The sequence below is a fragment of the Andrographis paniculata genome, unplaced genomic scaffold (assembly GCF_009805555.1).
Source record: "Andrographis paniculata isolate CXL003 unplaced genomic scaffold, ASM980555v1 Contig65END, whole genome shotgun sequence".
Classification (NCBI taxonomy): Eukaryota; Viridiplantae; Streptophyta; class Magnoliopsida; order Lamiales; family Acanthaceae; genus Andrographis; species Andrographis paniculata.
This window is the reverse complement of record NW_026137601.1, coordinates 4,391,168-4,535,346: the sequence shown is the minus strand read 5'-3', so window position 1 is coordinate 4,535,346 and position 144,179 is coordinate 4,391,168. Positions and strand designations below refer to the sequence as shown.

Below are 144,179 nucleotides of genomic sequence, written 5' to 3'. Positions count from 1 at the left end.
CTCTTACTAGCCTTATCCCGTGTAATGTAGCAGAATCCGTGCAACCTGGAATCACCCAAGGGAAAACCCGGAAACTCTACTCCTCCTCGCGTGCCCTAACGGGATCACGTTTGGAGTTTGGCATATGATCCTAAACTACCAGTAGACCTCACCAGTGGCTAGTCCAATGAGTGGTAGAACACCGAACATGAATGATTAGACCAAATACATTTCAACTACAATGGGTCTAATCCCTGAATGACCGTGCGGCTAAGTCATCCAATTGTCCGACTACTATCGTCCACTATCGCCAAAGTATTACGGTACATCGGAGTCGAATATCCTAACCCCAGATTATGCCCTCGCCTAGCACTACAACACATGGCGATTAAACGATAGATCATTAAAACATAACCAATAAACCGTGCAATATGTGTACAACATGTCAAATAAGTGAATTTATCGAAAATGGTTGGTGAGACAACTCACCTATCCTCATTTTCATAAATTCACCAACGCGATCAAATACGTATATCAAATATCATAAATGAGAAGTCTCACACATGCATACGCATACATATATATAAATATATACATGCACTGGCAGAATGATCCACATAATATCACATTAACATATTAATCAAAATCGCATGCAACTTGCATACTTAATTTCTTAAAATTAGATTTAATTCCCTACCGATTACCTCTTATCGACACTCTATAGCTTTTGGAATCTCACCCAAATCTCCTCCAATATACACCTGCTCCATTATTTACTCAAATCAGATGAATTATATGCTTATTCATAGGAGCTACCTGCTTATTCAAAATCTAATTTCTATAATTAGCTCGTCAGACTTCAAACTTTTATATTCAGTAGAATACGATGTTATAGATATAAAACTCTTATACCTCATAATATTTATATCGCCCGATTATTAAATAAAAATACTTAAAGATATAAATAACAGGCATGTGCAGTATCCTGTCATTTTTAATTTGGCTCAGATCGAAACAAAATTCTCATAATATAACGCTAGGACTACGAATAGGCTATTAGCTAAAGAAATTAGTCGATTAAATAGCCAAATAGCCAGTGATGAACATTTGAAAAATTTTAATTTAATATCTTCAATATATTCATATTAAAATCTATAATTAAATTTTACGTATAATGAAGAATACAATACCCAAGTCAAAATCAAAATCGAACCACTAATTTTTTTTTTCCTTCTCCTTTATTCTTCTTTCCCGTGCGTTTCTTCTACTTCGGTTCGAAGTAGGGGTAGGTTTGTCTGTTTATTTATATATATTATATATTATTACTATTGTTATTATTATTATTATTATTATTATTATTATTATTATTATTATTATCATCATATTTATCCTTATTATTATATGTTTTTATTGTTATTATTATTATCAATTATCCTTTTACTATTTTATCATATATATATATATTATATTTTATATTTCTCGATATTTATTTTGAAATATTAATTTCATAATTTCAAAATATTATAAAAATATTTATTTTTTATTATAATATTATTTTATACGCTCCAAAATTGGGGCATTATATAAACAACTAATGTTAAACGGTTGTTTTACCTTTAATATAAACAATTAATTGAATCAGCTAGTTAATTCAGCTAATTGAATTAACTAACCGCTAAAAGTATCAGTTAATTGTCAAATATAATTTCCCCCAAAATAACCACTAAGATTGGATTTAGGGTTTGAAAAGATAGAATTGAATTTGGGTTAAAGGGATATAGCCCATCTCGTGAGCTGAACTAAAGAGGGAGCCATCTTATTTTATTTCCGAGAAAATTTATTTCCACATGAATGGACTTTATTCGACAATACCTAACTCGCCGCAAGATCTCTCGCATTTCGGCGCGAGAAGAAGAGAGAAGGGAATGTTTTAGGTGCCATTGCATAAAAAGTTATATAAAATATTATCGTAAATACAATTAAATGTAATAAATCCAAAGCCATATTAAACTGAAATCGAAATAGAAATTAAACTAATTAAACAAAGGCTAAAAAGTAATATTCTAGAAATGAAAATTGGGAATATTAAAACCCAATCAAACACTGCCTAAATTCAAATTAGGATTTGAAGCAATTGACATGAAAAACTTCCCTGCTCGTTCAGTTACAAATCAGATGAGGACGATCGACGACGGCTTTGGTTTCAATCGACGAGCAACGACAGCCCTTTCTTTTCCGGCGACGGTGCGACCCTTTTCGACTGAAAATCCGGTCAGCAGCTCCAACTTCTCCTCCAGATTGTTGGCAGCACAGCTACGAACCGGGAACAACCTCCAAGAACGCGGCTCTGATAATCTTCTTCGGGACTCCTTCCGATGACAGCGGCTCTGATAATCTTCTCCGCGACTCTTTCCGATAGCGACGAAAACCTCCGATCGAGTTCTTCCTTCCATCAATCTTTCACCGGAGGTTAAGAACATTGCTTTTCGGCTCAATCCATGGTGCGTGAATGGCCGGAGCGGCTCCACGCTCTAAACTTTGACACGCACCGGAATCGATACAAAAAAAAAAGGCTACAAATCTCTCGGACTCACCGGAATCTCTCACCAGCTATTTCCCCTCTTCCCTCTCGTTGTCTGTCGACGGTTTCTCCCTCAGGAAAAACTCGCACTCTCCGAAAAACCCTCTCAATCTCTCCATCGCACTCTCTCTCGGATTCTTTCTCAAATACACCTAACAAATTCATAACTAAATAACTAACAGTTAGTTTGTTAAAGAGTGTGTGGGTAAGTTTTTTAAAATAGGTGAGGCAGTAAGGGAGAGAAGCTGGCGAGTTTTCCTGATGAGTTTCCGGTGAGATTCGAGAGTTTTTTGGAGAGAATGGAAGCCCTTTTTTTTTTTTTTTTTTTTGTGCCGATTCCGGTGGATGTCGCGGTTTTAAGTGAGGAGCCGACCACCATTCTTGCTGCATGGTTACATGCCATTCGCACCATAGGACTGGACTGAGCCTTACTTTGAAGTCCTCTCGCTGGTTAAAGAAGACTCGACAAGATCGAAAAAGATCGGATAAAGAATTGGCAAGAAAGCTGTTCGTCTGAGGAGTTCTGTCTAGATTGATTCAAATCTGTGTCGATGCGGTTTGTCGGAGGAAGTCCGATGTAGTGCGCCGCTGTCCAGCCGCGCCGGAGCTGCCGCTGGTCGTTGCGTCACCGGTCGGGTGTGTATTGCTCGCTGCTCATTGTCGACGGAGTTTGAGTTCCAAATTTCAGAAGCTGTGCTAGCAGAAGCGAAACAGGAAGTGGTTTAATCCAATTTCAATTGAATTAATGTTTGTTTGTGTTTTCAATTCCTAAAAACCTAAGATGCCTTATTAATTAGTGTTTAATTTCATTTCGGTATTGGTTTTAATCGAATATTGCTACTACTATTAATTGATTTGTATTTCGTATAGGAGATATTATTCGAATAAAATCCAATTGATTCAGAAAAAAATTCTTAACAATGGTTTCGGAGCCCGACAACTGATTACGAAATTTAAAGAATCTTTTTGTTCGAGTTTGGTAGGACTCGATTTGTAGTAAAAGATTAAACCCTCGTCTCTTTATTTTTAGTATACTAATTTTCTCGGTAAATCTTAGTGAAATTGTGATTAAATAATATGCATTTCTTGGTGTTTGATTGACTATATATTTCTTGGTTGATTAGATTAAATAATATTGAAATATATTGGTCTTTCTTTGATATTCTTGAAAATTATCCTGAATATTATTTTTGGGTTACTTAATTATTGTTACTTGATGTATTCCCCTGAATTATTTTTTAATAGCTATAGTCAATTGTATTAAAATGTATGCTAAGTTTCTTTGTGAGAGTAGAAAATTGCATGTTAGGTATTAAGTAGATTATACCTATAAAAATTCTATAATTTGAGGATAATTAAAAATAAAATTGTTGTTCTTGCTTATGTGATTTTTTAATGAAAATTTATGATTCTTGTTGTGTGACAGTAATTGACATGAATCTTTGGTGATTATGTTTATTGTTTGGATTGCATGTTGATTTTTGGTGCTCTAATTGCTTTGTGATTGTGCTCTCGGGTATTTTTTTTGTAAGATTTGGCTAAACTAGGTGCTTACTATTTTGCTTTTTGTATAGTTGCTTAGTGTTCATTCAGGTGTAGCATTTTTTTTAGTTACTTAGTGTTCTTCTAAGTTTCCTCGTAGTTGCATAGAGTTTTTCTAGGTTTCCTCATAATTTCCTTAGTGTTCCTCTAAGTTAAGATGTCTGAGTGGTTGAGTCTCTGGAGATCTTAGTGATAGTGGTCGATCGATCTAGGTGCTTAGGTTGTAGGACTTTGTGTTTTAGAGCCGTAAAGTTTAGTGCCTAAAATATTCTGTCTAGTGTTGAGTGTTATTTAGTCGACGTCAAATAAGGTGGAACTCATGTTATGTGATTCTAAGTTTTGTATTTCAGCATGTGATTCCATTACTTTGTGTATATGCATGTATGTTGCTAGATTGAGTAGTAGATTATATGCTTGCTTAGAATTTATAAGTTCATTGTGTTGAATCGGTTTGAACTTGCTTTAGTGCTTGTTTTGTAGCTTTTTTGTGTGTGTACTGTGTGCTTGGTTGCTATGTGATAGATCTAGGTACATATTAGGACTATATGCGATATGTTTTGTATGCATAACATTTGTTCGTAGATGCAACGAGGGACAAAAGTCGATGATAAATCCATTTGTGCAAGGTAAGTCTATATCTAGTAAATATGTATTATGAGATTTGGTGAAATCACGGCCAAATAGGTGGACTGTGTTGGGAATTTTAACCGTTCGAAACTTATTCCAACGAGTCCCTCGATAAATAATTAGTTGGCACACTCCGTAGCCCAGTCCACCAAATCGGCCCATCCCTTCAACCCAAACTCAGCCTTAAACCGAAGCCCATTTTCCTACGCCCAATTTGTTAGGTTGTTAGATTAGTTTATTAGGGTAGTTATTAGACATAGATAGGGCGGGTTTGGGGGAATGTGAAAATACAACGAGAGCATCCGATAGAGAGGGAGAGGGAAAGGAGAAACCGCGAGTGACTCAGTGAGTTCTGATAGATTTTTCCATTTCTGGTTAACGAGAAGCCTTTTCGAGTGTCGATTCCGGTGGGTGTCAAGACTTGAAGTGGTGAGCCGACCTTTAACTTTGAGATGTGATTACCTTTGGCCATTCTCGCACCATAGACTGAGCTGAACATCATCCGTCTCTTCGCCGGTGAGATGATCGGAGAAAAGAACGTTGAAAGAATCGACAAGATCGGAGCTGGTTCACCAGAGAAATTGGAAGCCACCGCTGATGTTCTTCGGGCTTCCGAAAACACCCGCAAGACGCTGCCTGGCCGCCACCAGTGTCGGTCGCCTGGAATTTTCCAATATGAGTCGTCTTCGGCCATGGAGGATGAGGGCAGAGATGAATATAAGATTAATTTGAGAAAATTGACACAAATAGGGAAGTGCAATTCAAGTCTTCTATCTCAATTTCATTGCCTAATTTTTCGTAATTCCTAAAATTCTAATATGCCTTATTGATTTGTGTTTAATTTCATTTCGGTATTTGTTTATATTTGTTTTGGTTTTATGTGAATTTCGCTTTCATTATTAATTGATTTGTATTTTGTATAGGATGTACTGTCACTACAACAAAAAATCATTTTTGTAACAAAATATTTTTGTCTCTAAATCTATTTTTTCCGTTACTAATGACATTAGAGACATAATTAGGAATGAAATTACGTTAGCTATGTGAACTTTATGGACGAAATTCCGTTACAAATATATTATTTTTTTGTAGTGTGTTTGCGGTAATAGTTATAACCATGCACTTGAAAATTAGAGCTTGAACTTGACTTGATGAAATTAGAGTTTGTTTCATTTTTATGGTCGAAATAAAATCGTGATGAATTTAACTCAAGAAGAACATAAAAAAGAAATAGCCCACTTACCATACTGAGTCCAAGTCTACAAAGTTTGGGTGTGGATTCAATGATTTAGACATAGAAATAATCTTGAAATTAAAAACATGACATTGTTAGATATAAAGAAAATGTTACAATATGGCCATAATATTGCATATAATGGTCACAATATTATAGGCTATATCTTGATCATAATAATCATAAATTGATGATTTCAATATGACATTTAGATATTTTAACTTCATTTATAAATGGTAGAACTCATTTATAAATATTAGTGTCATGTTCTTATTTCAACACACCAAAAACAAAAAGCTCTCTATTTTCCTTCAAAGTGTTTCACATGTCTTACTACAACATTTGTATAACATTTCAATTGTCTTTCTGAAGCATTTCTACTTCTTTTCCATATCATCCCGATCCGCGGACAACTTATTTTCTAGCTTTAGTTTGTTTGTCAAAATTCCGATTTATTAGAATGCTGTTTAAGTTGAAGACGAGAGCAAAATGTAGAACTGTTAAAATGGGTTGAACCGTTAAATTGTTCAACTTTATTTTTAAAGAGAATTGAATTTTAATTTTTTAGGCCTATTAAAATGCGGGTCCAAATGAGTCAATTCACACGCACCGCATGATAGGAGTGGGTTATCCCACGGACGGCCACGGTAATATGGGTTAGCCAGTTGGTCAGATAAATATAAATGATATATATATATATATATAATTATAGTATATTTTTAATAATTCATCCATCTGAAATTAATCTATCTATTTTTTCATTTAGCTATGTCCGTAATCAATTTATTTCTTTCATTTTTAGTAATTATGTTTACTACATAATAAAACAATTCTTACAACTTGTATATCATTAAAAAATATCATCGTTATTGCTTAACTAATTTTTTCTTTTATGGGTAAATTTGATCATTTATACATCTTTATACATATAAAATACTAATATTAAAAATTAACATGAAAAAGTGAAACAAATAATATATAAATATCAGATTGAAAGAGTATTATATTTTATAGTAGTTTTTTTTTTTTTAAATACTTTAGATTAAGTTAAATTAAATCATTAATTTATTAAGAAGATTAAATTATGTTAAATCAATTAACCAATATTGTCTGATGTTGTTGTTACTCTTCCTTTCGATTGTCTTTTTTTTTTTTTTTTTTTTTTTTTTTTTTTTTTAATTCACTTTTTTATCTTTTATTTTCTATTAGTTTTCTTCTTTTATAATTTTTTCGAAAATCTATTAGAATAATTTTTATATATTGTTTAAATATTTTTTATTAGCAATTTTTATTTTATTTTTAAAATATCGATAAATGATATTTAATACTTTATTTTGAAATATTTATATGAGCTCTATAATATAATTATTTTTTATATTAATTATAAAATAATATATTTCTAATATTGTTTATTTACGGATTATGGTGGAATATGGTGGATTGTTGGTTAATCGGTCCCACAAACCCATTTTGACAAGTATAGAAAAATGTAACTACCAAAATCACTACCAAATTAATTTATCTTGTTGGTATATATATGTTAGGATTAAAAATCCACTTGTGGGTTAAATGTAACTATTTGGACTATAAGTCAGATTAGCCTATATTATATTAAGTGATTTATTAATTTATTGGGCTTAAATGTATTTAGTAAATGCGGACCTCCAGTATACAGAGCCCGGTTCGATGGTGAAATGGACTGAGTGGCATTGGGCATTGGTTATGGTGGTGGGCTTGCTCTCGTGACCTGCCGAGGTGCCTTGTGTCAAAAGTCTCCTGGCGGCGTTGGGTCGGTCCTGACAGTTGGGTCAGACAACGGGTCCCTTTGTAATAGGCAGTACAAGGTGAGCAGGGAAGACCCATTGGTTGGTGCTTGGTTTGAGGGGAGGATTGTTGGGATGCAAACCCAAGTCCCCCATTGGAAGTTGTCGTTTGAGGGGAGGATTGTTGGGATGCAAACCCAAGTCCCACATTGGAAGTTATCAAGAAAATTCCACACGTCCCAAGTGAACTCCACTAGTATGAGGCCTTTTGGAGGATATCCAAAACAAATCTGTGCGGGCTCAGCCCAAAGCGGATAATATCATACTAGTGTTGAGTTGGCCAGTCCCAACAATTGGTATCAGAGCGATTACGTGTTGAATTATTGAGATATTGTATTAGATAAATTATTCGGAATCGGATCTATCTCTGTGCGAATTTAATCCTCCATATTGTTATGTCTGATTAATTTCAATATGTTTGCAAGAAATGACTAGTCAAATAGACGGTGCGTATAAAGTTTACATTGTTTAATGTTTAAAATCTTGATTAGATCATTTGATTATTTAATTGTAGAATAAGTTAGCATACATGAATTGGCATATATATATATATATGCATTAACGTATCTACAATTAAATTCAATACCTTCAGGAGTGTATATTTATCTATTGTATTGTTAATTTTGTGAATGAAAAGAATGTCAAATGTCATTCTTATCCGTATATGAGTGCTTGTCCGTGTTTAATCATATTGTGTTGTAGAAATCGAGAGGACATGTTTGATTATGCCTGTGCATATTTGTTATTTTATTGATTAGATTTGTAATAATGTATAAATGTGTGTAATTTTATTTAATTGGAATCAGTATGTAACCATATATTATTTTTGCATATGTCGGAAATTATTTGCACTCATGTACAATTATGATTATACATCCCCAATATTTGGAATCAAAATGGGTTTGATTATTTCATCGGAACACTTAATTGTCAAGTATAACTGTAAGCATGTCATATATGTGCAATTGGAATCTATATGTATCCATGAAGACATGTTTATTTATTCATTCATGGTTGCTGATTTTATTAAAATCAGATTCATTATATTCGTTTTATGATCAATATAAATTTGAGATAAAATAGTATGTGTTCTCTTAAGTATGCATTTATTCAAATTCAACTATAATTATTTGGTGTATTAAATTATAATATCTTCGGGTGGCATATTTTGTAGATAATTCCACTGCATTTGGTACTTTTTGGACTACTTGATTATTTTAATGAGTCCATAAATTAATTGCTACTGTTAAAGTTTTCATTTGTATCTGATATAGATATCAGTTTCTTTAATTTGAATTTAATTAGCAACAAATAATATAATATATTTTATGAATTCGTTGAAACAGTTATGTTGCCAAAGCAGCCTCTACTGTGTAGATCAGTTTATTTTATATATTAGAAAGTTGTGTGTGACTGATAAAGCTGTTGATTGACTCAAGGACAACTAAGTCATTAAGTAGTTACATGCATATTTAGTGACATTGAATGCGGTGATGATAATTTGGTTATTTGTGTGTGAATAATAGATCTTTCCAACATTCGATTGTCAAAACAAGTTTATCACTAGTGAGTTAGTAATTTGATCAACGACATTTGTTGATGTTGCTCGATAACTTGTTATAAGATTGCTAATTTATTTTATAAATTCACATACAGAGCATTCAGTAGCTAATAAGCATTGTTTATTTTTTGTATGGAATCAGACTCGTATACATTGAACGTGATTTTGATTATAATTTAGTTTACGAAAAATATAAATTTATTAATAATGCATGCTGCGTTTTGACAGTGAAAATGAAGTATTTGACGTTGTCAAAGTAATCTCTCTTATATGAGAGTTTTCACCTAATAACATAAGTGTTTATATGTGTATTTTAATTCATGTGATTATTCTTCGGCTCAAAGGAAGTTGGTAATCGACATATTGAAATATACATCTGCGATAATATGTATGGGATAATTATATTGATTTAACTTATGTGAATATTAAATCAGTCCAAAATTTGGTTGCTGTTTGACATTACTTATTGTTCGTATATGATTATTGCAACAAGATGACTGCTAGCAATCAATGTTATTGATCCAAAGATTGATCATTGATGTTGCACTTAGTGTCTTGGGATGATAATGCATTATTATTGAGCTTCATTATGATTCATTTGGTTGCATGAATCTTGACTTGGCATTAAGAATAGACCAATCCACTCATACGGAAAACAGCACTGCAGATAAAAAACACTTATTCGAGAAGTGGGATAGGTCCAATGCCTAAGTCTGATGATCATTAAGAAAAGCACTCCATAAATTTTTTAGGAGTACGATATATGATGATATGGATTCTTTTTCGAAATTAAGAAACGTTTTAAGAAACGCGATAAAGTGGAAAATGAGTATTCTTCTTAAGAGTCTCATTACCCTGAAGTACAACGACAAAGGAAACATAAGGGAGTACATCCTGAACATGTATAATATTGCTACTAAATTGAGGGCACTTAAGTTAGACTTTTCGGAGGACATGTTTGTCCTATTAGTCTTGCTTTTGAAATTAATTTAATTTTAGTTCATAAACACATCCGGGGGTGGATTTTGGTGTAACAAGACACATCAGTGTGTCTATGCAAGATTATTTTATTGTCGAAATCAATTGATGTTGAAAGATACATCTATAAGGGTGACAACAAGAAAATTCAAGTTGAAGTCATTGACAATTTTAGATTATTATTGAGTGCTGGTTACTAATTGAATTTGGATGAGACATTTTTTTATGGTACCATATTTAGTCGAAATTTAATTTTGATCTCTATTTTGAACAAATTTGGTTATTATTGTTCATTCGGATATAGAGTTTTGTCTCTTCCAGAATTCAAAATTGGTTGGAACTAGTATATCATTTGATAATAATAATAATCATTATTTACTTAATAGTCTGACTTTATATCATGAATTAGTTATTGAACATATTCATATAGCTTCCATGATTGCGGATCCGCTTAGTTACTAAAGGGTTTCCACTTAAATTCTATAGTGAGCATGTTGCTCGTTTGAGAGTGGAACCATATTTTCATACCTCAGTTTAGTGGGAGCTGGTTAGTAATGTTCAAATACAGTTAAAGTTACTTTATTTTATATTCAGTATTCAGTATTCATTTTTTAATTCAGTATTCAGTTGTTCTGAATTAAAGTTAAGGTGGATCAGTTGGAAATAGGCATGTTAAGATCACATAACATGAAATTTTCATGCATAATCTGCACTTGATCGAATCTTAGGTTATATTAATGTTGTGCTGATTGGTCTCATTGCGATAAATGCAGTGACGGCCGCTTTGATCTGCACTAATGTGACTTATCGATAAGATTGGTGATATACATTAAAGAATCTGATAGCAAAATTTCATGAGCTCATAAGGTTATTCAGTGTACATTTATCCAAGTGGGAGATTTTTCGATTAAAAATCCAATTGTGGGTTAAATATAACTATTTGGGCTATCAATCATATTAAGCCTATATTAAGTGATTTATTAATTTATTAGGCTTAAATGTATTTAGTAAGTGTGGGCCTCCAATGTACAGAAATTCATTAACTTATTAATTGGGTAATGAGGCCAATTAATAATAAAGGATATATATAGGTTGTGATCCCAGGTCTAGATGCAACAACCATTACTTTTCATATCTCATCGTAAGAGTAGCGGCAGAAACCCTAGTGGTTTTCTCAAAAGAGGTTGCGTCATAGGCTTGAAGAACACAAAACCCTCCCTCGATTTGTAGATCTATATCCGACTATGCTAAGGAATAATGTTAGATCTAATTTGCTTTATTTCTATCTCAATTATTTCAACACGACAGATCATGAGCTTAGGGTTAAATAAGTTCCAACAATATAATTTTATCGATTGGACTTATTTATCATTATTTCAACACGACAGATCATGAGCTTAGGGTTAAATAACCCTCCCTCATTTTTCTTATTTCTCAATGGCACATATTCTTCATTTCAGAATAAAAAATATCTCTGCACAATTATTGTTTATTTTAATAGAATATTTCTTGTTATTTAATTTTTTTCTTTCATTACATTATTATCTTTATTTTGAAACACGATAATAATATCCATGCTTATCCGTTTCTCTTGTCCAATCAATTATTTCTTACTCGATAATCTTAGCTTCTTGTTCGATTGCATAATTCTATTGAAATGACATCGTATTATTTTGTTAAAATAATAATTATTTTATTATAAGCACATATTAAGAAAATGGAAATTGAAAAATTGTCTATTATTTGTGTCAAATTATCATTTTTAGATATATTTTTTCAGTTTCGAAAAATAGGACAACATTTCTTTTGTCGGTTTATTTTTGTCCTCCAACGTCGGAAAATGTCACGTGTCAATCACGTGCGTATACATGCGTAGACCGTCACGGACGTGTATCCCGCCGGTGCTGACATGTAACATGAAGTGACTTGTGACTTGGATATTCTTATTTTAAAAAAAATAACTTCTTTTTTTTTAATTTTTAATTTGGCCTGCTTGGACCAAATTGAAATAAACAAGGAAGTTATCACCACACTTCACTCAATCGATCTATACATCCATCCAAATCGGTCTTTAAGAACCCTAAATTCTCCAATCGATCTGTAAATCTCTAATTCCGTCCTTCGCCGCCACCCTCACCGACGGACCTCTAAACGGTTGTGACCCAACATGATTTTTTTCGTCGACACTATCCGAGTAGAGAATGGAGAAACATCATAATAGTTCTAGTGATCTTTTCTTTTACTAAAATCTTTTATTTTGTAGATTGATTAGTCTACCGATCTTGTGTTAGATAGGTTTAATTGAAGTTATATATTACTGAGCGTTTGTTTCATGTGAATTTATTTTGAAACATGTTGATGTTCGAAGGTGGAGCATCATTTTCTGCACTTGGAAAAGTGGAATGCTACTGTGGAATGAAGTCTATAACGCACACTTCATGGATGGTCTACAATCCTGGAAGGAGATTCAATTTTTGTATCAAATCCAAGGTAAGGATTTTTGCGATAAATTAGTGCAGACAATATTGCATTATTCTTGTTATCCTATGTGTATGTATGACATAGAAAATTTGGGCCATGAATGCTTTGAAGGTAGATGTTTATTTTTTAGGTTTAGTCGCTTGCATTATTCTTGTTATCCTATGTGTATGTATGACATAGAAAATTTGGGCCATGAATGCTTTGAAGGTAGATGTTTATTTTTTAGGTTTAGTCGCTTGAATTGGTACTACCGCTTAAGTATAACATTTTATATTTCAAATTAGTAATGTCGGTAGTGATGAATATTTTGGAATTGGCATTAGTTGTATAATATTTTGTATTTCCAATTAGTAACATTATCAATGATGAATGTTTTGGAATTGGCATTAGTATATATTACATTTTGTATTTCCGATTAGTAATGTCGGTAATGATGAATGTTTTGACATTAGGATTTCCCTTTTAACATAGTAATATGAATGCATTAGTGTGAACAAAATGTTACAAAATATGACACCGAGTACGAAACATATTCAAATAGTTACGGGACCCGAACACCTGGACTAACCTATTTTAGTGAAACAATATCCGATTAGAGAACATGAGGACCACACAATCCGAAGGTAAACTGGTTTTTTAGTCTCGTAATTGGGCGTCCCTACCATTTTAGTCATGTAAGTGAAGTATGTCGCAAACTAGTCTCATAAGTGAAAAATTTTCGTTGTTTTAGTCCTCTGGCGCCGGAGACGCCCGCGTGGCTCGCCGGAAGCCACATGTCCCGCCAGGTCAGCGACCCTTGGCGGACACGTGGATTTTTTTTTAATTTTTTAATTTTTATAATTGGACCAAATAAAAAAAATTAAAAACGGAAAATAAAATTAAAATTCAATTTGAAAATTTAAAAAATAAAAAATAGTAAAATCCACGTGTCCGCCATGTGTCACCGACTTGGTGGACACGTGGCCTCCGGCGAGCCACACGGGCGTCTCCGGCGCTGGAGGACTAAAATAGCGAAAATCTTTCACTTATGGAATTAGTTTGCGACAGGGTCCACTTACGAGACTAAAATGATAAGAGGGTCCAGTTACGGGACTAAAAAAACAGTTTATCCCACAATTCAACAACATCTAGTGCTGTTCGTTTCAATCCACAATTGCGTACCCACCCCTCATTATATACAAATTGAAACACACACCACTTGTTTTGTTTGGTTGTTCGAGTTGTTGTTGCCCCCATCCATATTTCATGTCGTTTGTTGTATATCCTATTCTCTTCAACGAGCTGTGTCAATTTTTGTTGACGGACATAAATTGAAAGCTCAAAGAAAGAAACACAATGTAATTGAGAGCATCCGAAACCCATTGAGGTCGGAATATTTCAACATGCTCAAACATTGTTGGTGGTTTCGGCTCGGTGATATCAATATTTCCGGAGAAGTTTGTGCCCTGCATTCATAAGAGATTTCACCAACTTTAGTAAATATAAGATAATTACCCCTAACACAAATAATTTCTCACCTTTATCATGACTGCCTGAGTGCTGGCATCAAGGAGTGATTCGATGACTTCTCTACCATGTCATGTCTGTAAAGCAAATCAAAATTCATGTTGTTTACATCATAATAAATGGAAATTGTACATATGAGAATGGTGTTCAAGAGCTGTAAATATCAAAAAAGCACTCAAGCTTTATCTTGTTTGTATTTATTGGAGCTGCTCGTCGTGACTTTTTGCATTGCCTTTCAGAGATTACTGCAAGAGAGGAACAAAACATTCCTCTTTATTACTTGGTTCATTGTATATAAAATAGAATACTTGGGTAGACAATTATACCACAACTATTGTTGGGTTTGGAGCACTTTCAAGAGATTGTTGTTGTCCTCCGAGCGATGCATCATGTGTCTTGACATTTCTCACATAAATATTAACATTTAGTACTTGCAAAAAAAATGGATATTCGGTACAAAGAAAATTTATTTCAACAAAATTTGTTAGGATAATTACGCTTAAACTTCACCTTGTGGGTAACATCGAAAGCCCTTTCTCTTTTCATGGTGCAGGTTTGTCAACCTTTTCCTCATCTACATTGGTAGCAAACTCTTACTTTTCCAATTCAATTTATCCCTCAGTAAGTTTGATAACAGTTTGCGATGTCTATGTGAAAGTGTATAAAAATAAAATCAAATATGTGACCTCCAATCAGAAAACTTTAAACCTTTCTTGCCGGTGTACTTTTATGTATTTAAGTCATTTCACACGGATCCTTGTAAGTGGGTTCTTGTCCAATATTGCACTCCTCAGCAGTTTGCAAGGTGAAGTTTTCCCTACTATGGACACGGCCTGCTTGAAGAAGTATAAAAAAAAAAATAATCATGATAAAGAAATTTTCATCATAATGGTATGCGATAAGAACACTTACACTCGATCTTGATGGTCTATCCATGTTTGTATACGCATTCTTTGTGGATAGTCTCTTCTTTGTTACAATCTTCAAAGTAAAGTTACATGGAAATTATTAATTGTATCACTATAGCATTTGTTCTAAAATAAATCAATATATGAACCTCATTTTGTCGATGATCTGAGCAGTGGGCGGCGTTGTGGCCCTAACACCAAAGTTTCTGCATTTAATACTATTATGTCTCATTTTCAACTTGGAAGTTCCATATTTTGTTGTTGTGGAATTTCGAGGCTTCCTGGGTTCATATTATTTTTTCGGCCTCTCAAGGTGGCTTTGATTGTGGAACATTTGTGGGCTCTCAAAACACATTGCTACTTACAGCTTTGATGGAATTTGGATACACACGATTATAGGCCTATGTAGTGTGATACATAAAATTCCATTAAACTGCAACCCTGACACGGATAAGTCCTCTCTGCCAAGATCACACTGTGTTGCCTCCCATCTGCACACGGTATCTGATAGTGTGTGTCATCTGATTTGATAGGAATGCAATCCGACACTTTTTCTCTATTCCTTCTCAGTACCTTTATTATTTTCGGACAAATCAACATATCACCTTACCTTATTCTTGCATGGTTTATATTTTCTTGCAACTATTTCATCAAATAAACTATAATTTTCTCATACATAGATAATATACATTTGTCCTGGGCGTTTGATATTGCACTGTTAAAATTCTCGTATAAATTATTTACAAGCACATAAACTTTGAAAATAACTGGAAGTGCGACCTGCTTCGCTCATTTTCCGGCTTTCCATCAAGCCACCCATATGTCACGGGCTTACATTCCTCCCCCTGGTTCTCGGCCATAGTCCGTTCCATGTGTGTGAGCCTCTGTCCTGTACGGCCGACTAATGACCCATATCTTGGTGCAGGTACGTGTTCCGCATGATTCTCCCATACTGTATGGTATATCCCGGGTCTGTTGCTCACGGGGGACGACTGGTCTGGGCCTCAGCGCGGGCGTGGCCTAGGCGCCTGGCGTGTCAGCTTCTGGACATATTACATATGGTATCAAAGCGGACCTTAACGCTGGTGGTGAACGAAGCGACAAAGTGGACATGTCTCGAGAGAAGGATCCAACTAACGAAGAGGCCCCATTATCAAAGTCTATCCCCAGACTACGCTGTAACTGATCATCCGCTTCTTCGAAATACCTGGATACCTGAGTTCGCGCTTTTATCGAGAGAAGATTCTTATTCCACCAAACTAGCCGATTAAGGGCACAATCAGGCGGAAAATTCGAAAATGATGATTGGTATAAGCTACAATAATTCTTATTGTCATTGACTAGTTGCATTCACAAAATATGAATCATTTTCGCCAAATTATTTTCAAACTTAGGCGGAGTTGAAAAGGTCTTCTCATGAGTGCTTCTACATCCCCTTACAGGAGGTAACGGTATCGGATCTCATGAATCTTTTAAAAAAAAAATGAATAATCCATGGAAAATTCTAGCATATCTTCCAAAGGATTAGAAGTCAATAAAAATTGCACATAAAAAATCAAGTCATGAATATGACCATAGATACTATGAGCCATAAACTTTGCAAAAAAAATGCACCTTCGGGTGTACCAAGACTTTCGATAGCAGACATCAAAGACTGTCAAGGTGAAGTAGCTCCTAAGGGATGCCCAAGTAGCTCATAAGTAAAACTATTAGGGTGGTTATATTTTTTACAAGTGTAAAAATAAAATCTTGATATTGGAAAAAAATCGAAGAGGACTTTCGTGGCCGAAAAACTAAATATGGTGATAAATACCGAGGCATTACCTGTGATGATTAATACCGATGGGGTTCATCTAGGGAGATCTCAACAATCATCCCCACTTCTGGCAGCAAATATAAAAAGTTTACCCCCAAAAAGATACCGTTTGAAAGGCTCGAAAGATCGATCAGCCCCTGAAAAGGATTTTGGTATGGGATAATGGGTTACCTAGCAATACAGTGGTAAACTTAAGGATGGTAAATTATGGCGCGTAAGCTCCATAGACCAAGTAGTTATTAGGCTACACCTTACACGCCATCCAGGGAAGGCCCCAAAAATAAGAGCTGAATCACAAATCAACGGTTGAAAGAGTCTAAAGCTCTTGTGATGTCACAAAAAGGAAAAAGACAGTGCTGGCTCTTAGCTACAAAGCTAAACTAAGAAGGACAAGATGAACACGATGCCTGGAAATAGACCTACCACGGCCACACATGCCACAAGAATGAATGATTAAATGCAGGAGATTTGCATCATCAACTTCAGACACACCAAGAGTTGAGACCAAAACACATATCCTCAAAAGGTGGTGATATTTTCAAATAGCAGTTGTTCTTGGAGGTCCATGCAGCTACAACTCTGGAGGACGAGTATGCAATGCCTGTTGCCAATGTGCTTGTAGATTCTACAACTGAGTATAAGATTCTTTTGTGTTTGGATGGATACTCAAGGCATAATCATATGCACCTTGCGAAGAATATGCTCATAAGATGGCATTTCGATATTCAGGAGCAATCAACATCTTCGAATGGATTATCATGCCATTTGAATTGAAAAATACAGGTGCGACATACCAAAGGTCGATGAATGCTTTATTTCACGAGTTGGTCGCATATGTAAGGAGCTATAGATTGATGATGTTGTGGTGAAATGTCGGGCCTTCAATAACCATATGGCCAATGTAACACCCCCAGTTGGCTCGTACTGGAAATGCTACTGCCACACTGCATCATGAGGTCATCACTTCCTACTTCGGGCCCCACAATACAGTGTTAAGGCTAAAATTAACCATAAAAGCACATTATTATATAACAAAATCTGATTTATGAATATTTACAAAATACACTCCTAAACAAGAGGTTTTTCCGGTTAAAAATTTACATATAATACGATAGATGTAAGTTCACTCACTCAGCTCGTCTTTCTATATCCCGAGACGTCCCCTGTTCTGGAGGTGCCATGCATATCTGAACCAAATATTTTTCTTAAAAGCAGTCTAGAATTAAATCTATTTTAAAAACTAACATGAAATATGTCATGTCATACCATTTAAAATAAAATCTGATCTCTGTCAATCATAAAATACGTGTCATGACATGCCAATAGTGAAATGATGCAACAAAGATATCAAACTCGAAAAAAATGCACATACATATATATATACATCCGTCGAAGTGAGCAGCCAGAATAACCTTGGGATAGGCTCACCGCATCTGTCTAAGTGAGATGCCGGAATAACCTCGGCCCCATAATAACAAGCTCACTAGACCATCATCAATAAATAGACGGAAAATCCTCGGCTCAAGAAAGGACCTGATAAATCCATAATAATATAACGGTCATCCAGTCACTCTCATATACCCACCATACGATTCACACAATCAATACATGGATAGCCGAATGTTGTCGCCATGAATCACAAGATGCCCCATAGTCTGTGATAGCGATAATAGGACCCCCACTGACCATTCCTATCCCGTGTAATGTAGTAGAATCCGTGCAACCTGGAATCACCCAAGGGAAACCCGGAAACTCTACACTTCCTCGCGCGCCCTAACGGGATCACGTTTGGAGTTTAACATATGATCCTAAACTACCGGTAGACCTCACTAGTAGCTACTCCAATGAGTGGAACAACATCGAATACGAATGATTAGACCAAATACGTCTAAACTACAATGGGTCTAATCCCTTAATGACCGTATGACTAAGTCACTCAGTTGTCCGACTACTATCGTCCACTATCGTCAAAGTATTACAGTACATCGGGGTCGAATATCCTAACCCCAGATTATGCACTCGCCTAGCACTACCGCATACGGCGACTAAACGATTGATCCATAAAACATAACCAACAAACCGTGCAATATGTGTACAACATGTCAAATAAGTGAATTTATCGAAAATGGTTGGTGAGACAACTCACCTATCCTCATTTTCATAAATTCACCAACGCAATCAAATACGTATATCAAATATCATAAAATGAGAAATCTCACACATGCATACGCATACATATATATATAAATATATACATGCACTGGCAGAATAATCCACATAGTATCAGATTAACATATTAATCAAATCGCATGTAACATACATACCCAATTTCTTAAAATTAGATTTAATTCCCTACTGATTACCTCTTATCGACACTCCATAGCTTTTGTAATCTCACCCAAATCTCCTCCAACGTACACCTACCTCATTTTTATAATTAGCTCGTTGGACTTAAAACTTTTATATTTAGTAGAATACGATATTCTAGCTATAAAACTCTTATACCTCATAATATGTATATCGCCCAATTATTAAATAAAAATATCTAAAGATATGAATAAACATGCAGGTACAATAGACTGCCATTTTCAATTCGAATTGGATCGATACAAAATTCTCATAATGTAACACTAGGACTACGAATAGACTATTAGCTAAAGAAATTAGTCGATTAAATAGCCAAATAGCTAATTATGAATTTTCGAAAAAATTTTAATTTTAAAATTTATAATTATACATTACATAATATAATACCAAACTCGGAATTGAAATCAAACGGGTAAATCTTTTTCTTTCTTTACTTCTTTCCTTTCCTTCTCCTCCTCGCATTCTTTCCTCTGGCCGAAGGAAAAAGGTAAGTTTGTTTCTTATTTCTTTTTAAATTATTTATATATATGTAGTATATTATATATTAATATTATTATTATTATTATTATTATTATTATTATTATTATTTCGTTATTATCATCATCTTTATTCTTATTATTATTATATTATTTTTATATATATATATTATATTTTATATTTATTTTTATCTTTATCAATATTTATTATTTTGATGGTCTCTTCAATCATAATCAATATATAAAATAGAAATAAAATTTATTTTGAAATATTAATTTCTTGATCCCAAAATATTATAAAAATATTTATTTACTATAATAATATTATTTTATATACTCCGAAATCGAAGCATTATAGCCAATCTCCAACACGCATTCATCCGGATGAGAACATGACCTAAAAATAAATACAAAAAAAATGTGCTTCCAGTGTTCAAGTAGAAAACAAAAGATGCCCTTACCTAGTGCCTCCAAAATCTCCCATCTCCTCAGGCTAGAACACATAATGATATCTCCCGGTAAGTAAAGAGTGGCCTTCCATAACGTTATACCTCCAATGGATTTCATATGGCCTAAGGAGTAGATACAACTTCTGGAGCAACAAGTCAGCTTTCTCAATGGTACCATAATTATGCATTAGTCCATTCTTTCCCTTAGATCTCCATGCCAAACTTGAACATACAAAGGAATGCGATGATGAGTCAACTACCTTCAAGATTGTCTGGAATATGGATGGAAGAACATCAAAACTTGTCATTCTCTCCAAAATGTCGTAAATTTTCTTGAATAGTAGGTAGATCAGTCTTTACCATGTTGTTCAAACAAAAAATTTGCCAAAATTGAAAATGAAGTTTCTATTGCTATAAGTAGCTCCTAATTTGGTTGGGGGAAGAAGCAAATGTTGACCATGTATGGTGCTTCCAAATTTCGACATCCTCTCAAGTTGGACTATGGAATTCGTCATTCTTATCATACATTTCCTTAGAAAAATTGGCCTTTCAGCTCCTATGGTGCCTCATTTTCCAACTAAGCGAGTTGACATTGCTAAAAGATATCTTCTCGCAGTTGCACACCGAATCCCATGGGGCATGTCATTTTCCACATGTCTTAGCCACCCAACCAAAGAATAAGAGATGATCATCCGTATGTCCAATGTTAGAAACTTCATAAGGTGCTAACCCATGCATTTCACAAAGGAGAATCTCATCCCAAACATCTTAGCTACTGTAATACCCCGGAGTTGGGCCGATGCTAGGCCAACTCCCGTGGTACAATCCCGACACGCCCGACTGGCCGGGGGTGTCAAAGTTGGTATCAGAGACGACCTGCAACATCATGCAGACTTAAGTGAGAGAGGATGTAATACTCTTGGAGTTGAGCCGGTGCTAAGCCAACTTCCGTGGATGAGCCGGTGCAAGGCCATCCAAGATTGAATAGTAATTAAATAGATTTAATAGACTACTTATGTCAACAATGTGGACATTCGCGCTTGAGTGAGGACATAAGCGCGCTGGAAGGACTCGAGTTGACCTGTGAGGCCAGTCTACGATTCCGACATGCTCGGCTTTGCGTGGCTTGTGGTGGCTTGTGGGCCGAGGTGTCACAGTTGGTATCAGAGCCGACCTGCGATCGCCCGCAGTCATTGACCGGACTGGTGATGGGCATAGCAGTTAACGATCATTGGGGTGCAACGTGGACGTTGCATTCTAAAGTAGGGGAGGATGTGATACCGCCCGGAGTCGAACCGGTGCTAGGCTAATTCCCATAGATGAGCCGGTGCCAGGCCATCTAATGTTGAATATAGGTTAATGGATAGAATAGACTACTCATGTCAACAATATGAGATCTCTACTGAAAGAACTCTAGAGTTAACCGTGCTTGCTCTAGAGTAATTTGAGGATGGGTAACCTCAAGGGAAGTCTCCCAAGTGTGCGTGAGTAAGGATAGAAGCGCACTGGAATGAGTCGTGACCTGTGGGACTAGTCTCTTAGCGTGGCTTGCAGGCCGGAGTGTCACAATTGATATAAAAGCCGACCTATGACAGCCCGTAGTCGTTGACCGAAATGGTGACGGGTCTAGTAGTTGGTGATCCTTGGGGTGCAACGGGGACGTTGTATTCTTAAGTTGGGGAGGATGTTCTACCCCGGAGTTGGGCCGGTACTAGGCCAACTCCCGTGGATGAGCCGGTGTCAGACCATCCGAGATTGTATAGTAATTAAAATGGATTGAATAGACTATTTTATGTCAACAATGTGCACATTCTTTTTCAAAAGCCCTATTGAAAAAACTCTAGAATTAAGCGTGTCTGCTCTAGAGTAAGTTGAGGATGAGTGGCCCCCTGAGAACTCAGGGTATGCGTGAGTGATGACAGAAGCACGCTGAAAAGACTTGTGTTGACGTATGGGGCCAGTCTACAATCTTGACACGCTCGGCTTTGTATGGCTTGCGAGCCGAGGTGTCACAACTACCAACAATCAACCTTCTACACTTTGTCGGCACAACATCGGATTAGCTGGAATGGCCACAAGAAGATCTGCTAATGCCACACCCTCAAATTGATCCGAACATCATGGTTGAGGAAATCCAACAGCTATTCAAAGATTTTTAAAAAAAGTTTGGAATGTCGTACTTTCGGAAAGCCAGGGGCAAGATTTCCAAAAAAGTCCCTAATTTTGTCCAAATTTGGGATGATGAATTGGAATTGGGTGATTAGCAAAACCACCTCTGACTGGCCAAGAAAGTCAATACTCAGAAGGTTGGTATCAATGTTTGGTAGTAGCCAAGTTGAGATAACATGAGTTTGAAGTTAAAAGAAATAATAATAAATAAATAAATAAATAAAAGAGATATAAAAGAAAGGGAGATAGAGGCAGCAAGAAACAGACGTCCAGGACCATCCAATTTCCGAATTTTTCTTTTTTTTTTTTTTTCTCTATTTTTCTTGTTGCCTTGTGCTTTTTTATTAGTATTTCAATTCAATCTGTGCACTTTTTCTCCTTTATGCGTGTGTTTTTTTTTTTTTTTTTTTTTTTTTTTTCCGGCATTTTTTTATTTTAATTTTCCATATTGTTCATTCACTTTCCATTCTATTTATTGGATTTTTTATTTCAGTTCATTACAATTATTTCAATTTTTAACTTCTCGATTTTTATATATTCAATCTCAGTTCTGACATTTTATTCGTTGTGTACTGGACAAAGACTGGACATTTTTATGAGTAGGTTGGAGAACCTATTTAGATCTCGATTTTTACACTCATTAGGGTAAGGCCGTCACATCAAATTTTTACGACAATAAATATTTTGGGAGAGAAAATAATATTTTTATTAGAAATTATACATACTAAAAAATATCGATTTGTATTTAAATACAAACCAAATACACCATTATATATTAAAATAATTTGCTGGTATTCGAATATCGAGGATTTCACCGTATTATTTTTATTATTCATTTAAAATACTTAGGTATTTTATTATATATTTATTTAATAATTAGTATATTATATTCAATTTTTTTTATTTATAATTTACAAAAAAGAAGAACGAAAATACAATAAAAACAAATTCTTAATCAATGAAGTTGATTTAAAATGCTCTTTTGTATGTGTGTAATAATGTAATTGATCTAAAGCCATTGTCTAAAATCGCTGTCAACATTTTCTTCGAATAATCATATTATAATTTTGAAGATTCCAACCTTAATGAAATCCCAAAGATTCTTTTTGTATCTTTGGAAGAGTGTTGATTCCATGTATACAGAAGGTTTAGTTCTTTCTTTTTTTTTTTTTTTTCAAATCATAAATATTATTTCATCGGTCTTATTGCAATGTATTCTTTTTAAGTTTTATAATATATTAAAAAATAATATTATTTTATTAATTAGTGAAATTGTATAAAAAGTTTTTGATATTTTTGTCATTTGACTTTACGTATAAATTAATTATATGTGTAATAATATATTTGTAATTTAATTAAAATTAAAGATATTTTATTAGTGTATATTTATTTTTATTGGAATAAAAAAAATCATACTTTTGAACAGGACAAACAAAAATGATAATAATAATACTTTGAATTGTGACGGAAGGAGTATTATAGCATGATTTTTAGTAAAAAATTTATTTGTTTAGTGTTTTAGTTTGAGATGCGTTTTTTGTACGATATAGAAAATTTTATCATTAATATAAAAGTAGTAGTATTTTGTGTTGAATTATTTATTTTTGTAAAAGAATAAAATATAATATTGAAAATAGTGTCAGGAAATTATTTTGATTGAGTGAATAAACTCCTATTTTTTAATATTAAATATTACTAACCTATAACCCGTGCTATGCACATGTTATATTTATATTAAATTATACTCCCTTCGTCCGCTTACAAAGTTTACATATCATTATATACCCTACTTTTTTCCACAAATACCCTTACTTTACATCACATCATTACTTTTACACAAAAAAGTAAGGGCAAAAATGTCATTACACTACTTTTAACTACTCACTATAATTAAAATACTATTATTTCTTAAACACCGCACTAAAAGTAAATGTAGCCCTTGTAAATTGACTGAGGGAGTATATTAATTAATATTTTTTTTTATATATAATACCAATAATTTTTTTGACACATATATAATATATTACTCAAATCAAATATTTAATACACTTTTGAAAAATATATACAATTGCATTAATAGTAATACAATTATCAAATCTAAAAATTAAATAACTCAAACATAATTAATTAAATTATTTATAAATTATAGATTAATCAACTATATATTTTTTTGAAAAAAAATTAATATTAAGATGAAATAATAAAAGATGAAAAATATATATATATATACATATGTTATACAAAATATATTACTCTATTTTTACAAAAAATTTAGTTTTTATATTAATTACATATTTTTCAATACCTAATATTATAGTCACATATTTTAAAATATAAACCAAACATAGTCTTAATATTTTTTTTTTCAGTAATTTTCTAAGATTTGGTTTTTTATCTTCTAAAATAATTTTCCTATTACAAGTAGAAATCATAGTTACATAATAAATAACTATAAAAAAAACAGAATTTAATTATAATATATCTATAGAATATAGTAAATATAAATTACAAATTAAAAATCTTATTATGGTAATAAAATTGTTTTTATTTATATTTTCATCAAAATTTCTTGTCCATCGTCTTTCTATCTTTAAATAACAAAATAAAAACCTAAAAAAAATCATATATATAATAATAAATACAACTAAGAATAATAAAACTAACATGTAATCAAATAAACTAATAAAAATATAAGTAATATAACTAAAAAATAAATTAACTGTAATTATTTTCTTATGCATTTGTTAATTTTTTTTTTTATTTATCACTTTGAAATGAAAAAAAATTATATAAAAAATAAGTTATATTCAAATAAATGCATAAATATTCAAATATAAATTTAAAATATTTTTATCATAATAGTATTGTTTTTCTTTTGTATTTTTTTATCTAAATATTTTGGTCAACATCTTTTTTATTTATTTAACTGAAAAAAAAGTACAAAAAACTAATATCTAAATAAAATAATAAATAATAAAAATAGTATTAATCATGTAATAAATTTATAAAATATAACAAATATAAATTAAAATACAAAAGTACTCTTATTCGTAATTATACAAATAATTAATAATGATAATATATTATCTCATAAATTTATTAAATTTAAAAAATTATAAATTATAAATATTCTTACCGTAATAAAATTGTATATTTTTTTTATCGTAATATTTATAGTGAGCAACGATCCGATGGCTCTCCGACAACACCTTTAAACAACGAATTAAAAAGTAAGATATATCGTACTGAAATTATAGACCTATATTATACCATAAATCAATATAATAATAATAATAATAATAATATATCTACGTAGTAACAATTTAAGAAAATCAAAATAATAATATTAAAATCAAATCGTTGATATAGATGCACACAAAATATTATTGATTTGGTATTCATTGTATTATTGTATTTTACCATTTTTTTCATCTTCGTTTTCTTCTCTACAAAAATATAAAACAGTCACTTATAAAAAAAATATAAATATTTAACAAATAATCAATGAATTGGTGTAACCGAGATCGTACAAAGGCCATAATCTTCTTGTATCATCACATCGATGAAACATTGAAAATTCAATATGTGACGCTGAAATCTCCACTCGAATTGTGTGAGAGATTGAAAGAACGATACGGTCACATGAAGTTGACTTTGTTTCCAAGGACAATAAGCGAATGACAAAGCCTTCGACTTCAAAACTTTAAAACAGCTCAAGAGTATAATTTTGCTATGTTTAAAATAACATCACAACCGCGCCACTATGGTGAAAATATATTTGAAACTAATATGATGGAAAAAAGCTTTCTCCACATTTTATGCCTCTAACATGCTTTTGTAGTAGTAAATTTGTGAAAAGAGTCTTTCAGAAATATTCTAAGTCAATCACATGTCTTTTGCAGACCGAACAAACAATGAATTGTTGTTGAAAAATCACGAATTTCGGTTGATAGGTGCAAAACATTTCCAGAGGCAAATGCAATACATTCGAAAAATCTGATGCGTGGTCGTGGACATTTCGGAAATCAAAGAATTGATCGTGATCAAAATCAGAATTACTGACGGGACTGGACTAACTTACAATCACAAAAATTATCTAAACATACTCCGATATGTGCCGAATCGGCATTACAATGATAGAAGGCCGTATAGACCTCAATAGAGGTTTAACACTAGGATAAACAAAGACAATGATGATGAATGCACCCGATGTAGAATCAAAGGTCATTGAGCCCATGTTTGTCGCACAACGAATTACTTTGTTGAACTGTATCGGGCCTCAAATGAAAGGTAAGAAAGAGTTGCCGCCGAAACAATAGGTATCACATTAAAACATTGAATGAGACAGAAAATGAGTATCTCTTGATAACAACTCAAACTGTAAATGACTAAAGAATTGTGAAAAAAAATTGTCATCATTTTATTCCGGCTTATATTATTCAAAAGTCAGTGTCATTGAAATATATCACCTAGTAGACCAAATAGCTACTAGCAAATTTATAACTTGGCATGATCAACTTTGGCATCCTGGCAATGTCACGCTGAGGTGAATTGTTGAAAATTCAAATTGCCACTCATTAGAAAAGAAAAATATTTTGAGCCCGAATGAATTTTCTTGTTCTTCCTGTTCCCAAGGGAAGTTAATAATGAGGTCATTTTCAACCAAAGGTTGGAATTGAATCCTCAGCTTTTTTGGAAAGAATTTAGGGTGATATTTGTGGACCTATAGATTTACCGTGTGGATCCTTCAAGTACTTTATGATATTAATTGACGCATTAACGCGATGGTCACACGTATACTTATTATCTACTCGCAACCTAGCTTTTGCTAGACTACTTGCCCAAATAATTAAATTGTGAGCATAGTTCCCAAATCATCCAATAAAAAAATATGTTTAGATCCTGCTTGAGAGTATTCATCACATAGATTTAATGATTACTGCATGTCAATTGAGATTGTTGTGGAATATCATGTTCCTCATGTACAAACGCAAAATGGCATGGCTGAGTCCCTTATCAAAATATTCCAATTAATTTCTAAACCATTGTTAATAAGGTCTAAATTTCCCGTATCATCTTGGGAACAAGTCATATTGCAGGCATCAACCCTCGTAAAAATAAAGACAACAAGTTATCACTATTATTCTCCTACACAATTGGTATTTGAAAAAGTACCAAATATATATCACTTGCGAATTTTTGGGTGTGTTGTTTATATTCCAATTGCGCTACCCCAACGCACGAAAATGGGACCTCAAAGAAGGTTGGGTATGTATGTCGGGTAAGAATCACCTTCGATTGTGAAATATCTTAAACTAACAATGGGTGACTTATTTATTACAAGATTTCCATACTGTCATTTTGATGAATATCATTTCCGGAACATTAGGGGAGACAATAATCAATTGAAAAAATAAATATCAGTACAGATGTTGATACTTAAAATTTTGATAAAAGTGAGGATGAAGTTATTGAAACTTCTATTAACTATACCACCAGTAGAAAAATATTGGAACCGAAAGAAAAACAAAAACATTGATAATGAATTTTTATATTCTGTAACACTTGATATAATGAAATATGTTGAGGATTATGAACCAAAATCAGTTGATGAATGTCGGAAAAGAGATGACTGACTAAAATGGAAAGACGCAATTCAATTTGAATTGGACTAACTGAATAAATGACAAATATTCGGCCCCATAGTCCAAACACCTGAAAATGTGAAACCTGTTGGCTACAGATGGATGTTTGTGAGAAAAAAAAAATGAAAATAATAATATCAAAAGATATAAAGCAAGGCACTGGGTATTGATTTTGAAGAAACATATTCACCGGTCATGAATGAAATAATATTCAAGTACTTGATGAGCTTGGAAGTACGCAAAAATCTTGATATGCGATTAATGGATGTGGTTACTACCTATCTTTACGGATCATTAGACAATGATGTTTACATGAAAATTCCATAAGGATTTAACATACTTGAATAATATGTTTCACCAGATTGCAAACTCTTTGTATGAGTTCAAGCAATCAGGCCAAATGTGGTACAATTGCCTCAGCGAAAGCCTAACAAAAGAGGTTGTATAAATGACCTTATATGTCCATATATTTTCATAAAGAAAAATGAGTCATAATTTGTAATCATCAATGTATATGTTGATAATTTCAATTTAATTGGAACTCCTATTAAATATCTGAAAAATGAGTTTGAGATTAAAGATTTTGGAAAAATCAAATTTTACCTTAGTCTGCAAATTGAGCATTTGGAAGACGAAATCTTTATCCACCAATCAAATTATATTATAAGGGTACTGAAACAATTTTTTATGGATAAATCACATCCGATAAGTACCTCAATAATCGTCAGAGCACTCGATCCAATAGAGGATCTATTTAAACCTAAAGATGAGAAAATGAAGAAACATTTGGCCCTAAAGTGCCATATTTGAGTGCTATAGGCACATTAACGTATCTTGCTAATAGCACCCAACCTGACATAACATTTGCTATAAATTTATTGGCAAGATTTAGCTCATCGCAGACTCGACGACATTGGAATGAGATTAAACATATTTTTGCTATGTCTAAGGGACAATTGACCTCGGCTTATTTTACTCAGAAGATTCTCGAAATGAATTGATTAGTTTTTCTGATGCAAGATATTTATCTAATCCTTATAAAGTCAAGTCACAAATTGAGCATTTGGAAGATGGAATATTTATCCACAAATTAAGTTGTATTGGAAGGGTACTGAAACAGTTTTTTATGGATAAATCACATCCGATAAGTACCCCAATGATGGTCAGAGCACTCGATCCAGTAGAGGATTTATTTAAAACTAAAGAGGAAATAAAGAAACATTTAGCTCTGAAGTGTCATATTTGAGTACTATAGGCGCATTAACGTATCTTGCTAACAACACCCGACCTGACATATCATTTGCTATGAATTTATTGGCAAGATTTAGCTCATTATCGAATCGACGATATTGGAATGAGATTAAGAATAAATTTGCTATGTCTAAGGGACAATTGACCTGGCTTATTTTACTTGGAGGATTCTCGAAATGAATTGATTAATTTTGCTGATGCAGGATATTTATGTAATCCTTATAAAGTCAAGTCACAAATTGACTATATATTTACTTGTGGTGAAACTGTGATCGCTTGGAGATCAATAAAACAAACTTTAATTGTCATTTCTTCAAATAATGCTGAAATATAGGCAATACATGAAGTTAGTCGAGAATGTGTTTTGTTGAGATCAATGATTTAACATATTCTGAAAAATTGCAAGTTAATACCTAACAATAAAATTCCCCCAATTATATTGTATGAAGATAGTACGACTTGTATAGCCCAATTGAAAAGACGTTACATTAAAGGAGATAAAATGAAACATATTTCACTAAAAAATGTTTTTACTCAAGATCTTCAACAGAATGGTGAAATCGATGTGCAAAAAATTCTTTCAGATAATAATTTGGCAAATATATTAACCAAGACATAACTTACTGCAACATTTGAAAAATTAGTAAAGAAAATTGGAATGCGTCAGTTACGAGATCTCAAATAATGCTCAAATTAGGGAGAATGAATTAATACAAGAATATTGTACTTTTTTCCTTCAATAAGATTTTAATGAGACACATTTTTTTGTATAATAATATCCAAGGAGGAGTATTATATAGCTATGTATTCAAAACGTAGCCAACATGTGGATGTTTTATTAATTAATATGTTTGTGTTGTGTCTATGCATTGATGGCTAATTACATGTCATATATTCAATCTTGTACTCTTATATATATACATAAATATATATATATATATGTATTGATAAGTTAAATGCAAGGGTGCAAAGAAATTACAATCACTTTCTCTCTCCCTCTCGGATTTCTTTTCTCTCTCTCTCATAATTAATTGCACTCACACATCTATAGTTGTATACATACATACATTGCATATCTATGGATACCTACATATATCATATATTATAGATATACAACCACAACAACAACCACAACACATACACAATCATATATATTATACACACCCAATATACTATATAGATTATACTATATTATATACAATATATAAAATAGTGGTTAGCGGTATAAATTAATTAATATTTCTATTACTAATCCTATAATATTATCACAACATTTAAAAATTAGTAAAAAGAATGTCTAAAATTAGTGTTATCATCTGCAAACCGTCGAAAAACTTCAAATAACTCTATTTTTCAAAATACTTTTTCCATACCTATCACTAACTCATCTATATCTGTAGTTGTTACTTCTCTTCCCCGTTTTACTCAAACATTTCTCCAGATTAGGAGCTCTCTCAACCAGACTTAAAGAATTTATTACTCCTCATTATATCAACTTTATTTTTCCTCTAGTTGACCGTTCTTTTCAACCAATTTCTACCTTTGACACTTCTTTCATAGCCAATATCTCATTACTTTAGGAACCTTCCTGCTATGATGTTGCTATTATATAGTGAATAATAAAGCAGGACCTTATATGAATTGAAGCCATGAATAAAAAGTTACAAGCTCTATAAGAAAATAGAACCTAGGAACTCACTACATTAGCTCCTGGTCACAAATTTCTTAATAGTAAATAAGTGTATAAATTGAAACATAAAATGGATGGCTCTATTGATAGGGCCAATGTACAAATAGTCACCAAGAGATTATTACGGAGCGAGAAGACTAATTACACATATGCTTTATCTCTTATAGCCAAGTTTGCGATTGTTTAAGTTGTTATAGCATTAGCCACTGCTTCTATAAGGATTTTTTTTCAAGTGGATGTCAACAAGACTTTTCTTCGTGGCTCTCTTAATGAAAAAAAATTTGGATTAATCATCCACTTGGCTATAATTTTGTTGCTCCCAAACAAGTTTAAAAATTAAAAAAAATCCATGCAAATAGTGGAATAAAGAATTATGTGATTTTATGCTTATTTTTGGGATATTTCTAATCTAAGCATTATTACTCCATCTTTATTAAACATTATGGAGATTCATTTACTATTCTCTTAATCTATGTAGATGTTATTCTCTTAATTGGAAATTTTCTTGATAAAATTTCTCTTGTCAGAGCTGCTCTGCATAAGTAATTTTCCATTAAAGATTTAAAAATTAGTCGTTATTTTCTTAGGATCAAATTATGTCCCACTTATCATGGCGTCATTCTCCTTCAAATGAAATATATCGGATATATTCTATCAAATTTCAATATGCAAAACATCACTCAAGCCAAGACATTATTGCCTCTTAGTCTAAAGCTACAATAGAATGTTAGTCTTCTTTTATCTCAGCCTCAAGTATATAGGAAACTTATTGGATGGCTTTGGATGGTTTCTTTATCTCTGCATGAAACAACCAGATATATATTACTTTGTACATTATCTAAGCCATTCTGTTGCTTCTCCAAGTCAGCTTCATCTTTAGGATGCTTATCATCTTAATTCGATATTTGAAGACGATATAAAATTTTGGCCTTTTTTTTTTTATCCTACACAACATTTTTCGCTCCTACAAGTTATAGTGATATTGATGGTGTTCTTGTCTGACCACTTGGAGATCACTCACAAACAATTGTATTTTTTTAGGATACTCTCTTATGTTTTGGAAAACAAAGAAACAATACACTTACTCACGTTCTTTCATAGAAGTTGAATATCAAAGTATGACAGCTACTTCTTATTAGTTATCTGGTTAATGTATTTGCTCAATGACCTACAAATACCTGTGTTTTATCCTATCAATCTATTTTGTGACAACAAAGCAACCTCAACAGATTACAGCAAATATATGCTTTCATGATCGTACTAAACATCTTAATTGGATTGTCACTTTACATGCAATAAAGTTTAGGAGCACATTCTTTGCACTGCCCATATCTCATTCGACCAAAAGCTTGTTGACCTGATGACTAAAGTTCTCTCTTGCCCCCAACATCTCCTTCTTTCTCGCAAGCTTGGCATGACCTCAATTCTAGGTTGAGGGAGTATATAGAACTATTAACACTTAGTCACCCATTCAACTTTATTTTTAAAATCCCATTTCTCATTTTATATATTGTATTTGTTAGTGAGTTAGATATACTGTTTGGTGGTTAATGGTTGTTGACCGCCTTTATATCCTTTTATTCTATCTCCTAATCAATAAGATAATGAAAGAATGGTTTTCTTTTATGTCGTTTTTCTCTTTTCTTCATAACTGTAAACCACAATAATCAATTTTGGTTATATTGAAAATTTTGGATCAATTTTGTTCTCATTCAAATTAAATTAATCAATCCTGATCTAATGGTAGCTGACACAAACTTGACACAATCGTGTTAGCTCGAATATGACCGTATTGGATGACTTGTAAACTTGATTAAGTTTTACAGACAATCAAAACGGTCGTATTGGATCCGACATGAAAGTTTGGAAAATGATCATATTTGAACACAACCGTGTTAAAAGGCTACGTTCATTGTCATGTTTCTAACATGGTCATGTTTACTATCATATTCACCATTCTGGTTCTAACGTGACTATGTTCACCCCCTATTCTAACATAATCATATTCACCACCACATTCTAACATAGTCATGTTCATCGCCTTGTTTATAATGTTTAAGATATATATATACTTATAATTATTTTGATATATTGTCATAAATACTTAATAATATATATAATAATTTTGATATTTTAAAATTTGGTTGCAAAATAATGATAGTAATAAATCAAAATATATTTTAATAAGCATAATTATATTTGTTTCTTTTTCAAGAATTCTTATAGTAAGAATTTTAATATAATTCTAATCCATATTTATAATTAAAATAATTTAAAAAAATATATATATAAATTATTAAAATATTATCCCCCGTCCCATGTAATATGAGCCTATTTCTCTAGATACGAGAATTTAAATAAAGTATAATTAGTAAGTAATTAAGAATGTATTAGTAAAAATAATTATTGTATAATACAAATAATTATAAATTAAAATTAAGATAGCTAAATAGTTTAATTAAGATTAAAAAAAAATTATAAAAATTTAAAATTTAAAATGTGTTTAAAGTGGATGATCATATTTCCTAAAAAAAATGAAAAATTATGCGGGACGGACGAAAATAGAAAATAGGGACAAATTATGTGAGACGGGTGGAGTATATAGTAAAACTATATCAATAATTTATATTTTTAATGAAAGATTAAAAGTTTTCTTAACGGTTGTATATTGTTGATATTATTTTACTATATATTTTTTTAAATAATATATGATTTTATTTTTAAAATTATATATTATGAATTAATCTTATTTAGAAAATTTATTGAAAATTTTGAAAAAAAAATATATACAATTACAATTATTAAAAATATAGTAATTTATAATTGTAAAAAATATGATGATCTTTTATATTTTAAAATAATTTTAAAAGATACTCTAGTTGAATTACAAATATATATTAAACAGTTTGAACACGACGATACAAGATAGTGAAATGACCATGTTAGAAACAGGGTAATAAACATGATAATATTATAAACAGGGTAATGAACTTAACCTTCAATACGATTGTGTTCAAACATGACCACGTTCAGATATGGTCGTGTTAACTGTCTATAAAGTTTAGTTAGCTTTTGTGTCATCCAATATGATTGTGTTTAAACTAATACAGTCGTGTTCAATTAGTGCCTACTACCATGGAATCAAACTTGATTAATTTTAGTTTGAATAAAACTAAAATTTGATCGAAGAATTTCAATGAGGCCAAACTTAATTGTTGTAATTTACGATGGGTCAATAAATAATTTCCAATAATTTTATATAAATGTCACAAACAATACGATTTTGATGTTTTGGCGAACAAATAAATAATATATATGATTATTATAATTTTTATTTATAAGTACAATTTTATTTAATTTCATATCTAGAAAAGAAATGCACGCCAGGATTCACACAGTAACTTACATGACTAATTTTAATAAATAATGTAACATTTTAATTAGACTTAGATCGAATTATTCATATAATTTCTTAAAATATGTTAAAGTTTTAAAAATTTCAAGAATAAGTTTATAGAGAGTGTAGTGGAAGTTGCCCTTGAAATGATATATTAAATGTTCATCTAATGTGATTTCTTGAAAGAAAAGACAAACAAATGTTTCAACACTATTTGAATACAATTACCGATTATGATTTGGGATTGGGTCAACTTAACACTAATATAATATTGTCTGTTTTGGATAAATTCGTATGGATTTGTTTTTGGATTTCCTCCAAAAGGCCTCATACTAGTGGAGTTCACTTGAGACTTATAAGGTGTGTAATTTTCTTCACAACTTCCAATGTAGGACTTGGGTTTGCACCCCAACAATCCTCCGCTCAAACAAAGGACCAACCAATGGACCTTCCCTGCCCACCTTGTACCGCCTATCACAAAGGGTCCCGCTGCTTGACCACCTCGATCGGGACCGACCCAACACCGTCAGGAGACTTTCGACACAAGGCATATCCGCAGGTCACGAGGGCGAGCCCACCACCACAACCAATGCCCAATGCCACCCAGTCACTTCACCATCTAACCGGGCTCTGATACCGCTGTTGGGACTGAGTCAACTCAATATTAGTATAATATTGTCCGCTTTGGGCTAAACCCACATGGATTTGTTTTTGGATTTCCTTCAAAAGGTCTCATACTAGTGGAGTTCACTTGAGACTTATAAGGTGTGTACTTTACAACTTCCAATGTAGGACTTGGGTTTGTACCCCAACAATCCTCCTCTCAAACCAAGGACTGACCAATGGACCTTCCCTGCCGACCTTGTACCGCCTATCACAAAGGGACTCCCTGCCTGACCACCTTAATCGGGACCGACCCAACACTGCCAGGAGACTTTCGACACAAGACACATCCACAGGTCACGAGGGCGAGCCCACCACCACAACCAATGTCCAATGCCACCCAGTCCACTTCACCATCTAACCGGACTCTGATACCACTGTTGGGACTAGGTCAACTCAATGCTAGTATAATATTGTCCACTTTGGGCTAAACCCGCACGGATTTGTTTTTGAATTTCCTCAAAAAGGCCTCATACTAGTGCAGTTCACTTGAGAGATAAGATGTGTAATTTTCTTCACAACTTCCAATGTAGGACTTGGGTTTGCACCTCAACAATCCTCCCCTCAAACCAATGACCAACCAATGGACCTTCCATGCCCACCTTGTACTGCCTATCACAAAAGGACCCGCTGCCTGACCACCTCAATCGGGACCGACCCAACACCACCAGGAGATTTTCGACACAAGGCACATCCGCAAGTCACGAGGGCGAGCCCACCACCACAACCAATGCCCAATGCCATCCAGTCCACTTCACCATCTAACCGGTCTCTGATACCACTGTTGGGACTTGGTCAACTCAATACTAGTATAATATTGTCTGCTTTGGGCTAAACCCGCACGGATTTGTTTTTGGATTTCCTCCAAAAGACCTCATACTAGTGGAGTTCACTTGAAACTTATAAGGTGTGTAATTTTCTTCACAACTTCCAAAGTAGGACTTGATTTTGCACCCCAACAATTCTCCCCTCAAACCAAGGACCAACCAATGGACCTTCCCTGTCCACCTTGTACCTCATATCACAAAGGGACTCGCTGCCTGACCACCTCAATCGGGACCGACTCAACACCGCAAGGAGACTCCCACCACAACAACTAATGCCTAATGCCACCCAGTCTACTTCACCATCTAACCGGGCTCTGATACCATTGCTAGGACTGGATCAACTTAACACTAGTATAATATTGTCCGCTTTGGGCTAAACCCGTACGGATTTGTTTTTGGATTTCCTCTAAAATGCCTCATACTAATGGAGTTCACTTGGGGCTTAAGGTGTGTAATTTTCTTCACAACTTCCAATGTGGGACTTGGGTTTGCACCCCAACACCGTCAAATATACAATCCCCAATATATCAAATTAATAATTAATTCGTATGACACGTATATTAATCTATGATCTTATTGAAAAATTTTGTTAGAAGTTTTAGGAGAAAATAATGAGATTGTCTCATTGATATAAAAAAAAAGAAAGCCTATATATAGACAATACAAAATAAACTCAAATCTAAATAATCTAATCTATAGATACGATCAAATCTAGTATAAATCTACTAAATCTAAAATTGAATATCTAAAATATCTCAACATCCCCCCTCAAACTCAAGATAGGGCAGTAGAGACCAACTTGAGTTTGTCCAAGAGTAATCGGAAACAGCCTGGAAGAAGAGATTTGGTAAAGATATCTGCTGTCTGATCTTCAGAGGATACTGGAATGAGATGAACTACTCCATTGACAACATGTTGTCGAATAAAGTGACAGTCAAGCTCAATATGCTTGGTGCGCTCGTGGAAGGTATCATTATGGGCTATCTTCATAGCACTCTGACTACCATAGTGAAGAGCCGTAGAAGATGGCTGAGAGGCACCAAGGTCAGTGAGTAGCCGTCGAAGCCATAAAAGTTCTGAAGTAGAGTCAGCACGAGCACGATACTCTGACTCGGCACTCGAGCGAGAAACTAAAGTTTGCTTTTTGCTGCGCCAAGAAATGAAAAATCACCCAGGAAGAAGCAAAAACCAGTGGTCGAGCGTCGATCGGTGGGATCACCAGCCCAATAAGCATCAGAGTAACCGTTGAGAGTCAATGAGGAGTTAGAGGAGAACTGTAAGCCATGCAGAAGAGTACCTTTCACATAACGAAGAATATGTAAGACGGAAGAGTGGTGAGAGGTCCTCGGAGCTGCCATGAACTGACTCACAATATGGACTGCATGAGCGATATCTGGTCGAGTGACAGTCAAATAGATCAAACTCCCAACAAGTTGATAGTAAAGAGTAGGATCATCAAGAAGAGAGCCATCATGAGGGGTAAGTCGAACGTCGTAGGCAAGTGGTGTAGATGCTACCTGACAGTCTGTGAGACCAGCTCGAGCAAGAAGATCGGAGGCATACTTAGCCTAGGACAGAAAGAAACCATCGGAAGAATAAGAGACTTCAAGCCCCAAAAAGTAACGAAGGGGACCCAAGCTCTTCATCTCATACTGCTGGCTAAGATATGCTTGTAGATCAGAAATACCAGATGCATAATCTCTCGTGATGATCATATCGTCAACATAAAGCAAGAGTATAACTATCCCTGATGAAGAACGACGAAGAAATAAACCAGAATCGTAAGCACATGTGGTAAAACCAAACTCCAATAGTGCAGCGCTGAATGTGGCATACCAAGCCCGAGGGGCCTGCTTCAACCCATATAAAGCACGGCATAAGCGACAAAATTTTCCAGAAGACAAGAAACCTGGAGGAGGGGTCATATAAACTTCTTCATAAAGTGTGCCATGGAGGAATGCATTCTTGACATCTAGCTGAAGAAGGGACCATTGACGAACAGCCGCAACGGCAAGAAGACAATGAACAGTAGTGAGACGAGCAACATGAGCAAAGGTCTCCTCATAGTCAATTCCATACTCTTGGGAATAACTTTTGGCCACCAGACGAGCCTTATAGCGCTCAATGGAACCATCAGAGTGTGTCTTAATTTTAAAAATCCACTTGCACCCAATAGGGTTTTTCCTGAGGGCAAATACACTAAATCCCAAGTGTGAGTCTTTTCCAGAGCCTGCAATTCCGCAGTCATAGTTTGCTGCCATAATGGATCAGCATTCGCCTCACGAAATGACCTAGGTTCAAGTTGAGATAAAATTACAGAGTAACAATGGTAATCATTAAGGTGTGAAGGAGGTTTACCTACACGAGTGGAGCCACGATAAGTAGGGAGAGGTGTAGGAGTAGACGTTGGCTCAGGAGGCGCAGACGGATTAACTCCAGGAGACGGTGACAAGACAGATTGATCAATGAGCTGTGGTGAAGAAGAGGAAGAGATGTCTGGGAAGAGATCGGAGATAGAAGATGAAAAGAAGGGAGAAAATGAGTGGAACGGTGTGCTAAACTTCGATAAGGTGGAGAAATATGTGCGGTCCCAAAAGGTGACATGAAGAGATATGCGCAACCGATTAGAAATAGGATCCCAACATATATAACCCTTGTGTTCGTTGCCATAACAAAAAAAAAACATAAATGAGCTCAAGGTTGAAGCTTTGTCCGCTCATGGGGAGGGAGGAGGACAAAGCACACACAACCAAATGGATGGAATAAACTATAATCAGGAGATTGACCAAATAGACGCTCGAAGGGACTGATATCATAGAGGACTGACGAGGGTAACCGATTAATGCTGTAAACAGCAGTTAAGGCTGCTTCCCCCAAAAAACGATCAGGACACTTAACAGAAAGAATGAGGGCACGAACAGTAACGAGAATGTGACGATGTTTGTGTTCTGCCCGCCCATTCTGTTGAGATGTATAAGGATAGGAACGATGTACCAAGGTACCCTGACTAGATAAAAACTGCAAAAATGATGACGTATTGTACTCACAAGCATTATCAGTACGAAGGACTTTAATAGGACGGGAGAAATGAGTGTGAATCATCTGAGCAAACTGAGCATATATAGAAGGTAATTCAGAACGATTTTTCAAAAAATAAATCCAAGTAAATCGTGAAAAATCATCAATAAATATAACATAATACTGAAAACCACTGACGGACGCAACATAGAAGGACCCAAAATGTCAGAATGGACTAAAGAAAAAGGTTCAGTAGCAATAGATGAACTTTTTGAAAAACTAAGAGCAGGTTGTTTGCCAAGTTTACAATCAACACAATTAAAAGACTCAAAACGACCTGGACCTAAAAGACCTTTAGTATGGAGTGACTGGAGCTTACTGGAAGACGCATGACCTAAGCGAAGATGCCAATGAAGACTAAAGGAATCAGAGGTAAGAGTTGTAGAGCGGGGATATATGCAGGAGGTATGAAGAGACTCAAACTCAAATAACCGACCCGTTTTGAGTCCCGTCCCGAGAAGCTGACCCGTCTGAGAATCCTAAACATGCACACCACCAGAAGAGAATGTAACTGTAAGACCTTATTCAATTAATTGACCAATATAGATAAGATTTAAGGCTAAGTCAGGGATGCAATATGTATCAGGAAGATATAGGGAAGGGGAGGACGCAAGACCAGTGTGGGTAATATGCATGGTAGTACCATTGGTAGTATGTATAGTTAGTAAATGGGAGACATGGGACATATAGGTCAAGTTACGAGGGTTAGAGGTCATGTGGTGACAACAACCAGAATCAAAATACCAAGTAGATGTACCTGGAGTGGTAGACATAGCAGAATTGGTTTGCATAACCTGTTTGATGATTGCTTCTATGTCGTGAGGATTGTAAGGCGCATGCTGAGTCTCATCAGTAGTAGCAGCCGTAATCGTAGAAAAAGCAGTCGAAGAAGACCCACTAGGCTCCTGAGGTTTGGGAGCAATGCTACCGGAATATCTAGGAGCAGAACTACCTGAATGTTGAGATCTTGTGGGACAGACCGGAGCAATATGGCCACGCAGCAGACAGAAGTGGCACTCAATCTTCGGACAGGTGGAGAAACTCATTAACAGACTGACCAGGTTGTTGTCGGGCGGAGCTCATCGTGGTCCAAAGCTGATAATAATGAGCAAGACCTGTAGTCTGAAAACAAGCAGCGAGGAAATCCCATGCCTCCTTGTAGTATCAAAGGAGTCAATTGTACCTGAATCGCAGGTACAGAAGTATTGTGCAACCAAGTAAGAATCTGATGATTCTTACTATCCCAATATTCCAATTTGACAACATAATCTTCATGCTCCCGAGAGGTGGGGTCAATATGCACAAAAGGAGATGGAGAGACAGGTGGCCGGATATCGCCAGTGACAATTTGCCATAACTTCGTACCAATCAAGAAACTTTTCATATACTGCATCCAAAGATCATAATTATCGCCGGACAAGATAGTAGTAATAGGTAAATGAACGTCCATACGCTTCATAACAAAAAAACGTATAAAATATGTGAATCATGAAATCAAAGCCCAAATCAAGAAAGTAGATCGAACAATCCAATAGGTAACAGTTGCAAAACAAGATCAACTCCGATAAAAAAGCCAATCACACCACGACGTAGGGAACCAAAGCAGGAGGCGGCGACCGAAAAAAAAAATGACGACCGGAGAAGGGCGGACGATGGACGGCGAACAGCGGCGGCGACAACTAGGGTTTTGGTTTTGAAAAACCGTGCTCTGATACCATGTTAGAAGTTTTGGGGGAAAATAATGAGATTGTCTCATTGATATCAAAATAAGAAAGCCTATATATAGACAATACAAAATAAACTCAAATCTAAGTAATCTGATCTATATATACAATCAAATTTAGATATAAATCTACTAAATCTAAAATTGAATATTTAAAATATCTCAACAAATTTAATATTTAATTTAATTATATATATATATACTATATAAAATACAAAACAATAATAACATCAACATTTAAAAAAAATTTATACATTATCCATGATCCTGCACAACAAGATTTTGATGTTTGGTGTTAAATAAAACAATGATTAGTTATGTAATAATTATGTACCATTGTTATTTAGTAAATTTATATTATAATACAAATAAACACAATTGGCCCATCAATATGTAATATAATAAAATATAAATAAATAAATAAAAAAGAAAAACAGAAAGATGCATGCATGCACTTTATAAGCGCCACCATGAATAGAGAATGAAACATGTTCATTGAATATAGTCCACCAATTAATAAATCAAGTTCTTTTTGGATTTTTCGGGGGTGTTTTGGTAATTTACCAATGAGAAAAAATTAATAAAAATAAATTTCCTATTTAATATTGATAAACTTGTCTCAACAAATTTGTCCATTTTATTGTAAACACCGAAATTTAGGAAAAATATAATTAATAAGTAATTAAAAAATATATTAATTAAAAAGTTATAAATTAAGATTATAACTAAATAATTTAATTAAAATTTAAAATATAATTAAAGTGTATAATTATATTTCCAAAAAAATAACAAATTACGTAGGATGAAAAAAAAAAGGACAAATTTTATGGGAGGAGGGAGTAACAATTTAAATGAAAATGATAGTCCCCTTACTTTTATAGTTGTATTTTGATTTGTCATGTGATGAAATATTTATTAGATGATATATTTTGTAAAGATATGTATACAAATTGTATAATAAAATATAAATAAATAATTATTATATTACATTTTATAAAAATAAATTATTTTATTTTATAAAATATCACAGATAATTACTATTTAAACAAGATTTAAAGTGTAAAGACAAAATCAATATTTTTTTCATAAAACATTACATCAGAATAATAATTTATTAAAATTTAAATTCAAACCAAAACAACAACAACAACAAAAAAAGTTTTTAATTGTATTTTAAATAGTAGTAATATTTTGATTTTAAATGTATATTTTTATATAATGTAACCATATTTACATAGGAGTGTTGTTGTTTCCGAATTTGAAAATTAAATAATAAAAATAATGAATTGGAATTATTATTTGTTATGATATTAATAAATATTAATGAAATATTTTTAATATAATATAAAAATATAAAAATATGAATTTGATTTGATATTTTTAATTAATAAATAAAATTTTGATTTGAAATTTATAAGAAAAAAAACAAGAGTTTGATTTAATTCAGTATGATGTTTTTGAAAACCCTTAAAAATAATAAAAAATTTAAAATAATATTTTGTCGGTGAATATGTGAATTTTTTAAACAACGCAAAAATTCTAATAACATGCATGCAAATTACTAAAGCTATCTAATCATTTTAATTGAAAAAAAATAAAATAAAATAAAACCAATATAATATTTTCTTAAAAAATAAATATGTCTAATAAGATAGTAGAATAAAATTATAGAAATAGTGATGAGTGTGACCAAACACACAATTTTGTTATTTTTGGCAACAGTTACACAATAATAGTAGAGCGTAGCGTTTGGTCATACGCCACAGCCACTCCACCCAATTCCTTGTATCATATGGGTTGTGCCTTAGGTGTTTGATCTTCTTTTGGTTTTCTTTTTCTTTTTTAATTTTAATTTTTTATTTGATTTTTTTTTTTTTTCGTCTGAATCTGTTTACACAACACATTTTCATTTATTTGGAATTATTTATTTTTTTTAAAAAAAATCACATCAAATATATTTTTTCTCTCACAAAACATCAAATCAAATACTAATATTTTTAATTTTTTTTTTCTTTTTTTCAAACTTTCAAAATTTCAAAAATCTCCAAAAACCTCCGTCTAAATCACCTCATCTGTTTAGCTTGTTTTAGATAAAGATAATCATTTTCTATTTACGATAAATTTAACAATTTTAAATATATTTAATAAGTATAAATTAATTTGATAAAAATTCAAAAAACCATTTATGCATGACATTCATTCAAAATTCCTTTATTTATATTTCTCTCATTCATAAATAAATATTTATATTTATATTTAAACCTTCTCATTTTTTATAAAATTAGTTTAAATTAATTATAGATAAATAATTTTATTTATTTATTTGTATTATATAAAATTTTATTTTCTACAAACTGATATCCATATTTTATATATATTATTATTAAGATTTATTGCTTAAAATATTTAAATACATATTTTAATTTTTTTAATTATACATATTAATTTTATTTTAAAATATTAACAACACCACTTGTGTAAAAATTAATGAAATAATATTCCCTATGTCCCACGGGAAGATTGACATTGGTTTTTTTACATGTTGATATTTGAATATTAATTATTATATCGTAGTACAAATAAAGCGAATAAGACAAAATATAGTTATTAGTCTCTTATAATACAAATATAATAATATTTGTGGAGTAATGTATTTAAATATAAGAATTTTTTTAATGTCAATACAATGAGACAAAAATCAAATGACAACCTTGTACTGGAACGAAGAAAGTATTATAACTATTATAATTAACTTATGAAATTACAACTATCTATGTCACTATTCATATTGGTCATCTTAACCGCGACGGATATAATATAATTTTGATTGAGCACATAAATTAAAAAATAATACTATCCTCATCATGTAAGATTATGTTCATTTGATCGGGAACGAATTTTAGGACAAGTGTATTCTTTTATTGTACAGAAAAAGTAGAAAAGTGATATAATTTTTAATAAAAAAAATAAAAATAAATTTAGATGACAACAAAGAAAAATGAAAGTAAAAATAAGTTTGAATGGTAGATTGAATAATATTTAAATATAATACAAAATTAAGATGAGATATTGGAAATTTATGTATGAATTGATAAAAAAATGATGGGTTAATAGAAATAATAAAGACAAATTGATTATTATGGCTATGTTCATCCAATACTTTTGAATGAATTGATTTTTTACGTGTGGTATTAAGAATTGTGTCAAAATTATAAAAACATATTATTTTAAATTGAATGTTTACTTTTTATTTTTTTTTTTTTAAGGCACAATTAAAATTAAATTCCTATACGTTATAGTCAATTGGAATTCAGTCATCATTTCTAAAAGGTTTGCCTGCACTCTCTTTTTCATTCGTATTCTTTTTTTTCCCCATTCTTCAATTCTTCTTTCAGTCTTTCAATTGGTTTTTTCTTTTTCTTTTTTTTTTTTTTTTTTTTTTTTTTTTTTTTTTGGCGGCGAAAAATTCTTCCTACTCCGTTGAATCCTCTCCCATCAGGTCGGAATCAACCTCCCGTCCGGTCGCCCAACTTCCTCCAGTGTGAAAAATTCTCTCCCTTTCTCCCACCTTCCGGCCGGTTCGCTGTTCTTCCTTCCTCTGTCCGGCTGGTTTGTTGTCCCTCTTTCTTCTGTCCGGCCCGTTTGCCGTAGTCCGAGGTTGCGCGCTTTGGTGGGACAAGTTTTCCGGACCGTTGTCCGAGGTCGCGTGCTTCGGTGGGAGAATTGTTAAGGACCTTCGTCCAAGGTCACGCACTTCAGTAATGTTTAAATTAGTAAAAAAATTGTTATTTCTGAAAAAGTGTTAATGCTTGTTAAACTAAAAGAAATTTATACATGAAGTATGAGTTTTGGGAAATGGGTAATTATTTGGTGATTTTGATAATAAATTTTGTTGATAGTTGGTATTTTTGTAGATATTTTGTGAAATAGGTTGTAAATATTATATTTGTGAATTTGGTAATTTATTGGTATTTGAGGATCAATACATTACTAGAATTCTATGTTAACATATGATTTTAGTGTATTCTGTGTAAGATTGTTGAATCGCCTATACGACTTAACATAGTTGATACATCCATTGGATTGTTAGGTTCTGATGGATATAAAGCAAAGTAGTCTGAAATTATCAATTATTTATTCGTACGAAGGTGAACATCATGTAATTGGTTTAGAAGAGGGCTCTATGCTGGAGGATTTTTACCGGAATCTATCGAAAAAATGGAATCAGGTGAGTATTGAGGCCGTAAAACTCCAATATATTGAACCTATTCAGAAAAGTTACGTGATATTATTATGTGACGATGATATCGCCAATATTTGGAGAATACATATCTTGTTAAAGGTAATGTTTGTAGGTATGATTGCACGGTGTAGGAGTGAGCAACAGAGTGTGCCTCCCCGAAGCACGGTTGGACGCAGATATGTTACTCATCTTTTATAATTAAGTAGTATTTGTTCATCTTTAATCAATTTTATTGTAAAATGCAGTCACAGTTGTGCCTTACGAAAGAATGCAGCTTGTAAGCATTTATGTAATCATATTCAACACATCTAAAAGCATGTTGTTTATATAAAAACTTATACTAGGTATGATGCATATATCCTTGAATTTCGACATGTAAGATTGGTAAGAAGTTACCTACCTTTTGTTTATCGGACATGCTAGTAATAATTCTTTCATGATATCGGCATACAACAACACCCTGGTATTTTGTTGCGATTTTGTCTGTAGGTAGTAAGTATTCACCTCCACAATTTTATTGTAGCGCAGTGCAGTACAAATCACTGAAGAGATTGTACATATGTGTAATGGGGATGTAACGTATTGAAGGTGTTTAAAGATGTTCACTCATTCTTTACACGTCACTGCCAGTATCCTCTAGCAAATTGGTTTAGTTAGGTGTACTGTGATCGATGCATTGAAAGTCCATAGCCTGTGGCATTTACTGCATCATCTACCTTGCTGTGGTGAATAGATGCGGTTGTTTTTTTAAGTACTTGGATGGCATGATAGATAACTGTGTACATACTCGGTTGAATAAGATGGGTACCTAAGTTTTTTTTTTTATTTATGAAGAAAAGTTTTATTACCCTATAGAATTGAAATTATTTACATCTAACAGAATTTTCATTCCTATTTTTATATTTGTAATGCGTAGGCGAGACCGAATGTTCGAGAGTGAATGAAGATGGCACAGGTGGCATCCTTATTCCCGACGAAAATACTAGTATGATTTTAACGTAGAGATGCATTGTCGGAGAAGGTCAGACATTTAAGGGACTGTAAGAATTTACCTCACAATAAAAAATACTTATCTTAAACCAAAACATAAAACAAACAAAATTAATCTAAGTTACTAATAATAAATTATAATAGTATTATTTTTTATATAAATAGTGTTGTTGGTATATTAAAAATATAAATAAATATTAAAAGAAAGTTAGAATATATATTTAAATAATTTCAACATTATATACTAATAAATATATAATATTGATATCATTTGGTAGATAATAAAATTTTATATAATATAAATAAATAAAAATATATAAGAGAAATAAAAATAAAAGGGTTTTGAGTGAATGTTACTTGTAAGAGGTTAAAAATTTAATTAAATTGATTTATAATTATTAAATATGTATAAAGTGATTAAATTTACTAAACAAATAGAAAATTATTAAGGGGGTATTTGGGAAACAACTTTTTGAAGAGCTTTTAGCTTATTGAACAGCTTTTAGTTGTTTGACCAATCAAAAATATAAATTTTATATAATATAAATATTTTATAATATTTTTATAATTTTCAATAATTAATAACAAAAATTCTCATAAATTTAAACCAAAATGAACAAAATTAAATATTTTAAAAAATAACATATCAATGTCCTTAATAGTCATTTATGTATAAACAACTAATGTCAAACAGTTATTTTACCAAACACTTCAATATAACTGCCAAACCAGCTAATTGAATAAGCCAACAGCTAATGAAATCAGCTAAATGCTATCAACTAATTGTCAAAGACACCCTAAATATTTATAATAAAATACTAATCTAAATTCGAATTAAAATATTATTACATATGTCATTAAAACTTATTGAAATATTAAACATCTCAAGCCATTTTTATATCAAGCCTTATTTAGTTTAGGACTATTTTTTTATTATTTATTTTTTTCAAATTCTAATAAAAATATATTATTTCTTTCATTTATATATATATATATATTTCTAATTGTGATAAAAAATATTTTAAAATTTTTTCAAAGTAAAAAATAATATTTGTTCTATCCCAATCCAAAATAGTCTTTTGAAATTTGGTAGTAAATTAAAAATAATAGTATTTCATTAATATATTTAAAAGATTTTGATATTTTTGTCACATGACTTTATATACAAAGTAATTTTATATTTGTAATTTAAATAAAATTAATAATATCTTAGTATTAGTCCATAATTATTTTTTTTAAAAAAATTAAAATAAAATACTTTGAAGTGGAATAAATAAAAATTTTTAAAAAGGTATTTTAAACCGAATGGACTGAGTATAATTTTTATACTTTTTACTCTAGAAGAAAAAAATAATTATTATTATCCATTTTTATTAAAAATGTACAGAATGAGCATCATTTTTTAGAATAGAAAGATTATTATTTTTAAATAAGAATTATATTAAATTATCATTTATATTAAAATTTAAAATTTCTTATGTATCATTTCTCTTCTCTCCTCCAAGAACTACTTCCCTTAGCCTTAGATTCCCTCAAAGCCGTAGCTCCGGCAGAGAAGGAGAAAAGAGACAAAATAAAAAAAACAAAATGAAATATATATATATTTCTTTAAAAAATATTTATTTTCAATTATATTGAAAAGTAAAAGTATTAAAATAATTTCATACATTTAATAAAATATTATTATATTTTTTAATTTATTATACAAATACAAATAAATAAGTTGGAGCGGTAGAATATATATATATACGCACACTGTTATGCCCAATACGAACAAATTTTTATATGGCCCAAACCATAGCAGTGCCGTTGCACCCATACCACAAATAAAATAGACTAACATTAATAAATTTATTTTATTTATATTATTAATTTAATCCAATTTCCCGTTATATATATGGCAAAACTTTCCATTCATTATGGAGCACAGAAATACGTTTGTTCCTTTCCAAACCGCTCTCAGCTTCAGCTTCCTTCCACTTCCACCATCAATCATCAATGGCGGCCTTCAGAAATCTCACTAAGGAAATCCCCAAATTTGCTGTTAACAAGGGGAGGTTATTCTCCACGAGTTCAATTCCTTCGCTGGATTCTCCCTCGTTCGCTCAGAGACTGAGGAATCTGCCAAAAGACCTCCCCGGCGCTAATATCAGGAAGGAAGCTTCTCAGGTAAGAGATGCACTTCAGTATTAACTTCCTTCGTAAATCGAGCGCACACGCGTCCGCGTAAGTCTGTGGGTGAAGTTCTAATTCTCGCAATTTTGAGGACTCGATTGTTGGCCTTGAATTTTGTTGGTGAATCTGCGTTCATTAGGCAATTCCTGTGCATGCGATTTCGCGATTCTGGTGTAGAATTAGTCTGATTATCAACCCTATGGGATGGGTAAATGGCTAAATGCACTGCGTATGAGAACAGAGGAAGAATTAGTCTCTTTGTGTTGGTTATTGGTGCAGCTTATTGGCCGAACGCCTTTGGTTTATCTCAACAGAGTAACCGAGGGCTGCAGCGCTTATGTAGCCGTCAAGCAAGAGATGATGCAGCCAACTGCTAGCATCAAGGACAGGTGTGTGAGTGTGTGTAATTTGGCTTTGAAATCTCCCTTTGTTGTTTGAATGAAGGTCAATTTTGAACGAATCTTTTGATGATACTGTGGTGCTCTTTCATGGCTTCCAGGCCAGCTTATGCGATGATAACAGATGCTGAAAAGAGAGGACTGATAGCACCGGGGAAGGTCGGTGTAGTCTAGCTTTTTCTCTACTTTAGATCGGATTAACTTTTGTTTTTAGTTGAGATTCCGATTTTGGTTCTGGTTCTGGTTTAGACGACATTGATTGAGCCTACATCGGGTAATATGGGGATCAGCATGGCGTTTATGGCTGCTATGAAGGGGTACAAAATGGTGTTGACGATGCCGTCTTACACGAGCTTGGAGAGAAGGGTGACAATGAAAGCGTTCGGGGCTGAGTTGGTGCTCACCGATCCGGCGAAGGGAATGGGCGGAACTGTTAAGAAGGCTTATGAGCTTTTGGAGTCAACGCCCAATGCATTCATGCTTCAACAATTTTCGAATCCTGCCAATACTCAGGTAACAAAGCTTGAACTATTCATAATAAAGCTTTACAATTGTAGCTGTACTTAATTGAGTCTAGTCTAATAAAGTTTTCCATTTTCTAACTCTGGTCTAGTTTATGTGGAACTAAGTTTAAGCTCGTTTGATTAAGATGATAACTATGGGAAGTCTTTGAACTCAACTTAATAAATGGTCGCTGGCTGCCAAAATGTTTGTTATCGAGCTAGTTCAAGATGTTTGTAGAGTAGATTGAATAATGTTTTTTGGTCATCGAAGAGGAAATAATTTCGACCCCCCGACTAAGTTGATATATATTCTAAAGAATGACCAAAGTTCAAGCTTATATATAGCTCGACTAAGAAGTAGGTTGTTAAGTTCTTATAGCATTATTTATGGCTTGTATATGAGTCGTGGGAGCGATTGTATGACAGTTTGGTGTGTTACCTTGAGTAGCTGTTATAGTGTCATCTTATGAAACAATTTTGTGTTTATGTTTTAGAGCATTCGACATGATTTCAACCCTCGCAACAAAAACCTTTTTTGAGACATGGAATTGATGAGTTCCCTAAAACAAATGACAGATTCATTTTGAGACCACCGGCCCGGAGATATGGGAGGATACAAATGGCAAGGTCGACATTTTCATTATGGGGATTGGAAGTGGAGGCACTGTCTCTGGCGTCGGGCAATACTTGAAGTCCAAAAATCCCAATGTCAAGGTAGTATTATGCTTTACAGACATATCAAAACATTCTGTAGGTGTGTTGGTTTTTATCCGATCGTCTATGTCATGTTAAACTGTTCTCCAATTCTTCTCTAGATTTATGGACTTGAGCCTACCGAAAGCAATATTCTTAACGGCGGAAAACCAGGTAACGCAAAAGCTTAATCAATTGATTTGTAGCCAACCGAAAGGAAACGCAAAATTATTTTGATCTTCTAGGTCCTCATCATATTACCGGCAATGGGGTCGGATTCAAACCCGACATCTTGGACATGGATGTTATGGAGGAAGTTCTCATGGTGATTTGTTTTGTACTATGTTCGTTTCTTGTTATAACAGTAGTATCGATTTCGCAATGAACTTGTTTTAGGCTATTGAGACCGTCGTGTTGGCCGTTGTAGGTATCGAGTGAGGATGCCGTCAACATGGCAAGACAGTTGGCGTTGAAAGAAGGTTTAATGGTAATTACTACTCCATCTGTCTTTCAAATTGTTCATTTTATCAACAGTAGTTACAACAGCATTAATGTTTTACGGCGGCTACAGTGCTGAATTTAAAATTTCGCACTGTGCTGAATAGCACATTGTGTGCTATTAGACAATACATGATATTATTACAAACAACACATTGTATATATTAATATAATATAAATACACCACATGAATAAAACACACATGTTATAGTCTCAACAACATACAATATTACTACAAACAACACACAGTATTATTACATGAACTAACATCAGTTGATTTTAGCGAATGACATACTTGTATTCAGCACACTTGTTATTATTACAAAGCAACACATACCTTCATTAAACACATCATGTGCTGTGTGTAATACTAATGTGTGCTATTTGTAAATATAACGCGTGCTGATGTGAAAAATCAGCAAATCAACACCGTAATCATCCCCTAATGTTTTGTATTATATATCATCCTTCTCCTTAGATTTTCAACGTTGGTAATGTAGGTTGGGATTTCGTCGGGGGCTAACACGGTGGCGGCAATCAGGCTTGCCCAAAGGCCAGAAAACAAGGGGAAACTCATTGTGGTAAACATTAAGAAGCTGTCACCAAGCCTTTGAATTCGAACATGAATAACTCATCCTTACATATTGTATGCTTCATATTTCTTTCTTATTGGAGCTTCGATTTCCTCGCAGACGGTGCACCCGAGCTTTGGCGAGCGATACTTGTCGTCCGTGTTGTTCGAGGAGTTGAGGAAAGAAGCCGAAGCCATGCAGCCCGTTCCGGTTGATTAATGGTGAGTTTCTTAACGGCAGCGATCTTCTAAATCCGAATCCGAATCGAATCTTGTTATTTGAATAAGTTGTAATAGTCGAGCAAAATTAGTCGACTTTTGTTGTAATGCACCATATATAAGATCAAATGTCACTTTAAAGTTTTTATGAGTACATTTGAATGGGAACATGTATACTTCATTATCACTTTTGTTCAGTATTTATCCTACTGGCAAAATATATTTCATATGTTTGCAAAAGTAGTTATTTATATCATTTGGTCGCGCGTAGTCGCTAGTGATCGCGCGTCACTGCGCGTGGTGTGAATGACAGGCATGGCTAAAGAATAAAAATAACGAAACTTTTACAAATGAGAAAAGTAATAATGTGATATGCATAGAGATATTTTTTACAATTTTCTCACATTTAAATCTATTTGGCAATCACTGTCAATAAACACAAATTTTAATAAAAATGTAGTACTATTATTTTTTTTTCTTCAGAAAACACTATATTAAAATAATATTTTATCTAACTTTGGTTGTGTTTTTAAGTTTTAAGAAAAGTTTAGAGATTATTTGCTATAGACAAAGGAACTATTAAGGTAAAGAAAAAGAAATGCATATAAATAAAATTGACAAAGTGAATGACAATTGATTCTTCTTATTTGCTAAAATAGATAATTCAACTTAAATATACAATAAGAGACAATTATTTTTTCTTGTTTGGCTATTTATAAACTGAGAATGGCTCAACTATAAATTTTCTGTAAACTTTTTTAATTTAAATAAATAAATAACTATACTAAAAGACAAGAAACAATAATAAAAAAATAAATTGATTAATCTAAAAAGAAATTCATGAATAAAGTATTATAAGAATTATTAAAAAAATAAAAATATATAGTCAAATGAAACAAAATCCTTCAACCTCTTAAAGAAGCAAAAATTTTTAAAAAATAAAAAATATCTATTTTATGGAATTATCTACAAAATGATTTAATCAAGGGAATTTTATTCTTTCTAGTCACCTCAAGGGTGTGTTCTTTTAACAACATATTTTGCCACAAAAAACTAATATATCACATAGATATATTACTTTTTATTTTTTACATAATTTTTCATATTTCACATAAAAAAAAAAAAAAACATTCATTCAAATTATCTCACAAAACACGCCCCAAGTTCTTTAAAACGTTAAATGATAACAATATCGGATAATGTGTTTTTTTAACTTACCGCTTTTCTCACAAACATTTATGTTTTCTCTGTTTTTTTTCAATAAGAAAAATTGTTTATAATCACTCCTGAATTTATTTACACAATAAATTTTTTATACATCCAAACCAAACCCGCTTATATGCACACCATATCGTACACAATACTTAAGAGAGTCTTCAATGTTTTTATCCTAAACTTTATATGCATAACTACTTTCAAGCCGGAGTTAGGAAGACATATGTCAGTAATTGTTGAATTTCATGTAAGTAGCTAAATTTAAATACATTGTTGTCACCGGCGGCATACTTTCTGAATGCATGTAAATTCATTAGTGTATCAATAAACTTAACGTCTTACTCATTTGAATTCCCATGTTTACAAGCAATTAAAAAATATATATCATTAACATATTTAGATAAACAAATATATATATACATATATTCATCAAAAAAAAAAAAAAAAAAGACTTACGAACATTACTTAAAAAAAAAAGGGTAAATTAATCTTTTGGTCTGTAGCTGACCTCTTTATCATTTTAGTCCCGTAATTGGACGCTGTCTTAAAATAATATCGTAAGTAAATATTTATTGTAATTTAGTCCTATGTGGCACTTACGTGTCAGCCAGGTCAGCGCCACGTGGCTGATACGTGTCTACCTCGTGGATTATCTTGTTATTTTATTTTATTTTATATGTGAAAAAATTCAAATATAGAAATAAGAATAAAATAAAAAAAAAATTAAAATTAAAATATTAAAAATAAAAAATATATAAAATAAAAAATAAAATTTAGCTATATGTCCATCAAGTCGGCGCATGACCTTTTAATTTTTATATTAGCATATATTTTAACTATATATTTTTTTTTAAATAAAATATATATAAATTACCCACGCAGCGGCCACGTGGCGCCGACTTGACGGACATATGGATAATTTTAATTTTTTAATTTTAATTTAGTTTTTTAAATATATTTTTATATTTTATATTTTATTTTTTATATATTTAATTTTATTATTTATTTATTTATTAAAAAAATAAAAATTCAAAAAATAAAAATTATTCTACGTGGCGGATACGTGTCAGCCACGTGGCGATGATCTAGTCGACACGTATCCGTCAGCTTGCCACACAGATGCCACATAAGCATTGAGGACTAAATTGAAAAAATTTCCACTTACAGGACTATGTTAAGACAACCTCAAATTACGGACTAAAAAACAGTTTACGCATTAAAAAAACACCAAGTAACATTAATAATCAAAATGCATGATTTTATAAAATAAAGATACATGATAAAATGACAAATAAAAAGTGCATAGGATATTAAAAAATAAATAATAAAAATATCTTCAGGACAAATTGATTATTGTATGCCTAGCATTCTAGTTATTAAATATTTCATTAGTTAAATAGTTCATTCTTGCAAAATCTTAACTATACAAATAATATTGTCATGATCGTTTGTAAGGTTTTTTCTTTTTTTGACTGGACTCGGAAACCAAGTTACCTACGTATTCAAAATTGGATAAAGTCATATGTAGTTTTGCAGTCTTTTCAAGTAATTAACTGAAAAACCGAAAGGAAACCAAAGCTACTCTAAAAAATCAATGAAACCAGAAGCAAAGAAGACCAGTAACAACCACGCAAAGTTGGCTTTGGAGCACATGCAGGAAGTCCGGCTGCAGTAGTGTGCAGAGCGCGGGAAGGGAAACGAGCGAGTCACAAAGTAGTTTGCAGCCTTATTGCCTTCTTGGTAGTTGTGATTGATCAGGCACTCGATGCCTCTGATGAAGATACAAAGCCGGAGCAGAAGAAGTTGGAGAGTTCAATATCCTGACGACGCAGAGTTGATAAGTGCGATACTGCTAGTGGAGTCTGACTCGATCCCAATTGATACCTTCGGTGTTGAATAGAGATGAGTTAGGGAGAATGTGATATCCCCAAGATTGAATAGAGATTAAGTAGATTGAATAGGCTACTCATGTCAACAATGTGTACATTCATTTTCAGAATGCCATTTGAAAGAACTTTATAGTTAAGTGTACTTGCTCTAGGATAATTTCAGGATGGGTGACCCCAAGGACTCGTGTTGACCTGTGGGGTCAGTCTAATTCCGACACACCTGGTTTGCGTGGCTTGAGGGCAGGATGTTATAGTTATTCCTTGTACTTTGTTTTCAAATCGAGTTTTTGGAATTCACTATTTTAGATTCTCGTAGAGGAATTTAGCGCATCAATTTTTTCATTTTCCTTAATTAGGATATTGGATCCAAGATTAAAAATTTTGAGGTTTATAATTAACTAGGTTGGGTATAAAATCTTTTACCCTATCTCTTTTGTTTAATTTTTATATTTATCTAAGTCACGTTCGCCGAAATTGCCATTTACCTCGTGAGTACTCTTGTTCCTCCTCACTTGAACTATAATGGAAGGAATCAAATTTTCAGCCCTGTCCGTTATTACTTCTGCATAGAGCTATATATTTTTCATTTTGGCAAAGATGAAATCAGTAGGCGATGTGTACCAAATCTGTGATACAACTTATTCTCCATGAAACTGACGGCCTCTCCGTAGGAGGCCATTTTGCATGTAATTGCACTACGGAAAAATACTACGATATGGATTCTTTTCGCTAATCTTGCACCAGGATGCTCTAAATTACGTAAAGCAATATGATGCATGCCAACTCCTTTGATCAATCTCAAAGCACGATGAAATGCCACAAAAGGAATTCTTGAGGTATATCCATTTGACATTCGGAGAATTCACTTCATGTAACTATTCCCAAAAACACACGGAAACATGTAAATCTTGGTCACGGTGGACTACGTTAGCAAATGGGTCAAGGTAATTGTAATACTTGACCCGTAACAGAATCATCTCATTAGGTGCTTAATGAATTTGATTATTTTAACCCTTTGTTGATATGTTCATTTTGATTGAATAAAAAGTTTTGAGTTTTTATTTTTTGTGGGTGAATTTGATTTCATTGGATAGGTCTTCAAGTTATCTTTTAAATTCCATTGACATAGAGTCGACTGAATATTGGAAAAAAGAGATATGTTCAATTTAGTAAAAGTTCACCATAAATTCTGTATAGATCCAATTGATTTGAAATTTTACAAATAGATAGTAAATTGAGTTAGCTATTCGTTTCTACAAACTAGAGGTCAATATGAAGTTGGAAGAGTGAGTTACAATCCAAAAACAATGTATAAATATCCAGGTTATACGGTCACCGTACGGTCAAACAATTTTGAAAAAAGTGTTTTGCATATTTTGACGAATTAATAATCCATCCAACCCTCATTTCTCCCTCACTTCGTCTTCCAACAGTAGATAAGGTTTATGGAAAGTTATAGAATCACTCCATTCCCTTCCAAGTCTATTTTTACTGTAAACCTTTCAACTAATTCTTATTTTTGGATCTCCTTTCCATTCTAAAGCATTATCCAACCTTTTTTCCTCTTTCAGTGGTGTCATTTCATTTGAAGAATGGATGTTTCAAGTTCATTTCAAATGTTTCTTGGTTTTGGTTATTAAATGATGTATTTGAACCTCTTTTTTTGTTTTACCGATTGAATTCGATATCAATTTTGAGAAATTGAGTTTAAGTGCGATTTTTCTCAAATTGATTTCTAAATTTAGGTTTCAAACTTAATTTGACATGTAGGATTATTAATTGGTGTAGCTTTTCGGATATTATTGCAATTGAACCTTAATTACACTATTTGAGATTCTAAAATTATAAAATCGATGTCGTTTGACCCGTGCCCTAATTGTTCAGCCTTGTTTGAATGAATTTTGACTTGAAAATGATTTATAAATCTACTTTAAAGCCTTTTGAATGATTTTGATAGTTTTTGGATTGAGTTGAGAAAATTGGGGAACCGTGTGTGATTATTTGTCCAAGTTACCGAGTTTTATGCATTATTGTTGTTTGATGTTTGTGTCTTAATTTTGGTTTAAGATTGTCCGGAGGTCCCAGCTGGCTTAGGGTTATGTCATGTTTTCATTAGGAGAGATAAGTCTACGGTGTAAGGAGTTAAATTATGCATGCTTGAAATTAATGGACCGTTATGATTATGTCTTTGTGATATGTGGCGAACTTGTTGTGATATGATAATAATAATTGCTAAATGGAGTTGATGTGATATATAGTGTATATGATAAATTATTTATTGGATTATTGATGTTGTTGGTGGACAAATAATTATTGGTAAATTGTATAAATTATGGATTTGGTTAGACTTAGCCGTTGATTGGCAAGTCGATTAATAAATTGTATAAACCATGGATTTGGCTAGAATTAGCCATTGATTGGTAAGTCGATTGATAAATTGTGTAAGCCATAAGCTTGGCTAAAATTAGCCGTTGATTGACAAGTCGATTGATAAATTATGATAGCCATAGATTTGGTTAGACTTAGCCATTGATTGAGAAGTCGATTTGTACATTGTAAAGTCGTGGATTTGGCTAGACTTAACCATTGATTGACAAGTCGATTAATAAATTGTATTAGCTGTGGATTTGGCAAGACTTAACAGTTGATTGACAAGTTGATTGGTAAATTGTATTAGTCGTGGATTTGGATAGACTTAGCCGTTGATTAGCAAGTCAATTGATAAATTGCATAAGTTGTGGATTTGGCTAGACTTAGCCGTTGATTGGCAAGTCGATTGATAAATTGTATAAACCGTGGATTTGACTAGACTTAGCCGTTGATTGACAAGTTGATTGATAAATTGTGTAAACTATGGATTTGATTAGACTTAGCCGTTGATTGACAAGTCGATGGATAAATTGTGATAGCCATAGATTTAGCTAGATTTGGCCATTTTGACAAGTTAATTAATAATTATATGAGCCGTAGATTTGGCTAGACTTAGCAATTACTTGACAAGTCGATTGATAAATTATGATAGCCATAAATTTAGCTAGATTTAGCCATTTTGGGAATTTAATTAATAATTGTGTGAGCCGTAGATTTGACTAGACTTATCAGTTACTTGGTAAGTCGGTTGATCAATTGAGTGAGCCGTGGATTTTTTATAGTTGTGGTTGTTGCTTGGCTAACACTTATTGTTGGTAATTTATTTCATACATTGTATATTTAATTCCTTACTCATCTATTGTTGATGTTACTACTTTATTCCATGCAGAGTTGAAATCTAGACCTTCATCGACTTGATGCATCATAGGGATGGACTATTATCATGCATACATGACCTTCTACAATTACATATTTTAAAGTAATTGTTGGTATTGGTAAAAATATTTTGTGACTTCTGGAAAAAAAAAATGTTTGTACTTATTTTTTTGTACCAACCATAGTCCAGTTGCCAAGTTGAAGTGAGAAACCGTAAATTGAAAAACATCTTGCAAACCACTATTCACAAGAACACGAAAGATCAGTCTCTGAAGATGGACGACACACTCTAGGCATATCACACCATATTCAAAACACCGATTGGGATGCCACCCTATCAATTGGTCTATGGGAAATCTTACCATTAACCATTAGAGTTGGAGCACAAGGCCTACTGAGCGATTCAATTCCTGAACTTTGATATTCTCCTAATATTGGGAAAGCGAAAGAATTTTTTGGTAGATTTGGATGAGTTTCACTTCCTCGCATACGAGAATACAAAGATTAACAAGAAAGAGCTCATATTTACAATAAAAAAAAATTATTCGGCCAAAGAATTTCACTAATAGTGATAAGGTACTATGTTATAACTCTAGATTGCATTTGTTTCCAAGAAAACACAAATTTCGATGGACTGGACCTTACATTGTCAAAGAAGTAATACCCATGCTTGTTATTGGGGATGCGCCTAAAAAATACATTGAAGGGTTCTCTATGCTTCAGGAATCACGAGTCTACAAATTGATGCGTTTTTCACACGAGCATCGAAGATCCAAAGTCGAAGGACAATTGTTCGATGGTGAACAATGATCTAATGTGAGGAAGGGAATTTCCTTCACATTATCCTTTTTCTTGTTTGCAATTTCTGTACAACGCAATTTGCTAGGTGTGTTTGTTTGGGGGGATTGGATTTTAAATACACTATTCATCCTATTTTTTTCCTCAAAAATATCAAATCAAACACCTATTTTTTTATTTATTATATCATACTAAAAATCAATTTTACATTCAAAAATCACATCAAAACCTATTTATATCACATCATACAACTATTAAAATTCAAAATTTTTACTATTCAAATCCCAACTCAAAATCCAAATCCCCAAACAAACACACCCTTAAAGTTCACTACTTTTCTTCTAATTGTTACATAATAATCGCCTTTACCACATTCTAGGTAATTTAGTCACTTTTTAGGTTTAAAAATATGACATCTTAGCGGTTGCATTTTGTTGGAATATATGGGTATTGCGAGAATAAACGTGAAACTGAGTCGAGGATGGATCCTCTTTCCGAAAATTAGATACACCTCGGTAGTGCCTCCGGTGGATCGCGTTCAAACCCAAAGAAAAAATGGTTTCCGCCTCCAATGAGAGTGGCACATCTAATCGTTGGAGCTCCAGCGAACAAAAACGAGAGAGGAACTGAACTGGGGAGGCTGCCGGAAAGCTAGAAGAGATGAGAGAAGTACGGGAGGATTATTTCTTGTTGCTTATTAGAATGAAGTGGGAGGCCCTTTATATAGGCGTTTCCACTTGGCCAAAATGGCAGGGGATTAATTATGATCATAATTATGACCTTAATTATCGATGTAATTAATTATAAATTTAAACCTTCCGTTTGAAGCAGTTATAATTGATTTTAATCACAAACCTTCCGTTTGTGACGATCGTAATTTATTCTAATTTCAAACCTTCCAATTGAAACGATTGTAATTTGTTCTAATTTCAAACCTTCCGTTTGAGATTATAATAAATCTATCCAATGGATAATATTTTATCCAAATAATATTGCGACTTAGGCCATATACTCGGGTTTAATTTGGGGTTGCACAATTTGGTTTGTCTCGAGACAGGCAAAATAGCCAAAATATTAACCAATCCCCATACACAATAAATAAATATTATTTATTTATTTCTTCCAAATCAATTATATTAATTTCGTACACCAGCCCGTCTCATTTTCACTCACAAAATAATCGATTGCAAATAACCGATTATCCAACAATCCCTCGCATGAGTTGAAATGCCCATAAAGGACAGAAACCTAGCTCAATCCCTGTGTGACATTGACACATCAGGAGAGGTAGTTTTTGGCTTTGAACCTTCCATAGTCAACATTACAGAGTGTACTGGTGGCCCAGTTGACGTGATGCATTGAACTGTTCCACCTCTGCGTGCACTTAGTCAATAATATTGACGTGTCGCTATCTCTGTCTCAACTTTGTTTTCACGTTTTGATCCATTTCAGCCATGGATCTCGTCTTTGGATTCATAAGTGTTTTATTTGAAGCGGCCCACACTTCACACTTATATAGGTAATCCTATATCAAGGTATCCAACTCACACCTTTAGGATCATTAAGAGTCATTGACTCAACCTCACCACTTTTGCACATTATAACACTCATTGCTTCTCAGGGAATTGTATTGAGTGTTCGTGCCGGACTCTTACAGTTTAGTTTTCCCATTGAACCAAGCCTTGGGATCTCCAAGTGATTTGGTTGGGTTACCACTATAATTGTCTCTATCTTGTGGATTTCAAATCCATTCCCTTTAGCAGTGTGTACATTTGATCTCTCTCCAACCCTTTGGTTAGCGGATCCGCTAGGTTTTCTATTAATTTTACATATTCAATAGTCAAAACCCCACTGGTGATCAAATGTCTTACAGTGTTATTTCTACGTCGGATATGTCGGGATTTACCGTTGTAAATTCCATTCTTAGCCCTTGCTATTGCAGCTTGGCTATCACAGTGAATCATTACGGGAGGTACTGGTTTAGTCCAGTATGGAATATCATCCATGAAGTTCCTCAGCCAATTCGGCTTCTTCGCCAGCTTTGTCCAAGGCGATGAACTCTGATTCTATTATGGACCGTGCAATGCACGTCTGTTTTGTGAATTTCCATGAGACAACTCCTCCTCCAATTGTAAACACATATCCACTTGTATACAGTGAGTCTTTTGCATCGGATATCCAATTGGCATCGCAGTACCCTTCGAGTACCGGTGGATATTTCACGTAGTGTATGCCAAAATTCAGAGTAAATTTAAGATAACTTAATACTCTTACTAGCGCTTTCTAGTGTTCATGAGTGGGGTTGCTAGTGTATCGACTCAGCTTGTTTACAGAGCAAGTCAGATCAGGCCTTGTACAGTTTGTTAAGTACATTAGGCTTCCAATAATTTTGGCATAGTCTTCTTGAGCTACGGGGTCTCCCCTATTCTTGCTCAAGTGTATGCTGAGGTCCATTGGGGTTTTCACTGGAGTATTTTCGTAGGCATTGAATTTTCTCAGTATCTTTTCCACATAGTGAGACTGAGTCAGAACAATACCTTCGTCTTGTCTTAGAAACTTCATTCCAAGGATGACGTCGGAAACCCCCAAATCTTTCATGTCGAAGTTACGACTTAACATGCATTTGACCTCATTGATCAGACTGACCTCTTTGGCCATGATTAGTAGGTCGTCTACATATAGACATATTATGATAAAACTGGAAGGTGTTTCTTTGATGTAGACACACTTGTCACACTCGTTTATTTTGAAACCATTTGATAGCATAATGTTAATCAAATCTCAAATGCCATTGTAAAGGTGCTTGTATCAGCCCAAACAAAGACTTTATCAGTCTGTACACCTTTTTTTCTTGGCCAGAAACGACATATCCTTCCGGTTGTTCCATATATATTTCTTCTTCTAATTCACTATTGAAAAAAGCAGTCTTCACATCCATTTGGTGAATCTCAATATTCTAATTCACCATTTAAAAAAGCAGTCTTCACATCCATTTGGTGAATCTCAAGATTGTTCAAAGACGCAATCGGAAGAAGTATTCGAATGGATGTTATCCTGGTTACCGGTGAATATGCGTCGAAGAAGTCAAACAGTTCTTTTTTTTTTCTGTAGCCTTTTATTACGAGACGGGCTTTGTATTTGTCAATAGACCCATCAGCTTTGAGTTTCTTTTTCAAAACCCATTTACACCATAGTGGTTTGCAACCTTCGGGTAGGTTAGATAACACCCAAGTGTTATTATGCATTATAGAGTCTATTTCACTATCTATTGCTTCATTCCAAAAAGGGGCATCAGGACTAGATAGTGCTTCCTTGATCGTTGTTGGATCATTGTCTAACATATACGTAACAAAATCCAGACCAAAGGTTTTTTTTTTGACCCTTGTCCTTTTGCTACGCCTAGGCTCTGAAGCCTCTTGATCAGGGCTATTAGTCATTTGTCTTTTTACGCCCCGTAGTTCTTCATCTACGGATTTTGGATTTGACTGCATCCGTTCTTTACAAGGGTAGATATTTTCAAAGAATGTGGTATTCCTTGATTCTATCGTAGTTCCCTCGGCATCCCAGGGATTTCTGATTTTTGAACTATGAAACGATAGGCACTACTGTTTAGTGCGTATCCGATAAATATGCAGTCTACCGTTTTTGGGTTGATAGCGACTTGCTTTGGAAGCGGAACTTCCACTTTTGCTAGGCACCCCCACACTTTGAAGTATTTGTATGTTGGTTTCTTGCCTTTCCAGAGTTCGTAAGAGGTGGCATCCTTACCCTTAAGTGGAATCTTGTTCAGGATATAATTTGCAGTCAGTACTGCCTCTCCCCACAGGTTTTGAGGAAGTCCTGAACTTATCAACAAGGCATTCATCATTTCTTTAAGTGTTCAATTTTTGCGTTCTGCAACGCCGTTCGATTGAGGTGAATATGGAGCCGTTGTCTGATGAATTATGCCACTTTCGTTAGATAATTCTTCGAACGGGGCCACATGTTCGCCACCTCTATCACTTTGAACTGTCTTGATTTTATAGTCAAGTTGATTTTCTGCCTCGGTTTTGAAGTTCTTGAAGGCCTCGATCGCTTTGCTCTTTTCCCTTAATAGGTAAAGATATCAATACTTTGTTCAGTCATTGATAAAGGTGATGAAATATTTCTTTTCACCTCTAGTTTGCACAAATTTTAAATCACATGCATGGGTGTGAATTAACTCTAATGGCTTAGTTTTCCTTTCGATAGACGGGAAATGTAAATTTGCTATTTTGGCCTCCACGCAAACTTCACATTTGTTTTGAGTGTTCACCTCTTTTATATTTAGTAAATTCATTTTTATTAACCTTTTTATAGCATTTAGGTTTACATGACCTAGTCTACAATGCCATAAATCAGAACACTCAATCAAGTACGAAGAAGAAGCAACATTTTTATTATCAGTGGGTGGTGTTCGGCACATGGCCATTACATTAAATTTGAACAACCCATTTGTAAGATAACCCCTAGTTAGGAACACCTCGTTTTTCGATAATATAGATTTATCTGCTACAAAGACAAGTTTAAAACCATGCCTAACTAGTAGCGATCCTGAGACGAGATTTTTCCGAATGTCTGGCACATGAAGGACATCTTTCAGGGTTAGTCATTTGCCAGAGGTCATCTTCAGCACCACGTTCCCTACGCCTTGGACCTCAGAAGTTGCATGATTTCCCATGTGCAGCTTCCTCCCTTCGGTTTCCTTGTAGGTCGAGAAGTTTGTTTTGTTGGAGCAAACATGGCGGGTTGCTCCGGTGTCAATATACCAAGCTCTCAGACTTTCCACATTATTTGTTTCGTACACAACAGCGACAAGGTCGTCACTATTGAGATCACGATCAGTCTGGTGGCTCGTCTCAACCAATTGGGAACTCGGCTTTTTCTTTTTCGGTGTCTTGCAGTCCTTAACCTAAACGTACACTCTAAAGAAAGCATTTCAGTATGCATCAACATTAACATCTCTTTCAATCACTACAAGATTTAAAATACAACCATACAAAATTATATAATAAAAATATGATAAAATTTCTTGTAACTCACATGTGGTTTCAAATGTCTTTTCCATCATTAGTTTAAAATATGTGCAACCTTCCATCGTGTTTAAGGAAGTATTTTAAAGATTCACCAACTATCTAAACTTAATGGATTGGCATAAACTATTGTTGTTCGACTACTAAAGTTTGGAATTTTTTTTGCAATGTTTTTTGAAAATACATGAAAAAGTTATACAATGAATGTAATGGTCCGTAGGCCTTTTAAACCATAAAGAATTTTATGAGGAATTTTGCTTTAAAACAAAATTTAGTACATATATACAAAGTGAATACCTTTATATGTATATTCACACCATATATCCATGACATGCTTGTGATATATTTTTTAAATAAAGAGCGGCGATTGTAACTCATTACTCCCTCCGTCCGTCTCTAAAGGTCTCATTTACATTTTCCGTCATTGTATTTATCATTAAAAATATCTTCATATTTGTATAATTGTTTTTTGTACAAATGTCATTTTATTATTATTATAGGACATTGATATAAGTATATTTACAATTTTTTTTTTAATTTGTATTACATTTTGATATAATAATTAATATTAAAATATTAAGAAGGAAAAGTAAATGGGGCACTTAGAGCCGGACGGAGCTAATATATTTTAGTGTAGTAAAAAATAAAGTATCATTTGCTTGATTTGTAGTTCATCAAAGCTTTAACTTTACTAAGAATAAACTCAAAACTAGTATAAAAAAGTCCTGAACTTTAAAATCCTAAATCTGTTATACAATCATTATTATTAGCTTTTTTACTATACAATCATTATTATAATCTATAAATCACAAAATATCAGCTTCAAAGTACTATTAAAAGAAAAAAAAAATTGAAACTAAATTCCAAAAGGATACACGTTTGAGAATTAAATCCTATAGAGCAAAACCTTAGATGAAATGATCACAATTATACAATAAAAAAGAACAGTTTAAGAAGATAAAACTTTTTATAAGCTTAAAAAAACTTGAAATAGATAAATAAAATTTATACATGATTTATTACCAAAATCTATTGAGCAAGAACTGAACAAAAACTGGTACACATATATTTTTATAGTTAAAATGTAATAAAAAATTTATAATAAAACCTAAACTATTACTTTAACATATACGACTTATTTTAAATTCATTTTCTTTTTGTTTAAGTCAGTTTTTTAAACAAAAAGGGAAAATAGCAACTTGTTTATTATTATTATTGACATGATATTTTTTTTTTATTTTTAGGCTTGTGAATTTATTATAAAGTATAATCAATGGTCTTTTATTATTAATCATTATTTTTGGGCATAGATTATGAAAGAATATGCCAACGAGGTTAAGATGTTGAAGAATAAAGTGAGGAATCAAATAACAGATCAAGATATGGGAATGATGGATGCTATGAATCTCATTGATACACTCGAACGCCTAGGCATAGCATATCATTTTGAAAATGAAATTTCAGAGAAATTACAAGAAATTTATGACCTCCTCGATACCGACAAATACTGTGATCTCTACACAGCTGCTCTTCATTTTCGGATACTCAGGCAGCGTGGGTATTATATATCTTGTGGTATGTAGATATGTTGGGTTAGAATTAAATATAACCATAATACCAAGTGTTTAATTTGATTTGAATGCGCAGATATTTTTCAGAAATAGATGAATGGTAATGGAAATACCAAGAGTCGATTAAGAATGATGTAAGGGGTTTGTTAGGCTTGTATGAAGCAACACGTCTGAGAATACATGGAGAAAGTATATTAGATTAAGCACATGTTTATACTAGGACCAGTTTAAAAAATGTTAATCAAAGTCTCGATCAATCACCCCTCAAGAAACAAGTCGAGCACGCATTAGTTCAAGTCCTACACTTGGGCTGCCCAAGAATCGAAGCACGATTCTTCATCTCCATCTATGAAGAGGAGATTGAACACCGAAATGAGTCTTTGTTGAACTTGGCCAAATTCGACTATAATTTACTTCAAATATTACACAAGAAAGAGAGTCAGGAATTGTCACGGTAAACTGATCAATTATTTGCATATTTACTCATGAATAATCTCTCAAACTATGTTTACTCATATTTGTCGGTGTAGGTGGCGGAAAGAACTGAATCTAATACCAAAACAAAATATGCCAAGGACAGATTGGTTGAATGCTATTTTTGGGCCGCAGGAGTGTACTACGAACCCGAATATTCGCGCGGACATGTTATGCTTACAAAACTTATGATCATTATATCAATAACAGATGATACGTATGATGCTTATGGCACGCTTGAAGAGCTACAAGTTTTCGCAAAAGCAATAGAAAGGTAAAATTCTAAATCATGTGTTTGTGAGAGAGAAAGGAAGGGAGATATTACTTACTAGTTCATTTCAATTAATTCTTTAAAGTTAATTATTGTTTTATTAATTGAATGGGATATTGGGGAGATTGATGAACTCCCAAATTACATGAGAGAATTCTATAAAACTATTCGAGAGCTCTGCCAAGAATTTGAAGATGAGCTAAGCAGTGAAGGAAGATTCTAATCAATAAAATTCGCCTTCGATGTTTTATGATGATATTACACTTAATTGTCTCTTTATCTTACAATTCCTTGGTATATAATGTTTTAATTGAATTTGACATATATATAATAACTTAAATGTAGCACACAGAATTGGTAAGAAGCTACTCCCTCTGTCCGGAAAATTTAGCCCTTTTGGGCTCGGCATGCGGATTAAGAAAAATAAATATTTCATTGAAAAGTTAGAAAAAGTAAAAAATGTAGTTGGGATTATTTTTGAAATTTAACTACAATTTAAACATAATAGAGAGACAGTGTAATAAATTTAGTGATATTTATTATAAATAAGTATTGAATGAAGGATAATAATAATATGACTTTTTGACTTTTTCAAATATAATAATAGGGTAAATTTACGGATGGAGAAAAAGGAATGTGAGAATAAATTTAACAAAACAGAAGGAATATTATATTGAGGCGAGTGGTTCATGCAACTATGCAAGGAATATATCCAACCTTTGAGGACTATCTTAGCAACTTTCATATTACTTACACCTATTTTTATCACACCATGGTGTCACTGTTGGGAATGAAATTTGTGGCAGAGAAGGTATTTGAGTACAAACCTAATATGATTGTTGCTAGCGGCATCAATTGCTGGCTCATGGATGATATCACTAGTTAGAAGGTACAAGTGAAAAGTTATATTATGCCAATATGTCTAAATACATTAATTTGATTATTTGTTAACATATATATTGTAGGGTAAACAGTTTTTTTTAGTCTCGTAACTGTACCCCTTTATCATTTTAGTCCCGTAAGTGCAGCTTGTCGCAAACTAGTCCTATAAGTGAAAATATTTGTTGTTTTAGTCCTCCGGCGCCGGAGACGCCCGCGTGGCATGCCGGAGGTGACATGTCCGCCAGGTCAGCGACACCTGGCTGACACGTGGATTTTTTTTTCATTTTTTTAATTTTTTTTAGTTGGACCAAATAAAAAAAATTAAAAATAAGTTTTAAAAAAAATTTTAAAAAATGAAAAAAAATAAAAAAATCCACGTGTCCACCAGGTCAGCAGCGACACCTGGCGGACACATCACTTCCGGCGAGCCACACGAGCATCTCCGGCGTCGGAGAACCAAAACAGCAAAAATTTTTCACTTATGGGACTAGTTTGCGACAGGTTCCACTTACGGGACTAAAATGATAAGGGGGTCCGATTACGGGACTAAAAAAACAGTTTACCCTATATTGTATTAGGTTGAGAAGGAAAGAGGCCAAGTTGTGATGGGCATCGATAGCTTCATGAAAGATAATACTGGGACTAAAGAAGAAGCGGTGACTAAACTTCATGAAATGGCAAAAAAAAATGCTTAGAAGGATATAAATGAGGAGTTTTTAAAATCATATTTCCATTGGAAAAATACGGTAGAGCGTGTTATGAATGTTTCTCGATTTCTCTATAGCAGTACATAGTTTGACAAATATTTTGAATTTAAAATTATTACTTGAAAGAAAAGTTCGTATAAAACGACAAATACATTACGGAAGAATCAGGACTTCAGTAATGGATTATCTTAATTCAATATATATAATATCAAAATTATGTTTTATTAATAAATAAAATAATATTATTATTTAATCTACTATAATAGAAAATAATATATTGAATTAGAATTGAGAAAATATACTATTTTTATTCATAAAATATAGTATCAAAATACTACTTGAACTAAAATATAAATAAAAATTAAAGTTTAAACACAAACCAAACAAACCTAAATTTACTCCAATGTAGGTTCAATTAAATACGACTATATAATAAATATAAATTTTGTTATATATGAATTGATAGTAGTTATAATTTTCATAGAATAAGAAATACTCCCTAAATTTTGTTATATATCAATTGATAGTTAGCTATAATTTTCATAGAATAAGAAATACTCCCTCTCCTTTTGTTCGCTATAATTACGTTTGATTTTTGTTTTTAATTGTCTGTAAAAAAAACACAAAAAAAAGAAGATATCCCTACCTTCTTTCACCGACGTCCATTGAAGAAAATAAATTGTGGAAAAGACGGAGCGTATAACAAAATAGAGTAAAATGATGTATGTTCCGGTCAGTTCCTGTGTGCCGTGGACAAAGATAACATTTTAGAAATTACAGAATGCAATAATTTTTTTCTGTCGATCGCAAAAGTAACGTGTTGACGAATTTTAATTGCATCATATCCCTATCTTCTGAACATCATATTCTAAATATATATGCATTATAATTATATTACCCATTCAACATATCAATATATTAGCCATAAACAATGGAAGACTTGCAAACTTCCATTAGTTCAATTAGATTCACTAAATTTATCCTAATTGTTGAATCCAATAGTTGTGCGAATGATATGTAGCATGAAATAACAAAATGGTTTACATTATTTTTTGAGGCAATTTTAGATTTTATTATATTTTTGTAGAAGTTATGATAGTACTCACTTAACAATGTTAATTTTTATAATATAATTTATTCGATTGCTCAGTGAAATTATATTTGAAACCAATAAGGTAAAGCGTATCATATTTTATCCAAATTTCAAAATGTTGAACTAAACTAATTGCCCTTAAAATTAGTATCAACCTCCTAAAAGTACGGACAGTTGAAAAAGTCTCCAAATTAAATTATATCTATTATTTTTTTTAATATTTAAATCCCTAAAAAATATATAGTATATTTATTCAGTCATATTCTATATAAAAAAAAGTAAGAAAACAAGTAATTTACTTACTCAATATTTGCGTTGGAGCGACACCATAATAATATATTCTGTAAACCATATTACATTGAAATAAACTACATATTTTATAACAGTATATCATTTGCCTCTTCACGTGACGACTATTGGACAAATGCATCTTTTTTTAAGCTTCAACGCATACAAGTCATATTGTAGATACTCGCATAGACGAAAATTTTCCGTACAAAAAAAATGCAAAACAAAAAAAAAAAAACAAAAAGTGTTCGTCAAATATGCAATACATTCACTATTACTGCAATAAAAATGGGTACAAAAATTGCAGTAAAATTGACCCCAATAATAAAAGAACATATTTAGAGGATGTTGCCGCTTAGTCATATATAAACATAATATATATAACATAGTCCATTATTTAAACCTGATCAATACATCATAACTATACAATATATATATATATCATAAAATGAAATATATCATAACTATACGTGCAACATCCATATCTGCAACTTACATCATTTATATCTTATGTATATATCATGTCTATTGAAGTTATATATTATATTTAGAAACATAATGGTGAAAAATATATCTAACATAGTCCATCATTTAAATCTGATAATATTTTATAACTATGCAATATATAAATCATAAATATGAACCAAAATATAAAATAAAAGTGTGCACAATAAGGTTTACTATCGTCAGCCTATCATAAGTTAAACAACATATGTATCATGAATATACATCGTACGTGTCCGGAGACCAGCAAAAAGACTTTTAGGAATAACTAAGCTGATTTTTATTTTTTTCTAAAAAGAGACTAATCAAGAATGCATATATACACATAATCACCATAAAAAAATTACGCAGTATTGAAATTACAACCACCAAATTTGTTCGTCGCCAATCAGCCCTTCTTCTTTCCCTCCCCTAGCACGATAGGGGAATCGAGAGCAGAGGTGGCAAACATGTTTCACGGCGGTCAAGTCGCCCACATCGGAGACCAAAGTCCTCCAAAAGCGGCAAAATCAAATCAAAGATCAAAGCCTCGGATCGTCTAAAGAAGACATCAAATCCAAAGCCGATGAGTAAATCGCTTACACGGAGAACAAAACTCTTCAAAAAGCGGCAAAGCCAAATTAAAGATCAAAGTCACGGATCGTCCAAAGAGGACATCAAATCTAAAGCCGACGATCAAATCGCCTGCACGGAGACTAAAACTCTTCAAAGTTGGGCAAAATCAAACCAAAGACCAAATTTCCTCGGATCAAATAAGCCATAGAAAACAAAGTTGAAAAACAAATCGACCCGAAAGGAGAATCAAATGACCAATCTAGATAATAGGATCCGCTTTAAATTCAAATGAAATATAATTTGTACAAATCTTGTGTTTATTAAAAATAACACAATTTTTTGTTCACATTAGTATTATAAAAAATTAATAGAAGTATTTTTGTCATTTGTTTTTTAATTTGTATTATATTTTAATATAACAATTAATATTCAAATATCAATATTTAAAAAGTAAATAAAAAATTTAATTTTGAACCGATAAAGTATATTATATTTTATTTAATAGAGTATATTATATTTTATTTTCTCACAAAAAAAATCGACATCCTAACATACAATATTATTATATATTTCACTTAAAAAAAATACATATCAAACCAAAATACTTTCTCTGAGCCCACACAAAAATTTGAAAAAACCCAACCTTCCCTCCCGTTATTGCGTTTTCTATTTTTATTATTAAATTAAATTGTGGGGCCCACATGACAAAAAATAAAAATAAAAATGGAAAAAAGCAAAGGGGCGACGTGGCCGATCAATATCTAGTGTAAATCTATTATATATTAGTGATTATAAATTTTATTAAATTGTTAAATTAATTATTATTATTAAATTTTTTCTTCTTTTTATTTAAATTGTACATTATTTTTATTTGGATTTCTCTTATCTAATTTATTTTTTTCTTAAAAAAATATATATAATTATATATTTAAAATATATTTTAAAATTTATCATTTTTATTTTTAATTAAATTATTTGATTATATTAATTTTAATTTATAATTATTTTTTAATAACATATTTTTTTAATTAGTTGAGATGAAAAATATAAAAGTTAATAACTTTTATTACAAAATGTAAATTTTAATAATAATAATAAGAAATATTGATATATATCATAGATTCCACATATATAAAATTATATTTATTTATTATTATTTTTTTTGCGGGTATATATAAGAAAATCTTAAATAAACAAATATATTAAGAAGATGAATAAAAAAAGTAATAAACTATAAATTAATTGATGTAAAAAATAATATTCAAAATTCAAATAAATAATTTGTATATATATTATTCATTTGCAATTAAATTATAAAAATACAAATAAATTATTTATATTTGTAAATTAATAACATATAGTAGTAATCTATCTAAATTTGATTGCATATAAATTTTATTTTTTTTACAATTTATATTTACAATAAAGAAAAATAGTTTGACAATAATGCTTTTATTTTTTATTTTTTTGTAAATTTTTAATTAAATGATAGAAATAAGTAATAAAATGTAAAATTTATAGAGTATTTGTTTATTTTATTTTCAACAATCTATTTTTATTGTTCGAATAACATATACTCTTCTATTGGCTTGAAAGCTAAGAATTTTATAATTGATAACATTCAAATACAAAATATCAAATTCTTTTACTACGGGTCTGTTTGATTCAAATGAGGGGAGGGGAAAAAATATTAAAATTGTAATAGTGTGTTTGGTTCATATGAAATAGAAGAGAGGCGAGGGCGAGGGAAAATAGTATTTTTGTGTTTGGTTAAGCAGGGGAGAGAAGGGAAAATATAATAATTTTACTGTTTTACCCCTATGTTATATAAATAAATAAAAATAAAAGTATTTAATTAAATTCGATTAATTTATTTATAAAATGTGATACAAAATTTATTTGTCTAATATAATAAAAACAATAATTACATTATTATGTCTTAGAAAAATCAAATACTTTATACATTAGTTATTTATTAATTTACCAATAAAGATAAACAATAGTTTTACGTATAAATAATAACATTATAACAAAAATTATATAAACTAAGTATATTATAAAAATATTTTATATTTTATAATTTATAATTTTTTAATATTAATTAAACTATTTAGTTATATTAATTTTAATCTATGATTATATATAATAATTATTTTTACTAGTACACTTCTTAATTAATTACTAATTATATTTTATCTAAATTCTTGTATTTACAATAATATGCTCATATTATACGGGAAAAAATAGAAGTAAAATATTAATATTATAGATATGATTATATGCTAATTTGTAATTTATTAAAAAATTATTATAAATAAACTTGATTAAAAAAATTAATTAAAACTATTTCAAAATACATAATATAATTTCAATATATATTAATATTTATTTGATATAACTAAAAATAAAATAAATAAATACTATTAAAATTTTGAAAGATGTTATAAAATTTCTAATAAAATATGTAAAGGGTATAATAGGTAATTAAATAAAAAATTTTTTTGATAAAATCTCTTCCCTCCAAATTCCCCCAAATTGGAGGGGAAAATCTTGATAAAATCTGAATTATTTTTTTCTTTGATGTGATTTTCAGCACTTTATTTTTGTCTTGAGTCTCACATAGTATTAAAAATGAAATGTCATAAAATGATTAGAATGAAAAAGATATGGAATCCATATGCAAATTTTTATTTATTTATTTGTATTATATAAAATTTAATATCTACAAAATGTGATCTATATTATATATATTTTATTGCGATAGAATGCTAAAAATATTTAAAATACCAACAAAATTATTTATATAAAAAATAATAATAATATCATATAATAACTTATTATTAATAACTTACTAATCTATACTACCTAAAATATGGTGTCCCTGACCAGAACTGTTATCTGACAAGGGATAGAGAGAGTATTAATTAAAAATTAATCTAATAAAAATACATATATAAATGATTGTTCTCTTATATTTATATTATTTTTAATAAAAACAAACTCATATTTCTTAATAAAAATAATTTACAAAAAAATAATAAAATTAAATATATTAATAAAACTTTCATAATTTTAATAAATAATAATAAAATTCTAAAGAATCATGCACACCGAAAAACTCAACTAAATCTTTTAAAAATAAAATATAAAATGTCCTTAATTATTAATTTACGTATAAACCACTTATACCAAATCGTTATTTTACCAAACACTTTATCACAATCAACTAATATATTCAACTAGTGAAACCAACTAATCAAATTATGTAATAGCTAACCGCTAATTAAATCAACTAACAACTAAATTCCAAACACCCCTTAGTGGGCCAACTCGACTACAGATCGGGTATTACATCCTAACTACCTGAAAAGGGATTTCGTCCCCAAAATCAATCGTCCACTCAAAAACAAAAATGAACAGCAACACAACAATGGCAACCATGGACTCCCAACTAATAACACAATTTGTTATGAAACTTTGGGATTCAATATCTCATCATCAATAACAACACAACAACTAGTCAACCCACATACCAATAAGAGCATCCGCATATATATATATATATATATATATCTCCCATATAAGCTCATATCAACAATCCCGATGGTATCAAATCACAAAACCAGACATATAATCATATATGCAATCAAATCACATACTAGCATATATTACATGAGAGATAGACACAAAATGTATAGATATAATCACACAAACATACTGAAGAGCTCAGGATACTACTCTTGTATCAAATTATCTTCCTCCCATGTGGCATCCTCCACTCCATGACGGTGCCACAATACCTTCACAAGGTACATCTCCTTGTTTCTCAATATTTTCACCCTCGAGTCCAAAAATCATATCGTTTTCTCATCATAGCTCAAATTATACTCTAAAATAACCTCATTGGGCTGGAGTACCTTAGTCTCATCGGTCATACAATGCCGATGTTGAGACACGTGGAACACATTATGGATCTTACCTAACTCACTAGGTAACTCCAACCGATAAACCAATTTCCCGACACACTCCAATATTGTATAGGCTCCAATATACCAGGAACTCAACTTCTCTCGGATGCCAAATCTCTTGACACCCTTCATAGGAGATGCACGAAGTAACACTCGGTCTCCAACCTCAAACTCTAGAGCTCTACATCTTTGATAAACATAACCTTTCTATCGGCTCTGGGATGTAAGGATTGGATCATGAATCACGCGAATGTGCCGAGCTCTCTCTCAACCAACTCAGGCCCTAATAGCAATCTATCACTAAAATCCTCCCAACACAAAGGGGTATGACATCGATGCCCATACAATACCTAAAATAGTGTAGCCTTGATGTTAGTGTGATAACTGTTATTATAAGAGAACTCAATCAATCTCAACCGGTCAGCCAAAGACGATTGAAACTATAGTACACAAGCCCTTAACTCAATGTTTGAATAGTATGCTTGGTCTTAACATCTATCATTGGGTGGAAAGCAGTGCGAAAATTCAGCTTAGTCCGAACAATACTAGCTGGTGCTTCAAAGGGTTTCACCATTTTCTGCACAAATGCCTCAGTCAACCTAGTCACAGACAAATCATTCCTCACATAAATGAACACAACTACTTTTGACAGCTGATCAACAACAACCCAAATAGAATAAAATTGATTATTACTTATAGGTAAGCCGGTCACAAAGTCCATTGCAATTGAGTTCCACTTCCAACTCGGAATCTCAAGCGGTTGTAACAATCCCATCGGTCTATGATGCTCAATCTTCACTTTTAAACGCACAAATGATTGAGCCACAGAATCCCCTACATCCTTCTTCTTACCCGGCCACCAAAAGTTTAGACATAAGTTCTGTACATCTTGTCACCCCCAAGATGCACCAAGTATGATGATACATGAGCCTCATCTAAAAATCTCTCATTCTACTCTCCGGCACTCTCTGGAATGCACTATATCCCTCGAAAACGGAGACTTCCATCACTACCGATCTTAAACTCATTTGTTCCTTGGATTTGCCATTCCAAACTTGTTAGATAATTTTAAGGCATTTGGGATCCTTTTGTTGTCTGCGATTTGTCATCTATCCGTTGTTTATCTGTTGCCTGCGTGCAATCTGTTTGGTGTTTGCTATTTATCTCGTTTTCGGCTCCGGTTGAGTCATATTGTTTTCGGCTCCGGTAGAGAGTCATCTCGTTTTCGACTTCGGTGAAGTCATTTTATTTTCGACTCCGGCGGAGTAATGTCGTTTTCGGGTCCGATGGAGTCATCTCTTCTTTGGCTCCGGTGGAGAGTCATCTCGTTTTCGGCTCCGGTGGAGTCATCTCGTTGTTGGCTCCGGTGGAGTCATCTCATTTTCGGCTCCGGTGGAGAGTCATCTCGTTTTCGGCTCTGGTGGAGAGTCATCACGTTTTCGGCTCCGGTAGAAATCATCTCATTTTCAGCTCTGGTTGAGAGTCATCTTGTTTTCGGCTCCGATGGAGAGTTATCTTGTTTTCAGCTTTGGTGTAGAATCATCTCGTTTTCGGCTTCGGTGGAGAGTCATCTCGTTTACGACTCCGGTGGAGTCATCTCATTTTCGGCTCCGATGGAGAGTCATCTCGTTTTCGGCTCCAGCGGAGAGTCATCTCGTATTTTGCTCTAGGGTGGAAAGTCATCTCGTTTTCAACTTTGGTGGATATTCATCTGTTAAATTTATTTATATATATATATATTTTTGCAGCTTATATTCAACTTTCTTATCAAACTAAAGTTGGTTTTTGTTATATCACTTGAGTTTAAGGTGGGATGCTGAGATATTTTAGATATTCGGTTTTAGATTTAGTAGATTTATATTTAGATTTGGTCTTATCCATAGATTGAATTACTTAGATTTGAGTATATCGAATTGATTTTGTATTGCCTATATATAGGCCCCTTATTTTGATGATTAATAAGACAATCTCAATTATTGAAAATTTCTAACATACGATTTTAGAAATTAATTATTTGCAAACGTTTTTTATTTTGTTTAGGATTAACTTAATCCTGAATATATCGGAAGTAGTTGAGATAATTTTTTCTAATTGATTTTTCCTTCGTTAAATATCATTGATTAATTTCATAAATTACCAAAGCACCGCCCAATTAAACTCAACCGTTGGATTTCCAATCAAAATAATCCATCGGATTAAAAAAAAAAAAAATCAGAATGCTCCTAAATTTTGTATAAGATGAAAAGGATACCAAAATTCTTAGGAAACATGTGCACACATAACCAATATCACATGAATTTCATGTAACTTCTTAGACACAATAAAATCTACCATTTATTTTTTTGACACATACATATATATATATATATATTTTTAAGACTATAAAAATATACTATCTATCAATTTACTTTTGAAGTGTAGAACTTTAAATATTAATATTCTATTCATACATAGTACAAATTAAAAGGCAAAAAAAAAAAAAAAAAAAAACAAAAAACAAAAATACCTACATTAGTGTTGTATAATACAAATGCAATGACATTTATATAAAATATTACGAAATATAATGATATTTCTAAAGTTAAATACAATAACGTAAAAAACAAATGGATACTTTGTTAAGATGTATAATATATTTTGCTAAAATATATGTGTCATTAAAATGCTGGAGAGAATAAAATTTACCCGAAAGTGACATTCACACGAGCTTTCAGGTCTCCGAAGTAGTTAAATCACATTTTTTTTAAAAAAAAAATAAAGAATATATTTTACCAAGAAAAAAAAAGACTATAATATAAAAAAAATCATTGGTCATATATAATGATATATATATATATATTAATATTTACTATATAATAAAAGAAATTTAAAACAACAACACAAATGAATAGACAACTTTTTAATATTAAGGAAACACAACTCGGGTATGCTCCTGAATTCAATATTCAGACCATCCTGAAAAAATTATAGTCATTTGATGAAAATTTTAATCAATGATGAGATTGCAAGTGTGGGTAAATATGTAATTGATTCATATAATTAATAAGTCAATGCTTTATTTAGCATAAATCAAGGGAATATAAATATGAGATGTTGGCCCTATTCATAATCTAAATCAAATCACATCAAGAAAAAAAAAAAAAAAAAACAGATAACTCTACCCCCTTTAATCGACGTCCATCGAAGAAAATAAATTGTGAAGAAGCCGAAACGTAAAACAAGATGAAGAAAAATGATGTGTGTCCATAATCTAAATCAGCTCACATAAAAAAAAAAAAAAACAAAACAAAAAAAGAAGATATCCCCGCCTTCTTTAACCGACGTCCATTGAAGAAAATAAATTGTGGAAAAGACGAAGCGTAGAACAAAATAGAGTAAAATGATGTATGTTCCGGTCAGTTCGTGTGTGCTGTGGACAAAGATAACATTTTAGAAATTACAGAATGCAATAATTTTTTTCTATCGATCACAAAAGTAACGTGTTGACGAATTTTAATTACATTATATCCCTATCTTCTGAACATCATATTCTAAATATATATGCATCATAATTATATTACCCATTCAACATATTAATATATTAGCCATAAACAATGGAAGACTTGCAAGCTTCCATTAGTTCATTTAGATTCACTAAATTTATCCTAATTGTTGATACCAATAGTTGTGCGAATGATATGTAGCATGAAATAACAAAATGGTTTACATTATTTTTTGAGGCAATTTTAGATTTTATTATATTTTTGTAGAAGTTATGATAGTACTCACTTAACAATGTTAATTTTTATAATATAATTTATTCGATTGCTCTATGAAATTATATTTGAAACCAATAAGGTAAAAAGTATCATATTTTATCCAAATATAAAAATGTTGAACTAAACTAATTTGTCCTTAAATTTAGTATCAACTTCCTAAAAGTATGGATCATTGAAAAAGTCTCCAAATTAAATTATATCTATTATTTTTTTAATTATTTAAATCCTAAAAAAATATATAGTATATTTATTCAGTCATATTCTATATAAAAAAAGTAAGAAAACAAGTAATTTACTTATTCAATATTTGCGTTGGAGCGACACCATAATAATATATTTTGTAAATCATATTACATTGAAATAAACAACATATTTTGTAACAGTATATCATTTGCCTCTTCACGTGATGACTATTGGACAAATGCATCTTTTTTTAAGCTTCAACGCATACAAGTCATATTGTAGATACGCGCATAGACGAAAATTTTCCGTGCAAAAAAAAATGCCAAAAAAAAAAATGTTCGTCAAATATGCAATACATTCACTATTGCTGCAATAAAAATGGGTACAAAAATGGCAGTAAATTGACCCAATAATAAAAGAACATATTCAGAGGATGTTGCCGCTTAGTCATATATAAACATAATATATATAACATAGTCCATTATTTAAACCTGATCAATACATCATAACTATGCAATATATAAATCATAAAATGAAATATATCATAACTATATGTGCAACATCCCTATCTGCAACTTACATCGTTTATATCTGATGTATATATCATGTCTAGAAACATAATGGTGAAAAATATATCTAACATAGTCCATCATTTAAATCTGATCAATATATTATAACCATGCAATATATAAATCATAAATTTGAACCAAAATATAAAATAAAAGTGTGCACAATAAGGTTTACTATCGTCAGTCTATCATAAGTTAAACAGCATATGCATCATGAATATACATCGTACGTGTCCGGAGACCAACAAAAAGACTTTTAGGAATAACTGTGCTGATTTTTATTTTTTCCTAAAAGAGACTAATCAAGAATGCATATATACACATAATCACCATAAAAAAATTACGCAGCATTGAAATTACAACCACCAAATTTGTTCGTCGCCAATCAGCCCTTCCTCTCTCCCTCCCCTAGCACGATAGGGGAATCGAGAGCGGAGGTGGCAAACATGTTTGACGGCGGTTGGCGCGGATAGAGATGTTGTCGTCAACTACGGAGGTGTAAATAGAAGGGGAATCGAGGGCGGAGGTGGCTAGCGTGTTAGACGACGTTGGATGCGGCTAGAGATGTCGTCGGCGGTGGTTGTCAACTGCAGAGGTATAAATATAAGGGAAATCGAGGGTGGACGTGGCTAACGTATTTGACGGTGGTAGGCACGGCTAGAGATGTCATCGCCGGTGGTCGCGGAATGTGTGGTTGACGTAGGCAGGACAATGAGAGGAGGAAGGAAGTCACTGCACGGTAAAATTAGGGTTGGTAAATAAATTTTGGGTGGGAAGTAAATCTTCTTATTTAGGAAACATTCAGTTCAATTTATCCCGTATAATTAATAATTTGCGAGTTAAGAGAATACATCATAATACATTTATTTTGACATCATTTGAGTAGATTATATATGAAGGGCATTTCACGATAAAACGTCATAATAATATTATAGAAACATAATTTCTGATACTCTATGCATCATTCTATTTTGAATGTGTACATTTTGGAAATTAATTATTTGCAAATATTTTTTATTTTATTTAGGATTAACTTAATCCCGAATATATCGGAAGTAGTTGATATAATTTTTTCTAATTGATTTTTCCTTATATAAAGATCCTTAATTATTTTTTAAAATTACCAAACACTCCTTAATTAAACTCAACCGTTGGATTTTCAATCAAAATAATCCAACAGATTAAAAATAAAATCAGAATTCTCGTGAATTTTGTATAACATGAAAAGGATACCAAAATTCTTAGGAAACATGTGTACACATAACCAATATCACGTGAATTTCATGTAACTTCTTAAACACAATAAAATCTACCATTTATTTTGTTGACACATACATATATATATATATATCTTAAGACTACGAAAATATACTATCTATCAATTTGCTTTTGAAGCGTAGAACTTTGAATATTAATATTATATTCATACGTAGTATAAATTAAATGAAAAAAAATATTTACATTAGTGTTGTATAATACAAATGTAATGACATTTGTATAAAATATTACAAAATATAATGATATTTCTAAAGTTAAATACAATAACGTAAAAAACAAATGAATATTTTGTTAAGAGATGGAAGTAATATTTTATTATATGAAAAATACATATATTAATAAGACATTAAGACATTATATAATTTTTTTTATTTAATTTGCACGGTTTTTCTTTATAGAATCGCCGTTGCCGACGTGTACATGACCGGCGCAGATGTGTACCACGATGTGTCATTTTTCCGACGGCTGACGTGGAATTTGTTTAAAAAATAAAATAAATTAAATTAATATTACTTTTTTTTTTAATCTATTTTGGCCCGATTTGACCAAAATGCAAAACACATATTTAAAATTTGGTCCAATTGAACCAAATTACAAATAACACAAAATTAAAAACATTACAAAAATATGTTATTTGCAATTTGGTTCAATTTTACCAAATTGCAAATATGTTATTTGCATTTTGGTCCAATCGGGCCAAATTAGAAAAAAAATTAATTGTAATTTAATTTATTTTATTTTTTAAACAAATTCCACGTCAGCCGCCGGGAAAATGACACGTCGTGGTACACGTCTGCGCCGGCCATGTACACATCGGCAATGACGATTCCACGTCTGCGCACGTGCCCGGCATGTGACGTTTTCCGGTACCGGAGGACATAAATAAGGCATTCGTAACACTTACTATTCTATTTTGCGAAACCGAAAAAAGGTGTCTAAAAATAATAATTTGGGATACATAATGGTAATTTTTACAATTTTTCCTTCAATATATATAACTAACAAAATACCTCTAACTTTTATGAAAATATTCATTTCGTTTTTATTTGTAAAGACAAAAATATAAAAATTATCTTAAATATTTCTACTAACCACTACAATAATATTATTATTTTATCTACTACAATAAACTAATGATATATTGAGTTAGGATCGAGAGAATATAATTTTTTTATTCATAAAATATGGTATCAAAGTACTACTTAAACTAAAATTTAAATAAAAAATTAAAATTTAAACATAAACCAAACTAACCTAAAGGTACTCCAAGGTAGGTTTAATTATATACAATTATATAATAAATATAAATTTAGTTATATATCAATTTATATTTAGTTATATTTTTTGTAGAATAAAAAGTATGATTATTTAATAAATATAAATTTGGTAAAAATTATCATAGGATATGGACGACAAAGATAAGTGATTAGATATTAGTCAGTAATCTTTTCAATAAACATGTTATTATTGTTAAATGACACAATCAATCCTATAACCTAATCGTACACTCTAAAGAAAGCATTTCAGTATGCATCAACATTAACATCTCTTTCAATCACTACAAGAAAAAATTATTTTTGTAACAGTTTTTATTTATTTATTTATTTATTTTTAAATCTACTTTTTGCGTTACTAATGACATTAGAGATGAAATTAAGAATGAAATTACGTTAGCTACGTGAACTTTAGGGACGGAATTCCGTTACAAATATATTATTTTTTTGTAGTGAATGTTGATATCTTTTTGGATTATGGATAATAAATCAAATATAATAAAGTATGATTCTTTTTGAATTTTACAATGTATTGTAAGATTTACATATATTTTTTTAATTAATTAGTGGGATAAGTTTCATTAAACTAATGTTCCTATTGTATCATGATAATTGTAACTAATATCCTTTTTTCTTATTAGTATAATTTTTGTTTAATATGCTTAAAAAAAGTTACGATGATATTAACTTGTTAGCAATGAGTAAAGTTTTATGTCCGACCAAAGAAGGAATATTGTATTACTAATTAGAAAGAACACATTTTGCATCCAAAGTTATTATTATTTTAATTTCTTTTTTGTTTAATTGCTGGAGATACTCTTGTATTTTGTTAGAACTTGCATTGATGATAATAAATTGTTACTATGGTACACGGTCTGCGTAAAAATTTTTGTTACATTGACCAACTTCTTCCCTACCTTATGGTTATGGTGTGACCAATTCGTTGGTTATGATATGATCCTTAGGATATTAATTTATATGATCTCCGATAATCGAAAATTTTATTTTACATATATGATCGATTTTAATCTTTATTCTATGATTTTCAATATGACTAAAATTGAATAATGTGATATACAATCAAACCAAAAATATTTTTTACCTAAAATAATATCATTTAAATATTAACAAAATATTATTTTAAAAATAAGAAATATCTTATATTTTAATTAAGCATACATGTATTTAATCTATAACTCATCTATAAATAGAAGCCATGTTGCATGTTATCATCGTATATTACAAGTCTCAAGAATGAGTACAAAAGATGTTCTTCGTCCAGTGACCAACTTCTCCTCTACCTTGTGGGGTGACCAATTCCTACGTTACGAATTTGACCCTCAGGTAATTTCTATGGTCTCCTAAAATAAAAAAAAAAAAAATTATTTTCAATCTATACTCGATTTTCATATTATTCTATAATTATGCACGGTCTTTATATTTCAATTCTCCAAATTATTGTATGTTTGCTTTTTAAGTTCTGAATCTTCCATTCATTAAGTTTTGATCTTCGAACTTGGCATGACAAAAGATAAAATATGATAAAATACAAGATAAAAATACAACCATACAAAATTATATAATAAAAATATGATAAAATTTCTTGTAACTCACATGTTGTTTTGAATGTCTTTTCCATCATTAGTTTAAAATATGTGCAACCTTCCATCGTGTTTAAGGAAGTATTGTACAGATTCACCAACTATCTAAACTTAATGGATTGGCAGAAACTATTGTTGTTCGACTACTAAAGTTTGGAATTTTTTTTTCAATGTTTTTTGAAAATACATGAAAAAGTTATACAATGAATGTAATGGTCCGTAGGCCATTTAAACCATAAAGAATTTTATGAGGAATTTTGCTTTAAAACAAAATTTACTACATATATACAAAGTGAATAACTTTATATGTATATTCACACCATATATCCATGACATGCTTGTGATATATTTTGTAAATAAAGAGCGCGATTGTAACTCATTACTCCCTCACAGTCCGTCTCTAAAGGCCTCATTTACATTTTCTGTCATTATATTTAACATTAAAAATATCTTCATATTTATATAATTTTTTTTTTTTGTACAAATGTCCTTTTATTAGTATTATAAGACATTAATACAAGTATTTTTACAGTTTTTTTTTAATTTGTATTATATTTTCATATAATAATTAATATAAAAATATTAAGAAGGAAAAGTAAATGGGACACTTAGAGCCGGACGGAGCTAATATATTTTAGTGTAGTAAGAAATCAAGTATCATTTGCTTGATTTGTAGTTCATCAAAGCTTTAACTTTACTAAGAATAAACTCAAAACTAGTATAAAAAAGTCCTGAACTTTAAAATCCTAAATCTGTTATACAATCATTATTATTAGCTTTTTTCCTATACAATCATTATTATAATCTATAATTCACAAAATATCAGCTTCAAAGTACTATTAAAAGAAAAAAAAATTGAAACTAAATTCCAAAAGGATACACGTTTGAGAATTAAATCCTATAGAGCAAAACCTTAGATGAAATGATCACAATTATATAAAATTCATTTTATAATAAAATGTAATACAAAATTTATAATAAAACCTAAACTATACTTTAACATTTACAACTTATTTTAAATTCATTTTCTTTTTGTTTAAGTCAGTTTCTCAAACAAAAAGGGAAAATAGCAACTTGTTTATTATTATTATTGACATGAAATTTTTTATTGTATTTAGGCTTGTGAATTTGTTATAAAGTATAATCAATGGGTCTTTTATTATTAATCATTATTTTTGGGCATAGATTATGAAAGAATATGCCAACGAGGTTAAGATGTTGAAGAATACAGTGAGGAATCAAATAACAGATCAAGATATGGGAATGATGGATGCTATGAATCTCATTGATACACTCGAACGCCTAGGCATAGCATATCATTTTGAAAATGAAATTTCAGAGAAATTACGAGAAATTTATGACCTCCTCGATACCGACAAATATTGTGATCTCTACACAACTGCTCTTCATTTTCGGATACTCAGGCAGCATGGGTATCATATATCTTGCGGTATGTATATATGTTGGGTTAGAATTAAATATCACCATAATTCCAGCTATTTAATTTAATTTGAATGCGCAGATATTTTTCTCAAATGGTTGGATGGTAATGGAAAATTCCAGGAGTCCATTAAGAATGATATAAGGGGTTTGTTAGCCTTGTATGAAGCAACACATCTGAGAATACATGGAGAAAGCATATTAGATTATGCACATGTTTATACTAGGACCGGTTTAAAAAATGTGGAACAAAGTCTCCATCAATCACCCCTAGAGAAACAAGTCGAGCACGCGTTAGTGCAAGCCCTACACTTGGGCTGTCCAAGAATCGAAGCACGATTCTTCATCTCCATCTATGAAGAGGAGGTTGAACACCGGAATGAGTCATTGTTAAACTTGGCCAAATTTGACTATAATTTACTTCAAATATTACACAAGAAAGAGCTTCAAGAATTGTCACGGTAAACTTATCAATTATTTGCATTTTTACTATGAATAAACTCTCAAACTATGTTACTCGTATTTTTCGGTGTAGGTGGTGGAAAGAATTGAATCTAATATCAAAACACAAATATGCCAAGGACAGATTAGTTGAATGCTATTTTTGGGCTGCAGGAGTGTACTATGAACCCGAATATTCGCGCGGACGTATTATGCTTACAAAACTTATGATCATTATATCAATAACAGATGATACGTATGATGCTTATGGCACGCTTGAAGAGCTACAAGCTTTCACAAAAGCAATAGAAAGGTAAAATTCTGAATCATGTGTTTGTGAGAGAGAATGGAAGGGAGATACTACTTACTAGTTCATTTCATTTAAGTTTTTTAAAATTAATTATTGTTTTATTCATTAGATGGGATATTGGGGAGATTGTTAAACTCCCAAATTACATGAGAGAATTCTATAAAACTACTCTAGAGCTCTATCAAGAATTTGAAGATGAGCTAAGCAGTGAAGGAAGGTCCTACGCAATAAAATACGCCATCGATGCTGTATGATGATATCGCACTTAATTTCCTCTTTTTCTTACGATTCCTTGGTATAAAATGTTTCAATTAAATTTGACATATATGTAATAACTTCAATGTAGCACAAGGAATTGGTAAGAAACTACTATACTGAGGCCAAGTGGTTCATGCAAGGAATATATCCAACCTTTGAGGACTATCTTAGCAACGGTCATATAACTTGCACCTATTTTTATCACACCATGGTGTCGTTGTTGGGAATGAAATCTCTAACAGAGAAGGAATTTGAGTACCTGCACCAGAAACCTAAAATGATTGTTGCTAGCGGCATCAATTGCCGGCTCATAGATGATATCACTAGCTACGAGGTACAAGTGAAAAGTTATACTATGCCAACATGTCTAAATAAATTATTCTGATTTTTTGTTAACATATATATCGTATTAGGTTGAGAAGGAAAGAGGTCAAGTTGTGACGGGCATCGATTGCTTCATGAAAGATAATAATGCTACCAAAGAAGAAGCGGTGGCTAAACTTCATGAAATAGCGGAAAATGCTTGGAAGGATATCAATGAGGAATTTTTGAAATCATATTTTCATTGGAAAGATGTGGTAAAGCGTATTATGAATATTTCTCGAATAATGGATGTGGCTTACAAGAATGATCATGATGGATACACCAAACCAGAAAAGAACGTGAAACCTCACATCATTGCCTTGTTCGTCGATCCAATAAAATATTAGGCATCTCATCCTCTCGTTACTATAAGTCATCTAGGTTAAGGTAATGTCACCATTTCTATATATTATTTACTGCATGTTTCTTAGGATCCCTATATTTTTGCTTCCATTGAGACTTCAATTCTATAACAAGATTTAAATTTTTAGGTACATTTTGATTCTTGGACTTCACAAGGGTTATGTTTCCATCTTTCATGGCGTGTTTCGGTTCACAACTTATAAGTTATCTTCTGTTTGAGAGAAGCATATATATATATATATTTAAATGTTGTTTGTTGAAAATGAGACGAGATGTTTATTGTATATTTGAATTGAATACCTGTTGTAAATTTGTTATATATTTATGTAGGTGTGTTTTATATATTTTTTTCTAGTATTTTCTCAGTAGAAGTACATAGTTTGAAAAATATTTTGAATTTAAACTTATTGTTCGAAAGAATAGTTTTATGTCTGAACAAAGAGGGAATAATGTATTACTAAGAAATGATCAGAAAGAACTCATTTTGCATCCGAAGGGATTTTATATTTCCTCTTTGAAGCTTTGTAATTCTTTATTTACATTTTTAGTGAAATGCTCTTCATCTTCAACCACAACAATTTGTTATCGACTTCAAAATTATTAGAGAGATATTTCTTTACTTCTTCTCTTATTATGATTACATTTTTATTTTTTACATTATGTTGTTTCATTACTATGATTCCAAAGTTTTATTATTTTGTTAAAATATATATAAATTTTTTTGTTTAATTGTTGGAAGTACTCATGTATTTTGTTAGGACTTGGATCGATGATAATAAATTGTTACTACTGTAAATATAAGTTAAAAAAATAAAATGTCATGGCAGCCTCTACGGCTTTTTTTTTTAGTTGGATCAAATTCAATATGTATGTGTATATTTATATTCGAGGATCTCAATGATAAGAGTTTTCACAATTATATTGTCCAATCAGTATTTTTGACTTTATTGTATGTTTGAAACGATAAATACAAAGATTAATCAAGACATCGATCAGATTAATTAGTACGTATATGTAGGGGCTGAATTGAATCATCATATGTAATTACGACTAGTTATTATTCAATTTAGCCCCTGCTACTTATGACTTTTGAAATATAATAAGATAAAACAATAACTAAGAACCTAAAAATTGCATATGCTTCAGTTCCATTCATACTATATTTATGCATATTATATCTATATATATCTTTATACGTGTGTGTTTGTTTGAAAGGAGATACACGGAAACCCTATATCAACATTTGATAGATTTTGAATGATTCTTGTACCTAATTGGCTTTAGGTCATAGATAAACGATAAAGAAGTATGTTTACACTATTTATATATATACTTTTATAGAAAGAAATTGTGGGGTAAATAAGGGAAAAAAAAGAATATTTTTATGAAAAGTATATGAGAAATACATGATAAATTTTAAATTTCTATAATACAAAGATTTAATGATAGATAATTAGAAATATATATATATAATACTATTGTCAGAGCTTTATAAAGATACAAATAAAAAATATATTTTTATTGTCAATTATTACTATTATTATTTTTTTTAATATATTTGAGAGTGTTGTGATTTTTGCATAAAATAATTTGAGCCTTAAACTTCTCAAACCTGTCATGTTTCCCACAGTCAAATGTTGTCTGATAATTTGAGAAAGACAAAATAATAATTTGTAGTATTGCAGATCTATTTATGACTTTGAAACAAGAATCCAAACACTTCAACAAAACCATCCTTGTTTGAACGTGTGTAGTGTGGAAAATTGAAAAATATATTTTAGTGAGAGAAAATATTGTGTATCATTCCAAGTGAGTCATTCTATTTCTTCATATCTTGATAATGTTCTAATGTTTTAATTGTTCTCAAAAACTTATTTGAAAAAAAAAGAAAAGAACTTCCAATTGAGAAGATAACTAGCCCATAAGGACATTTACTCTCAATTGGACATGTGGTTTGTTTGTGTAATTACTGCAGTATAACAAGAAATTTTTTGGGTAATGTGCAATGAAAATTGCAGAAAAGACATTTTTTTTTATGTTTGTTGGTGTAATTTAATTTTCTTAAACAAACATTGTGTGTCATTTATTTTATCTCGTACTTATATCGATCTGCTCATTCTTTTATCATATTCCATAACCACTGAACAATCATACATACAAAGTTGTATTTCTCCATTGTATAAATACTCCCTCCGTCCATTAAAATTAGTCCATTTGGGCTCGGCACGTGAATTAAAAAAAATGAATATTTTATTGAAAAAGTGATAGGTAGTTGAGACTATTTTTGGAAATTTAGTTAAAAAATCAGGTAAATAAAGAAAGTGAATGGAATAAAGTTAGTGGTATTTTTTGTAAACAAGGGTAATAATTAAACATTAATTTGTTGACTTTGCCAAAATTAGTAATGAGATAAATTTAATGGACAGACTAAAAAGAAAAGTGAGAATAAATTTGGCCGACGGAGCGAGTATAATTTATGGTCCCAACAAATTTGGAACAGTTAGGCCACTTACATTATTTTATCACCCGACCTACTATTGAAGGAAAAAAATTGAAACTAAATTAAAAAAACAATACACGTTTAAGAATTAAATCCTATAGAGAAAAACCTAATATGAAATGATCACAATTATACATAAAAAATAAACAGTTCAAGAACATAAAATTTTGTATGAGTTTCAAAATAAACATGAAGTAGATTAATAAAGTTTATACATGATATGTTGCTGAAATCCATTGAGCAAGGAACTGAACAAAATACGCTACACTTTTATATTTTGATAGTTAAAATGTATTACAAAATTTATAATAAAACCTAAAGTATTACTTTTACATATAGAACTTATTTTAAATTCATTTACTTTCTGTGTAACTAAATTTCTTAAAAGAAAAAGGAAGATAGCAAAGTATTTATTATTATTATTATTAACATGGAAAATTCAATTGTATTTAGGCTTGTGAATTTGTTATAATGTATAATTAAGGGTGTTTTTCTATTATTATTTGTTATTTTTGGGCGTAGAATATGAAAGAATATACCAACGAGATTAAGATGTTGAAGAATAAAATGAGGAGTCAAACAGCAGATCTAGAATGAGAATGATGGATTCTATGAATCTCATTGATACGGTCGAATGCCTAGGCATAGCATATCATTTCAAAAATAAGATTTCAGACAAATTAAGAGAAATTTATGACCTCCTCGATACCGACAAATACTGTGATCTCTTCACAGCTGCTCTTCATTTCGGATACTCAGGCATCGTGGGTATTATATATCTTGCGGTATGTATATATGTTGGGTTAGAATTAAATATCACCATAATTCCAAGTGTTTAATTTGATTTGAATGCGCAGATATTTTTCAGAAATGGATGAACGGTAATGGAAAATACCAAGAGTCGATTAAGAATGATGTAAGGGGTTTGTTAGGCTTGTATGAAGCAACACGTCTGAGAATACATGAAGAAAGTATATTAGATTTAGCACATGTTTATACTAGGACCAGTTTAAAAAATGTTAATCGAAGTCTCGATCAATCACCCCTCAAGAAACAAGTCGAGCACTCATTAGTTCAAGTCCTACACTTGGGCTGCCCAAGAATCGAAGCACGATTCTTCATCTCCATCTATGAAGAGGAGGTTGAACACCGAAATGAGTCTTTGTTGAACTTAGCCAAATTCGACTATAATTTACTTCAAATATTACACAAGAAAAAGAGTCAGGAATTGTCACGGTAAACTGATCAATTATTTGCATCTTTACTCATGAATAAACTCTCAAACCATGTTTACTCATATTTGTCGGTGTAGGTGGTGGAAAGAACTGAATCTAATACCAAAACAAAATATGCCAAGGACAGATTGGTTGAATGCTATTTTTGGGCCGCAGGAGTGTACTACGAACCCAAATATTCGCGCGGACATGTTATGCTTACAAAACTTATGATCATTATATCAATAACAGATGATACGTATGATGCTTATGGCACGCTTGAAGAGCTACAAGCTTTCGCAAAAGCAATAGAAAGGTAAAATTCTAAATCATGTGTTTGTGAGAGAGAAAGGAAGGGAGATATTACTTACCAGTTCATTTGAATTAATTCTTTAAAGTTAATTATTGTTTTATTAAGTGAATGGGATATTGGGGAGATTGATGAACTCCCAAATTACATGAGAGAATTCTATAAAACTATTCGAGAGCTCTGTCAAGAATTTGAAGATGAGCTAAGCAGTGAAGGAAGATTCTAATCAATAAAATTCGCCTTCGATGTTTTATGATGATATTACACTTAATTGTCTCTTTATCTTACAATTCCTTGGTATATAATGTTTTAATTAAATTTGACATATATATAATAACTTAAATGTAGCACACATAATTGGTAAGAAGCTACTCCCTCTGTCCGGAAAATTTAGCCCTTTTGGGCTCGGCACGCGGATTAAGAAAAATAAATATTTCATTGAAAAGTTAGAAAAAGTAAAAATGTAGTTGGGATTATTTTTGAAAATTTAACTACAATTTAAACATAATAGAGAGACAGTGTAATAAATTTAGTGATATTTATTATAAATAAGTATTGAATGAAGGATAATAATTAATATTGACTTTTTGACTTTTTCAAATATAATAATAGGGTAAATTTACGGATGGAGAAAAAAGAATGTGAAAATAAATTTAACAAAACAGAAGGAATATTATATTGAGGCGAGTGGTTCATGCAACTATGCAAGGAATATATCCAACCTTTGAGGACTATCTTAGCAACTTTCATATTACTTACACCTATTTTTATCACACCATGGTGTCACTGTTGGGAATGAAATCTGTGACAGAGAAGGTATTTGAGTACCTACACCAGAAACCTAATATGATTGTTGCTAGCGGTATCAATTGCTGGCTCATGGATGATATCACTAGTTAGAAGGTACAAGTGAAAAGTTATATTATGCCAATATGTCTAAATACATTAATTTGATTATTTGTTAACATATATATTGTAGGGTAAACTGTTTTTTTAGTCTCGTAACTGGACCCCTTTATCATTTTAGTCCCGTAAGTAGAGCCTATTTGCAAACTAGTCCCATAAGTGAAAAAATTTCGTTGTTTTAGTCCTCCGCCGCCGGAGACGCCCGCGTGGCACGCCGGAGGTGACGTGTCCGCCAGGTCAGCGACACCTGGCTGACACGTGGATTTTTTTTCATTTTTATTAATTTTTTAAAATTTTTTTAATTGGACCAAATAAAAAATTACAAATAAAATTAAAAAAACAAGTTTTATAAAAAATTTAAGAAAATAAAAAAATCCACGTGTCCGCCAGGTCAGCGACACCTGGCGGACACATCACCTCCGGCGAGCCACGCGAGCATCTCCGGCGCCGGAGAACTAAAACAGCGAAAACTTCTCACTTGTGGGACTAGTTTGCGACAGGCTCTACTTACAGGACTAAAATGATAAGGGGGTCCAGTTACGGAACTAAAAAAAACAGTTTACCCTATGTTGTATTAGGTTGAGAAGGAAAGAGGTCAAGTTGTGATGGGCATCGATACCTTCGTGAAAGATAATACTGGGACTAAAGAAGAAGCGGTGACTAAACTTCATGAAATGGCAAAAAAATGCTTAGAAGGATATAAATGAGGAGTTTTTAAAATCATATTTCCATTGGAAAAATATGGTAGAGCGTGTTATGAATGTTTCTCGATTTCTCTATAGCAGTACATAGTTTGACAAATATTTTGAATTTAAAATTATTACTTGAAAGAAAAGTTCGTATAAAACGAGAAATACATTACGGAAGAATCACAACTTCAGTAATGGATTATCTTAATTCAATATATATAATATCAAAGTTATGTTTTATTAATAAATAAAATAATATTATTATTTAATCTACTATAATAGAAAATAATATATTGAATTAGAATTGAGAAAATATACTATTTTTATTCATAAAATATAGTATCAAAATACTACTTGAACTAAAATATAAATAAAAATTAACGTTGAAACACAAACCAAACAAACCTAAATTTACTCCAATGTAGGTTCAATTAAATACGACTATATAATAAATATAAATTTTTTTATATATCAATTGATAGTTAGTTATAATTTTAATAGAATAAGAAATACTCCCTAAATTTTGTTATATATCAATTGATAGTTAGTTATAATTTTCATAGAATAAGAAATACTCCCTCTCCTTTTGTTAGCTATAATTATGTTTGATTTTTTTTTTTTAATTGTCTATAAAAAAAAAACAAAAAAAGAAGATATCCCCACCTTCTTTCACCGACGTCCATTGAAGAAAATAAATTGTGGAAAAGACAGAGCGTAGAACAAAATAGAGTAAAATGATGTATGTTCCGGTCAGTTCTTGTGTGTTGTGGACAAAGATAATATTTTAGAAATTACATAATGCAATAATTTTTTTCCATCGATCGCAAAAGTAACTTGTTGACGAATTTTAATTACATCCCTATCTTCTTAACATCATATTCTAAATATATATGCATCATAATTATATTATCCATTCAACATATTAATATATTAGCCATAAACAATGAAAGACTTGCAAGCTTCCATTAGTTCAATTAGATTCACTAAATTTATCCTAATTGTTGAATCCAATAGTTGTGCGAATGATATGTAGCATGAAATAACAAAATGGTTTACATTATTTTTTGAGGCAATTTTAGATTTTATTATATTTTTGTAGAAGTTACGATAGTACTCACTTAACAATGTTAATTTTTATAATATAATTTATTCGATTGCTCTATGAAATTATATTTGAAACCAATAAGCTAAAGAGTATCATATTTTATCCAAATTTGAAAATGTTGAACTAAACTAATTTACCCTTAAATTTAGTATCAACCTCCTAAAGTATGGACAGTTGAAAAAGTCTCCAAATTAAATTATATCTATTATTTTTTAATTATTTAAATCCCTCAAAAATATATAGTATATTTATTCAGTCAAATTCTACATAAAAAAAAAAGTAGGAAAACAAGTAATTTACTTACTCAATATTTGCGTTGGAGCGACACCATAATAATATATTCTGTAAACCATATTACATTGAAATAAACAACATATTTTATAACAGTATATCATTTGCCTCTTCACGTGACGACTATTGGCAGAAACTATTGTTGTTCGACTACTAAAGTTTGGAATTTTTTTTTCAATGTTTTTTGAAAATACATGAAAAAGTTATACAATGAATGTAGGCCATTTAAACCATAAAGAATTTTATGAGGAATTTTGCTTTAAAACAAAATTTACTACATATATACAAAGTGAATAACTTTATATGTATATTCACACCATATATCCATGACATGCTTGTGATATATTTTGTAAATAAAGAGCGCGATTGTAACTCATTACTCCCTCACAGTCCGTCTCTAAAGGCCTCATTTACATTTTCTGTCATTATATTTAACATTAAAAATATCTTCATATTTATATAATTTTTTTTTTTTGTACAAATGTCCTTTTATTAGTATTATAAGACATTAATACAAGTATTTTTACAGTTTTTTTTTTTTTTGTATTATATTTTCATATAATAATTAATATAAAAATATTAAGAAGGAAAAGTAAATGGGACACTTAGAGCCGGACGGAGCTAATATATTTTAGTGTAGTAAGAAATCAAGTATCATTTGCTTGATTTGTAGTTCATCAAAGCTTTAACTTTACTAAGAATAAACTCAAAACTAGTATAAAAAAGTCCTGAACTTTAAAATCCTAAATCTGTTATACAATCATTATTATTAGCTTTTTTCCTATACAATCATTATTATAATCTATAATTCACAAAATATCAGCTTCAAAGTACTATTAAAAGAAAAAAAATTGAAACTAAATTCCAAAAGGATACACGTTTGAGAATTAAATCCTATAGAGCAAAACCTTAGATGAAATGATCACAATTATATAAAATTCATTTTATAATAAAATGTAATACAAAATTTATAATAAAACCTAAACTATACTTTAACATTTACAACTTATTTTAAATTCATTTTCTTTTTGTTTAAGTCAGTTTCTCAAACAAAAAGGGAAAATAGCAACTTGTTTATTATTATTATTGACATGAAATTTTTTATTGTATTTAGGCTTGTGAATTTGTTATAAAGTATAATCAATGGGTCTTTTATTATTAATCATTATTTTTGGGCATAGATTATGAAAGAATATGCCAACGAGGTTAAGATGTTGAAGAATACAGTGAGGAATCAAATAACAGATCAAGATATGGGAATGATGGATGCTATGAATCTCATTGATACACTCGAACGCCTAGGCATAGCATATCATTTTGAAAATGAAATTTCAGAGAAATTACGAGAAATTTATGACCTCCTCGATACCGACAAATATTGTGATCTCTACACAACTGCTCTTCATTTTCGGATACTCAGGCAGCATGGGTATCATATATCTTGCGGTATGTATATATGTTGGGTTAGAATTAAATATCACCATAATTCCAGCTATTTAATTTAATTTGAATGCGCAGATATTTTTCTCAAATGGTTGGATGGTAATGGAAAATTCCAGGAGTCCATTAAGAATGATATAAGGGGTTTGTTAGCCTTGTATGAAGCAACACATCTGAGAATACATGGAGAAAGCATATTAGATTATGCACATGTTTATACTAGGACCGGTTTAAAAAATGTGGAACAAAGTCTCCATCAATCACCCCTAGAGAAACAAGTCGAGCACGCGTTAGTGCAAGCCCTACACTTGGGCTGTCCAAGAATCGAAGCACGATTCTTCATCTCCATCTATGAAGAGGAGGTTGAACACCGGAATGAGTCATTGTTAAACTTGGCCAAATTTGACTATAATTTACTTCAAATATTACACAAGAAAGAGCTTCAAGAATTGTCACGGTAAACTTATCAATTATTTGCATTTTTACTATGAATAAACTCTCAAACTATGTTACTCGTATTTTTCGGTGTAGGTGGTGGAAAGAATTGAATCTAATATCAAAACACAAATATGCCAAGGACAGATTAGTTGAATGCTATTTTTGGGCTGCAGGAGTGTACTATGAACCCGAATATTCGCGCGGACGTATTATGCTTACAAAACTTATGATCATTATATCAATAACAGATGATACGTATGATGCTTATGGCACGCTTGAAGAGCTACAAGCTTTCACAAAAGCAATAGAAAGGTAAAATTCTGAATCATGTGTTTGTGAGAGAGAATGGAAGGGAGATACTACTTACTAGTTCATTTCATTTAAGTTTTTTAAAATTAATTATTGTTTTATTCATTAGATGGGATATTGGGGAGATTGTTAAACTCCCAAATTACATGAGAGAATTCTATAAAACTACTCTAGAGCTCTATCAAGAATTTGAAGATGAGCTAAGCAGTGAAGGAAGGTCCTACGCAATAAAATACGCCATCGATGCTGTATGATGATATCGCACTTAATTTCCTCTTTTTCTTACGATTCCTTGGTATAAAATGTTTCAATTAAATTTGACATATATGTAATAACTTCAATGTAGCACAAGGAATTGGTAAGAAACTACTATACTGAGGCCAAGTGGTTCATGCAAGGAATATATCCAACCTTTGAGGACTATCTTAGCAACGGTCATATAACTTGCACCTATTTTTATCACACACATGGTGTCGTTGTTGGGAATGAAATCTCTAACAGAGAAGGAATTTGAGTACCTGCACCAGAAACCTAAAATGATTGTTGCTAGCGGCATCAATTGCCGGCTCATAGATGATATCACTAGCTACGAGGTACAAGTGAAAAGTTATACTATGCCAACATGTCTAAATAAATTATTCTGATTTTTTGTTAACATATATATCGTATTAGGTTGAGAAGGAAAGAGGTCAAGTTGTGACGGGCATCGATTGCTTCATGAAAGATAATAATGCTACCAAAGAAGAAGCGGTGGCTAAACTTCATGAAATAGCGGAAAATGCTTGGAAGGATATCAATGAGGAATTTTTGAAATCATATTTTCATTGGAAAGATGTGGTAAAGCGTATTATGAATATTTCTCGAATAATGGATGTGGCTTACAAGAATGATCATGATGGATACACCAAACCAGAAAAGAACGTGAAACCTCACATCATTGCCTTGTTCGTCGATCCAATAAAATATTAGGCATCTCATCCTCTCGTTACTATAAGTCATCTAGGTTAAGGTAATGTCACCATTTCTATATATTATTTACTGCATGTTTCTTAGGATCCCTATATTTTTGCTTCCATTGAGACTTCAATTCTATAACAAGATTTAAATTTTTAGGTACATTTTGATTCTTGGACTTCACAAGGGTTATGTTTCCATCTTTCATGGCGTGTTTCGGTTCACAACTTATAAGTTATCTTCTGTTTGAGAGAAGCATATATATATATATATATTTAAATGTTGTTTGTTGAAAATGAGACGAGATGTTTATTGTATATTTGAATTGAATACCTGTTGTAAATTTGTTATATATTTATGTAGGTGTGTTTTATATATTTTTTTCTAGTATTTTCTCAGTAGAAGTACATAGTTTGAAAAATATTTTGAATTTAAACTTATTGTTCGAAAGAATAGTTTTATGTCTGAACAAAGAGGGAATAATGTATTACTAAGAAATGATCAGAAAGAACTCATTTTGCATCCGAAGGGATTTTATATTTCCTCTTTGAAGCTTTGTAATTCTTTATTTACATTTTTAGTGAAATGCTCTTCATCTTCAACCACAACAATTTGTTATCGACTTCAAAATTATTAGAGAGATATTTCTTTACTTCTTCTCTTATTATGATTACATTTTTATTTTTTACATTATGTTGTTTCATTACTATGATTCCAAAGTTTTATTATTTTGTTAAAATATATATAAATTTTTTTGTTTAATTGTTGGAAGTACTCATGTATTTTGTTAGGACTTGGATCGATGATAATAAATTGTTACTACTGTAAATATAAGTTAAAAAAATAAAATGTCATGGCCTCTACGCTAGGGTTGGATCAAATTCAATATGTATGTGTATATTTATATTCGAGGATCTCAATGATAAGAGTTTTCACAATTATATTGTCCAATCAGTATTTTTACTTTATTGTATGTTTGAAACGATAAATACAAAGATTAATCAAGACATCGATCAGATTAATTAGTACGTATATGTAGGGGCTGAATTGAATCATCATATGTAATTACGACTAGTTATTATTCAATTTAGCCCCTGCTACTTATGACTTTTGAAATATAATAAGATAAAACAATAACTAAGAACCTAAAAATTGCATATGCTTCAGTTCCATTCATACTATATTTATGCATATTATATCTATATATATCTTTATACGTGTTTGTGTTTTTTGAAAGGAGATACACGGAAACCCTATATCAACATTTGATAGATTTTGAATGATTCTTGTACCTAATTGGCTTTAGTCATAGATAAACGATAAAGAAGTATGTTTACACTATTTATATATATACTTTTATAGAAAGAAATTGTGGGGTAAATAAGGGAAAAAAAAGAATATTTTTATGAAAAGTATATGAGAAATACATGATAAATTTTAAATTTCTATAATACAAAGATTTAATGATAGATAATTAGAAATATATATATATATATAATACTATTGTCAGAGCTTTATAAAGATACAAATAAAAAATATATTTTTATTGTCAATTATTACTATTATTATTTTTTTTAATATATTTGAGAGTGTTGTGATTTTTGCATAAAATAATTTGAGCCTTAAACTTCTCAAACCTGTCATGTTTCCCACAGTCAAATGTTGTCTGATAATTTGAGAAAGACAAATAATAATTTGTAGTATTGCAGATCTATTTATGACTTTGAAACAAGAATCCAAACACTTCAACAAAACCATCCTTGTTTGAACGTGTGTAGTGTGGAAAATTGAAAAATATATTTTAGTGAGAGAAAATATTGTGTATCATTCCAAGTGAGTCATTCTATTTATTTCTTCATATCTTGATAATGTTCTAATGTTTTAATTGTTCTCAAAAACTTATTTGAAAAAAAAAAGAAAAGAACTTCCAATTGAGAAGATAACTAGCCCATAAGGACATTTACTCTCAATTGGACATGTGGTTTGTTTGTGTAATTACTGCAGTATAACAAGAAATTTTTTGGGTAATGTGCAATGAAAATTGCAGAAAAGACATTTTTTTTTTATGTTTGTTGGTGTAATTTAATTTTCTTAAACAAACATTGTGTGTCATTTATTTTATCTCGTACTTATATCGATCTGCTCATTCTTTTATCATATTCCATAACCACTGAACAATCTCATACATACAAAGTTGTATTTCTCCATTGTATATACTCCCTCCTCCGTCCATTAAAATTAGTCCATTTGGGCTCGGCACGTGAATTAAAAAAAATGAATATTTTATTGAAAAAGTGATAGGTAGTTGAGACTATTTTTGGAAATTTAGTTAAAAAATCAAGTAAATAAAGAAAGTGAATGGAATAAAGTTAGTGGTATTTTTTGTAAACAAGGGTAATAATTAAACATTAATTTGTTGACTTTGCCAAAATTAGTAATGAGATAAATTTAATGGACAGACTAAAAAGAAAAGTGAGAATAAATTTGGCCGACGGAGGCAGTATAATTTATGGTCCCAACAAATTTGGAACAGTTAGGCCACTTACATTATTTTATCACCCGACCTACTATTGAAGGAAAAAAATTGAAACTAAATTAAAAAAACAATACACGTTTAAGAATTAAATCCTATAGAGAAAAACCTAATATGAAATGATCACAATTATACATAAAAAATAAACAGTTCAAGAACATAAAATTTTGTATGAGTTTCAAAATAAACATGAAATAGATTAATAAAGTTTATACATGATATGTTGCTGAAATCCATTGAGCAAGGAACTGAACAAAATACGCTACACTTTTATATTTTGATAGTTAAAATGTATTACAAAATTTATAATAAAACCTAAAGTATTACTTTTACATATAGAACTTATTTTAAATTCATTTACTTTCTGTGTAACTAAATTTCTTAAAAGAAAAAGGAAGATAGCAAAGTATTTATTATTATTATTAACATGGAAAATTCAATTGTATTTAGGCTTGTGAATTTGTTATAATGTATAATTAAGGGTGTTTTTCTATTATTATTTGTTATTTTTGGGCGTAGAATATGAAAGAATATACCAACGAGATTAAGATGTTGAAGAATAAAATGAGGAGTCAAACAGCAGATCTAGAATGAGAATGATGGATTCTATGAATCTCATTGATACGGTCGAATGCCTAGGCATAGCATATCATTTCAAAAATAAGATTTCAGACAAATTAAGAGAAATTTATGACCTCCTCGATACCGACAAATACTGTGATCTCTTCACAGCTGCTCTTCATTTCGGATACTCAGGCATCGTGGGTATTATATATCTTGCGGTATGTATATATGTTGGGTTAGAATTAAATATCACCATAATTCCAAGTGTTTAATTTGATTTGAATGCGCAGATATTTTTCAGAAATGGATGAACGGTAATGGAAAATACCAAGAGTCGATTAAGAATGATGTAAGGGGTTTGTTAGGCTTGTATGAAGCAACACGTCTGAGAATACATGAAGAAAGTATATTAGATTTAGCACATGTTTATACTAGGACCAGTTTAAAAAATGTTAATCGAAGTCTCGATCAATCACCCCTCAAGAAACAAGTCGAGCACTCATTAGTTCAAGTCCTACACTTGGGCTGCCCAAGAATCGAAGCACGATTCTTCATCTCCATCTATGAAGAGGAGGTTGAACACCGAAATGAGTCTTTGTTGAACTTAGCCAAATTCGACTATAATTTACTTCAAATATTACACAAGAAAAAGAGTCAGGAATTGTCACGGTAAACTGATCAATTATTTGCATCTTTACTCATGAATAAACTCTCAAACCATGTTTACTCATATTTGTCGGTGTAGGTGGTGGAAAGAACTGAATCTAATACCAAAACAAAATATGCCAAGGACAGATTGGTTGAATGCTATTTTTGGGCCGCAGGAGTGTACTACGAACCCAAATATTCGCGCGGACATGTTATGCTTACAAAACTTATGATCATTATATCAATAACAGATGATACGTATGATGCTTATGGCACGCTTGAAGAGCTACAAGCTTTCGCAAAAGCAATAGAAAGGTAAAATTCTAAATCATGTGTTTGTGAGAGAGAAAGGAAGGGAGATATTACTTACCAGTTCATTTGAATTAATTCTTTAAAGTTAATTATTGTTTTATTAAGTGAATGGGATATTGGGGAGATTGATGAACTCCCAAATTACATGAGAGAATTCTATAAAACTATTCGAGAGCTCTGTCAAGAATTTGAAGATGAGCTAAGCAGTGAAGGAAGATTCTAATCAATAAAATTCGCCTTCGATGTTTTATGATGATATTACACTTAATTGTCTCTTTATCTTACAATTCCTTGGTATATAATGTTTTAATTAATTTGACATATATATAATAACTTAAATGTAGCACACATAATTGGTAAGAAGCTACTCCCTCTGTCCGGAAAATTTAGCCCTTTTGGCTCGGCACGCGGATTAAGAAAAATAAATATTTCATTGAAAAGTTAGAAAAAGTAAAAATGTAGTTGGGATTATTTTTGAAAATTTAACTACAATTTAAACATAATAGAGAGACAGTGTAATAAATTTAGTGATATTTATTATAAATAAGTATTGAATGAAGGATAATAATTAATATTGACTTTTTGACTTTTTCAAATATAATAATAGGGTAAATTTACGGATGGAGAAAAAAGAATGTGAAAATAAATTTAACAAAACAGAAGGAATATTATATTGAGGCGAGTGGTTCATGCAACTATGCAAGGAATATATCCAACCTTTGAGGACTATCTTAGCAACTTTCATATTACTTACACCTATTTTTATCACACCATGGTGTCACTGTTGGGAATGAAATCTGTGACAGAGAAGGTATTTGAGTACCTACACCAGAAACCTAATATGATTGTTGCTAGCGGTATCAATTGCTGGCTCATGGATGATATCACTAGTTAGAAGGTACAAGTGAAAAGTTATATTATGCCAATATGTCTAAATACATTAATTTGATTATTTGTTAACATATATATTGTAGGGTAAACTGTTTTTTTAGTCTCGTAACTGGACCCCTTTATCATTTTAGTCCCGTAAGTAGAGCCTATTTGCAAACTAGTCCCATAAGTGAAAAAATTCGTTGTTTTAGTCCTCCGCCGCCGGAGACGCCCGCGTGGCACGCCGGAGGTGACGTGTCCGCCAGGTCAGCGACACCTGGCTGACACGTGGATTTTTTTTCATTTTTATTAATTTTTTAAAATTTTTTTAATTGGACCAAATAAAAAATTACAAATAAAATTAAAAAAAACAAGTTTTATAAAAAATTTAAGAAAATAAAAAAATCCACGTGTCCGCCAGGTCAGCGACACCTGGCGGACACATCACCTCCGGCGAGCCACGCGAGCATCTCCGGCGCCGGAGAACTAAAACAGCGAAAACTTCTCACTTATGGGACTAGTTTGCGACAGGCTCTACTTACAGGACTAAAATGATAAGGGGGTCCAGTTACGGAACTAAAAAAAACAGTTTACCCTATGTTGTATTAGGTTGAGAAGGAAAGAGGTCAAGTTGTGATGGGCATCGATACCTTCGTGAAAGATAATACTGGGACTAAAGAAGAAGCGGTGACTAAACTTCATGAAATGGCAAAAAAATGCTTAGAAGGATATAAATGAGGAGTTTTTAAAATCATATTTCCATTGGAAAAATATGGTAGAGCGTGTTATGAATGTTTCTCGATTTCTCTATAGCAGTACATAGTTTGACAAATATTTTGAATTTAAAATTATTACTTGAAAGAAAAGTTCGTATAAAACGAGAAATACATTACGGAAGAATCACAACTTCAGTAATGGATTATCTTAATTCAATATATATATAATATCAAAGTTATGTTTTATTAATAAATAAAATAATATTATTATTTAATCTACTATAATAGAAAATAATATATTGAATTAGAATTGAGAAAATATACTATTTTTATTCATAAATATAGTATCAAAATACTACTTGAACTAAAATATAAATAAAAATTAACGTTGAAACACAAACCAAACAAACCTAAATTTACTCCAATGTAGGTTCAATTAAATACGACTATATAATAAATATAAATTTTTTTATATATCAATTGATAGTTAGTTATAATTTTAATAGAATAAGAAATACTCCCTAAATTTTGTTATATATCAATTGATAGTTAGTTATAATTTTCATAGAATAAGAAATACTCCCTCTCCTTTTGTTAGCTATAATTATGTTTGATTTTTTTTTTTTTAATTGTCTATAAAAAAAAAACAAAAAAAGAAGATATCCCCACCTTCTTTCACCGACGTCCATTGAAGAAAATAAATTGTGGAAAAGACAGAGCGTAGAACAAAATAGAGTAAAATGATGTATGTTCCGGTCAGTTCTTGTGTGTTGTGGACAAAGATAATATTTTAGAAATTACATAATGCAATAATTTTTTTCCATCGATCGCAAAAGTAACTTGTTGACGAATTTTAATTACATCCCTATCTTCTTAACATCATATTCTAAATATATATGCATCATAATTATATTATCCATTCAACATATTAATATATTAGCCATAAACAATGAAAGACTTGCAAGCTTCCATTAGTTCAATTAGATTCACTAAATTTATCCTAATTGTTGAATCCAATAGTTGTGCGAATGATATGTAGCATGAAATAACAAAATGGTTTACATTATTTTTTGAGGCAATTTTAGATTTATTATATTTTTGTAGAAGTTACGATAGTACTCACTTAACAATGTTAATTTTTATAATATAATTTATTCGATTGCTCTATGAAATTATATTTGAAACCAATAAGCTAAAGAGTATCATATTTTATCCAAATTTGAAAATGTTGAACTAAACTAATTTACCCTTAAATTTAGTATCAACCTCCTTAAAGTATGGACAGTTGAAAAAGTCTTCAAATTAAATTATATCTATTATTTTTTTAATTATTTAAATCCCTGAAAAAATATATAGTATATTTATTCAGTCAAATTCTACATAAAAAAAAAAAGTAGGAAAACAAGTAATTTACTTACTCAATATTTGCGTTGGAGCGACACCATAATAATATATTCTGTAAACCATATTACATTGAAATAAACAACATATTTTATAACAGTATATCATTTGCCTCTTCACGTGACGACTATTGGACAAATGTATCTTTTTTTAAGTTTCAACGCATACAAGTCATATTGTAGATACGCGCATAGACGAAAATTTTCCGTGCAAAAAAAAAAAAGCAAAAAAAAAAAAAACAAAGTGTTCGTCAAATATGCAATACATTCACTATTGCTGCAATAAAAATGGGTACAAAAATGGCAGTAAAATTGACCCCAATAATAGAAGAACATATTCAGAGAGGATGTTGCCGCTTAGTAGTCATATATAAACATAATATATATAACATAGTCCATTATTTAAACCTGATCAATACATCATAACTATGCAATATATAAATCATAAAATGAAATATATCATAACTATACGTGCAACATCCCTATCTGCAACTTACATCATTTATATCAGATGTATATATCATGTCTATTGAAGTTATATATCATATTTAGAAACATAATGGTGAAAAAATATATCTAACATAGTCCATCATTTAAATCTGATCAATATTTTATAACTATGCAATATATAAATCATAAATATGAACGATAATATAAAATAAAAGTGTGTACAATAAGGTTTACTATCGTCAGTCTATCATAAGTTAAACAACATATGTATCATGAATATACATCCTATGTGTCCGCAGACCAGCAAAAAGACTTTTAGGAACAACTGTGCTGATTTTTATTTTTTTTTCTAAAAGAGACTAATCAAGAATGCATATATACACATAATCACCATAAAAAATTATGCAGTATTGAAATTACAACCACCAAATTTGTTCGTCGCCAATCAGCCTTCCTCTCTCCCTCCCCTAGCACGATAGGGGAATCGAGAGCGGAGGTGGCAAACATGTTTGACGGCGGTTGGCGCGGATAGAGATGTCGTCGTCAACTACGGAGGTGTAAATAGAAGGGGAATCGAGGGCGGAGGCAGCTAGCATGTTAGACGACGTTGGTCGCGGCTAGAGATGTCTTCGGTGGTGGTTGTCAACTGCAGAGGTATAAATATAAGGGAAATCGAGGGTGGACGTGGCTAACGTGTTTGACGGCGGTAGGCACGCTAGAGATGTCATCATCGGTGGTCGCGGAATGTGGTGGTTGACGTAGGCAAGACAATGAGAGGAGGAAGGAAGTCACTGCATGGTAAATTTAGGGTTGGTAAATAAATTTTGGGTGGTAAGTAAATCTTCTTATTTAGGAACATACAGTTCAATTTATCCCGTATAATTAATAATTTGCGAGTTAAGAGAATACATCATAATACATTTATTTTGACATCATTTGAGTAGATTATATATGAAGGGCATTTCACGATAAAACGTCATAATAATATTATAGAAACATAATTTGTGATACTCTATGCATCATTCTATTTTGAATGTGTACATTTCGGAATTAATTATTTGCAAATATTTTTTTTTTTATTTTATTTAGGATTAAACTTAATCCTGAATATATCGGAAGTAGTTGATATAATTTTTTCTAATTGATTTTTTCCTTATATAAAGATCCTTAATTATTTTTTTTTAATTACCAACACTCCTCAATAAACTCACCCGTTTTTGGATTTTCAATCAAAAAATCCAACCGGTTAAAAATAAAATCAGAATTCTTGTGAATTTTGTATCGCATGAAAAGGATACCAAAATTCTTAGAAAACATGTGCACACATAACCAATATCACGTGAATTTCATGTAACTTCTTAAACACAATAAAATCTACCATTTATTTTTTGACACATACACATATATATATATATATAAATATATATATATCTTAAGACTATGAAAATATACTATCTATCAATTTGCTTTTGAAGTGTAGAACTTTGAATATTTATATTGTATTCATACATAGTACAAATTAAATGAAAAAAAATATTTACATTAGTGTTGTATAATACAAATGTAATGACATTTGTATAAAATATTAAAAATATAATGATATTTCTAAAGTTAAATACAATAACGTAAAAAAACAAATGAATGTTTTGTTAAGAGATGGAAGTAATATTTTATTATATGAAAATACATGTATTAATAAGACATTAAGACATTATATAATTTTTTTATTTAATTTGCACGGTTTTTCTTTATAGAATCGCCGTTGCCGACGTGTACATGACCGGCGCAGATGTGTACCACGATGTGTCATTTTTCCGGCGGCTGACGTGGAATTTGTTTAAAAAATAAAATAAATTAAATTAATATTACTTTTTTTTTTTAATCTATTTTGGCCCGATTTGACCAAAATGCAAAACACATATTTAAAATTTGGTCCAATTGAACCAAATTACAAATAACACAAAATTAAAAACATTACAAAAATATGTTATTTGCAATTTGGTTCAATTTTACCAAATTGCAAATATGTATTTGCATTTTGGTCCAATCGGGCCAAATTAGAAAAAAAATTAATTGTAATTTAATTTATTTTATTTTTTAAACAAATTCCACGTCAGCCGCCGGGAAAATGACACGTCGTGGTACACGTCTGCGCCGGCCATGTACACATCGGCAATGACGATTCCACGTCTGCGCACGTGCCCGGCATGTGACGTTTTCCGGTACCGGAGGACATAAATAAGGCATTCGTAACACTTACTATTCTATTTTGCGAAACCGAAAAAAGGTGTCTAAAAATAATAATTTGGGATACATAATGGTAATTTTTAAATTTTTCCTTCAATATATATAACTAACAAAATACCTCTAACTTTTATGAAAATATTCATTTCGTTTTTATTTGTAAAGACAAAAATATAAAAATTATCTTAAATATTTCTACTAACCACTACAATAATATTATTATTTTATCTACTACAATAAACTAATGATATATTGAGTTAGGATCGAGAGAATATAATTTTTTTATTCATAAAATATGGTATCAAAGTACTACTTAAACTAAAATTTAAATAAAAAATTAAAATTTAAACATAAACCAAACTAACCTAAAGGTACTCCAAGGTAGGTTTAATTATATACAATTATATAATAAATATAAATTTAGTTATATATCAATTTATATTTAGTTATATTTTTGTAGAATAAAAAGTATGATTATTTAATAAATATAAATTGGTAAAAATTATCATAGGATATGGACGACAAAGATAAGTGATTAGATATTAGTCAGTAATCTTTTCAATAAACATGTTATTATTGTTAAATGACACAATCAATCCTATAACCTAATCGTACACTCTAAAGAAAGCATTTCAGTATGCATCAACATTAACATCTCTTTCAATCACTACAAGAAAAAATTATTTTTGTAACAGTTTTTATTTATTTATTTATTTATTTTTAAATCTACTTTTTGCGTTACTAATGACATTAGAGATGAAATTAAGAATGAAATTACGTTAGCTACGTGAACTTTAGGGACGGAATTCCGTTACAAATATATTATTTTTTTGTAGTGAATGTTGATCTTTTTGGATTATGGATAATAAATGAAATATAATAAAGTATGATTCTTTTTGAATTTTACAATGTATTGTAAGATTTACATATATTTTTTTAATTAATTAGTGGGATAAGTTTCATTAAACTAATGTTCCTATTGTATCATGATAATTGTAACTAATATCCTTTTTTCTTATTAGTATAATTTTTGTTTAATATGCTTAAAAAAAGTTACGATGATATTAACTTGTTAGCAATGAGTAAAGTTTTATGTCCGACCAAAGAAGGAGGAATATTGTATTACTAATTAGAAAGAACACATTTTGCATCCAAAGTTATTATTATTTTAATTTCTTTTTTGTTTAATTGCTGGAGATACTCTTGTATTTGTTAGAACTTGCATTGATGATAATAAATTGTTACTATGGTACACGGTCTGCGTAAAAATTTTTGTTACATTGACCAACTTCTTCCCTACCTTATGGTTATGGTGTGACCAATTCGTTGGTTATGATATGATCCTTAGGATATTAATTTATATGATCTCCGATAATCGAAAATTTTATTTTACATATATGATCGATTTTAATCTTTATTCTATGATTTTCAATATGACTAAAATTGAATAATGTGATATACAATCAAACCAAAAATATTTTTTACCTAAAATAATATCATTTAAATATTAACAAAATATTATTTTAAAATAAGAAATATCTTATATTTTAATTAAGCATACATGTATTTAATCTATAACTCATCTATAAATAGAAGCCATGTTGCATGTTATCATCGTATATTACAAGTCTCAAGAATGAGTACAAAAGATGTTCTTCGTCCAGTGACCAACTTCTCCTCTACCTTGTGGGGTGACCAATTCCTACGTTACGAATTTGACCCTCAGGTAATTTCTATGGTCTCCTAAAATAAAAAAAAAAAATTATTTTCAATCTATACTCGATTTTCATATTATTCTATAATTATGCACGGTCTTTATATTTCAATTCTCCAAATTATTGTATGTTTGCTTTTTAAGTTCTGAATCTTCCATTCATTAAGTTTTGATCTTCGAACTTGGCATGACAAAAGATAAAATATGATAAAATACAAGATAAAAATACAACCATACAAAATTATATAATAAAAATATGATAAAATTTCTTGTAACTCACATGTTGTTTTGAATGTCTTTTCCATCATTAGTTTAAAATATGTGCAACCTTCCATCGTGTTTAAGGAAGTATTGTACAGATTCACCAACTATCTAAACTTAATGGATTGGCAGAAACTATTGTTGTTCGACTACTAAAGTTTGGAATTTTTTTTTCAATGTTTTTGAAAATACATGAAAAAGTTATACAATGAATGTAATGGTCCGTAGGCCATTTAAACCATAAAGAATTTATGAGAATTTGCTTTAAAACAAAATTTACTACATATATACAAAGTGAATAACTTTATATGTATATTCACACCATATATCCATGACATGCTTGTGATATATTTTGTAAATAAAGAGCGCGATTGTAACTCATTACTCCCTCACAGTCCGTCTCTAAAGGTCTCATTTACATTTTCTGTCATTATATTTAACATTAAAAATATCTTCATATTTATATAATTTTTTTTTTTTGTACAAATGTCCTTTTATTAGTATTATAAGACATTAATACAAGTATTTTTACAGTTTTTTTTTTAATTTGTATTATATTTTCATATAATAATTAATATAAAAAATTAAGAAGGAAAAGTAAATGGGACACTTAGAGCCGGACGGAGCTAATATATTTTAGTGTAGTAAGAAATCAAGTATCATTTGCTTGATTTGTAGTTCATCAAAGCTTTAACTTTACTAAGAATAAACTCAAAACTAGTATAAAAAAGTCCTGAACTTTAAAATCCTAAATCTGTTATACAATCATTATTATTAGCTTTTTTCCTATACAATCATTATTTATAATCTATAATTCACAAAATATCAGCTTCAAAGTACTATTAAAAGAAAAAAAAATTGAAACTAAATTCCAAAAGGATACACGTTTGAGAATTAAATCCTATAGAGCAAAACCTTAGATGAAATGATCACAATTATATAAAATTCATTTTATAATAAAATGTAATACAAAATTTATAATAAAACCTAAACTATACTTTAACATTTACAACTTATTTTAAATTCATTTTCTTTTTGTTTAAGTCAGTTTCTCAAACAAAAAGGGAAAATAGCAACTTGTTTATTATTATTATTGACATGAAATTTTTTATTGTATTTAGGCTTGTGAATTTGTTATAAAGTATAATCAATGGGTCTTTTATTATTAATCATTATTTTTGGGCATAGATTATGAAAGAATATGCCAACGAGGTTAAGATGTTGAAGAATACAGTGAGGAATCAAATAACAGATCAAGATATGGGAATGATGGATGCTATGAATCTCATTGATACACTCGAACACCTAGGCATAGCATATCATTTTGAAAATGAAATTTCAGAGAAATTACGAGAAATTTATGACCTCCTCGATACCGACAAATATTGTGATCTCTACACAACTGCTCTTCATTTTCGGATACTCAGGCAGCATGGGTATCATATATCTTGCGGTATGTATATATGTTGGGTTAGAATTAAATATCACCATAATTCCAGCTATTTAATTTAATTTGAATGCGCAGATATTTTTCTCAAATGGTTGGATGGTAATGGAAAATTCCAGGAGTCCATTAAGAATGATATAAGGGGTTTGTTAGCCTTGTATGAAGCAACACATCTGAGAATACATGGAGAAAGCATATTAGATTATGCACATGTTTATACTAGGACCGGTTTAAAAAATGTGGAACAAAGTCTCCATCAATCACCCCTAGAGAAACAAGTCGAGCACGCGTTAGTGCAAGCCCTACACTTGGGCTGTCCAAGAATCGAAGCACGATTCTTCATCTCCATCTATGAAGAGGAGGTTGAACACCGGAATGAGTCATTGTTAAACTTGGCCAAATTTGACTATAATTTACTTCAAATATTACACAAGAAAGAGCTTCAAGAATTGTCACGGTAAACTTATCAATTATTTGCATTTTTACTATGAATAAACTCTCAAACTATGTTACTCGTATTTTTCGGTGTAGGTGGTGGAAAGAATTGAATCTAATATCAAAACACAAATATGCCAAGGACAGATTAGTTGAATGCTATTTTTGGGCTGCAGGAGTGTACTATGAACCCGAATATTCGCGCGGACGTATTATGCTTACAAAACTTATGATCATTATATCAATAACAGATGATACGTATGATGCTTATGGCACGCTTGAAGAGCTACAAGCTTTCACAAAAGCAATAGAAAGGTAAAATTCTGAATCATGTGTTTGTGAGAGAGAATGGAAGGGATATACTACTTACTAGTTCATTTCATTTAAGTTTTTTAAAATTAATTATTGTTTTATTCATTAGATGGGATATTGGGGAGATTGTTAAACTCCCAAATTACATGAGAGAATTCTATAAAACTACTCTAGAGCTCTATCAAGAATTTGAAGATGAGCTAAGCAGTGAAGGAAGGTCCTACGCAATAAAATACGCCATCGATGCTGTATGATGATATCGCACTTAATTTCCTCTTTTTCTTACGATTCCTTGGTATAAAATGTTTCAATTAAATTTGACATATATGTAATAACTTCAATGTAGCACAAGGAATTGGTAAGAAACTACTATACTGAGGCCAAGTGGTTCATGCAAGGAATATATCCAACCTTTGAGGACTATCTTAGCAACTTTCATATTACTTACACCTATTTTTATCACACCATGGTGTCACTGTTGGGAATGAAATCTGTGACAGAGAAGGTATTTGAGTACCTACACCAGAAACCTAATATGATTGTTGCTAGCGGTATCAATTGCTGGCTCATGGATGATATCACTAGTTAGAAGGTACAAGTGAAAAGTTATATTATGCCAATATGTCTAAATACATTAATTTGATTATTTGTTAACATATATATTGTAGGGTAAACTGTTTTTTTAGTCTCGTAACTGGACCCCTTTATCATTTTAGTCCCGTAAGTAGAGCCTATTTGCAAACTAGTTCCATAAGTGAAAAAATTTCGTTGTTTTAGTCCTCCGCCGCCGGAGACGCCCGCGTGGCACGCCGGAGGTGACGTGTCCGCCAGGTCAGCGACACCTGGCTGACACGTGGATTTTTTTTCATTTTTATTAATTTTTAAAATTTTTTTAATTGGACCAAATAAAAAATTACAAATAAAATTAAAAAAACAAGTTTTATAAAAAATTTAAGAAAATAAAAAAATCCACGTGTCCGCCAGGTCAGCGACACCTGGCGGACACATCACCTCCGGCGAGCCACGCGAGCATCTCCGGCGCCGGAGAACTAAAACAGCGAAAACTTCTCACTTATGGGACTAGTTTGCGACAGGCTCTACTTACAGGACTAAAATGATAAGGGGGTCCAGTTACGGAACTAAAAAAAACAGTTTACCCTATGTTGTATTAGGTTGAGAAGGAAAGAGGTCAAGTTGTGATGGGCATCGATACCTTCGTGAAAGATAATACTGGGACTAAAGAAGAAGCGGTGACTAAACTTCATGAAATGGCAAAAAAATGCTTAGAAGGATATAAATGAGGAGTTTTTAAAATCATATTTCCATTGGAAAAATATGGTAGAGCGTGTTATGAATGTTTCTCGATTTCTCTATAGCAGTACATAGTTTGACAAATATTTTGAATTTAAAATTATTACTTGAAAGAAAAGTTCGTATAAAACGAGAAATACATTACGGAAGAATCACAACTTCAGTAATGGATTATCTTAATTCAATATATATATAATATCAAAGTTATGTTTTATTAATAAATAAAATAATATTATTATTTAATCTACTATAATAGAAAATAATATATTGAATTAGAATTGAGAAAATATACTATTTTTATTCATAAAATATAGTATCAAAATACTACTTGAACTAAAATATAAATAAAAATTAACGTTGAAACACAAACCAAACAAACCTAAATTTACTCCAATGTAGGTTCAATTAAATACGACTATATAATAAATATAAATTTTTTTATATATCAATTGATAGTTAGTTATAATTTTAATAGAATAAGAAATACTCCCTAAATTTTGTTATATATCAATTGATAGTTAGTTATAATTTTCATAGAATAAGAAATACTCCCTCTCCTTTTGTTAGCTATAATTATGTTTGATTTTTTTTTTTAATTGTCTATAAAAAAAAAAACAAAAAAAGAAGATATCCCCACCTTCTTTCACCGACGTCCATTGAAGAAAATAAATTGTGGAAAAGACAGAGCGTAGAACAAAATAGAGTAAAATGATGTATGTTCCGGTCAGTTCTTGTGTGTTGTGGACAAAGATAATATTTTAGAAATTACATAATGCAATAATTTTTTTCCATCGATCGCAAAAGTAACTTGTTGACGAATTTTAATTACATCCCTATCTTCTTAACATCATATTCTAAATATATATGCATCATAATTATATTATCCATTCAACATATTAATATATTAGCCATAAACAATGAAAGACTTGCAAGCTTCCATTAGTTCAATTAGATTCACTAAATTTATCCTAATTGTTGAATCCAATAGTTGTGCGAATGATATGTAGCATGAAATAACAAAATGGTTTACATTATTTTTTGAGGCAATTTTAGATTTTATTATATTTTTGTAGAAGTTACGATAGTACTCACTTAACAATGTTAATTTTTATAATATAATTTATTCGATTGCTCTATGAAATTATATTTGAAACCAATAAGCTAAAGAGTATCATATTTTATCCAAATTTGAAAATGTTGAACTAAACTAATTTACCCTTAAATTTAGTATCAACCTCCTTAAAGTATGGACAGTTGAAAAAGTCTTCAAATTAAATTATATCTATTATTTTTTTAATTATTTAAATCCCTGAAAAAATATATAGTATATTTATTCAGTCAAATTCTACATAAAAAAAAAAAAGTAGGAAAACAAGTAATTTACTTACTCAATATTTGCGTTGGAGCGACACCATAATAATATATTCTGTAAACCATATTACATTGAAATAAACAACATATTTTATAACAGTATATCATTTGCCTCTTCACGTGACGACTATTGGACAAATGTATCTTTTTTTAAGTTTCAACGCATACAAGTCATATTGTAGATACGCGCATAGACGAAAATTTTCCGTGCAAAAAAAAAAAAGCAAAAAAAAAACAAAAAGTGTTCGTCAAATATGCAATACATTCACTATTGCTGCAATAAAAATGGGTACAAAAATGGCAGTAAAATTGACCCCAATAATAGAAGAACATATTCAGAGAGGATGTTGCCGCTTAGTCATATATAAACATAATATATATAACATAGTCCATTATTTAAACCTGATCAATACATCATAACTATGCAATATATAAATCATAAAATGAAATATATCATAACTATACGTGCAACATCCCTATCTGCAACTTACATCATTTATATCAGATGTATATATCATGTCTATTGAAGTTATATATCATATTTAGAAACATAATGGTGAAAAATATATCTAACATAGTCCATCATTTAAATCTGATCAATATTTTATAACTATGCAATATATAAATCATAAATATGAACGATAATATAAAATAAAAGTGTGTACAATAAGGTTTACTATCGTCAGTCTATCATAAGTTAAACAACATATGTATCATGAATATACATCCTATGTGTCCGCAGACCAGCAAAAAGACTTTTAGGAACAACTGTGCTGATTTTTATTTTTTTTTCTAAAAGAGACTAATCAAGAATGCATATATACACATAATCACCATAAAAAAATTATGCAGTATTGAAATTACAACCACCAAATTTGTTCGTCGCCAATCAGCCTTTCCTCTCTCCCTCCCCTAGCACGATAGGGGAATCGAGAGCGGAGGTGGCAAACATGTTTGACGGCGGTTGGCGCGGATAGAGATGTCGTCGTCAACTACGGAGGTGTAAATAGAAGGGGAATCGAGGGCGGAGGCAGCTAGCATGTTAGACGACGTTGGTCGCGGCTAGAGATGTCTTCGGTGGTGGTTGTCAACTGCAGAGGTATAAATATAAGGGAAATCGAGGGTGGACGTGGCTAACGTGTTTGACGGCGGTAGGCACGCTAGAGATGTCATCATCGGTGGTCGCGGAATGTGTGGTTGACGTAGGCAAGACAATGAGAGGAGGAAGGAAGTCACTGCATGGTAAAATTAGGGTTGGTAAATAAATTTTGGGTGGTAAGTAAATCTTCTTATTTAGGAAACATACAGTTCAATTTATCCCGTATAATTAATAATTTGCGAGTTAAGAGAATACATCATAATACATTTATTTTGACATCATTTGAGTAGATTATATATGAAGGGCATTTCACGATAAAACGTCATAATAATATTATAGAAACATAATTTGTGATACTCTATGCATCATTCTATTTTGAATGTGTACATTTCGGAAATTAATTATTTGCAAATATTTTTTATTTTATTTAGGATTAACTTAATCCTGAATATATCGGAAGTAGTTGATATAATTTTTTCTAATTGATTTTTCCTTATATAAAGATCCTTAATTATTTTTTTAAATTACCAAACACTCCTCAATTAAACTCAACCGTTGGATTTTCAATCAAAAAAATCCAACCGGTTAAAAATAAAATCAGAATTCTTGTGAATTTTGTATCGCATGAAAAGGATACCAAAATTCTTAGAAAACATGTGCACACATAACCAATATCACGTGAATTTCATGTAACTTCTTAAACACAATAAAATCTACCATTTATTTTTTTGACACATACACATATATATATATATATAAATATATATATATCTTAAGACTATGAAAATATACTATCTATCAATTTGCTTTTGAAGTGTAGAACTTTGAATATTTATATTGTATTCATACATAGTACAAATTAAATGAAAAAAAATATTTACATTAGTGTTGTATAATACAAATGTAATGACATTTGTATAAAATATTAAAAAATATAATGATATTTCTAAAGTTAAATACAATAACGTAAAAAAACAAATGAATGTTTTGTTAAGAGATGGAAGTAATATTTTATTATATGAAAATACATGTATTAATAAGACATTAAGACATTATATAATTTTTTTTATTTAATTTGCACGGTTTTTCTTTATAGAATCGCCGTTGCCGACGTGTACATGACCGGCGCAGATGTGTACCACGATGTGTCATTTTTCCGGCGGCTGACGTGGAATTTGTTTAAAAAATAAAATAAATTAAATTAATATTACTTTTTTTTTTAATCTATTTTGGCCCGATTTGACCAAAATGCAAAACACATATTTAAAATTTGGTCCAATTGAACCAAATTACAAATAACACAAAATTAAAAACATTACAAAAATATGTTATTTGCAATTTGGTTCAATTTTACCAAATTGCAAATATGTTATTTGCATTTTGGTCCAATCGGGCCAAATTAGAAAAAAAATTAATTGTAATTTAATTTATTTTATTTTTTAAACAAATTCCACGTCAGCCGCCGGGAAAATGACACGTCGTGGTACACGTCTGCGCCGGCCATGTACACATCGGCAATGACGATTCCACGTCTGCGCACGTGCCCGGCATGTGACGTTTTCCGGTACCGGAGGACATAAATAAGGCATTCGTAACACTTACTATTCTATTTTGCGAAACCGAAAAAAGGTGTCTAAAAATAATAATTTGGGATACATAATGGTAATTTTTACAATTTTTCCTTCAATATATATAACTAACAAAATACCTCTAACTTTTATGAAAATATTCATTTCGTTTTTATTTGTAAAGACAAAAATATAAAAATTATCTTAAATATTTCTACTAACCACTACAATAATATTATTATTTTATCTACTACAATAAACTAATGATATATTGAGTTAGGATCGAGAGAATATAATTTTTTTATTCATAAAATATGGTATCAAAGTACTACTTAAACTAAAATTTAAATAAAAAATTAAAATTTAAACATAAACCAAACTAACCTAAAGGTACTCCAAGGTAGGTTTAATTATATACAATTATATAATAAATATAAATTTAGTTATATATCAATTTATATTTAGTTATAATTTTTGTAGAATAAAAAGTATGATTATTTAATAAATATAAATTTGGTAAAAATTATCATAGGATATGGACCACAAAGATAAGTGATTAGATATTAGTCAGTAATCTTTTCAATAAACATGTTATTATTGTTAAATGACACAATCAATCCTATAACCTAATCGTACACTCTAAAGAAAGCATTTCAGTATGCATCAACATTAACATCTCTTTCAATCACTACAAGAAAAAATTATTTTTGTAACAGTTTTTATTTATTTATTTATTTATTTTTAAATCTACTTTTTGCGTTACTAATGACATTAGAGATGAAATTAAGAATGAAATTACGTTAGCTACGTGAACTTTAGGGACGGAATTCCGTTACAAATATATTATTTTTTTGTAGTGAATGTTGATATCTTTTTGGATTATGGATAATAAATCAAATATAATAAAGTATGATTCTTTTTGAATTTTACAATGTATTGTAAGATTTACATATATTTTTTTAATTAATTAGTGGGATAAGTTTCATTAAACTAATGTTCCTATTGTATCATGATAATTGTAACTAATATCCTTTTTTCTTATTAGTATAATTTTTGTTTAATATGCTTAAAAAAAGTTACGATGATATTAACTTGTTAGCAATGAGTAAAGTTTTATGTCCGACCAAAGAAGGAATATTGTATTACTAATTAGAAAGAACACATTTTGCATCCAAAGTTATTATTATTTTAATTTCTTTTTTGTTTAATTGCTGGAGATACTCTTGTATTTTGTTAGAACTTGCATTGATGATAATAAATTGTTACTATGGTACACGGTCTGCGTAAAAATTTTTGTTACATTGACCAACTTCTTCCCTACCTTATGGTTATGGTGTGACCAATTCGTTGGTTATGATATGATCCTTAGGATATTAATTTATATGATCTCCGATAATCGAAAATTTTATTTTACATATATGATCGATTTTAATCTTTATTCTATGATTTTCAATATGACTAAAATTGAATAATGTGATATACAATCAAACCAAAAATATTTTTTACCTAAAATAATATCATTTAAATATTAACAAAATATTATTTTAAAAATAAGAAATATCTTATATTTTAATTAAGCATACATGTATTTAATCTATAACTCATCTATAAATAGAAGCCATGTTGCATGTTATCATCGTATATTACAAGTCTCAAGAATGAGTACAAAAGATGTTCTTCGTCCAGTGACCAACTTCTCCTCTACCTTGTGGGGTGACCAATTCCTACGTTACGAATTTGACCCTCAGGTAATTTCTATGGTCTCCTAAAATAAAAAAAAAAAAAATTATTTTCAATCTATACTCGATTTTCATATTATTCTATAATTATGCACGGTCTTTATATTTCAATTCTCCAAATTATTGTATGTTTGCTTTTTAAGTTCTGAATCTTCCATTCATTAAGTTTTGATCTTCGAACTTGGCATGACAAAAGATAAAATATGATAAAATACAAGATAAAAATACAACCATACAAAATTATATAATAAAAATATGATAAAATTTCTTGTAACTCACATGTTGTTTTGAATGTCTTTTCCATCATTAGTTTAAAATATGTGCAACCTTCCATCGTGTTTAAGGAAGTATTGTACAGATTCACCAACTATCTAAACTTAATGGATTGGCAGAAACTATTGTTGTTCGACTACTAAAGTTTGGAATTTTTTTTCAATGTTTTTTGAAAATACATGAAAAAGTTATACAATGAATGTAATGGTCCGTAGGCCATTTAAACCATAAAGAATTTTATGAGGAATTTTGCTTTAAAACAAAATTTACTACATATATACAAAGTGAATAACTTTATATGTATATTCACACCATATATCCATGACATGCTTGTGATATATTTTGTAAATAAAGAGCGCGATTGTAACTCATTACTCCCTCACAGTCCGTCTCTAAAGGCCTCATTTACATTTTCTGTCATTATATTTAACATTAAAAATATCTTCATATTTATATAATTTTTTTTTTTTGTACAAATGTCCTTTTATTAGTATTATAAGACATTAATACAAGTATTTTTACAGTTTTTTTTTAATTTGTATTATATTTTCATATAATAATTAATATAAAAATATTAAGAAGGAAAAGTAAATGGGACACTTAGAGCCGGACGGAGCTAATATATTTTAGTGTAGTAAGAAATCAAGTATCATTTGCTTGATTTGTAGTTCATCAAAGCTTTAACTTTACTAAGAATAAACTCAAAACTAGTATAAAAAAGTCCTGAACTTTAAAATCCTAAATCTGTTATACAATCATTATTATTAGCTTTTTTCCTATACAATCATTATTATAATCTATAATTCACAAAATATCAGCTTCAAAGTACTATTAAAAGAAAAAAAAATTGAAACTAAATTCCAAAAGGATACACGTTTGAGAATTAAATCCTATAGAGCAAAACCTTAGATGAAATGATCACAATTATATAAAATTCATTTTATAATAAAATGTAATACAAAATTTATAATAAAACCTAAACTATACTTTAACATTTACAACTTATTTTAAATTCATTTTCTTTTTGTTTAAGTCAGTTTCTCAAACAAAAAGGGAAAATAGCAACTTGTTTATTATTATTATTGACATGAAATTTTTTATTGTATTTAGGCTTGTGAATTTGTTATAAAGTATAATCAATGGGTCTTTTATTATTAATCATTATTTTTGGGCATAGATTATGAAAGAATATGCCAACGAGGTTAAGATGTTGAAGAATACAGTGAGGAATCAAATAACAGATCAAGATATGGGAATGATGGATGCTATGAATCTCATTGATACACTCGAACGCCTAGGCATAGCATATCATTTTGAAAATGAAATTTCAGAGAAATTACGAGAAATTTATGACCTCCTCGATACCGACAAATATTGTGATCTCTACACAACTGCTCTTCATTTTCGGATACTCAGGCAGCATGGGTATCATATATCTTGCGGTATGTATATATGTTGGGTTAGAATTAAATATCACCATAATTCCAGCTATTTAATTTAATTTGAATGCGCAGATATTTTTCTCAAATGGTTGGATGGTAATGGAAAATTCCAGGAGTCCATTAAGAATGATATAAGGGGTTTGTTAGCCTTGTATGAAGCAACACATCTGAGAATACATGGAGAAAGCATATTAGATTATGCACATGTTTATACTAGGACCGGTTTAAAAAATGTGGAACAAAGTCTCCATCAATCACCCCTAGAGAAACAAGTCGAGCACGCGTTAGTGCAAGCCCTACACTTGGGCTGTCCAAGAATCGAAGCACGATTCTTCATCTCCATCTATGAAGAGGAGGTTGAACACCGGAATGAGTCATTGTTAAACTTGGCCAAATTTGACTATAATTTACTTCAAATATTACACAAGAAAGAGCTTCAAGAATTGTCACGGTAAACTTATCAATTATTTGCATTTTTACTATGAATAAACTCTCAAACTATGTTACTCGTATTTTTCGGTGTAGGTGGTGGAAAGAATTGAATCTAATATCAAAACACAAATATGCCAAGGACAGATTAGTTGAATGCTATTTTTGGGCTGCAGGAGTGTACTATGAACCCGAATATTCGCGCGGACGTATTATGCTTACAAAACTTATGATCATTATATCAATAACAGATGATACGTATGATGCTTATGGCACGCTTGAAGAGCTACAAGCTTTCACAAAAGCAATAGAAAGGTAAAATTCTGAATCATGTGTTTGTGAGAGAGAATGGAAGGGAGATACTACTTACTAGTTCATTTCATTTAAGTTTTTTAAAATTAATTATTGTTTTATTCATTAGATGGGATATTGGGGAGATTGTTAAACTCCCAAATTACATGAGAGAATTCTATAAAACTACTCTAGAGCTCTATCAAGAATTTGAAGATGAGCTAAGCAGTGAAGGAAGGTCCTACGCAATAAAATACGCCATCGATGCTGTATGATGATATCGCACTTAATTTCCTCTTTTTCTTACGATTCCTTGGTATAAAATGTTTCAATTAAATTTGACATATATGTAATAACTTCAATGTAGCACAAGGAATTGGTAAGAAACTACTATACTGAGGCCAAGTGGTTCATGCAAGGAATATATCCAACCTTTGAGGACTATCTTAGCAACGGTCATATAACTTGCACCTATTTTTATCACACCATGGTGTCGTTGTTGGGAATGAAATCTCTAACAGAGAAGGAATTTGAGTACCTGCACCAGAAACCTAAAATGATTGTTGCTAGCGGCATCAATTGCCGGCTCATAGATGATATCACTAGCTACGAGGTACAAGTGAAAAGTTATACTATGCCAACATGTCTAAATAAATTATTCTGATTTTTTGTTAACATATATATCGTATTAGGTTGAGAAGGAAAGAGGTCAAGTTGTGACGGGCATCGATTGCTTCATGAAAGATAATAATGCTACCAAAGAAGAAGCGGTGGCTAAACTTCATGAAATAGCGGAAAATGCTTGGAACGATATCAATGAGGAATTTTTGAAATCATATTTTCATTGGAAAGATGTGGTAAAGCGTATTATGAATATTTCTCGAATAATGGATGTGGCTTACAAGAATGATCATGATGGATACACCAAACCAGAAAAGAACGTGAAACCTCACATCATTGCCTTGTTCGTCGATCCAATAAAATATTAGGCATCTCATCCTCTCGTTACTATAAGTCATCTAGGTTAAGGTAATGTCACCATTTCTATATATTATTTACTGCATGTTTCTTAGGATCCCTATATTTTTGCTTCCATTGAGACTTCAATTCTATAACAAGATTTAAATTTTTAGGTACATTTTGATTCTTGGACTTCACAAGGGTTATGTTTCCATCTTTCATGGCGTGTTTCGGTTCACAACTTATAAGTTATCTTCTATTTGAGAGAAGCATATATATATATATATATTTAAATGTTGTTTGTTGAAAATGAGACGAGATGTTTATTGTATATTTGAATTGAATACCTGTTGTAAATTTGTTATATATTTATGTAGGTGTGTTTTATATATTTTTTTCTAGTATTTTCTCAGTAGAAGTACATAGTTTGAAAAATATTTTGAATTTAAACTTATTGTTTGAAAGAATAGTTTTATGTCTGAACAAAGAGGGAATAATGTATTACTAAGAAATGATCAGAAAGAACTCATTTTGCATCCGAAGGGATTTTATATTTCCTCTTTGAAGCTTTGTAATTCTTTATTTACATTTTTAGTGAAATGCTCTTCATCTTCAACCACAACAATTTGTTATCGACTTCAAAATTATTAGAGAGATATTTCTTTACTTCTTCTCTTATTATGATTACATTTTTATTTTTTACATTATGTTGTTTCATTACTATGATTCCAAAGTTTTATTATTTTGTTAAAATATATATAAATTTTTTTGTTTAATTGTTGGAAGTACTCATGTATTTTGTTAGGACTTGGATCGATGATAATAAATTGTTACTACTGTAAATATAAGTTAAAAAAATAAAATGTCATGGCAGCCTCTACGGCTTTTTTTTTAGTTGGATCAAATTCAATATGTATGTGTATATTTATATTCGAGGATCTCAATGATAAGAGTTTTCACAATTATATTGTCCAATCAGTATTTTTGACTTTATTGTATGTTTGAAACGATAAATACAAAGATTAATCAAGACATCGATCAGATTAATTAGTACGTATATGTAGGGGCTGAATTGAATCATCATATGTAATTACGACTAGTTATTATTCAATTTAGCCCCTGCTACTTATGACTTTTGAAATATAATAAGATAAAACAATAACTAAGAACCTAAAAATTGCATATGCTTCAGTTCCATTCATACTATATTTATGCATATTATATCTATATATATCTTTATACGTGTGTGTTTGTTTGAAAGGAGATACACGGAAACCCTATATCAACATTTGATAGATTTTGAATGATTCTTGTACCTAATTGGCTTTAGGTCATAGATAAACGATAAAGAAGTATGTTTACACTATTTATATATATACTTTTATAGAAAGAAATTGTGGGGTAAATAAGGGAAAAAAAAGAATATTTTTATGAAAAGTATATGAGAAATACATGATAAATTTTAAATTTCTATAATACAAAGATTTAATGATAGATAATTAGAAATATATATATATAATACTATTGTCAGAGCTTTATAAAGATACAAATAAAAAATATATTTTTATTGTCAATTATTACTATTATTATTTTTTTTAATATATTTGAGAGTGTTGTGATTTTTGCATAAAATAATTTGAGCCTTAAACTTCTCAAACCTGTCATGTTTCCCACAGTCAAATGTTGTCTGATAATTTGAGAACGACAAAATAATAATTTGTAGTATTGCAGATCTATTTATGACTTTGAAACAAGAATCCAAACACTTCAACAAAACCATCCTTGTTTGAACGTGTGTAGTGTGGAAAATTGAAAAATATATTTTAGTGAGAGAAAATATTGTGTATCATTCCAAGTGAGTCATTCTATTTCTTCATATCTTGATAATGTTCTAATGTTTTAATTGTTCTCAAAAACTTATTTGAAAAAAAAGAAAAGACTTCCAATTTAGAAGATAACTAGCCCATGAGGACATTTACTCTCAATTGGACATGTGGTTTGTTTGTGTAATTACTGCATTATAACAATAAATTTTTTGGGTAATGTGCAATGAAAATTGCATAAAAGATATTTTTTTTTATGTTTGTTGGTGTAATTTAATCTTTTTAAACAAACATTGTGTGTCATTTATTTTATCTCGTACTTATATCAACATTCGATCGGCTCATTCTTTTATCATATTCCATAACCACTGAACAATCATACATACAAAGTTGTATTTCTCCATTGTATAAATACTCCCTCCGTCCATTAAAATTAGTCCATTTGGGCTCGGCACGTGAATTAAAAAAAATGAATATTTTATTGAAAAAGTGATAGGTAGTTGAGACTATTTTTGGAAATTTAGTTAAAAAGTCGAGTAAATAAAGAAAGAGAATGGAATAAAGTTAGTGGTATTTGTTGTAAATAAGGGTAATAATTAAATATTGATTTGTTGACTTTGCCAAAATTAGTAATAAGATAAATTTAACGGACAGACTAAAAAAAAAGTGAGAATAAATTTGGCCGACAGAGGGAGTATAATTTATCGTCCAAACAAATTTGGAACAGTTAGGCCACTTACATTATTTTATCACCCGACTTACTATTGAAGGAAAAAAATTGAAACTAAATTAAAAAAACAATACACGTTTAAGAATTAAATCCTATAGAGAAAAACCTAATATGAAATTATCACAATTATACATCAAAAATAAACATTTCAAGAACATAAAATTTTGTATAAGTTTCAAAATAAACATGAAATAGATTAATAAAGTTTATACATGATATGTTGCTGAAATCCATTGAGCAAGGAACTGAACAAAACACGCTACACTTTTATATTTTGATAGTTAAAATGTATTACAAAATTTATAATAAAATCTAAAGTATTACTTTTACATATAGAACTTATTTTAAATTCATTTACTTTCTGTGTAACTAAATTTCTTAAAAGAAAAAGGAAGATAGCAAAGTATTTATTATTATTATTATTAACATGGAAAATTCAATTGTATTTAGGCTTGTGAATTTGTTATAATGTATAATTAAGGGTGTTTTTCTATTATTATTTGTTATTTTTGGGCGTAGATTATGAAAGAATATACCAACGAGATTAAGATGTTGAAGAATAAAGTGAGGAGTCAAATAGCAGATCTAGAATGAGAACGATGGATTCTATGAATCTCATTGATACGGTCGAACGCCTAGGCATAGCATATCATTTCAAAAATAAGATTTCAGACAAATTACGAGAAATTTATGACCTCCTCGATACCGACAAATACTGTGATCTCTACACAGCTGCTCTTCATTTTCGGATACTCAGGCATCGTGGGTATTATATATCTTGCGGTATGTATATATGTTGGGTTAGAATTAAATATCACCATAATTCCAAGTGTTTAATTTGATTTGAATGCGCAGATATTTTTCAGAATGGATGAACGGTAATGGAAAATACTAAGAGTCGATTAAGAATGATGTAAGGGGTTTGTTAGGCTTGTATGAAGCAACACGTCTGAGAATACATGGAGAAACTATATTAGATTAAGCACATGTTTATACTAGGACCAGTTTAAAAAATGTTAATCAAAGTCTCGATCAATCACCCCTCAAGAAACAAGTCGAGCACGAATTAGTTCAAGTCCTACACTTGGGCTGCCCAAGAATCGAAGCACGATTCTTCATCTCCATCTATGAAGAGGAGGTTGAACACCGAAATGAGTCTTTGTTGAACTTGGCCAAATTCGACTATAATTTACTTCAAATATTACACAAGAAAGAGCTTCAGGAATTGTCACGGTAAGCTCATCAATTATTTGCATCTTTACTCATGAATAAACTCTCAAATTATGTTACTCGTATTTGTCGGTGTAGGTGGTGGAAAGAAATGAATCTAATATTAAAACACAAATATGCCAAGGACAGATTGGTTTAATGCTATTTTTGGGCCGTAGGAGTGTATTACGAACCCGAATATTCGTGCGGACGTATTATGCTTACAAAACTTATGATCATTATATCAATAACAGATGATACGTATGATGCTTATGGCACGCTTGAAGAGCTACAAGCGTTCACAAAAGCAATAGAAAGGCAAAATTCTGAATCATGTGTTTGTGAGAGATAAAGGAAAGGACAATAAAATACGCCATCGATGTTGTATGATGATATCACACTTAATTTCCTCTTTTTCTTACGATCTCTTGGTATAAAATGTTTCAATTAAATTTGACGTATATATAATAACTTAAATGTAGCACAAAGAGTTGGTAAGAAGTTATTATATTGAGGCCAAGTGGTTCATGCAAGGAATATATCCAACCTTTGAGGACTATCTTTGCAACGGTCATATAACTTGTACCTATTTTTATCACACCATGGTGTCGTTGTTGGGAATGAAATCTGTGACGGAGAAGGAATTTGAGTACCTGCACCAGAAACCTAAAATGATTGTTGCTAGCGGCATCAATTGCCGGCTCATAGATGATATCACTAGCTACGAGGTACAAGTGAAAATTTATACTATGCCAATATGTCTAAATACATTAATTTGATTTTTTGTTAACATATATATCATATTAGGTTGAGAAGGAAAGAGGTCAAGCTGCAACGGGCATTGATTGCTTCATGAAAGAGAATAATGCGACCAAAGAAGAAGCGGTGGCTAAACTTCATGAAATGGCAAAAAATGCTTGGAATGATATCAATGGGGAGTTTTTGAAATCATATTTCCATTGGAAAGATGTGATAGAGCGTATTATGAATATTTCTCGAATAATGGATGTAGCTTACAAGAATGATCACGATGGATACACCAAACCGGAAAAGAATGTGAAACCTCACATCATTGCATTGTTCGTCGATCCAATACAATTTTAGGCATCTCGCCCTATCCTTACTATAAATCATCTAGGTTAAGGTAATATCACCATTTCTATGCCCGATATATTTTTTACTGCATATTTCTTAGGATTCCTATATTTTTTTTTTCTTCCGTTGAGACTTCATTTTTATAACAAGATTTAAATTTGTAGGTACATTTTGGTTCTTGGACTTCACAAGGGTTATGTTTCCATCACTACAAGAAAAATCATTTTTGTAACAAAATTTTTTTGTCTCTAAATTTACTTTTTCCGTTACCAATGACATTAGAGACGGAATTATGAATGGAATTATATTAGCTACGTGAACTTTAGGAACGAAATTCCGTTACAAATATATTATTTTTTTGTAGTGCATCTTTCATGGCGTGTTCCGGTTCACAATTTATAAGTTATCTTCTATTTGAGAGAAGCATATCTTAGATCAACACTCAATCTACTCATTCTTTTAACACATGCCATAACCACTGAATAATTATACATACAAAGTTGTGTTTATCAATTGTAAGAATATAATTTGTGGTCCCAATAAATTTGAAAGAGTTAGGCCACTTATATTATTTTATCACCCTAATGACAATTTGTTGTCATTGTCCATAGTTATGGTATATTAATTAAACTCAGTTGATAAATTAATTTAATAGTTTCAATATGGTATATGGCGTACCTGTATACCGAAAAAATAAATAAGGTATGCCAAAATACCGGTACGCTATCGGTATGAAAATCTTTATATCGTAATTCAGGGTATACTGACTTAAAGTATACTGAATCTTTCAGTACGATATAGGTATGACGTTTTCTTATACCGATATTTACAATACGGTATATGATATGTGTAAAATTTTTGGTTACATTGATCAACTTCTTCCCTACCTTGTGGTGTGACCAACTCTTTGGTTATGAATTTGATCCTTAGGTTATTAATATATATGATCACCAATAATCGAAAATTTTATTTTGTATATATATGTTTGTCTTTCATCTTTATTCTATAATGTTTAATGTGACTAAAATTGATTAATGTGATATACAATCAAACCAAAAATATTTTTTCCCTAAAAAATATTATTTAAATATTAATTTATTTTTAAAAAAAATAAGAAATATTTTATATTTCAATTGAGCATAATTATATTTAGTCTATATCTCATCTATAAATAGAAGGTAAGTTGTAGGCTATCATCATATATTACAAGTCTAAAAAATACGTACAAAAGATGTTCTCCATCGTATAAATAGAATCCTTGTTCGTCCTTGAACAATCATCATTAGAATCGGGGATTCCAGTGTTCGCATTTATTGGTGTCAATTGTCGAGAATCGTATATCATAGAGAAACCTTCAATAAACTTCTTTAAATGCATCCCATTGACTAGAAAAAACTATCATGATCATCTGAAAATTTTGGATTGTAGATTTGCACAACACCATTGGCGAAGACCTGTTTAGCAACATAAGGTTCTGTCCATTACCACTTGAGCTGTCTAGGAATAAGTACAATTTAGAATTGTAAAGTAGGAATTTATCCCCTTATTCAAAGTGCTTGTGGCGAATCATCTTATCATGATAAAACTGAGCTAGTTCCTTGTAAATTTTGACATTCATCCAAATTAATGAGAAAGCTCTTCCTTTTTCTCTTGGGCAGGAGGGATGTAAAAAATTGGAATTGAATCGCCCAATATGCTCTATGCTCTATCTCCAAAGGCAAGTGACACAATTTTCTATAACCCAGACGAGATACCGACATTCCAATTGGAGTCTTAAATGATATTTGATATGCCCAAAATGCTTTACATCCAGCTTGAGTTACCGCTCTTTTCTATTCTTGCCGATATTAGTTTGCAAAATGTGCTTCAGCTTGCTGTTACTCACTTCAACCTAACCACTGGATTGTGTGCGATAGGAGGTAACAAGGCTATGACGAACACTGTACTTAGCTAGAAGCACAATGAATTGCTTATTGAAAGAGTATGTGCCTTTTATCTCTATTGAATGTCCTGGGAATGCCAAATCATGATAAAGTATATTTTTGGATGAAATTGATTACTTGAATTGCATCACTCATAAGAAGAACAGCTTCCTCAACCCACTTGTTTACATAGTCAACTATGACCAAGATGTAGAGGTTCCCATAGAACTTAGGCAATGGTCCTATGAAGTCAATTCCCCATACATCGAAAAGATGAACTTTCAAAATTTCTTGCTATGGCATCTCATCGCGCGTTTGGTGATAGTACCCAATAGCTGACATGCATCGCATTGTCTGATAAAATTCTGAGCATCTAAGTGTATAGTTGGCCAGTAGAATCCAAATTAGAGTACTTTCGCAGTTGTTCTTCGACTAGTGAAACGCCCACCTACAAATGATCCATGACATTCATGAAGAATATTCCGTATCTCTAATTCGGATACACAATGTCTCATGATTCCAGCATCGCCAAAATTGAACAAAAAAGACTCTTCCCAAAAATAGTAGTTGACAAAGCTTAGAAAATGTTTCATTCCTTTGAAATTGAAATAAGATAGTACAATACCACTGGTGTAATAGTTGGCAAAGTTGGCCAACTCTGCACCTTCTAAAAATATAACTTCTCACTAGAAAAGCATTCATTGATACTTGATAGTCGTGAGTCGGATGGTAGCCTATTAAGGTGGTCGGCCACTGGATTGCCGCTTGCTACTTTATCTTTTATCTTAATATCAAATTCTTGTAGAAACACTCATCAGATCAATCGCAGTTTGAAGTCTTTCTTATCCATCAAATATTTATGTGTAGCATATCATTATAAACAATTGTCTTGGACCCGATCACGTAAGGTCTGAATTTTGCACATATTTACAAAGATCATTATTATTATTGTTGTTGTCAGCAACGAACGGGTTAATTGAGCCCTCAAGCCCAATTTTTTATTTTTGTATGTAATTAATAAAATAAAATTTTATAAATATGGTATTTGCTCCCCCACCCCAAAACCCAGCCCGTTTGACCACTTTTATAATAATAATATATAATAAATTTTACTTTTAAATATATTATAAAAAACATAAATAAAACAAAAAAAACTATTTTTAAACTAATCTAATCCAACCCACCGTCTGCATCTCTTTCTTTGTTCTTTCTCATCTCTCTATTTCATTCTTCTTCTTCTTTTTCCATTTCATTCCAAATTTTTTTATTTTTTCTTTTATTTTTTTATCTTCTTCATTTATCCGTTGTTGCACTTAGAGAAATTGAAGAAGATAGAGTTTTGATAGTCGGATCCAAAGAAAAAAAAAAAACTCACAGCTAGATTCTTGCAGGTTTTTATTATTTGGAAAATCATGCGATTAGAATTGCGGATTTTGTTTGAATTTAACTAAGTATTATAATTTATGGATGATTCTTGACCATTGTTGCATTAATTTATTTATTTTCTGTAATTCTATTTTTTATTTTAATATTTGTAATTATTATATTTTAATGATAGGTTATTGGAACAAAAAAAAACTTGTTATGGAATGATTTTTTACACCAATTTCTAAAAAATCGAAGATTGTATTTTTTTTCCATAGAATACTATAAGTGCTCTAGTTGAAACTTGATAATGTGGTTGGTAATGTTGAAGACAATTAAAGTTCCAATAGGAGATATTATTGGGGATCCTGGATTTCGAAAATAGACTGAGAATTATGGTTAATTAGGAGAGAAGAATTAAAAAGGTTGATATTTGACAAAAGGTCCTTGTCAACCACGTAAATTTATTTATCCGCATACTAACTTTGATAGGTTAATGAGATCATTCTAAAACAAGTGATTAGAAGAATTTTGTTGGAATATAGTACTGCTACGCATTTTGTCATGAGTGTTACTCATTTTCAAATGGTGATAAATCTAGAGATAATGTATATACAGAATTTGATTTTGAAGAATTGGAAAAGAAAAAAAAAAAACTAAAGAGAAATTCCGTGAACACGAAGGAGGTCAAGGTAGCATACATTGTTATGCAAAAGTCCTATATATTGAGTTTAAAAATCAAGGGCCTAATATTAATTATATGCTCTCACATCAAGGTAAGCAAGATGAGATTAATTACCGAGATAGATTAGTAATGACCGTGGATGTGGTTTGATTTCTTTTAGACGGAGGATCTGGCGAATTAGATAGTTCATTGCATTCAGGTAATTAATTACTATGTTATTTCTTATGTTATTAACATTATTTATTACATTATAAATTTATTATGTCTACCTTATTTATAGGTAATTTTTATTGAACTTTTGAAATGAGAATGTAATCGGCATCCACAAATAAATGCATTGATGAACTCAAATGCTCCAAAAAATAGTAAATTAACCTCTACGAAAATCCAAAAAGAAGTCACTAACGCTTGTGCAACAGAGGTAAGACAAGCTATTGTTAATGAGATTGGTAACAAATGTTTTTCGCTTTTGATCGATGAAGGTCGAGATAGTTCAATAAAGTAGTAAATGTCTATAGTTTTAAGATTTGTTAATGATCATGGGGAGGTGATAGAGATATTTCTTGGAATGATGCATGTCACTAATACTTCTGCTTAGTCATTGAAAATAGCAATTGATGATTCTTTTCAAAGCATGCACTCTCGTTGTCTAAGGTTTGAGGTCAAGATTAGGATGGAGCCTCAAATATGAGTAGTGGATCAATAGTTTAGAGCTAAAACAATTGGATAAAAATAACCAAGCTCACCATGTTCATCATTTTGCTCACCGATTCAATTAGTGATTCTAACATCTTTTAAGAATAATAGAATAGTCAGTATTTTTTTTTATTATCTTGTGATGATTGTGAATGTAGTTGAGGCACCATGTAAAAGAAAAGATGATCTTTTACAAATACACTATGAAAATTGGGAACGAGATATGTTCTCTTTATTCTCCTCCTAATCATTTCTTTCTTTTCGCCTTTAAGTTTATAGATAAAGTAGCTCTTACCACTGAATTCATGATGGTATCAGAGCGGTTGTAAATAAATCCTAATCTATACCACCTTTATGAAGAATGGATGGCGATAAAGAAGAGAACAATATGAAAAATGATGGTGTTGTGGACACGATTTCACCCATGTACATCCATCCTTCTAACTACCCGACGTAGCAGCACGCCAACGAAAATCTTACCGACAAAAATTATGCTGATTTGTCACACGAAATGCTTAACTTCCTTTTCACCAAGACCAAAGCCGGTCTCTTTGATGGCAATTTAGAAAAACTAAACAAAGATCACCCACCCACATGGCATGGATGTGTGCAGATACCATGGTGAAGGGATGGTTGACCTCCGCAATGGAAAAGGACATCCAGAGCAGTGTGAAATATGCTCGTACCAGTTCCAAAATATGGTCTGCTCTTAACGAGAGATTTGGGAAAGAGAGTGCCTCGAGGGCATATGAATTGAAGCAGATACTCACTGCGGTGAAACAAGATAAGACTTTAGTCTCTTCTTGCAACACGAGACTTCGCAGTCTTTGGGATGAAATTCATTCCGTTCAACCGATATGATACACCAGCAGTGGCTGTACATGCGAGGTAGGGAAGAGACTAAATGGACACCTTGAGAAAGAAAAATTGTATCTAAAACCTCATGGACTAGACAAAGTTTTTTTGTTATTAAAAACCAAATTCTTGCCTTAAAATTTACACCTACCTTGGGCAATGCATACCATCTTATGGCCGAAGACCAGCAGCAAAGACTTATAACCGCAGAAAGAAGGTCCGGGGATTGAGACAATTGCCCTCAAAGCTCATGTACCAGGCCGATGTGATGCAAGTCAAGATGTGATAAACCGGGATTAAAAGAATCCAAACGTGGAGAGTTGGTTGAGCATTTCGACTTCTGTAATAAGGATGGACACAACAAAAATGGTTGTTTCAATAGGATTAGGTGCCCAGATTGGTGGCCGGGAAACAAAGGGAAATGTAAGGAGACTAAACCAAAATTGCTTGGGTTGGGATACATTCATGTCCTATACCAAGCTTGATGAAAAACCAGTATCAAAATATTTTAAAGCGTCTCACAGTTGATGGAAATAGCTCCATGGATAGAACACCACGTATGACCAACACGACAGGTAAAAGCAATTATAATAATGATTGGGTAGTTGACTCGGGAGACACCGAACACATTACTCATGAAATCAGAATTCTAAAAGTTAAAAAGGAAAATGAAGGTGAAGAACCAATCACTATTCCGAATGGAGACACCATGCTTGTTAAAGGGAGAGGTAATTGTACTATAAGGGAAGGCCTCGAGTTGAAGGATATGCTTTATGTCCCCAATTTTAATTGTATTCTTTTATCGGTTTGTTGTTTAATTGAAAATATCCAATGCTTCCTAACCTTTTTCCCTCAATTTTGTGTCATGTAGAAACTCCACACTAGGATCTTGATTGGTGCCGGTAAATGGAGAGACAATCTATATCGAATGGAGATGCTAATAATAAAAGAAAAGCTATATTGATGACTGGTAATACTTGGTATAAAAGGGTAGGACATGCTTCCAATGAGAAACTCAATATGACTGATTTCCTTATAAAAGCTACTTTCACTGAGGTTTGTGACTCCTGTTTCAAACCCAAACTCACCAGAAAACCGTTTCAGATTAGTACCACAAAGTTGAATGAATTTTTTTTTCATATAAGTGAAAATCCGCAACCGCTACCCTAATGAATATTTTAATTTAGTGCATTGTGACATTTGAGGAGGATATCATGTGCCTTCTTCTTCAGGGTCAAGAGATTCCTTGACTATTGTGGACAATTTTAGAAAAAGTCTGGTTATTTTTTTAAAAGTTCAAACACTAGGCAATAAGTTGTTTAATAATATATTTTATATTTTTAACACAATTTCGTATCACACACCAAAAATCATTTTATCTAAAAATATTGAGTGGACGGAGCCTATATGTTTTATATATATTAAAGGTTACAATAATTTTAGGTATGGATTTTCAAATATACTTTCAAATCAAAAGATTTGAAACTTAGAAATAGTCTACAAAACTTAAAAAATATACTCCCTTCATCCCACCACGGATGACCATTTTTCTTTTTTATCCGTCCCATAAAAGATGACCAATTTTTTATTTGTAGTAAATTTATTCATCTTAAATATACTTAACCAATATAAATCAATTTAATTAAATTTCTAACATCTTCTATACGTAGGACCCACTTAAAATCCTTTTATTTCTACTTTTCATAAAAAAAAACAAATATTTATATTTATATTTAAACTCCTCATTTTTTATACAATTATTTTTAAGATAATTAGAAATAAATAATTTTTTTTATTATCTACAAAATAATATATATTGCACATATTTTATTGAGATATAATGCTAAAAATATTTAAAATACCAATAACACTGTTCATATAAAAAAAATTATAAAATAATATCATAATTTATTATTAATAACTTACTAATGTACACTACCTAAAATACGGTATCTCTAACCAAATGGGTCATCTGATCCGGGAGAGAGAGTATTATAATATAATAATGAAAACCAAATCAATTAGAAAATACATATACAATAAGAATTAAAAAAATTATTGATAGAAAATAAAATAAAATACAATAGATACTAAAAAAAATTCATACACAATAAAGATAAAAATAAAATTAGTGTATATTAAAAATAGCCGATTGTGTTATTTTTATTTTCTTGACTGCAGGTTATGGGTTCAAACCCCCGACCTGGGACGGCTATTAGCAGGAGCAAAGTGAGCTATATATTAATATATAATTATTAGATATATTAAATTTTAAAGTTTAATTTATATTTTTTCTTTTCCATAATTATTTAATTTAATTTTAATTCTAAAATTATTTTTTAAACCCTAATCCCAAATTCAATGGTCGCATTCACAATCTTACTTTTTCTTCTCACTTTATCCCTTCAGACCAGCCAGCGTTCACAATTCCCTCTTTCTTTTCTCCCTCGGTTTAGCTACATAGATAGACAGACAATTCTCCTCCCTCTTCTTCTTTTCTCCGGCGTTTCAGCGACGTAGACAGACAGACAATTCCACTCCCACTCCTTCTTCTTTTCTCCCTTCATTCAGCGATAGACAGACAGACAATCCCCCTCCATCTTCTTCTTCTTTTCTCTTTTAGTTCGACATAGACAGACAGGTGACACGCCGACACCATGCCTTTTTTTTTTCCGGTATGGCTGTATGAATTAATTTAATAATTTTAATTCTCTCATCTATTAATTCTAATATTGTAATTTTATTATTTTTCAATTCAATTTTTTGGATAAATTTTTGAATTGTGGTTTATGGAATGTAGGACAGGCGACACATTCAGCTGCGTGCGCCCAGCTGCCGTCTGTCCAACGCTGGTGGAGAGGATTTCAATCCAGGTTTTATTTTTCCTTATTTTTTATAATTTATAAATAATAGAATAAATTATGCCTCCTAAAAAAAAGTACGAGTTGAGATATTAAAAATGCAAAAAGAAAAAAAGAATTGATGAACTAATTCAATCTCAGAGTTGAGCAATTAATAAATTTATTATAAGAGAACCACAATTGAATGTCGAAAATAATTTGAATATTAAAAATAATGAAAATTTTATTGATGATCATGTTGGTGATGATGTTGAGGTTGAAAATGTTGGTATTGTTGATAATAATAATAATAATAATAATAATGAAATTAAAGATATTGACATTGGTGATTTTATTGTTGATTTAGATAATGATTCTGATGTTATGTTTAATATTTTTATCCAAGAAATTGGGATTATTTAAATTCTGAAATGATTAATATATTAGCAATAAAAGGTCCTAAAAGAGATTTATCTATTGTAAAATGCACTAAAGATAAATTTGGAATACAATTTTCTGCCACATTCTATACTAGAGTATTGCCAAATAAGAAAAAATACGATAGAGATTGGCTTGTATATTCAAAACAAGTTGATAAAGTTTTTTGTTTTTGTTGTAAGTTGTTTAAGAAAGATTGTTGTAAAGGGTTATTGGAAAATGAGGGTTTTAGTGATTGAGCTCATCTTTGTGTTAGAATTAAAGAATATGAAACTAGTATAGAACACGTTCAAAATATGGTCACTTGGTATGAGTTGCGTTTAAGATACTATTGATAAGGAAAATCTAAAACAACTTAAGAAAGAGAAAGAACATTGGAAAAATATTTTATTAAGAATTATTTCAATTGTGAAAGTTTTTTGCAAAACATAACATTGCATTCGGTGATTCTAATGAGAAATTGCATTAAAATAACAATGAAAATTTCTTAGGATTAATTAAAATGGTAGCTGACTTTGATCCTATTATGCAAGAGTATGTTCGTCGTATTACAAGTGATGAGATTCATGTTCATTATCTTGGTCACAACATTCAAAATGAGTTGATTATTTTCCTTGCTTGTGCAATTAAATCTGAAATTATTAAAGAACTAAAAGTGGCTAAGTATTTTTATGTAATACTTGATTGTACACCAGATGTTAGCCATCAAGAAAAAATATCTTTGATTTTAAGATATGTGGATATTTCTTCTAATTGTGATTGCACAAAAGAATCTTTTTTAGGATTTTTAAATGTGACTGATACAACCGGACAAGGACTTTTTATGTTTTGTTGCATGAATTGAGTGTTCTTGAACTTGATGTAGATGATGTGCATGAACAAATTTATGATAATGGATCGAATATGAAAGGAAAAAATCAAGGAGTGCAAAGAAAGATTTTAGATTTGAATCCTAGAGCTTTTTATACTCCCCGTGGTGCTCATAGTCTTAATTTAATGTTGTCTGACATGACCAATAATTTTGGAAAAGCTAGGGATTTTTTTGGTGTAATCCAACGCATATATACTATATTTGCAAATTCTACAAAAAGATGGAAACTTTTGAAAAATAATGTAAAAGATTTAACTCCTAAATCATTGTCTTCTACTCGTTGGGAAAGTCGTGTTGATAGTGTAAAAGCAATTCGATATCAAATTACAGATTTTAGAGAAACTTTGCTTGAAGTTGCTTAAAGTGATAATGATTCTAAAATAAAAAGTGAGGCTAAATCTTTAGCTAATAACAAGTTAGGAGATTTTGAATTTATTGTTTTGATTGTAATTTGATATGATTTTTTATATGTTGTTAATTTAGTTAGTAAAAAATTATAATCAAAAGACATGTTTGTTTGTACTGAATGTTGGAAAATTGATTTTATTTTTTAAAAAGTATAGATAAAATGGTTTTACAAATGTTGTTGAGGTTACCAAAAATATTGCAATTGATATGAATATTGATCCAATTTTTCCTCAAAAGCGTCAAATTAAAAGAAAAAAACAGTTTAATAAAAGTCTAGATTATGAAAGTCCACTTAGTGCAGAACAATCTTTCAAAATTATTTTTTTTTAATTGCATCATTGATCAAGCAATTTTTTCACTTGATAGAAGGTTTCAACAATATGAAAATGTGTTTGATTTTTTATTTTCTTCTGAAAAATTATGTTTATTAGATTATATTAACTTAAAGTCTTGTTGTACCAATTTCGAGAATGCACTTAAAAATGGTGATATTTGTGATATTCACATATATGATTTATATGTGGAGTTGAAGTTGCTGCAAGAGTGTTTACCTAAGAAAAAATTTGATGCTCTAGATATTATAAACTTTTTGATCTGTTGATTGTTTTTCCAATGCAATTGTTGCCTATAGGATATTGTTAACCATTCAAGTGACCAGTGACCGTTGCAACAGTTGAAAGAAGTTTTTCAAAATTAAAGTTGCTCAAGACTTACTTGCATAGTTCAATGTCTCAAGAAAGGCTAAACGGTATAACTTTAGTAGCAATTGAAAATAAAATTTTGGACAAAGTAAATTATGAAGATTTTATTGGCAGAATTACTTCAAAGAATGCACAAATGACAAGACTTTTCAAATGACAATGTTATAAGTACTTTAAATTTTATATTTTATAATTTATTTTTATTATTTTATTTTCTAAATTCTTTTTTTTTTTTTTGTGCAGTCGAATCCTCTTTTGATGAAAATGTCAAAGTTTGTTATATAATTTTTTGGGAAGCTTGTTTAAATTTGATTTGTTCCTGCTTCTTTTTAGCTTAATTATATTATAATATAAAATTTTTGTGCAGAGATTTTGTAATCAATGGTACATTTAGAGTTTGTTATTATTATTGGATTATTATTTTTATAATAGTTAAATTACTATTTTTTTTTTACTGATGATACACTTTGTATGTACGAGCTTTTATTAATATATAATTAGAATAATTTTTACTTTTATGGAATTGATTATTATATTTGTCGATGATATTATTTTGAAAATTCATTTAATTACATGTTTATAAGGCCTACATTTTGTTTTTGCTCAGGGCCCTCAAAATGTCCGAGACGGCCCTGGCAAGAATATTCAACATCCTTTTTCCATTCTCCGAAGTAGCAGAGGACTCATCCTGCGTGAGTTCTCCGGGTGCGCACGACGCTAAAGTTTTACCAGCAGTTCCCTTATCTTTTGACATTGCGGATTTCTCCGGCGATAGTATTTTGAGACTCCTCAATTGCATAAAAAGTGAGAGATTCGTCGGAGTCCCAATGGGCATGCCAATCTGTTGTAGCTTAAATTTTTCGATAACAGCCCAAAGGATTTAGGTCAGCCGAAATTGACAAAAATCGGGTTCCCGGCCTGTTGGTGTGTTTCAACGTCGACCCACACCCACACCCACACCCAGATCCAGACCCGACCCGACCCGAACCGACCCGGTTTTTCTGATCTAACTAAACCAGAACCGATCTAATCCCATTTTGTTCGAATCTTTTGAACCCTTCCTAAATTTGTTCCGTCATTCACGGTGTTATCCCTATTTCTTCGAGATTGATCGAGTCCGCCCGGTTGTTGATAAGGTAAGGTTGTTCCCTACTCTTTTGGGTTCTATCCATCCGCCTCTCCTCTATATATATGGGTTTGGGTTTTTGGGAGAGGGGTGTGACAAGTTCGCTATTCTGTTCTGTTATGTGAGCATCGAACCTACTGCCTTAGCCTATCGACTTCTCTTGTTACTTTTCCGTCTTGATACTGCGTGTGCGAGGATCACTATAGGGTTCTTGGGTTACTTTGTGTTAGGAACCACCGCAATCGACACCTTCGTGGGTTACCTCGTAGGACGACTTGGAGTTGGCGAAGGAGTGGCTGCGATCTAAGCCTACTTTACCGATTGATCTATTTTCTTTTCAATTCTTAATATATATTTCTATTTTACATTCTTAATCATCAAGTTTTATCTGCAATAATTATTTTGGTTGAGAATCTGTGCAGATCACCCAACGTTCAGGAAGATCGAGAATCCCAATATTGGTATCAGAGCGAGGTTAAAAAGTTGAATGCGGGTTGAATTTGCAATCCTAAGTGCAAACAGAAATTGGTAAAATTTGCCCAAGATCGGTAATGGATGGCTAACCCTTGAACTTCTATGTGTTAGATAATATTTGGGTATTTGTGATTGTTGAATATATGATTAGCTGTGTGAATTATTTGTTAATATGTCGTCTGTGTCATCTTTCAATATTGCACCATTTGATGGAAAAATTGATTTTTCGATTTGGCAACAAAAAATGAAAGGACTTTTAGTAACTCAAAAAGTTTCCAAAGAAATTGATGATGATTATAATGCTTTATTGACATATGAGAGAAAGGCTGAAATAGATGAATGTGCTTATTCTCTGATTATCTTGAACTTATCTGATTTTGTGATTAGAAAGGTAGGAAAACTTGATTCTACGAAAGAATTGTGGGAAAGATTAGAAGAGCTTTACATGGAAAAATCTTTGCCAAACAAACTGTTTCTACTTGAAAATTTTTTCCGTTTTAAACTTGATTTCAATCAAAACATTGATGAAAATTTAGATGTTTTTACAAAGTTAGTTCAAGATATAAAACAAACAGGCGATAAGAATATTGATGAATATACCCCTATTGTTCTTTTGAATGCAATTCCTGACTTTTATTTAGATGTTAAGTCTGCTATCAAATATGACAGAGATAGTATAAATCTTGAAACTGTCATGAATGGATTAAAAAGCAAAGAACTTGACTTGCATGTGAATAAAAGAAATAAACATGCCAGTGATGAAGGATGTTTGCTAGGGGTAGGTCACAAGTTAGAAAAAACACAGAAAACCAGAAGAATAGGAGAAAGAGCAATGAAAGATCTAGGTCTAAGTCTAGGCCTAAGAACAGAAAGTGTTACAACTGTGGGGAGCCCAACCATTATGCTAAGCAATGTCTGCATCCTAAGAACTTTAGAAACTAACAAAATGAGCATGCTAATATGACTATAGGAAATGAATATGTAGGAGATGTTTTTATGGTTAAAGGAAGTTGTGCTGCTGTTAATACTATATGTGCTAACGAGTGGTTGCTTGATTCTGCGTGTACCTTTCACATGTCTCATTTGAGAAACTTGTTTTCAAACTATAGGTCTATTTCGCATGCTAGTATTTCAATGGCAAATGAAAACATCAGGACTCGATAGTGTTTTCTTCATCGATGATGGATCATTATCCGACATCTATGTAACAAATTCCAGACTAAAAGTTTTCTCAACTCTTGTTCTTTTGATACATCTAGGTTCTAAAAACTCTCGATCAGGGCCATTAGCCATTTTTCTCTTTCACCTCGTAGTTCTTCATTTACAAGTTTTAGGCTAAGCCGGATTCTTTCATTACAAGAATAGATATTCTCAAAGAATACTGCATTCATTTATTCTATTGTAGTTCCTTCAATCATCTCATGGATGTCCAATTTTTGAGCTATGAAATTATATGTTGTACTGTTTAGAGCATATCCAATAAAAATGCAAACTACCATCTTAAGGGCAACAACAACTTGTTTAGGAAGTGGGAATTCCAAGTCGCTAGGCACTCATACATTTTAAAAATATTTGTATGTGTGAATTATGCCTTTCCATAATTTGTAAGCAGTAATATTCTTATTTTTAAGTGGAATCTTATTTAGGATATAATTCACACTTAGTATTGTCCCATTTTCCCTTCACAAGTTTTAAGGTAACCTAAAACTTATCAACAAGACATTCATAATTTCCTTCAGTGTTCGATTTTTGCATTATACGACGCCATTTGATTGAGGTGAGTATGAAGCTGTTGTTTGATGACTTATGTCACTTTATTTACATAATTATTAAAATTGTGTCACATACTCTCCGTCTCTATCACCTCCAACTATTTTAATTTTACAGTCATGTTGATTTTCTACCTCGTTTTTTAAGTTTCTAAAGGCTTTGATTGTTTCGTTTTTTTTCTCTTAATAGTAAATTTATCAATCTTAAATACACTTAATTAATATAAATTAATTTAATTAAATTTCTAACGTCTCAATTTTCTAAACCCTAAACCCACTCAGAACCTTTTTAATTCTATATCTCTCTTCAATTAACAAATATTTTAATTTACCTTTAAAACTCTCCATTTTTTTTATAAAACTAATTTATGATAATGATAAATAAATAAATACTATTTTTTTATTTATTTGTATTATATAAAGTTTTATTCTCTACAAAATGATATTTATATTAATTATATACTTTATTGAGATATAATATTAAAAATATTTAAACATCTATTTTAGACTTCTTTTAATCATTAAATAACTAATCTCTCATTTAAATAACGAATCTATACTACCTAAATCTTTGTACCCAAACAAAATGCATCATTTTTGTCCGGAAGTATAAAATTTTAAAAAATAGTTTTGCAATATGATATCATAATTATGATGTTAGAAGTGATGTGATTATTTGTATAGTCCACCTTTAGAAGAATCATTTGAAAAAAAGAAAAATAAAAATATTCCCTCCGTCCAGCTAAAATACTCCATTCGGATCCCGACGAAAATTTTAAAAAAAATGATAAAAATAAAAAAGCAGAAATTTTAATTAGTAATTAATGATCATGAAAATAGAAAAAAATGTAATAAAAGTAATAAGTGTTGAATAGATATAATAGTTAAATATTGAAAATTTTATTTTTCCAAAATTAATAATTAGCTAAATTTTACAGACGGATCAAAATGAAAATAAGAGTAGGTTTGACGGACGGATCAAAAAGAAAATGATGGTAGATTGGACTGGCGGAGGAACTATTAAATTTTAAAAAATTATCTTTTATCAAAATAATTATTTTAATGTCTTTCCATCTCAATTGAAAATACTATTTTTATCATATTTGTCTGACCACTCAAAATTATCACATTTCTATTAGAGTAAAAGTAATCACACACTAATACTAAAATATCTTTAATTTTTATAAAAATTACAATTTTATTGTACGCATTGAAAATTAAAAGTCTAAATTAAATTAAATATCATGTATATTAGAAGAAAATAAAATTTCAATAAGATAAATATACTGATATTTAATTATGCACATATATTAATTTTTGTACAATAAATATTAACCATGAATGCAAAAATATGCTCAAAATGAAAGATATCGTACAAATGTTACGTGCATAAATAGAGCCATAATAAATTTGACAGCAAAATAAATTAATCTTATCAATAAATGGAGTATATAAATTAATATCTTTCAAAAAAGACAATGACATAAAGATTTTGGCGAGAAAAGAAGGCGCGCAATCAAATCCTTAAAAAATGGAAAACATCTTATTAGAAAATCTTGTCCACAAAAAAAAACAAAACCCTTTGACAAAAAATAGACTGACTTGATATTTCGAGACTTATTCAATCTTTAAACATTTTGCGTTAGCTTAAACAAGTCTCGATGGGGCATTTTGTAGGCATTGAAAATTAAATGCCTAAATTAAATTAAATATCATGTATTTTGGAAGAAAATAAAATTCCAATAAAATAAATATATGGGATTTAATTATGAAAATATACTAATTTTTGTACAATAAATATAAACCATTAATACAAAAATCTGCTTAAAATGGAATATATCGTATAAATATTACGTGCATAAATAGAGGTATAATAAATTTGGCAGCAAAATAAATTCATTTTGTCAATAATGAAGTATATAAATTAATATCTTCCAAAAAAGACAATGATATAAAGATCTTGGCGATAAAAGAAAGGCGCGCAATCAAATCCTTAAAAAATGAAAAACAACATTGATGAAAAAGGAAAGATTATAAAATCTATCTATTGACCAATCATGACGCGCCACGTGGCACTATTAAAAAAGGAAGCCGAGGCCACCCCTCCCCTATAAATAGGAGTCATGGCCAATTCATTTGACACATCGAAGTTACATCGATGATTCAAACAAATGAGTAAGTCTCTAGACACTATATGTATTGTTCTTCATATTTTTCGTGTCCTTCGATACGTTCTTTTTCGAAAGTCACTGATTTGGACAAATCATCCAATATTGGTTGACAAATCGATGAATTTAACATTATTCGTCGTATGCCCAAGCCAAACAAAAGATCAAGGCCTCAGATCGTTCAAAGAAGACATCAAATTCAAAGCCGACGATCAAATCGCCAATATGGAGACCAAAGCCTTCCAAAAGGTGGCAAAGTCAAATCAAAGATCAAATCCACGGATCCTCCAAAGAAGACATCAAATCCAAAGCCGACGATCAAATCGCTCACACGGAGACCAAAGTCCTCCAAAAGCGGCAAAGACAAAGCAAAGATCAAAGCCTCGGATCGTCTAAAGAAGATATCAAATCCAAAGCCGATGATCAAATCGCCTACATGGAGACCAAAGTCCTCCGAAAACAGCAAAGCCAAAGCAAAGATCAAAGTCTTGGATCGTCTCAAGAAGGCATCAAATCCAAAGCCGATGATCGAATCGCCTACACGGAGGCTAAAGCTCTCCAAAATGTGGCAAAGCCAAATCAAAGATTAAAGCCTTGGATCGTCAAAAGTGGACATCAAATCCAAAGCTGATGATCAGATTGCCCCCCACGGAGATAAAAGCTCTCCAAAAGACGGCAAAACCAAACCAAAGATCAAAGCCGGATCGTCCAAAAAAGATATTAAATCCAAAGCCAACAATCAAATTGCCCACACGGAGACTGAAACTCTTAAAAATACCGAAAAGGCAAACAAAAGATCAAAGATGAGGATCGTCTAAAGAAGATATCAATTCCAAAGTCGACGACCAAATCACCCACACGGAGAACAAAGCTCTTCAAAATACGGCGAAGCAAAATCAAAGATCTAAACTTCAGATCGTCCAAAGAGGACATCAAATCCAAAGACGACAATCAAATCGCCTGTACGGAGACCAAAGTCCTCCAAACTCCGAAAAAATCAAACCGAAGACCAAATCCCTTCGGATCAAAGAAGTCATCAAAAACCAAGTTGGAAAATAAATCGACCCGAAAGGAGAATCAAATTAACCATTTAGAGAATATGACCCACTTTAAATCCAAATAAAATATAATTTGTACAAAATATAAAAGGCGGCAAAGTCAAATCAAAGATCAAAGCCACGGATCGTCCAAAGAAGACATCAACTTCAAAGCCGATGATCAAATCGCTCACACGGAGACCAAAGTCCTCCAAAAGCGGCAAAGACAAAGCATAGATCAAAGCCTCGGATCGTCTAAAGAAGACATCAAATCCAAAGCCGATGATCAAATCGCCCACACAGAGACCAAAGTCCTTCGAAAGTGGCAAAGCCAAAGCAAAGATCGAAGTCTCGGATCGTCTAAAGAAGACATCAAATTCAAGGCGATGATCGAATCGCCTACACGGAAACTAAAGCTCTACAAAAGGCAGCAAAGCCAAATCAAAGATCAAAGCCTTGGATCGTCGAAAGAGGACATCAAATCCAAAGCTGAGGATCAAATCGCCCCTCACGGAGATCAAAGCTCTCCAAAATGCGGCAAAGCCAAACCAAATATCAAAGTCGCGGATCGTCCAAAAAACACATTAAATCCAAAGTCAACGATCAAATCTCCGACACGGAGACCGAAACTCTTCAAAAGGCGAAAAAGGCAAACAAAAGATCAAAACTGCGAATCGTCCAAAGAAAACATCAAATCCAAAACCGATGATCAAATCGCCCATACGGAAACCAAAGCTCTCCAAAATGCGGCAAAGCCAAATAAAATATCAAAGCCTCGGATCGTCTAAAGAGAACATCAAATCCAAAGCCGACAATCAAATCGCCCGTACAGAGACCAAAGTCCTCCAAAGTCCGGCAAAATCAAACCGAAGACCAAATTTCTTTGGATCAAAGAAGCCATCGAAAAAAAAGTTGGAAAATAAATCGACCCGGAAGGAGAATCGAAGGACCCGCTTTAAATCCAAATTAAATATAATTTGTATAAATTTTTGTGTTTATTAAAAATAACACAAGTTTTTGCTTACATATACATTACATATATGTAAAGTATAAAGGTCATCTGCCACACATTGTTTGTCTAGTGTGACTTTCCCGTCGGGCTTGGTTTGCAGAATATTAGGTTCGGCCGGGGGTTTACCCAGTACACACTTTCGGGTAGCGGCTGCGGGTTCCCACGTCATAAAAAAAAATAATAAATAAAGGACAAAAATATTAAAATCATCTTACAGACTTCCACAAACAGAAAAGAAGTACTCCCTCCATCCGCATACCATGTCCATGTTACCGTTTCTGTCCGTCCCACATTCATGTCACTTTCCTTTTTTGGAAAATGATTACACATTTTAATCTCATTTTAAACTTTTTTATTTATTTATTTTTTAATTTTAATTAAACTAATTAGTTATCTTAATCTTAATTTATAATTATTTATATTATAGAATAATAATTTTCACTAATACATTCTTAATTATCTACTAATTATATCCCTTCTAAAATACCGTATCTACAGTGTAGCAGACACGGTATATGGGACGGAGGGAGTATTTTTTAGTGGGATAAACGAAAATGATAAAAAAAAAAATTGAATTGAAACGGAGGAGTATATATTAACATATAATCTTAAAATAAAATATAAATATCATTTTAGGATTTGTTCACTCTATGTTTTTGGATGAATATATTTTTTATATTAGATATAAAGAATTGTGGTAATAATATAAGAAAATAATATTTTATGTTAGAATTGTTGATTTTTCATGAGTTGAAAAAAGTATATTTATATATTATATATTGTGTTAATATACATATATTGTATTTTTTTTTAATACTATTTTTAATAATTGTGTCACTGAATATGTTCATTGTGGAGTTTTAGTTTTGGATTTTGGTTTTAAATAATAAAATTTTGAATTATAATAATTATTTAGGTAATATAAATATGTATTGATGTAGTATTTTGACATTAAAATTAAATTTTAGTTTAATATAATAAATAAAAAATAGGTATTTG

At 31.1% G+C, this 144,179-nt stretch overlaps 4 protein-coding genes, 1 long non-coding RNA gene and 1 pseudogene across 11 annotated transcripts; all 6 read left to right on the top strand.

Moving 5' to 3' along the window:
* The first annotated feature begins 44,236 nt into the window (after positions 1-44,236).
* On the top strand, positions 44,237-46,024 carry LOC127262556 (uncharacterized). Its single transcript, XR_007841158.1, has 3 exons — positions 44,237-44,516; positions 44,920-44,999; positions 45,127-46,024. It is a non-coding gene; the product is annotated as an uncharacterized LOC127262556 (long non-coding RNA).
* A 1,899-nt stretch (positions 46,025-47,923) lies between these two features.
* Positions 47,924-51,248, top strand: LOC127262616 (bifunctional L-3-cyanoalanine synthase/cysteine synthase 1, mitochondrial). The gene is made up of 10 exons (XM_051291381.1): positions 47,924-48,173; positions 48,459-48,568; positions 48,679-48,736; positions 48,827-49,090; positions 49,657-49,794; positions 49,896-49,947; positions 50,019-50,098; positions 50,201-50,260; positions 50,772-50,852; positions 50,964-51,248. The coding sequence occupies exons 1-10, from the start codon at positions 48,003-48,005 to the stop codon at positions 51,060-51,062; spliced, it is 1,113 nt and encodes a 370-aa protein (XP_051147338.1). The 5' UTR covers positions 47,924-48,002; the 3' UTR covers positions 51,063-51,248.
* A 13,325-nt stretch (positions 51,249-64,573) lies between these two features.
* Positions 64,574-65,799, top strand: LOC127262397 (germacrene A synthase-like; annotated as a pseudogene).
* Positions 65,800-81,868: 16,069 nt separating this feature from the next.
* Positions 81,869-101,334, top strand: LOC127262649 (germacrene A synthase-like). 7 transcript variants are annotated; one of them, XM_051291438.1, is made up of 8 exons: positions 81,869-81,979; positions 83,422-83,686; positions 83,759-84,137; positions 84,212-84,430; positions 84,537-84,675; positions 84,774-85,019; positions 85,099-85,435; positions 85,540-85,963. In XM_051291438.1, exons 1-7 carry the CDS (start codon positions 81,890-81,892, stop codon positions 85,393-85,395), a joined length of 1,635 nt encoding a protein of 544 aa, XP_051147395.1. In that variant the 5' UTR covers positions 81,869-81,889; the 3' UTR covers positions 85,396-85,435; positions 85,540-85,963. The 7 variants fall into 7 exon arrangements, with proteins under 7 accessions (XP_051147395.1, XP_051147397.1, XP_051147396.1 ...); XM_051291440.1 differs by lacking the exons at positions 85,099-85,435; positions 85,540-85,963 and adding exons at positions 95,286-95,622; positions 95,727-96,151 and having other exon boundaries at positions 81,890-81,979; XM_051291439.1 differs by lacking the exon at positions 85,540-85,963 and adding an exon at positions 95,727-96,151 and having other exon boundaries at positions 81,890-81,979.
* Positions 101,335-106,940: 5,606 nt separating this feature from the next.
* On the top strand, positions 106,941-110,279 carry LOC127262650 (germacrene A synthase-like). The gene is made up of 6 exons (XM_051291445.1): positions 106,941-107,030; positions 108,468-108,732; positions 108,805-109,183; positions 109,258-109,476; positions 109,583-109,721; positions 109,820-110,279. The coding sequence occupies exons 1-6, from the start codon at positions 106,941-106,943 to the stop codon at positions 110,060-110,062; spliced, it is 1,335 nt and encodes a 444-aa protein (XP_051147402.1). The 3' UTR covers positions 110,063-110,279.
* Positions 110,280-116,480: 6,201 nt separating this feature from the next.
* Positions 116,481-120,411, top strand: LOC127262648 (germacrene A synthase-like). Its single transcript, XM_051291437.1, has 8 exons — positions 116,481-116,570; positions 118,012-118,276; positions 118,349-118,727; positions 118,802-119,020; positions 119,127-119,265; positions 119,364-119,609; positions 119,689-120,025; positions 120,130-120,411. The coding sequence occupies exons 1-7, from the start codon at positions 116,481-116,483 to the stop codon at positions 119,983-119,985; spliced, it is 1,635 nt and encodes a 544-aa protein (XP_051147394.1). The 3' UTR covers positions 119,986-120,025; positions 120,130-120,411.
* Positions 120,412-144,179: the final 23,768 nt, after the last annotated feature.

Coding starts and splice junctions, on each gene's coding strand:
- LOC127262616 (XM_051291381.1), top strand. CDS start 48,003: ATGGCGGCCTTCAGAAATCTCACTAAGGAAATCCCCAAATTTGCTGTT. Junction 49,795..49,895: donor CCAAAAATCCCAATGTCAAG/GTAGTATTATGC, acceptor ATTCTTCTCTAG/ATTTATGGACTTGAGCCTAC. Junction 50,853..50,963: donor ACAAGGGGAAACTCATTGTG/GTAAACATTAAG, acceptor ATTTCCTCGCAG/ACGGTGCACCCGAGCTTTGG.
- LOC127262649 (XM_051291440.1), top strand. CDS start 81,890: ATGAGTACAAAAGATGTTCTTCGTCCAGTGACCAACTTCTCCTCTACC. Junction 81,980..83,421: donor GTTACGAATTTGACCCTCAG/GTAATTTCTATG, acceptor TTTTGGGCATAG/ATTATGAAAGAATATGCCAA. Junction 85,020..95,285: donor ATGATATCACTAGCTACGAG/GTACAAGTGAAA, acceptor ATATCGTATTAG/GTTGAGAAGGAAAGAGGTCA.
- LOC127262650 (XM_051291445.1), top strand. CDS start 106,941: ATGAGTACAAAAGATGTTCTTCGTCCAGTGACCAACTTCTCCTCTACC. Junction 107,031..108,467: donor GTTACGAATTTGACCCTCAG/GTAATTTCTATG, acceptor TTTTGGGCATAG/ATTATGAAAGAATATGCCAA. Junction 108,733..108,804: donor TGGGTATCATATATCTTGCG/GTATGTATATAT, acceptor TTGAATGCGCAG/ATATTTTTCTCAAATGGTTG.
- LOC127262648 (XM_051291437.1), top strand. CDS start 116,481: ATGAGTACAAAAGATGTTCTTCGTCCAGTGACCAACTTCTCCTCTACC. Junction 116,571..118,011: donor GTTACGAATTTGACCCTCAG/GTAATTTCTATG, acceptor TTTTGGGCATAG/ATTATGAAAGAATATGCCAA. Junction 119,266..119,363: donor TAAAATACGCCATCGATGCT/GTATGATGATAT, acceptor ACTTCAATGTAG/CACAAGGAATTGGTAAGAAA.